The 116,470-nt window shown below is 46.1% G+C and overlaps 1 protein-coding gene across 2 annotated transcripts; it reads right to left on the bottom strand.

Moving 5' to 3' along the window:
- Positions 1-1,304: 1,304 nt before the first annotated feature.
- PTPN5 (protein tyrosine phosphatase non-receptor type 5) lies at positions 1,305-45,728 on the bottom strand. Of its 2 annotated transcripts, none has more exons than XM_010370184.1 (14): positions 45,709-45,728; positions 39,496-39,572; positions 17,644-17,837; positions 16,960-17,067; positions 16,627-16,710; positions 15,902-16,143; positions 14,250-14,439; positions 11,516-11,600; positions 7,215-7,294; positions 6,894-7,031; positions 6,263-6,373; positions 3,033-3,193; positions 2,828-2,941; positions 1,305-2,397 (listed from the first exon to the last, which is right to left on the bottom strand). In XM_010370184.1, the coding sequence occupies exons 1-14, from the start codon at positions 45,726-45,728 to the stop codon at positions 2,304-2,306; spliced, it is 1,698 nt and encodes a 565-aa protein (XP_010368486.1). In that variant the 3' UTR covers positions 1,305-2,303. The 2 variants fall into 2 exon arrangements, with proteins under 2 accessions (XP_010368486.1, XP_010368488.1); XM_010370186.1 differs by having other exon boundaries at positions 16,960-16,971.
- Positions 45,729-116,470: the final 70,742 nt, after the last annotated feature.

Here is a 116,470-nt window from a genome sequence, read left to right as displayed (position 1 = left end):
AATCCAGGGGGTGCCATTCATGTTGCACTCCTATGTGTGGTTCATACACAGCCTGAGTATCTTTACAAGGCCACCCTGGGGAAGGACAGGGAAATGTTAGCTCTCCTTCTTCCCACTTCAACAGCCCCATCTCCCTATTCTGGGTAGAAGAGTAGGAGGGCCCATCCTCTAGGGGTTGTGGGGAGGTCTCTGCTCTTGAGGGTGACCGGAGAGTATGGCCACCTCTTCTCAAGGACTTCCATCTGGGCTGCTTCAGCCACCTGTTGTTTTCTTTTTTTCTTTTGAGATAGAGTCTCTCTCTGTCACCCAGGCTGGATGCAGTAGTGCAATCTCGGCTTACTGCAACCTCCACCTCCCAGGTTCAAGCAATTCTCCTGTCTCAGCCTCCTGAGTAGCTGGGATTACAGGCATGCACCACCATAAGCCTGGCTAATTTTTGTATTTTTAGTAGAGATGGGGTTATCACCATGTTGGTCAGGTTGGTCTCGAACTCCTGACCTCATGATCTGCCCCCCTCAGCCTCCCAAAGTGCTGGGATTACAGGTGTGAGCCACCGTGTCCAGCCCACCCTGTTTTCTCATCATCTGTAGCACACCCCACATGCCTGGACCCTGGATCCCACCCAAGGTTCTGGCATCTTGTAAGGACTTGTTGGTCAGCACCTTTGCTCTGGACCCCTCCTTCTGCCCTGGGGTGACCCCCACCTGCCAGCAGTGGCATCATGGCTACTTTTGCTCCATCCCAGGGGGGCAGGGGACAAGAATAGAGCAGGAGTGTCCAGGATGGCTCAGGATCTCAGCCCACACGCAGATTCCCTGGGCCCCTTGGGAGAAGCTACTCTGAGCCCAGGCCTTACAAGGGAAATTACTGGGCTGCAGCTGCTGTTGGGACCTGTGGAGCCCACATGGGATAAGTGTTTGGCCAACAGGAAGGGGCCTGGGTGTGACCTGAATGTCTACTTGCTCTAGCATTGGCTTCTCTGGCACATCTGTTGGAATTGGTGATCTGCCAGCCACTGTGCCTTCCTTGGAAGCCTTCCACACCTGTCCTTGAGGCTCCACACCTGGCCCAGAGCATCTGTCAGGGCCAGGGCTGAGGCTGTGTGAGAATCCTGCAGAATGTTCCCAGTTTGGCTTTACAAATTTGGACTCGCTCCATACTCCCAGTCTCCACAAGGGGCTCCAGTGAGCAGAAGGGCCAAGCTCTCTGTGTGCTCATGCTGGGGAGAGGCACAAAGACCCAGGTACAGGAAGGCAAGCAGTGGAGGTGAGAGGCAAATCACACAGACCCAGGTGGTTAGTTTTGCTCAAAATGCTCCGTTTATTGCTCTATTCAATGACCACGAGCGAATTATAAAAAGACACCAAATGTCTCTGTCTGCCGTGGGATAAATATTTAAAGTCAGCAATAAAAACACGTGGCTCCAAGATAACACATGTTGCCAGAGTCATGCATGCCCTCCTGGTGGGCTCTCAACACACGCATGGACATGGGAACACACGCAGAGCGACACGCAGTGAGACTTCTGGGAAGGCTTTCCCACAGTGACACGAAAAATGTCTCACACAGATCTGGGGCTGAGTCCCCACCCAAACCTTGAGCTCCCCTCCCCTCCCCAACAGGGCCCAGATCCTCTGGGTTCTCCACGCCCCATCTGCCCCCTTCCTCGCCAGTGCCTCACAGGCTGGGCACCCTCCTGAGGGCATCTGACACCCAGAGGCCACCCTGGCTGTGATGCCCACTCCAACCTAGAGACCTCTCCCTCAGCTGGAACTCTGGTAGCTCTCCGGAGCTCCCCATGCCTAACTCCCAGTCATCTGCCTTTTGGGAGAAGTGCGGGTGAGGCCGAGGCAGGCAAGTCCGCCCAGGTTGCTTAGGGGCTGGAGCTCATTACCCCTTCCTGGCCGAGGAGACACAGTGTCCGGTACAGACAGCAGAGATGGACAGACAGACAGAACACACTGCAGCAGGACACAGAGTGTGGCACGGAAACATTCTGGATCAGGTATTGATGGAACCATCGTTAAAAACTGGGGCCCAGGGTCTGTGTGGTGTGGATCAGGCCCTGGGGCCCCAGGCCCGGCCTGGCATGTCCCTCCCCGACCCTGCCCCCACTCCTCAATATGTACAGTAGGAAGAGTAATGCTGGAGGGTAGGGGCCAGGCCAGGCTGACAGAGAGGACAGAGGGAGCTGACTGAAGGGGAGGAAGCGGGGAGCAGGCCCAGGACCCAAGGCGGGGCCCTGGGTGAGGGCCGAGACTCAGGCTGGGCAGTGCCCAGAGAACCTTGCAGGAGAAGCGCAGTCATTCTGGGGACTGGTGGGACAGCTGCTTTTCGTAGAGGCTCATGACGTGGTGCACAAACTGGTACTGCTCACATGTCTGGATCATGCCGCCCCTGCCCGGCAGAGATGCACAGTGGGGGCAGGGTCGTGGAGGGATGGGCTGTGGGAGGGTGCCTCAAAAGCCACGGAGTAGCCATTACTTGCCAGGCCTTGTCCTTGTGCATCTTGGAGAGACCAACCCTTGCCAACCATTACCCTCTGCCCCTTCCTATCAGGGACACAGATGACATGTCCTACTGCTTTCAGCCTCTCAGCCTCTGTCCTTTTGTCCACCAGCTCTGCTTTTCTTCCCTCTTCATCCGGCCCCCCACTGTCTGGATCCTGCCTCTCTACCCAGCTGTCCTCGCTACTCCTTGTCTGCCCATCAGTCCATGCCAGTGTTTTCCATCTGCCCCTCACCCCCCCATGCACATGTGGGTCTCTCCCTCTACCCCGTCGAGGCTCTAGCTCCCCTGTATGCCCAGCCCCCACCCATGGGCTGACCTGTCCTGACGGAGCTGGCACGTGGTCTTCAGGATGTCCACCACACCCTCCTGCCGCAGCTGCTGGCAGCAGATGCTGGTGGCAATGAAGCAGCCGGTCCTCCCAATCCCTGCACTGAGGGCCGAGGGGACCGGTGGGGTGAGGGGCAGGGCAGCCCAGCGGGTGGGGGGCTGCCCCGCTCCAGTGGCTGGCTGGGAGGACCCACCTGCAGTGGACGATGATGGGGGCACAGTGGGGCCCCTCCTGCTGGGTTGCCTCCTCCACCTCCCGCACCAGGTGCAGGAGTGGGGGGGCCCGGTCTGGGGTCTTCTGGTCGGGCCAGGATGTGAACCAGTAATGCTTCAGGCCTCGCTCCTCAGTCCCACTCTGTCGAGGAGACAGAGGCCCACCCCAGGTATGTGTGAACTCCTTCAGCTCACAAACCAGCCCAGAGATAGAGATGGGATGGGAGGAATAAGAACACAGGAAGCAAACAGAGAGTGGAACCCCTTAACCCTTCCATCTAGGCCATGCTGCCCAGTGGCACCAGACAGAGACCCAAAGCCAGCTTGGTTTTGGAGGTTGGTCAGTGGTGTTGGCGTGGATCTTGTCTTTGGTCCTGCCCCAACAACTTCAGGATCGTCCAAGAGGGGCCAAGAGCCCCTTCTCCAATTTATTACTGTCTCCGGGGCTCCTTATCTTAACAAATGGTCCCCCAGACATCCCTTTGTCACATAACCCAGCCCCAGGACTCTTCTTCTCCTCTTGCTGTGCCTCACCTGTGTGACTCGCCTCTATCTTAGTGCTCCAATTAGTGCTGTAAGTTTTTTTTTTTTTTTGAGACGGAGTCTGGCTCTGTCGCCCAGGCTGGAGTGCGGTGGCCGGATCTCAGCTCACTGCAAGCTCCGCCTCCCGGGTTTACGCCATTCTCCTGCCTCCGCCTCCCAAGTAGCTGGGACTACAGGCGCCCGCCTCGTCGCCCGGCTAGTTTTTTGTATTCTTTAGTAGAGACGGGGTTTCACCGTATTAGCCAGGGTGGTCTCGATCTCCTGACCTTGTGATCCGCCCGTCTCGGCCTCCCAAAGTGCTGGGATTACAGGCTTGAGCCACCGCGCCCGGCCCAGTGCTGTAAGTTTTACCACCTCTTCACACTCCCCGCTTTACTGCCACGTTGACCTTTATCATTGCTCGAGTGTGGGAGATTTCTGCCTCATCCCCAACTGTCTCAGATCCACAGAATCAAAATAGTCTGTGTACAACACACTTCTGGACATGCTGCTCTCCTGCTGAAAACACATGGGTTTGGACTGAATGTGTGTGTCCCCCTAAGTTTACATGTTGTAACCAAACCCCAATATGGTGGTATTTGAAGGGAGGGCCTCTGAGGTGATTAAGTCATGAGAACGGAGCCCTCACAAATGGGATCAGTGCTCTTACAAAAGGGGCCCCAATGATCTTGCACTCCTTCTGCCATGTGAGGACATGACCCTGGAAGTGGGTCCTCACCAGGGTCATGGTGCCTTGATCTTGGACTTCCCAGCCTCCAGAACTGTGAAAAATAAACCTGTTGCTTACAAGCTCCCTGGTCTATGGTATTTTGTTATAGCAGCCTGAGCAGACCACGACATCCTTCAATGTCTCTCACTGCTCTCAGAATAAGACCTACTCTTCTCAGTCCTTCGCCTGGCTAGGAAGACAACTGCTACAGGGCCTGCCCTTCCAGACATACCTCCTGCCCCTGTGTACTTGTACTCAATGCTCCCACACTCCAAAAGGTTTGTAGGTAAAATCTCAGCAGCACACACAAACACATGTGCACACACACATGCACACAAGTGTTCCATCTTCCATGTCCTTCGTTTTATTTTTTTCTCACTGGGAATGCTCTCCTGACTTGTTTGCCCCTGGTCAACTCTTACTTATCCTTCAAGATCCCATTTGGCACCACCACTTACAGGAGGCCCTCCCTGAGCACATTAGCTGGCAGAGTGTCCTTCTTTTATACATATATATATACTCATACACACCTATATATATATTTATATTTTATATATAATGTATTATATATATTTTATATGTTATGTATTTTATATATTTATATTTTATATATTATATATAGTTATATATAGGATGTGTATATCATATATACATATATGATATATATCCTATATTCATCCAATTTAACATATGATATACATATCCTATATTCTACCTATCTCTAGCTCAGTACTGACCATCTTATACATGCTTCTCGAGGAAAGAGTCCAAGCTTTGGGAAGCTCTGTGTTCACAGTACCCAACCCAGAACCAAGCTCAGGCCAGGTATTTGTAATGTCTTATGGACAAAAGTAAATTCCCTCAAACGCCAAGAAGACCTGGTTCTTCCCTCATCATCTCCATGGCATTGAGAAGGTGAGCAGCCCTGCCTCATCTCAGCCTGTCTTTCTGTGGAATTTCTACTCAGGAAGCCATTTGCTCAGGTCCTGGGTTACCTGGCTGTGACAGCGACCACTGCCTCTGCTCTTGACTTCAGGGCCCTTCATGCCCTCCAACAAGACCTGGATCTTAGAGCTGCTTGGCGGGGGGCACTGCTCTTGGGGGCTGAGATGCTTCGACATCCTACCTAGCCCCTATCCAGTGGGAGAGGGAGCAGCCAGAGGGCCAAGTCTCTGGTCTTGTGCTCAGTAACCCCTGTGGCTGTCAGCATCAATGAACCTCCTTGGCTGCTCCTGGATAGGGCATCAGCTTCCTGGTGCCTGGCTCGCCTCTTCCAGCCTTCCCTAAACATGGGTCTTATTTCTCACAAGCGGAATCCACTAATCCCGATTTCAAAGGAACAGTCTCCTCTATTATGCTGATCCTGGAAGAAGCACAACTTCAGGGTGGGAGGATACCTTCCCCCACTCTTCTGGGCTGTTTTGTATTGCTCATATTTTGTGTGTCTTCCTTTTTCTTCCTGTTTTCTGTAACCACAGCCTCCCTGTACAACCCCAAAGCAGCAAAGAGTGCCTGCCCTCTTGTGGACAGATTGGGCACTACAGACCAGAAGCCCAGCATCCCAGGTGAAGAGATGTTTCTAGGGAGGATCTCAAAGTCATGATGAACCCTCAATTATAAGGACAGTGCTGGAGGCTGCTGAAGTCCCCTCATCCAGACAGTCCTGGCCTTGGGTACATTTGAAGCATAGCTAGAAGGCATTATGAATGACAGAGTAGAAAGAGAGAGGAGCCCAACAGCATGAAATACAACTGAGGACTGGGAAATACCAGGGGTTTGATTCTACCTCTGGCCCCCAAGTCCTTCACCTCTCACTTATCCCTAATTATCAGAAAATCTGGGAGTGACACTGGCTTTTAGGTCAGTTACAGTGGACTTTGGGGACCTGTTCTCTGTGGAGTCCCCAGTTAAGCCCCTACACTCATCCTCAGCTTCGCCCAGCCCTGCCCCAGGCCTCACCTTGAGGGAGATGAGTCGCAGCCGGTAATCCTCCGTGTGAATGACTTTCTGCACAGTGATCTCAACATCGTCGTACACCACCTGCTCCTCTGGCCAATACTCGGTGCATTTCTGCAGGGGCCCAGATCAGGCTGCCATACAATCCTGTTCCCTTCCCACACTCTCCCCAACACTTCAGCGGAGAGATACACAAGGGCAACAGGGTTGCTGCTACAGAGTGTTGGGTTCAAATCTCAGCTGCAAACTCTATAAGCTACGTCCCCTTCCTGAGCCTCCGTTTCTTCCTCTGGAAAACAGAAGTGCTACCATCTGAAAGACTTTCATGGAGATTCAGTTAAATGGGCCAGGAGTACAGGAGTAGCCAACATCTGTCCCGGCAGGCTGGGAGGCAGCAGAGTGCTGTGTTTAAGGTCACAGGCGTCGGAAGTGGAAAGACCACCTCCAGGCATGCCTCTATCTGTGAGGCCGGGGGCAAATGACTTAACCTCACCAAGCGTCACATCTCCTCATCTTGGCAGCAGAGTGAACACCGCCAACCTTGTGAGATTGTCATAAAGATTAATCTGAGAATAAGACACTTAGTGTAGGGTGCAATGTAGCAGGCACTCGGAATGAGGACGGGGGTCCCTACCTCGTTCATCTCCTCGATGTTGGTGATCATGACAATGATGGGCGTGTGCTCCTGCCACACCATGCGCCAGAAGTCGGCGACCGTGCTGACGATGGGTCCCTGAGTGGCGATGTACACCTTCTCCTCCCCACCATAGCCCTGCGGCCAGCCAAGACCAGGCTGTCAGAGTCAGAGGCAGTGCTCCCAGGACCCCATCCCCACACTCAGGCTCTTCCCAGAAGCTGGCATGAGTCAGACTGGTGTAGGGACAAGGCTGAAGGATGGATCCCATCGACTCAAGCCTCCCCTTCAGCAGGAGGCTGTCAGGGTGGGAATACGTACCCGGATGTAGTTGGCATTGATGTAGGAACTCAGAGGGTCGTCAGGGTCTGGTGAGGTCAGACACACTCTGCTGTGAGGGTCTGGGGTGGTAGGAGACAAGTAAGGCTGGAAGCTGGGCCCTCTGGGGCAGGGCCCACCTTCTCTGGCCTATTCCAGGATACCCATATTTCTTCTGTGACCTTAGCAGTTCTTCCTTTCTTTGTCCAGCAGCAAAACATTCCCCCATTCATGGTTCATTTTGCAGGCGAGGACTCAGGATGAGGAGGAGGGTGGAGAGAGAGAGAGAGGTGTCCCCGGGTCTCCACCTGTCTCTATCCTTAGCCTGTGCCCCTTAAGTTGCCCTATATTCACTGTGCCTTAGTTTCTGGAGAGGAGACAGCTAAGTCAACAATAGAATTACCTAGGGAAATTCCTGTACAGATCTTGGACAGCAAGAGACAGCTAGCTTGAGTATACACTGTCATTGACTTGCTGTGTAGGCTTGTAAAACACATAGCCTTTCTAAGTCCCAGTTTTCCTATCTGTCAAATGGAGGCAAAGATGTCTACTTCCTTGGGCTGCTGGGAAGACGAATGAGAAAAGAGAAGTGAAAGTTCTATATAAATGGTAAAGTGCTTTATAAATATAAAGGGCTATTAAGATGTGGGAATAGAAAGTTGAGGGAGCTACTAAGATGAAAACGATAGTCTCCCCTATCTGAAATAAGACTGGAGGGTCTTAGCCTCATGTGTACATGTGCAAAAAGGGTTTTTTTTTTTTTTTCCTTTCAATTTATTCACATGTCAAATCCCATAGTAAAAGGGGCTCTCTCTGTCACTCAGGCTGGAGTGCAGTGGCACGATCATGGCTCGCTGCCGCCTCTAACTCCTGGGCCCAAGTGATCCTTCTGCTTCAACCTCCTGAGTAAGCAGGACTACAGCCATGTGCCACTGCACCTGGCTAAATTATTATTATTATTTTTTTGGGTAGAGATGAGTCTTGCTATGTTGACTAGGCTGGTCTCCCATTCCTGGCTCAAGTGATCCTCCTACCTCGGCCTCTCAATGTGCTGGGGTTATAGGCATGAGCCACTGTGCCCAGCCCCCACCCTGCTCTTCTTCCTGAAGTAGATTTTGTTTTGTTCCAGCTAGATCCTCCCTGCATTGACTATTCGGTCAGCCTGCAGAGGCCGAGACTGAGGTTGTATGGGATAAGGGGGAAGCTGGCTGGAGGCCTAGAGTCCTGGGTTCTGGTTTAGTTTTGTCATCAGCCCACTTGTCCAGGACTCAGTTTACTTCCTGTAATAGGGAGGACTGGACTAAAGACTTCCAGTGTGCACATCAGGAGGCTCTCACAGGCAGTAGAGGGGGGTCTACACCGTCTTAATGAGTCTACACCGCTGAGCCAGAGAGGCTAGGTTCAAATCCTGATCCTGACTTACTAGCAGTGTCAACATGGACACAATTTACTTCATCTCCCTGTGCCTTATCTGTAACCTGGGGATGGTCATTCCACAGTGACCTTGCTTATCTTGTAAAGAAGTTAACTTTAACAACTAGAGTCCTTATACCAGTAATTAGGACCAACACAAAGTATCAGCTGCTGTTATTACTGCATTATTGCAAGTTCCACAGGTTAAAGGATAAAAATAAGTATCCTAAACCCAGTAGGAGAAATTGGGGAGGTAAAGGGCACAAGCTTTGCCTCTTTAGCCCAACCCCACTGTCTAAATTTTTGGCAGGTGATTTGGAGGCAGTTCTTGTGAAGAGGGGGCGTAGAGGGTGGCAGGGATGGAGAGAAGCGAGGGTAAGCAGGAGGGGGCTTTTGGGGGACCTGCAGCAGAGGAGGGCAGGAAGCTCTGTGTGGGCCATCTCCCATCTCCCTGTCTGCAGGCAATGCTGTTCTGTCAGATTCACATGCACAGTGCAGGGTAGGGAGTGGTGAGAGGTGAGGCTGGAGAGGATCCAGGTGAAAAAGGGTCTTATAAACCAGGCTTAGAAAGCTGGATTTAGGCTGGGCATGGTGGCTCATGCCTGTAAGCCCAGCACTTTGGGAGGCTGAGGTGGGCGGATCACTTGAGGTCAGGAGTTCGAGTCCAGCCTGGCCAAACATGGTCAAACCCTGTTTCTACTAAAAATATAAAAATTAGCCGGAAATTGCTTGAACCCAGGAGGCAGAGGTTGCAGTGAGCTGAGACTGTGCCACTGCACTCAAACCTGAGGATTAAAAGGTGACAACAATGATGGCATTTAAGGAAGAGAATGACACAATTAGATTTCTGTTTTGCATCATTTTGGTGGCAATGGTAGGCGATGGAGAGGAGAGTGTGGGAGCCGGGAGCCAGAAGACCAGTTAGATGTTTACTGCAATGATCCAAGTAAGAAGTGTCAAGGATCACAGGGCTGTCCAGCCTGGCATGGCTCCAGAGGGCACTTATGTCAATCAATGTAATCTATGTAAATGGTGTCCCCTGGAATTGGGCAACATGAAAGCCTTAATCTCAAAAGCATCATTTGGCAGTGAGGCTGAAGAAGAGGATGTAGATCTGAGAGATAATTATTCATTCATTCATTCATTCATTCATTCAAATAGGTGCAGAGCCCGGCACGGTGGCTCATGCCTATAATCCCAGCACTTTGGGAGGCCAAAGCAGGTGAAGGTAGCTTGAGGCCAGAAGTTCGAGACCAGCCTGGTCAAAAGAGCAAGACCTCCATCTCTACAAAAATTAAAACAACCCAAATAGGTGCAGAATGTCTACCACATGCCAGGCAGCACTGTTTGGATGCTTTGGACATAGCGGAGAAGGGGAGAGAAATTGCTCGCAGCATCTTGTTCTCAATGTGCCTGTGGGTTACTGGTCACTCTGCCTGTAATTGTGCATAGACCTCTCTCCCCCACTAGGCTGGAAGCTCCTTGTGCACAGAGTCTGTGTCGTATTTACAACTAAATCCTCAGTCCCTGGGGCAGGAGCTGAGGAAATGTGTGCCCAGTGAATGAGAGAACAAACCTCAGCGTGTCCTGGATCTGAGAGGCAGGCGCTGCTCAGCCTCACCTGCTCTCTGCCTCCCAACCCAGTCTCTACAGGCACAGGGTCCATTCTTGCTGGACACAGACAAAATTCTTTATTGGGCTCAGGGCATGGTTGGAGGCAGCTAGAGCCTCTCGGAATGCAGTGAGGACTGCATGGAATCCTGGTCTGCTCCCACCTTCCCTCAGTGGCTATTCTGAGTGGCCAGCAAAGTATAAGGTTCTAGGATACTCAAGTCCCTCCCTCCAGGTAGGGCTGGGATGGGGGAAGGCAAGATGAGGGAAGAGGTGAGCATCCCTGAATAATGCATCCTGGCCTTAAATGGTGCTTTGTTTAACTGGAACTACCTAGAGACTGTGTAACCATAGCAACTACAAGTCGATATTTTAAAAGTTAAAAATAAGTCATGACATCTTACATGTTGCTAGAGATGCTGATGGCAAAGCTGCTTTTTAAAAGCCTTACTACTCTACAAACTGAATTGGAGTAGGTTTATGGGGATTCACTTTCAACAAGGGCCTGGGGTCAGAACTTGGCAAAGGTGGCAGGCTCATCGAAGCTTGATAAAAGTTATCTGAAAATGATACCCCAGGGCTGAAAGAGGAGCATCAGGTCACCTGGTCTAACTGCCCCCAAAGGAGGAAAACTCCTTTCAGACCTTCTAGGGGACTGCTCATGCCGCCTCACTTGAATATACTGAGTGACAGGGAGCTCACTCCCTGACAGAGACAACTCATTCGCCTGTGGGAGTGGATGTCCCTGTTAGAGAGCTTACAATCCGACCACACTCCACGCAGTGTAGACAGAGAGCCTGACAGCCTGACTGTGGGATCACAGAGGCCCAGGTCTGAAATTCAGCTCTGCACTTCCTAGCTGTGGGACTGTGGCTGAGCCACTTAACTTCTCTAAGCCTTAACTTTCTTTCCTTAAAATCTGCCCACTCTGAAAAGATAGAGGATATGAAAAGTGACCTTTCGGCTACCACACTGTGGCTAGGAGCTGCTGTCATTACCACCCTTTCTCTCTGGGTTTCTAGAGGGCTCAGCACAACACATGGCCAGGCAGGGCAAAGGACCAGAGAGTGCAGTGTGAGGAAATGAACTCGCCTCTGGCCTCAGCGGGGTGGCGCTTCCCTTCAGCCAGCACACCCGAATCCTCTGTTCCACCTCCTCTAGTGATGAGTGTCCCCTCACCCCTGGAGGCCCAGCTGGGGGCTTCTGGTCCTCCTCAGGGTGAGGGGCCCCCAGGTGAAGCTGAGCCTGCCCCCATTCCCTCTGGGGCAGCGAGTACTCACTGGGAAGTATGGTTTTGTACCGGTTCTTCCGCACCAGCCCAGGGATGTCGTACTCTTTGGGATCCACGAAGTTCATGGGGATTTCCTGTGGAAGGAGAACACGGGGTGTGAGCAGCTGTGGGCCCTCACAGATGTTTGAATCCAGGGGCTGCTGTGCCCCCAACTCCTAGCCCAGGGGCTGGCTTGAGTGCACACATTCATTCAACAAACATTTACTATTAAGAGAGTTAGTGCTCACGAAGCATTCAGAACAGTGCCTGGCACATGCCGAGTACGTAATAAATATTATAATGACTGTTGTTTTTGGAGAGCCAGCCTGGTATATATAGTCAATAAATAGCTGATGAATGAAGAAAAAGACAGAAAGTGACCTGGCCAATCACTGCCTTCCTCCATGCTCCCTGGGTAGCATTCCTCCCCTGGGCATCCCTATCTTGGGGACCTGGGTTCGCGCTGCTAGCTCTGTGGTAACACCCACTCCATCCTCATCTCGTGTCCCGCCTCCTCTGAGAAGCCTTCCCTGATTCTCCAGCAGGAGAGAAGCCTCTTTCTGAGATCCCAGGAGTATTTGCAGGTCCCAACCACTGTCTGTGTCCAGAACTCTGAGTCTGAACTTCTCTCCTGGCATGTGAGGGCTTCTCAAATCTGGCCTCTCTTTACTTCCAGTTAGGCCTGCTTCTCCCCTGTTGTTAATCTGCTGTTCTCAGTCATGCCTCTGGGTCTGAGCTTGTGACATTCTGCCTCCTGAGGGCACTGGTCTCCCCTCACCCTCATCTCTCCAAGTTGTTCCCACCCTTTAAAGTTCACCTCTGCCTGGGCGTGGCGGCTCACGCCTGTAATCTCAGCACTTTGGGAGGCCGAGGCAGGCGGATCATGAAGTCAGGAATTTGAGATCAGCCTAGCCAACATGTTGAAACCCCATCTCTAATAAAAATAGAAAAATTAGCCAGGCATGGTGGCAGGCCCCTATAATCCCAGCTACTAGGGAGGCCGAGGCAGGAGAATCACTTGGAACTAGAAGGCAGAGGTGGCAGTGAGACAAGATCATGCCACTGCACTCCAGCCTGGGCAAAAGGAGTGAAACTCTGTCTCAAAAAAAAAAAAAAAAAAAAAAAAAAAAAAACGAAAAAAACCCTTCACCTCTGAGTCTGTCTCTTCCTGACATCCTCTGGGATGACTCTCCATGCCTCCTGCCTCTGCATTTCCTTCCAGTCTGTCCACCAGCGTAGTCCCTGACTGCACCCAGCTTCACACTGTTTCATTGTTTTTGGACACACTAAGTATGGGCTTTGCAAAATGAGGATCATAACGCTTTCCAGGGTTGTGAAAATCAAAAGAAACAACATGAGAAAAACTGCCCTCAGAGTGGGTGCTCAGGCCGCGCTCCTTCCTCGACAATGACCCACCGAACTAGAAATGAGGTAGAGGATGTGATTCTTTCTCCAAGGGGAGATGATGGCCGTGGGAGCTCAGAGCAGGAGCTGAGGCTGGGGTGGTCGAGGAAGGCTTTCTAGAGGCATCTGGAGTGGGTGATGTGAGCAAAGGCAGGCAGGAGAAAGGCACAGGTGGGGCTGGCCCAGTTTGAAGCGGACCATCCCTGCAGGGGTGGGGCATGGGACATAAGGCTGGAAAAGGAGGCTGGGGCCACACCAGGTGAGGTGTGCTGATGGTGTATGCAGGTGGTACCAAGTTCTGGAGAACTTGGAGCAGCAGATCAGATGGTGATGGAGGTCTTCTCACAGGGGAGAGCTACCTGGTCCAGACAGGCCCAGGGCGGAGGCCAAAGGAAGGGAGCTGTAAGGGAGGAGGCGCCTGCTTCCGTGCCCCTCTGGCTTCTACCAGGAGGAACTCGCCCCCGATATTCTCGGCCTCTCACCTCTTCCTGCTCACAGAAGTGAGGAGTTACCTGTCTGGTGAATTTGGTTGAGGAATGGAGCTTTTGAGTCTCAGCCCCTTCCTTCCTCCTCCTCTCAGGGCCCTCCTGCCAGGAAAGAATTATAGGGGTGACCCCATGGGGCAAGGTCTGAGATATGCCGGCACCCCTGTGGAGGGTGGAAAGTGCGTCTAATTCTGGGTCTCGGTATCAGGAGGCTCACTCTTGCTATACCCTGCTAAGCCTCATTTCCAACCTGTATTTTATTGACAACAAAGGTGATATTGTGATCTCCTATGCCTTAGCTCTTAATGGCTGAGCACTCAGGCAGGTAGACAGGGGTGCCATTTATCGAGTCCCTCAAAGTCCAATAGGAGGCAGCTGGAGGCTGCTGCAGAAGCCAGGTTGGAGGTGATTAGGACCTAAGCTAGGGCCCCAGGGGTGATAAGGAGGGGAGGCGACTAGAAAGATTTCAAAGGCAGAAGAACAATGCTTGGCAGGAGGAAAGTGGAAAAACAGAAGAGTTAGAAGCGAAGGTTCTCTGTGGCTTTCAAAGCACAGCACTGGGCAATAAAGACTTCGCCTTGTCACTGTACCTCCATCACCTGGCTGGGTGCTCTGCACATGTTACTAGTCTCTTTAATCTTTGAACAATCCTATTATTTTCATCCCCATTCTCCAGATGAGGAAACTGAAGCTCAGAGGGAAAGCAGCTTGCCCAAGACGGTGGGAGAGCTGATGATAAAGTGATACTAATCTACTGCAGATGCTGAGTTCCAGGCACCAGGCTCCACTACCTGGGTAGGTGGATGGTTGACATGGGTCTGCACACAGTGGGGCAGCCGGCTCAAGGGAACTCACAAAGAATTCCGCCTGCAGCAGGAAAGGGTCCAGGGCCTTTTCATGAAGCTCTTCTGCTTGGAGGACACGGGAGGCGCTGAGCAGGTACTCGCGGGCGGACTCCTCACGTGGGGACATGAGGTAGCCAAAGCCCTCCTCGTTGCAGCCCGGAGTGCACATGTCCAGGGTCAGTGAGACATTGGAGCCCCTCCTGGAAAGACCAGGAAAGGCAGTATGAGGCACAGGGGCGGGCATGAGCTGGGGTCTTCAGGGGGGAAAACGAGGGAGGGAGTGATCAGCTGGGAACCGGGGGGGGATCAAGGAAGAGGAGTGGGAGTGTGACAAAACCCCGTCAAAGCAGCATGAATCTCAGTCCTGAGGCATCGGCCTGACTCCCTATCTCCTACCTCCTGCAGTGGAGATGTTAACTTAGTGGGGGTTTGGAGCTCCAGTTCTAAAAGTTCCATCCAAAGCTAACCCAACATGGCCTTACCCTGGACTCTCCTCCATCACCGCTGGAGGCAGTTCCGCCCTGTGGTCCCCAGGAAGCTCAGAGAGGGGACACCTGCCTGAAGCACAGAAGCAGGGCTTGGGCCCGAGAGGATGGCTCCAGACCCTCCCCACTGCAGTCCTGGGCCCAGCAGTCCTGCGATGAGGCTGCTGGTGAGTCAAGGACATATTGTCCAGGAGAGGCCAGGACCCTCAGCTGTCAGGAAGGAGGGAGTCCCAGGAGCAAGGTGGCCACAAGGATGTCTACAATGGGCAAACTCTATTACACTCAGTGTCTCAGACCACAGGACAGGATGGGCCCTCATTACACAGAAGGGGAAACTGAGTCCCCATGAAGGGCCAAGAGTTGTCCAGGCTTTCCCAGTAAGGGGGTGGCAGAGCTGAAACAAAAAGCTAGATTTCCCGACTCCACACCCAGTGTTTGTTCCATGACATTACATGGGTAACTCAAATGTGGTGTGATCTGGCTTATCCACCTAGACTCTGAAAAGAGGGTGTCTACACTTCTCAGAGTGTGCTCTGTGGAACACTATGAGCTACCCTATAAAAACAGGGTTCTAACTGGGTACTCAGGGACATAAAGATGGCAATAATAGAAACTGAGGACTACTAGAGGAGGGAGGGAGGGAGAGAGGCGGGCAAGGGTTGGAAAACTAACTGCTGGGTACTATGCTCAGTACCTGGGTGATGGGAGCATTTGTACCCCAAACCTCGGCATCATGCAATATGCTCAGGTAACAACACTGCACATGTACCCCCTCAATCCAAAATAAAAGTAAAAAAAAAAAAATAGAGTTCTGTGATCAAGTGACTTTGGGAAATGCCACATACTGTCCCCTTGCTGATTTCCAATGAACACAACATGTTAAAGGCTCTGACAAGTCCCGCAGCAAAGAAAACCACCCAAACTTACTTGAGCATGGGAGAGTGTGTGTGAACATGTGTACACCTATGTGTGCGTGTGCAGTAACAGTATTTCTCAGCATTCATTTTGGGGCGCTTTGATCTCTATGAATGACCTGGAGAGCACGTGTCTACACTGGCTAAGCTATGAGGCCAGCTCTGCCCTGGGCACCGGGAGTCAGAGTCAGGCATCCACTCTTCTGATCAGCAGCTAAGAGCTCGAGGGCCCGTGGAGCCCACCCCTCCTCCACCCCTCCCACCTCTCCTGCAGACCCATGGACTTGACGGTGAGCGAGGCGGGGTCAGCCTCAGGCTTGATGTCCATCACACAATCAAACACAGGAGTCTCGGGCACCGGGTCCAGGTCCAGGAAGTCATCCTCAACTTTCTCCTCCATCCACTCAGAGTAGGTGAAGGACGGCTGGCGGCTCACTGACTGGCGCCTGTCCTCAGGGGGCAGTGGGGTGGGTGGCTCTGGGGGTGTCCTCAGGAGGTGCCACACCTGGTTGGGGTATACAGCGTCATGGATCTGGGACCATGCTGGCTGCCCGCCGTGTTCCTGGAGTGCAAATGGGATTGACACCCCCGCACTCCCTCAATGTGTCCCGAGTAGCCCTGCTCTCCTGGGAGTTGTCCACAAGGCACTGCCCCTGGCCTCAATGGGAGGCTCCGTGCCCACTCTCCCTCCCTACCCCTCCCTCTCCCAGCTCTGTTTCTTGGTTCAGGCCTTCTCAGTGGGGCTTCAGAGTTCCTACACTAGCCTTCTCCCTGTCTCACCCCTTTTCCTTAGCCCAGATCACTGCAAACCAATTTTCAGAAAGGAGGAGGTTCTTGCACCAGGCTGGCACACTTGTGCAAAGAGATAGGTGTCCCTCCTTGCCCCACCCAGAACGTCCAGCCTGTAGGTCAGATGTGAGCTGGTAGAAATCCGGGCCTCAAGGTCAGAGGAGGACGGCCTTGAGGCTGGGTTCAGGAGGTGCCTTACCAGGGTGGTAACGAGGACCAGGCCCATGGACAGAGAGACCAGCAGCAGACTGGGGACTCCCCAGGTCCCAGAGTCAAGCCAGGCCTGGGGAACATCAGACAAACAGGTCAGGGTGGTGGTGGTGGGGGCAGAGTTCTCAGCTCTTGCAATGATGACAAAACCAAGACTCTGAAAATCACGTCCCAGGTCTGGGGTGGGGAGCAGGCAGAAGAACTTCAGGGGCTTGGAAGTATCTCCTGAACTCAGAGAAGCCCCATCCAGAGGTTGGGGATGGTGGGACTAGAGGCCCCCAACAGGTCCCTGCTACCCCAGGACTCCCCAAAGCTTACTCACCGTGGGTCCCAGCTGTTTCAGGAGCGTCAGCAAAGAGGAGACGAGGTTTGTGGCGTTCTGTGCCCAGACGTGGCCATAGCCGCTGAACCAGAGCACCCCGCAGGCAAGCTGGGGCACAGGGGAGCAGGCTAAGTATGGAGCCAGCCCCCTTCCCCCATGTTCCCCAGCAGAGCTCACCTGCAACCTCAACCTGGCCCTGTATGGAGGCTCCTGAACCTCTAAAGTCCAGACTGGGCAGCTGAGAGCAGGGCCCCAGTGCTGTGTGCCCAGGGGAGGCCTCAGGACTCTCCTTGGAGAAAAGCTGACTGAAGGGAACCAAGAGAAAGCCCTTTCCAGAGAGGACCTCACAAATATGTACATCAAAAGGGAAGTCTCCCAGAAAGGCCTCCACAGACAGGAGTTCTCAGGAGAACCCTGCAGGGCTGGGAGGTCAGGGGTCGGGGAGGCCCTGTGTTCCGGATTCTTAGGTTAGGGAGGCAGGATGTGAGGTCTCAGCTGCTGATGCGGTAGCTCAGAATTCCAGCCTTCCCCTCATCCCATCCTTGAGGGCTTGGAGCTCCTGAGGAACACCAGGGAGGCCGCTCATCCTCCTGCCTTCCAGGTGGCCATCCTGGGGAGGAAGTGGGAGGCTGGCCCTCCGCCCACCCTCTCTCCAGGCCCTGGTGAGGCCTGTGCCATCCTTACCAGGAACTGTGAGGCAGCAAACAGGCACAAGCTGCTCCTGACAGTGAGGGAGTGGCTCCCGGCACCTCGAGGCGGTGGCTTCTGAGCTGGATCTGAGGGCGGCGAGGGAGGAGGGGGTGGCGGCATCTCTCTCCGTGAGTCCTGGAGCCCTTCGGCCTCGTCCAGGGCCTCCATCACTATCGGCTGGGGGAGATCTGTGGAAGATGGGCCATGCGCGCCGATGACTCTGGCCCTGTCCACAGGCAGGGCTCTGCCACCCCAGGGCGGGCCGTTCCTTTTGGGGCGGCTGTGGCTGCCTCTCAATCTGGGATCAGTCAGCGTGGCTCCACTTCCAGCAGTCACCCTCGATTAGCAAAGCAATATTCACCTACCTTCGTCAGAAAGAGCTAAGTGTGGGTGGACAAATTATTTCTCTTTTATTTCTCCAGTAACAGAGTTAAAATGGCAGGAGGTTTTTCAGAGTTAATATAGTTGTATTTACGCAGCTTCATTCTTTTCCATTTCTTAAGGAAACAAAAAACAACCACCTCAAACTCAATTAAAAAAAGCAGCAGCAGCAGGGAAAAAAAGAAAAAAAAAAAAAAGGCATGGCATAACCAGGCCATGACCCTGAACAACCCACCCACGCCTGCCCTGTGGATTTTTGTCTCATGTGGGCCATGCCCCAACTGGGGGTGGAGGCCAGACTCTTGACAAGACTACAGCCACATGCCCCCACCCCATCTGAAGACTCCCTGCACACTGAGAGGGGCTGGGGGCGGTTAGGGCGAAGTTTGCAGGAAAACCTTGGTGTAGCAGAATTGATACCAGATGTCTCGGGCCAGTTCTGGGTCTGTCCCTAATGACTCTGGAGAGTCACTCCCTCTCTGGGTCTTAAGTTTCCCCACCTGGAAGATGGGGTTTGGGTTCAACCCTAGTTTTTCTAACTGTGCTTTACAGAGCCCTAGTGTTTTCTCAGGTGCACAGGGGCTGAGGCCCTACGTCTGCTCCTCAAGGCCAGAAGCTCTGCCTGTCTCTGTACCATATACTGGATTTCCGCTAAGATTATGTCAAGGCAGACTTCTACTCCTAAATAGTCTGAAAACCATTGGCTTAGATCTGAGTCCCTGGCTACAGCATGGGGATTCTAGCTGCGGTCACCTCAGTGAGTCCCAGATATTGGAGGTCTGCACCCACACTCACAGGATTTAGTTTACTGTCAAGAAGAGAGGGACCAAAACATGGATGTATACAGTTTGACAGCTGGGAAGGGGCTGTCTACATATCATGCTGTATATGGGACAATGGACGTGGGTGACAACAGAACCATGTGGGCCCAACACAGCTGTTTGTCCATGAGCTGCTCGCTCACTTGACAAACATTTACTGAGCATCTCCCATGGCCTGGATCAAGACTGTGGTGCAGGGAACCCAGTCCTGGGGCTGTGTTTGTAGCACAGGCTCCCGCTTCCCAGCGGGATCCCTTTCAGCTGCACTCCTTGCAGTTCCTCAGGTAAACCCGCCCCCTATGCTTTGACATGCTATTCCCTCTGCCTGGAACATCCCACCAACACCCTGCTCCCCTCCCCTGCCGCCCACACACTTTGCCAAGATAACATCTATTCATCTTGCAGACCTCAATCAGACGTCCCCTGAAGTAGGTCCTGCTGTATCACATACGAGCACCCCATGCCTCTCCTTCATATCATCATCATCAGCAGCAGCAGCAGCAGCAATATGCCTGGAATGTGCAGGGGCCCTTCTTTGTGTGCCTCACATGGGTTAATTTCTTTATTCTTCACAGCACCCCTATGGAGTTGCTACTACTATTATCCCCATTTTACAGAAGAGGAAGATGAGGTGCAGAGAGGTTAACAGAGCTGCCCAAGGTCGCCTAGCTGGTAGGTAAGGGAGGAGGGTGGCTTCAATCCAGGGCAGTCAGATAGGCTTCAGGCTACATTACATTTGCTATGGGTTGTAAAATAATTTTTATTATCATCTTCCTCTACCCACCAAGAAGTTCCATAAGGGCAGAGTGGTATCAGCTTTGTTCATCCTGATGTCTAAGCATATAGCATAAGTCCTGGTGTGTAAGGCTACAATCAATGTTTACTAAATGAGTGAATGATGATGGGCAAATGACACTCTTTTACTCAGTTTTTTTGCCTGATAAATAGAGATAATACATACTTCGAAAAGCTGTGTGTGTGTGTATATATATATTTTATTTATTTATTTATTTGTTTGTTTGTTTTTTGAGAGATGGAGTCTTACTCTGTCACCCAGGCTGGAGGGCAGTAGCGTGATCTCAGCTTACTGCAAACTCCATCTCCTGGGTTCCAACAATTCTCCTGCCTCAGCCTCCTGAGTAGCTGGGATTGCAGGCATGTGCCACCATGCCTGGCTAATTTTTGTATTTTTAGTAGAGACAGGGTTTCACCATGTTGGCCAGGCTGGTCTTGAACACCTGACCTCAGGTGATCCACCCACCTTGGCTAGGATTATAGGCATGAGCCACTGCGCCCGGCAGCTGTTATAAATATTTTAGATACTACAGATGAAACACCTAGCACAGTGTTCAGCATTTAGTAAGAACCCAATAAATGGCAGATTATAATGCTAACACATAATTCTTGCCTTCAAAAGGCTCCAGTCTCGTGGCTAAAACAGACTAGTAAAGACATGTTTACAATACAGTGCATTAAGCAATAAATCTAAGTGCCAATGGAGTCTAAGAGGGTCATGGGAGGGCATCTACCTTTGTCCATGGAGGTTATAGTTCCTGACAACCTGAGTAGTCAGCTCAGATTCTGCGAGCAAGGTGAAAAAGGAAAAGCTGCTGCTGAAAGAAGGATCACATGGGAAGGCAAGAGCTGCTACTATTGATAAGCAAGGGGTTGATTTCTCAAGGGGCAAGGTCTCTGCCCACACACAGTTGACAGGTGATACCAAATATGGAATGGTGGAAAGGGACAGACCCAGGGGTTACCTGGCTTCTGTGCCTTGGTTCTGCAGAGCACATACTTGGACCTTGGGCAATCCCTTCTTCTCCCTGGGTCTCAGTTTCCTTATCTGTAAAAAGAAGGGCTTGAACTAGAATTCAGCACTTCTTAGATGTTTCTGCAAACCTCAGAGGAGAGGGAACATGGAACTATGGGGAATAACATGATCTTGGACTTGGCTGCATTTTTTTTTTTTTTTTTTTTTTGAGACAGAGTCTTGCTCTGTCACCCAGGCTGGAGTGCAGTGGCATGATCTCGGCTCACTGCAACTTCCACCTCCTGGGTTCAAGCGATTCTCCTGCCTCAGCCTCCCAAGTAGCTGGAACTACAGGCACGAGCCACTGCACCTGGCTAATTTTTGTAATTTTAGTAGAGACGAGGTTTCACCATGTTGGCCAGGCTGGTCTTAAACGCCTGACCTCAGGTGATCTGCCTGCCTCAGCCTCACAAAGTGCTGGGATCAGAGGTGTGAGCCACTGCGTCTGGCCTGTATTAAGACATATGGGTGTTCTGCATTCTACACTATGATATATTTGTACTCGTTTTGATATGAAAATAATGTGTTTTATTTCCCTCTCCTAAAGCTCTGAATCACAAATTTTGCTTCAGGAAGATCTGTGACATTTATCCTATGGCTTTGCCCTCAGGGGTACATGCACCCCAGTCTGAGAAGCATGGAATTTGTTTGCAATAAAACATCATGCGGCCATTATAAATGACTCTGCTGATGAATATTTGATAACATGGTAAAAAATCTGATGGTATGGACTAAGAAGGGCAAGGTTACAAAACAGTATAATCTCACTGGCCTTAAAAATTAAGAAAGTATAAACATGTCTGTAAAAGATAGCAAATACCTGATGTGAGATTAGAGGTTAACATGAGACAGAGATCATACAGCATGGAACAGTGAACTCTTGGCACACAGTAAATGCTTAATAAATGTTGTACACAGTAAATGGGAAGACTAAAGCCAGGTATTAACACCGGTTCTTTGGGGGTGGGGTGAGATTAGAGGTGATTTTATTTACATATCCTACATTTCCTCTAATAAATATGTATGTGTGTGCATACATACACAGACACATGCACACATGTATTTGTAGTGAGAAAAATATTTTTTTCAAAAAGATCAAAGTTCTGAGTTGATATCGTGAAACCTAGTTAGGATTCTCAGGTTTCAGGCCTCGACTCCCACCTGTCACATCTAAATGCATACGCTGGGATGTAAGAGATTGACAGAGTATGCGTGGCTCTGTGAGACCCACCCAGCAGCAGAACAGCCACTCCGGAGGCAGGTCCCCCAATAACGTGTGATCAGCACTTTTGCATATGAAAGATAGGTTAACTGCCTTGCACATTATGGAGGTGGTAGGAAAAACTGCAGGCTCGTAGGGCCCTAGATGTGTATCTCAGAGAGTGGGAGGCTTACAATTTTTTTAAGACTACTGGTCACCTGGCAGCCCTGGGGACCAGATACATCCCACTGATGGCTATTTACGGGGCACCTGGTAGATGTACATGTTTCAGAGCAGAGTTTATTTAGTATTTTTCTGGGTAGAAATCTGACTTTTTTTTAATTCAGCAAGATATGTTTCAAACACACACTATATTCTACACGTTAATTTTTGGGGAGATGCATGGACCTCAGGTTAAGAACCCCTGATCTCAGGGGTGGGCAGTGGGTGTCTGTGATGGCAACTGGTGTTAGTTTCAAAGATGGAGAACTGGGCTAGGAGCCTGCCACTCTGGTTTTAGTCTCTGCTGATTTGTGCATGAGTCCAACACACATTTACTGAGCACCGATATACGTCAAGCACTGGGAACACGAAGATTCAATGCCATGCAATTCAGAAAAGTATTTACTGGGTGCCTACTTTGTCAAGCACTGGGCTAGGCTCTGGGGATACAGCAGTGAAGGAAACAGCCCCCACTTGCACGGACCGCTGTGGTCCTAGGCCTGTTTGTTCTTTTGGACTCTGTTCTGCTCCTAGAGATGATGTCAGCTCTTATCCTTTCCCTGCCCTCTCCTTCACTCACTATCTTGTTCCGGGAATAATACCACCTCACTGGGCTGGCTCTCTGCAGTTCCCAAAGTGCCTCTGCACACGCAATTGCATTTGCTTCTTTCGACAGCCCTATGAGGTAGACATGATCATCATCAGCTCTGTTTTGTCAGTGAGAGGCGGCTGCTTGTGTCAAGGGCTGGCTTTTCAATAGTTCACAGCGAGGTAGCTGCTTTGCCACGCATGAAACCCTGACTCAGAGGCAGCTCGCTGACGAGTGATTTAACATCGGGCTCCTCATGGGCTCACCTCTTGCACAGGATGATGGGATTTTCCAGGCAAGAAAAATCAAGGCTTACAAAGGTTAAGTGTCTTGCCCAAGTAAGTGCAGACCTGAGATTCAAACCCAGGGCTCTCCAGTATCAAGTGATGTTTCCATTTTGCCATGCTGTTTCTCAGTAAAGGGTCACTGCACCAAGGCAGGGAGGTCCTGTGTCTGGGGTGGGGGTAGGGGTGCGGGGCAGAACCTTGAACCTTGATCAGCTGCATGGGGGCCATGGTGTGGATTTTGTGCCTGGTCCCCCAGCTGATGGATCCTCAAAGTATACATGTGGTAAGGAGGGAAGGAAACAAGCCCTGGAAGGCAAAGCTCAGTATCCCAGGCCAAAGCTGTAGGATCCTGGGTAAGGCATGCAGGCAAATGGCCTTCAGATTTCACATAGGGCACAGGGAAACATTAGGATTCCTCTCCTGTCACCCGGCTCCCAAATCCCACCACTGAACTCTGCAGCTACTCCGTGCCCTGGAGCTGGTGCCGCCTGAGCTCCAGAACTGTGGCTGCTCCTGTCAGTGACTCATTCTTTGAGCTCTCAGGCTGCCAGCCCACCGGAACTGGAGTGGAAGGCTGGCTCAGCCTGTTCCTGTTTACGTGAGAAAGGAAGCTCTGTCCCAGTTAGCTTTTCTTCCCTTCCCAATGTGGCCAGCAGCCACAGGGAGCCCTACCCAAAAGAACATGACACTCAGACCTGACCGGACTTCATGAACTACTGGCTGTCAGAGCCTGGTGGGCCCTGAGGGATATCTGGTTCAGCCCACTAATTTCTCAGATGGAGAAACAGGCCCAGAGAGGGGAAGTGGCTTGCCCAAGGTCCACAGCCAGCCAAGGGCAGAGCCTGAATGTTGAAGACTTACTGTGTGCTGAGTACTGCTCCAAGTGCTTTACATATATTAACACATTCAATCCTCACAACAATCCCAAAAGGTAGGCACTGCTCTTACCTCCATTTTACACATGAGGAAACTGAGGCACAGAGACGTTAAGTCACTTGGCCGAGGTCTGCTAATAAATGGGTAGAAACTAAGACTAGAATCCAGGCAGTCTGCTTCCAGAGCCCATGCTATTAGCCACACACGAGATGAGACTAACTCCCCAGCCTAGGACCAGGCATTCTGCCTTCGACACTACATCATTGTTAACAAGTCTCCAGCACTCCCACCCCTCAACCATCTGGGTGATGATGCTGGGCTCCATGGCCCGTCACTGTGTCCAAAATGCCACCAGTAGACACTGACTTCCTGTTCATAGGATTGTTGCTCCTATCTCATTGTGGGGATGGAGGTGGATAAAGGAGTGGTAGGGGTGACCTTGGGCAATTTCCCAACAGCTCTCCCCTATGAAGAGATGAATCCACAGGGAGGATTTGCCCTCCTTTATCCTCCTATCCTGCCAGCTTGGAGCCAGGCACATTGTCAGTCTTATGCTGTTCAATACTCACGACTGCGCTGCAGGTTGACATGACTGCCCATGTCTTGCATGGGAAGCCACTGAGGCACAGAGAGGTTAAGTGACTTGCCTGGGATCACAGAGCCAAGTGGCAACAAAACTGGGACTTGAACCCAGGTTGGTGGGTCTCCACAGTCTATGACTTTTCTCTTACTCCACAGAAAGGTCTGGAAACCCACAAGGGGAATGGGTGGAGCAGGTTTGTCTACCAGGCCTATTTTGAAGTTTTGCTTGGATATGTCCAGAATCAAAGGAGGTATTGCTAGAGGAACTGATAAGGGTATAGTGGTGGAAGAGTCTAGAAGGAACAGGTCCGATCAGTCACTTCTGCCATGCAGTATCACACCCTCAGCACTCCCGTGGGCTCTGAGAGGAAGAGCCTGGTCTGGCTGGGCACTGCTGTGGTCTCTGTACTCACTGGGAGAGGCTGGCCTCACTAGGCACTGCTGTGGTCTCTGTACTCACTGGGAGAGGCTGGCCTCGCTAGGCACTGCTGTGGTCTCTGTACTCACTGGGAGAGGCTGGAGGTGGCTCCCTATTTTCTGCTACCTTTTGGAGGTGTGTAGCAGGCAAAGTAGGTGTTAGAGTATACGGTGCTGAAGAGCAGAGTCCCTGAAACATGGCAAACACTAACCAAGCACCTGTTCTATGCCTAGCCTTTCACTAAGATTATTTCCTGCCTGCAAGATGTTCTATGTTTCAACCTCGACACTGACCAACAGAACTCCTAGTGAGAAAAGTCCTGGTGGAAAAAATTTCTAGCTTCTCCCAGCAGAGGCAAACACAAACAGATGGTGGATTTGGAGTTCTGGGAATTTGTACTGGCTCTCTGCAACCCCTCCACCCTGTTAGTCCTGCTGATCAGTGAGCAACACGACCAAGAGATCCACAGGAGGAAGTAGGAAGATAAGGGCTTGGGCCAGCAGCAAGTCCATCTCGGATGGTAAGCTGGCTGAAGGAAGGGCCCAAGTCTTGTTCATCTCCACACTCTCCAGGCAGGCAGGATGGGGGTGGGAAAAGGAATCAAATTGTGACATAGGAAGATTCTGGACTAAAACATGGGTGCTCACCACTTATCAGCTACATATGACTTAGGCCAGTTGTTTAACCTCTCTGTAACTTAACTCCTGTGGTGGTCTTAAAATATGTCTGTAATTCTTCACCATTTCTCCCATCAATAGGTGGCATCTATGTCCCCTCTCTGACTGATTGCCCTGATGGAGTGAAGGTGGCAGAAGAGATGTTATAGGACTGTAAGGCTAGGTTAGAAGAGTCCATGTAGTCACCGGGCATGCTGGCTCACCCTGTAATCCCAGGACTTTGGGAGGTCGAGGCAGGCAGATCACATGAGGTCAGGAGTTCGATGGTAAAACCCCGTCTCTACTAAAAATACAAAAATTAGTCAGGCGTGGTGGTGTGCATCTGTAGTCCCAGCTACAGGCTGAGGCAGAAGAATCACTTGAACCTGGGAGGCAGAGTTTGCAGTGAGCCAGAGAGTGTGCCACTGCACTCCAGCCTGGGTGACAAGAGCGAAACTCCATCTTAGAAAACAAACTTGCCTCATAGGACTCAGAGGATGCCATGAATTAAAGCATGCAAAATGCTTAGCCTGCTGCCTGGCACATGGTGAATACTCAATAAATGGTAGCCAGAATCTAGAGATTATGGGGAAAGGGGAGCGTGAGGGAGAGGTAGCAATAAGGATTTCCCTTTCATCTGCCAGTTGAGCCCCTCAGGAGTACAATGGGTGCCCCACCTGGACATGGGCAGGGGCTTTGATGCTGCTAGTTGGCAACTGGGGTCGGTGGACGGAGTGGGCATGGACTGGGGGTGGAGGAGTTTTGTCTCTGCCAGCTAATTAAGTCCAGAATGCTAACAAGCTTTCAAAACAAAACAACTCAAGTCCTCTTTGGATGGGATATAATAAAATGGTTCTATCTGAAATTGCAAACAGCTTTGTTGCTGCAAACAAAGGCTCAGTTCTTTGTGCCTCTTTGGCGTGGAGGCCCACAAGTACGAGGGTGAAAAGGGTCAATGAAACTCTGAGGGTGTTGCTTCCCCCAGCGGCTGCCCACACTGAGAACTAAAAGAGTGGACAGCAGAGGCCCTGGGGCGGTGAGATACCAGAGGTCCCCAGTGCCTGAGACTTAAGCACAAATGCTTGGGGAGGAAGGAACAGACTTAAGAGAGCATCTTGCTCCATCCTTTCATTTCAAAGATGAGAAAACTGATGAGATCCAGAGAATAAGAGGCAAAACCAGGACTGCCATGTTCATCTTTAAGTTTCTAGAGTTCAGTTGTCTCATTAAGCTAGCACATGAAGTTCAACAGGGATTGCCTGTGGATATCTGGAAGGTCTACGACTTGAGGCCCCATGGCAGTGGAAGGCTGGGTCCTGGCTTGGGGCTCTCTGACGGGTCCTGTTAAATGCCCTCAGAGGTCTAGGAAAGTCCAGGTGACAGGACGTGAACTCTTCAGCCCAAGGTGCCCCCAGGACAGCAGGGCAAATCCCAAGCCTCCCGAGGCTGCCACCATCAGATGGTCTTTGCAACCTGGGAGGCTCACACCACGTTCTCAAGGTGTCAGGGGGCCTGGACTCTCTGGCTGTGTGATCTTCGGCATCTATCTCACTACCTCAGGGGGCCTTCCAAGTGTCCTGTAAATTCAAAGAGTGGGACTAGGGGTCTTTCAGGGTCCTTCTATCTCTAAAGATCCACTGTTACTTAAAAATAAATCTGAACCTCTGCTTTAGTTTAATTCAATGGCTTCCCTTTGTTCTTAGGATAAAGACCAAAATATTTGCCCTTGCCATGGCTAACAACAAAGGACCACCATGCTCTGGCCCCTGCTTACCTCCCCAGACTCTACTCCCACCTTCTCCTGGTTTTCTCTGGTCTGGCTTCTTCCAGATCCTCTATTGGAACCAGTATGGGAAACAGAAAAGTCTGGAAACTGGTGGTTCTGCTCTAGGATGTAAATGTCAAGGAAATCCTCACACAGTCCCCAAGGGAGCATGTAAGCCAATGTTCTCTCTTGCGCTACCTGTGGTGGGGGCTGGGGAGTACAGACATCTGAAAGCCCATGGCTGGGGAGCTGGTGGGCCAAGTGTTCAGGGACATGTTGGGGAGTGCTGTGCAGCCCTTAGGAGCAAAGGATCGGAGTACCATGGCACCGTGGGGTAACTTAGAAACACAGTGTTGAGTAAAAAGAATGAGATTTAACAGTACAATATGCACAATTAAAAATATAGACACAAAAAACATCACCAAGGGCACATAGCAACAAAAAACACCTATTAAACACATTAACTATAGAGAGAGGGGGCACAGCAGTGGGACATAAAAGTAAATAAGTGAATAAAACTAAAGAGAGCCTCTATGGCCCACTGGAGATAACAGGACCGTGCACTGAGGAGTATGATGGACGATGCTCTAGAAACTCTTGAGAAGCACCTTTTCCTCTCCGAGTAAATCCAAAACAAAACCACTGAGTTGGAAGTTGAGCCAAGGTCCAAAGGGGGAAACAACGAACAGAAATTGAGGGCCCTTCATCCTGTCTGCATCCTGGAACTGGGAGAGCTGGAGAGAGAGAAATCCTGGCTGTTTGGGAATCAACACCTCTGAAGGGAGAAAGACTCATGGACTGAGCTGCAGCAGAGCCGACTGTCAAGGAGACCCCTGGATCTCCTCTCCTCTGAGCTGGTTCACCAACATGACCACTGAGTCATTTTCTTGACTTTCTACAGGGAGAGGGGAATTCTATGTCTTGGTGGCTGTCTCCAAGAATAACCAGCCCCATTAAGATCCCTGGGGTTGGGTCATCCCCAGGTTTTCACCTGCCAAGCTGAACCAATCAACCCAGAGGGTGGTGAGTCAAGTCAGAGGGCCCCCTCTCTCATCAGCTATCACTCTTGCTTGGCAAGGATTAATTACTATTTTGGAGTGGCCAATCATTTTTTCTTAATGATTTTAGAAAATATGAAGACCTCCCCCTACAATAAAAGTATAAAGAAAAACCAAGTCATCCATACTCTTGCCTCACTGAGAAAGGCGTTGGTTTCCTTTTGATGTATTTTTCTCTTGTTGTGGGTGCACTTTTACCTTGTGCATTGTTTTGTACGTAGGCATATCCTGAGACTATGTCCCTTTGGATTACAAGGATTCAACCTTTAAAAAACAAACAAAAAAAAGAGTCTCACTCTGTCGCCCAGGCTGGAGTGTAGTGGCACGATCTTGGCTCACTGCGAGCTCTGCCTCCCAGGTTCACGTCATTCTCCTGCCTCAGCCTCCCAAGTAGCTGGGACTACAGGCGCCCGCCACCACGCCTGGCTAATTTTTTTGTATTTTTTAGTAGAGATGTGGTTTCACCATGTTAGCCAGGATGGTCTCGATCTCCTGACCTCGTGATCCGCCAGCCTTGGCCTTCCAAAGTGCTGGGATTACAGGCGTGAGCCACTGTGCCCAGCCTACAGGGATTCAACTTTTAAGTAATATGGCAGACAGCCTCCAAGGTGGCCCTCAGTGAACCCTGCCTCCTGGTCTTCACATCCACGTGCAGTCCCTCCTACATGGTACCAGGGTTAGTCTTCATGACCAATAGCACACAGCAGAAGTGAAGGCATGTCACTTCTAGGATTAGGTCCTAAGAGACTGTGACTTTCATCTTGGACACAACTCTTGCTCCCTCGTGTGCTCTCTTGGATAACTCACTCTGTGGGAAACCAGCTGCCCTGCAGTGTGGCCGCTGAGGCAGCCTGTGGAGTGGCCTGTATGGTGTGGTACTGACACCTCTGGCCCAGAGGCTGCAAGGAACTGGAGTCTGCCAATCACCTGTGAGTGAGCTTAGAAGTGGATTCTTCAGCCACAGTCGAGTTTTGGGATTATTGCAGCCCTGGTCAACATCTTGAGATGTTGTGAGAGATCAGGCCAGATTGACTTAGGCCATGTGGCTAAGTCATTCCTGGTTTCCTGACTTAGAAACTGTGGGGGATAAGAAATGTTTTGAATTGCAAAGTTTTGGGGGTAATTTGTTATGTAGCAAAATATAACTAATGCAAGCGGTCTTATCCCTCCCTCAGGTAATACGGACTTTCATAGCAGGCTGTATTCCCATTGAGGAGAGACAGGCCTAAGAGGCTGGGGGTTGCCCTGCTGCTGGATACCAGGACCCACTGGGAAGCTACTCAAGACTGGCAGAGGGTGGCACTGGGCTGGGTAGAGGACTAACGCACAATTCCAAATGGTCTTGCTTGTGATTGATAAAGGTTTGTCTCAAGCTAGGTGATGTTCAACAGGGATGTGGGAAAAAAGATGGTCTTTTTCGGGCCAGACGTGGTGGCTCATGCCTGTAATCCCAGCACTTTGGGAGGCTGAAGTGGGCAGATCACAAGGTCAGGAGTTCGAGACCAGCCTGGCCAACATGGTGAAACCCTGTCTCTCCTAAAAATATAAAAACTAGGCATGCATGGTGGTGTGTGCCTGTAATCCCAGCTACTTGGGAGGCTGAGGCAGGAGAATTGCTTGAACCCAGGAGGTGGAGTTTGCAGTGAGCCAAGATCACGCCACTGCACTCCAGCCTGGGCAACAGAGTGAGACTCTGTATCAAAAAAAGTGGAAAAAAAAAAGATGATCTTTTTCAATATCTAATAGTCACATCAGGCACAACCCAAACAGGGCTGAGAGGGGGCAGGCTAGTGACTGGTCCTCAGAAGAGGGATGCTCTATGCAAAGCCTTGTCTTATTTAGGAAAATGGTGTGCAATGGGAAATTCTGGGCAGGCTTCTCATCTGTATTTTAAAAGGCAACATTACCCCAGCTGACATCTGGCTTATGTCTGGTTCAGAGAGCCTTGTTCCGTCTTTGCTGATAACTCTTCCTGGTACCTTACATCCTTCACGTTTTATTTTTTTTTATTATTATTATTTTTTTTTGTGAGCCAGATTCTCACTCTGTCACCCAGGCTGGAGTGCGGTGACATGATCTCTGCTCACTGCAACCTCTGCTTCCTGGGTTCAAGCAATTCTTGTGCCTCAGCCTCCTGAGTAGCTGGGATTACAGGCACAAGTCACCATGCCTGGCTAGTTTTTGTATTTTTAGTAGAGACAGGGTTTCACCATGTTGGCCAGGCTGGTCTTGAACTCCTGACCTCATGTGACCCACCCATCTCAGCCTCCCAAAATGCTGGGATTACTGAGCCACTGCACCCAGCCCATCCTTCAGGTTTTAACCACTTGGAATTAAAAAGAAACAGCACCATGGTCCTAATAAACATCCCCACCTGTCCCACGCATCATTTTCATATGTGTGTGTGTGAAATTCCAAAGTTTAGAGATGTAAAGTGATTCAAGCAAGATCCAGGCTCAAAAGGGGCAGAGTCCAAATTCATTCACATCCAGGGCTTCTGAACCCAACAATAAGAAACCATAAAAAAATGAGCTGTGAATAAGACTTTATGGTTTACAAACCCCCATTCACATCCATTGTCTCACTGAATTCTTATAACTACCATGAAAAAAATTGCTTCTCATTTCACAGTGGAAATGCCTCATGAGACAGATGGAGCAGTACAGGGTCCAAGTCCAAGTCCAAGTCCATCAGTGAAAGGCAGTGCCCAATACAAGGGCAGACATACTCAGCACTGTCCTTACACCCAGGAAAATGTCCCTCGTCCTGATCTCACACTTTGAAGGGCTCTGCTCCAATCCTCCACCAGGTATGCTCCTCCTCACAGGTTAGGAGTCCAGGGAACCAAAGGGACATTCCCCCTGTAAGGCCACATATTCAAACTCCGCACCTGCTCCCCCGCCCCCCCAAGATTCCCTGGTCAAACGGTCCTCAGCCTGATTCCTGGACCTGGTGGCCCTCTTTTCTGACTGCTTTATGGGAGTACACCGTGCTGTGTGTATTCCTAGAACTGGCTAAGGTGACTGTTTGCAGGAGGTGTGTTTGGAGCTCAGATGTGTGGGCTGGGGTACCCATCTACCTAAGTGCTCATGAGTGTCCTTATGGTGTGGGATAGAGCTGGGGTGGACTGGAGACTGGCTTTCCCTAGACCCCATATTTTGGTGCAGAACTCAGAATTCTCCATTTGAACCAGGCTTTTAAACTCCTTACAAATGAGTATTTGTCAGGGTGGAAGGATAACATATTTCCTTTCAAAGCTTATCAGCTTGCTTTCGAACAGTTAGCTATCTAGACATAACATATCCAGCCTTACAGATGTTAGGGGTGGGACTGCACACAATTGTGCTCTTTGAAGTGGCAGGGAGGAGAGCCAAAGAAAAGAGAAGAGCAAAAGAGAGAAAGATTTAAGCAACAAGGGGTCAGTAGCTCACACAGTGGAAGGTTGGGGAAAAGAATGAGACATGAGATGAAGGCCGAGGGTAGGAAGCTTTAGGAGCGGAAGAAGCTAGTGTTAGGAGGGATGTGAAAGCTTATAAAGAGGAAGTTCAGGTGGATGAAGGATGGCCACAGATTCTCTGTACCCCTCCTATCCAGAGGTGGCATTTTCTTCCCATCCCTTGGATCTAGGCTGACCCTGTGACTGGCTTTGATCAACAAAATGTAGTGAAGTGACCCTGTGTAACTTCTAGAGCTGGGCATTTCTTTTTTTTTGCCCTCTTAGAGTGCTCCTTCTCGATAATCACATAAGAAGTCCAACTACCACGAGATCATCATCCTGTGAGGAAGCACAAGGTAGGAGCACTGAGGTGCCAGATGTATAAGAAAAACTTCTCGGACATTCTATCCCAGCACAGAATGAGGTGTGTACAGCTGACCGAGTGACCCCAGCTGATGCCACATGGAATGGAAGAACCACTCAGCTAAACCCTGCATGACCCTCCAAGTCATGAGCAAATAAAATGGTTGCTGTTTCAAGCCACTACGTTTTGAGATAGTCAGGCAGCAACAGACAACCAAAACAGATGCTGAGATCTGAAATGAAGAAATGAGCTTAAATGGAAGGATGAGGTTTTTTGTTTGTTCCCCCCCACCCCCCCAGATATAAAGAACTTTCTGAGAGCTGGGGTGATTTGTCCCTGAGCCAGACCAAAGAGAAAGGTAATGGCATCTGTCACTGTATATCTTAGGAGTGTGATGGATGCTCATTTGTCTAAAAGGGCTTTGGCATCAACCTTTGAAGATGCAGGGGACTGGACCAGATGCATTCCTTCTTTCAGTTGCAAAGACTGTCTTTAAGTGTCATCATACATCCAGGCAACTCCCTAGAATATGAGCACTGTTTCTATCCTGGTGAAGGAAAATGGAGGATCATTCTCCCCACCAACCCTGGCCCCTTGACTATGCAAGCAGAAAACACTCCTGCCTGTGGCTGTGCTGGTTCAGTGAGGTCTCAGATCTGCGATGCGGAGTCAAGAAAGGACCACCGGCTACACTACCCCACTCCACTGCTGTAGAACTGGCCTGGATCTGAGGCCCAAGCCCTGGGCACAGGAACACAAAGATGCAAAGGTATTTTTTCTGTTCACATTCCATATCCTGGAACAATCATCACCGTCACTATTAGCTACCATTTATAGAGCACTGTGTAATAAGCACTTTACGTCCATGAACTCATTTAATCCTCACAAAATCTCTGTGAAGATCTCATCATATTATTACCCTTATTTTAGAGTGAGGAATTTGGAACTCACAGCAGTTAGATAATTCACCTCAGGTCATGCTGCTGGTCAACAGTAGAGCTGGGATTTGAACCCAGGTCTGTCCGCCTGGCCATAGCACCCCAAGGCCTAGCTAGATGGGCTCCATCCTGGTGTCTGAGAATAGTTAGCCTCACTTTTGCTGACCAGTGGGCATCTGGGATGGTACTTCCTTTCTCAATACAATGGCATCGTTACAGAATACTGCCCAATTAGCACATCCAAATGGTGTTTCATTTTACTTTATCCATTCTGAAGACTCAAGTAAAAAACTCATTGTACCATCAATGACAATAAATATCTCTAAATGCATTTAAAGTCTTGAATGAAAACAGAACCATCAATTCAACAAAGAAATAAAAATCAGCAGAACCTCTACCACTGAGTGTTGACAGCTACTGGTGATATCTTAGTACTACTACAACCAGGTCCATCTTCTTGAAGTTTGTCCATTTGGGCTCCTGCACCTGCTCACAGACCAGCTTGAACCAGTACTAAGCACCACTCTGCAGGGCTTTGTGAAAACGGGTTAGCTGATCAGGGATGAGGCGCATTATGAGGTAAACCTGCTCCTTAAAATGCTTGACACAGCAGGTTCCTAAAGACATGAACCAAGACCCTATTCATGTTCTAGGTCACTTCTTAGAGGAAGCCTTCCCTGACCCACCAAGATAGGGTTGCATAACGGCTGTACCCTTCCATGGCACCCTAAACTCTTTAGGAGCAGGGACCCTGTCTGTCTTGCTTGTCACTGTATCACTAGTGCCTGGCAAGCATGGAGCATGGAGTAGGTGCTCAATAAATTTGAGTGGATAAAAGAATCAGGCTGCCTTTTCAACTGGCCTTGTTGGCTACTGGTGTAAGACCTCATCTGTGGCATGGTAGGAAGGCTATGAACGCTATGACTTGTTCCTTCCTGCTGGTCCTTCCTGTAGGTGCTGCAGGATTAGGGTGACAAAGCTTTCCTTGATTCAGGCCTCCTGCTCCTTTACTTTAAAAAGTGGCACTCGGCATGGGCAGTGGCTTCTTGCTGAGACCTAGACCTTGTCCTTGGCCTGAAGGGAGGGTCCACTGAATACCCACAATGATACAGAGCAGAGTGCCTAGGGCTGGGTTGGGGACAGGTTGCAAGCCATCAGGATCTAAGGTGGAGAGCAGGTCTCAGAATCACCAGCCCAAGAGGCCAGCTGTTCCTACCAAAAGTGCAATGGCCTACTCAGGCCTTCAGCATACTCATGACCATGCATAAAGCCAGCTAATCATAACACACTGAAATCTCAGGTTGGTAGGGATTGTCACGGCTCCAGCCAGGTGCCCGCAGAAAGGCTCCAGGAATACTTTGTTCCCAAGAGCAGTGTTGTCCTTAGACCTGGGCCCTGTGCCCCGTCTCTTCTGTCCATGTCACTCCCCATAAGCAGAGAAGTCCACAGGGCTCAGGATATATACTCAACTAGAGTCTCTTACCAGCTGGTGTCCATGTTCCCCTTTCCAGGCTATACTCTAACTACTAGGACTTCAGGATTTCCTGCCCAAATGGCTTGAAGCCTGCATGGGTCTCTTGCTCAGGTACATCCCTGTGAGGGTAGACACTGTTTCCTGCTTATGCATCTTCAGGTTGGAGGGGTGGCCAAGGGGTAGCTATTAGGGTGGAGTGTGGACCAAGCTTGGACATACAGACTGGCCTGCCCACATGCATGCATGCAAGCGACGGCCTTTGCAGTGCAGGACTGAGCAGGGGTGGTATACTGTGAGGGTCTTTATTGGTAGTCTGACCTTGGTCCCTGCAGGCCTGCCCACGAGTCTGCATGATGAAGATGCTGAGAGCAATGCCTGGCGATGTTGCTAGGTGCTGGCCCCCACTGGCACCCACTGTTGCTTTATCTATCTCCTTCTACCTTGTACCTCCGCGGCAGCTGCTGGGAGCTAGGACTATACTGGCCTAGGCCTGTACTGGTGCTGGTTGGGGGAAGGAGTGGAGGCCCCAGCATTAGCAGTACCACCTGGTATCTTGCAAATGTGAACACCTACACATAAAAGAAGGGAGAGTGTGAGTTTGAATGCACCAAAGTGTTTGGGTGACTATGAGCAAATGAAGTGAGCAAGAAAGGAAGAGTGAAAGAGAAAAGGAGGGTGACCACATGAAAAAGGGTGTGTGCATGAGGGAGGAGAAAAACACATGCATGTGCATGTGCATGGGGGTGGGGAAGGCAGTGGGGTAGACACTCAGTGCCCCCACAGTACCTGGGAGCTGGGCATGACTGAGAGCCTGGGAAGAGGACAGAGAATGGAGAGGGAGAAAAGGATCTGCCTAGTCATTTTTGAGTGTGTGTGAAGAAGGGGTACAGTTGTGGGAGAGAGAGAAAGACACCTAAGGAGGGAACAAGAGAGCAAGCACATCTCCAGGAAGCATGCAGAGTGGAAGCCACGGGATGGAGGGATGGAGCTAAGAGAGGTGAGTGTGCAAGAGGAAAGCATGCAGGTGTGTGAGCCTGGAGGTGTGCGTCCGCCCCTGCAGGGCTGTGTGAGACAGAGGGAGGCCACGTGTCTGGGTGACTGCGTGGGTACATGCATGTGCATCGGGGAGCATGCGGCTGTGACAAGTGAGCACAAACACGAGTGTGCGAGCACGCTGGGAGGGTGTCCCAGGGGCTGTGAGGCAGCACGCCTGGCCCTGGGGCATTGTGGCGGGGGTGCCGGGGGTGTCGGTGATGCTGAGGATGTTTCCACACCAGAAAGCTCTGAGGGAACTGTATACCTGCCCCATGTTGGCTCAGATCTGGATGACCATGGTGGCTGGGAATGTTGGCCATGTTGCCCCTATCCGGAGGTGGGTGTGGGAATGAATGAGCTACTAGGCATGGCTGGCCCTCACTCTGCCTCGCTCTGGGCAAGACAGCCAGGAGGGGAGAGAGTTCTTGAGGGCTGGATTTTTATACCATCATTATGCAATTGCCTGTAGTGCTCATGGGCTCCTTCTAAAGGCCTAACACTCCAACTCCCTTGGCCTACAAACCCCCATTTCCTTTTATGTCCAAGTTGCAGTACAGGTCAGTGTCCTTTGCAAACATTTGTGGAAGTTTACTCTACACCAGGCTGTGGTGTAGAGTAGAATTCCACAAATTCACAATGTGAATTTACCCTATTCACAATGCCAAACCATCCCCCAGTTTTTCCCCATCCCTCTCTTCATGGCTTTAATTGTCTTCATAGCACTTACCACTATTAGCCAAACTATGTGGCATGACTTAACTTATTTGTCGTCTATTTTTGTCTTAATAGCAAATGTCTGTACAGCATTTGCTACATGCCAGGCACTGTGCTAAACTTTCTGTTAATTCACTGAATCCTCTAACAACTCGACACAGCAGTGAATATTGTTCTTGCTATATTGTGAATGGGAGGCCCAGAAGGATTCAGTAGCTTGTCCATGATCATCCCACTGGTAAGTGGTGGGGCCAAGCTGAGGTTCCGGAGTCCCTGCTCTTGACCAGCACATAATCCTGTCCTGGGAGGGTGGGCCATTTTTTCAGTTTGGATTTCTATTTAATCTCTAATGCTTACAACAGTGTCTAGCACACGTAGGTGCTCAATCAGTAGTGACAGAATGAAGAAATGAGTGAATACATGCTGGACATGGAGGATGCAGAGATGAAACTGAGAGGCGCTTGCCTTCAGAGAGCTCATGGCCCCATGGAGGAGGCAAATAATTACTGCAATCCCCTATGAGGACAGCATCATGGGAGTCTAGAGGGTCACACAACTTGCTCGGCCTCTGCACGCAGGACTTCCCAGAGGAAGGACACAGGTGGGGACAGGCACAGTGACACTGTCTACCTCCTCCAAACTCCTATCTGGCACAAACACACCTTAACTCTTTCTGCCTCAGTCCACAGGTTGCCAGAAGACGACAGTAGCTCCATGGGGACAACAGAGGCAGAACAAGGTAGTGGTGAGGACATGGGCTACTAAGAGAGACTGCCTGGAGTGAATCCTCCCTCTACCAGCTAAGTGACCTTGAACGGACTGCCTAAGCTCCCTGGGCCTTAGTCCTCTCATCTGTAAGATGGGGGTAGCAAATGACACTGATTTCCTAGGATATGACATGACCAATACTCTTCTATTCTACGCTGGTTGCTGGTTTTTGGGGAAAAATGGGAGAGAACATTGGGATTAACATATTATGCTTATTACTGCAAGCCTCTCTGCTGTGGCTTCATCCCATTTTGCAGAAGCAGCTCAGAGCCGAACTTGTCCATGAACTTTCCTTAGTGAAGGGACTATGTCTGCTTTATTTACCACTACATCTCTAGCACCTAGTACAGAACCTGAGACCCAGTAGGTGCTCATAAATACTTGAGTGAATGACTGAGTGGTAACATTTTTTTATTCCCCCAGGACCCTTGTGAGGATAAATATTCATATTGCTATTGTTTCTATTCACAGTTGAGGGACAGGAGCTCCAGCAAGGTTAAGTGACTTGTGCATAAACACACAGCCTGAAGCAGAACAGGCAGACTCAAACGTCAAACCCCATGCTCTTTCTTCCTCCACACCGTGCTACTCTCTGAACTCCTGTTCATCCTGTCCTATTTTCTGCAGATTTCTTCTAGCCAGTGGGGCCATTCCTGATTGCAGCGTCATCTCCGAATTCTATGACTCATATCTGAATCACAGAACTGTTAATAGTTGAAGGGGACTTCTGATGTCATCTGGACCTCCCACCCATTGTGGAAATTTCCTCCACACTGTCTATCTATCCAGTACTTGAATGCCTCCTGTGACGGAACACTCATTTCTCCTTCTGGAATTATCGAGTTCTATGACTAGACAGAGAGTTCTGTGTCTATGGGCCAACACGCCTGTCTTTAATTTCAATGCCTTGGGCTTACGTCATCTAAGATACACAGAATAGATCTGCTGCCCCTTCCACAAGACAGCCATTCAGATATTCGGGCAGTTCTCACATCTTTTCAGAGAATTTTCCTCTTCAAGACAGATGGTGTCCGTCCTAGACCATCTCAACAGGCTGTCCAAAGTGTTTTGAGCAGTGGCATCCCCTACTGGTTAAGGTATGAACTGCACCAAAGGGCTTCCTCGGGAGCCGGGGCACTGAGTGTGTGGTGTGAATAAAATACCACTTATTTTGAAGAGTCATCACTTTAGACTCATACCTGATTGTTTCCAGTGTCTGTCTTAAAGAGTGTCACGTGAAGACTCCATTCTAAGGTCCCTTGCCAATCATGAGGTCTCTGACAAGCTATAGGTTTGGGATTTCAAAGTTAAGAGTTCAAAAGACTTTTCCTCTTCCTTTTTTTCTTTTTTCTTTTTTCTTTTTTTCTTTTTTGAGATGGAGTAATGCTCTGTTGCCCAGGCTGGAGTGCAGTGGCGTGATCTTGGCTCACTGCAAGCTCTGCCTCCCGGGTTCATGCCATTCTCCTGCCTCAGCCTCCCAAGTAGCTGTGACTACAGGTGCCCGCCACCACGCTCGGCTAATTTTTTTTTGTATTTTTAGTAGAGACGGGGTTTCACCGTGTTAGCCACGATGGTCTTGATCTCCTAACCTCGTGATCTGCCCGCCTCAGCCTCCCAAAGTACTGGGATTACAGGCGTGAGCCACCGCGCCCGGCCCAAAAGACGTGTCTTCTAACAAAATGTTTGGAAGGACAGATATAAAAATACATGCTGTGTTACAGGATTATGGTGATTTTTCTTTTTTCTAGTTGTATTTATTTTCTAATATTTTGACAGTTAACCTTTTGTTATACGAAGGAAAAGAACAATAAAAACTTATTAAAAAACGTGAAACTCTCCCCCCCACCTTCTTTTTCTTCCTTCTGAGGCTGTTTATCATGGCGTGGGTCATGGGACTACAACTAGGACAAGCTGCCACCCTGTGGACAAGAGTGCCTTGGTAATGTCTCCATGGTGGCTGCATTGGCCTGGCTCCCTGCAAGTATGGTCAACTGGACTCAAGCAGCACAGTTTCACCCTCAAGCTGGGCTTCTCAACAGGGAGGTCAGGTAGTTCTCCACATCCCCCACTCCATCCTTGGCTCATGCTGCCTTCAGGTTTTGTTTTCTATCCTTACCTCTTGAAGTCAGCCCAGCACTGAATGGTCAGTGGTCATTCCCTAGGAGTCCCGGACTCCCCAGCTCTTCATCCTTCTCCTTACTTCCTAGCACACCCTCAGTTGCCTGCTCTTCCCTCCATGTGAGCCTAGAGCAGCTCCAAATGATAACAGGTCAGAAGGCATCAGGGATTAGAAAAACAAGTCCCCATTTAAATGAAGAGCTATGGAGCAGCCGCATGGTTTTTCTCATGCAAGTTCACAGCTAGCTAGGCTTTACTCCAGCCCCAGCATCAGCCGGGGCATTCTCTCTCCGCTCTGAGGTCTGGGAGGACCTGGGTGCTGGGAAGACTTACCCGGTAGCCTCTCACTGCAGCACATGTCCAGGGCTCCTCCCTCGGAGTCATCAGCAGCGTGGTTCTCTCTCTCACTCCTGCAGCAGGATGGAAAAGGTGAGATGACGCTGTTGAGCCAGGATCAAGACAAAAACCCTGAGCAAAGATAAGAAGCCTCCCTCTCCTGTATTCTGTATCCTTTTGGATAACTCCACCCCATCAAAGGGACCTGAGGAAACTACCAGCCTATTGACGGGTCAAGCTGCAGAGGCAGGAGCAGAATTTTGCATGTGTCTTCCTCGTGGAATCAGTGGCAGCAGTATCATCACAACCATCATCATCATCATCACCATCATCATCTCTACCACAGAAGGAGGATTTACTATATGCAAGCACCTTGCAAACTTTACCACATTAAATCCTCACTATGACCTCATGAATGAGGGATCATTAAACAGGCTCAGAGAGGTGAAGTAACTTGTCCAAGGTCACACAGCTCAACAGAATAGAGAGGAGTTTGAAATTATGGCTTAGGACTCTGGGCTCACGCTCTCACTGCTGTGCTATTCTGTCTCCTAGTTCCAGTGGTTTTGAACAATGGGTGGACAAGAAGAGGGCTCTGAGTAACCCACAATCCTGTGTCCAGCTCTCCAAGATATGCAAGTCCCATCTGCCCCAGGCAGTGAAAAGTGGCATGCAGAACTCTTCTCCAGAAATAGCTACAAAAAGTAGTTCTATACATGTTTTATATAGTCTAAATATTTCCTTCCTGAAATCAGAGAACCCTCTTTCTAGCCTATCAGGGCACCTTGTAGGACAGTATGGGGGTCTAGTTTTTCTCCTTTACCTGGTAAGCTGGAAAAAGGTTGCTGGAGATCAGCCAGACTCCACGAAGCATCTTTAGATATATCTTGAGAGCAACCACTTGGCTCACAGGGGTTCTACCCTGGGAACGGTCTGAAATGCAGCGTGGGCTCCAGTGGCCTTGTCTGCCTTTCATGTCTCTGACCCTTGGTAGTAGCTGATGACTGATTCAAGGCTGGACACACAAACCAGCCTGGGTCAATCAGATCTTCTCCCTTGCACATTGAAAATGCATTCTGGCCACTTTGCTTGGCTGAATCATGATAGCCAGAGTGCCCCGGAGAGAAGACCTGCAAACATCTGCTGATGAGGGCCTGAGAGCCGCGTTGTTCCCATCTGTACTGAGTCTTGGACAATATGTCCGTCAAGACCACAAGATGGCCATGGATTCTTCCAATAAATCTCCACATTTTAGCTTATGCCAGTGGGATGTGATTTCTGAAACTGGCAACCAAAAGAACCTTTGACATAGCCTTGCTAGCATACTTCCAGGAATTTCAGAGGCTCAGCTGCCTCTCTGCCCCTGAGTCCTGCTATTCTGCTTCTTGGACTGGCCCTGGGGCCTGTTTCATGCCTAACTCCAGATTTTAAATAATTAAGGGCAGAAAGGCCGGGTTCAGGGTGTCCCTTCTCTCTCTGATATCTTCTTTTTCAACTGGCATTATATTATTTTATTTTTTCCTCAACCCAATTGCCAGGGTCTCTGAGAATCACAAGTCCTAGAGCCCCCCAGCACTCCTGCAGAGAGGAGGTCACTCCCTTCAAGGTAACTTTAAGTGCTTTCTTTAAATGTCTCTGGAGTCCCTTCATCTTTCTCCCTCCCCATCTTGGTCCCAGTCACCATTATCTCTTGCCTAGATTGCTGTGGCAATATTTTAACTGGTTGCTGGCATCCACTCAGGCTGGCCTCCAAAACATTCTCCACATGGCTCCAATGCTTATGGCATAGAAAATCTGTGCAGTTTACAACCTGCACAACTGGATGTGGAAGTCCCCTCTGCCCCAGGCAATGGAAAGTGGCATGGTGAACTCTTCCCCAGAAGAGAAGAGCTAGAATCAATTCCTCAAAACTCAATGTTTATCATATAACCTTTCTGGAAAAAATATTTTCATGGCATCCTTATTGTACTTAGAATGAAGAGAAAAATCCTTTGGCATAGTTCACTAGATGTTGGGTGGTCTGGTCCCTGTTGATCCCTCCCTCAGCCCATGTCCCTCTCCTCCTTGACCTCTGCACTCCAGCCACACTGGGAAGGCTCTTTCCTCACAGTGCCTTTCACATGTTTTTCTCTCTACCTACTACCTAGAGAGGTTCTCTAGCTCTACTTCTTGGTACTTTTTACTCATGGTATGCACTTGATGCAGTTAGAAATGTCACTGTAATTTATGCCGTTATTCAACATCTGTCTTCATCATTAGACTGTAGCTTTCATGAAGGCAGGGTCCACTATTTCTGTTTTATTTACCATCATATCTTCAAAGCCTTGCACAGTGCATGGTTCGTAGCAGGATGTTCAATAAACAAACACTTATGGAATAAGTAAATGTTGACCTGACGTTCTTGAGAAAACATTAGGAGCCTCAAACACAGCCATCATCTGAGCTGCTTTGTGGATGGGTCTTTGCTAAGTAGCTGGGAGCTCACCTCCATAGCTATTGTCCACAGAAGTCAGAGAATCACAGACCTGGAAGGCCTCTCATTTTACAGAGGAGAAACTGAGGCAGAGGATGGAGTCTGACTTGCCCCACATTTTATATTGAGTTGGTGGTGGCCACAGGGATTGTGTTTGAGAGCACCCACCTCCAAACTTCCAATCCTCAACTTGTTCTTTCCTCACCCTAAAGAGCACCCAGCTGGACGGCAGCACCATGAGGGCTGACCCCTGGCTGGATACAGAAAGGCACAGTATCCAGATACCTCTGGAAGGGGACCCGTGTGTGACTCACACCTGCTTTCACACCTTAAGCCTCTCAGGCCCCAAGCTGTGTTCAGAATAGCTCAGTGCTGCATGTGTGCAGTGGACTCTATAAATAAGCTTCCTAGAAAATGACTAATTTCATAACCAGAAAAGCAGAACGAGTAGCACCTCTTGACTGCAGAGGAAAATGGAGCAAGAGCCTGCTGCTCTTCCCTGTAGTCGAAGGACTCCAGGCAACCCCAGCCAAAGCCTGCACGTCCAGGCTGTCCAGAGGAGGGTTTAATTAGCTTTCCAAAGAAAATAGATGGCTCATTCAGGCTGGATGGGGAACCCAGTCTCTGGGCGCTGCCTTCCTCCCTCCCTACCAAGAGCAGAAATAGCTGATTTTATTGGATTGCTACGGCTCCTGCTCTCTCCTTCCCCACTTCTATCAGCCAGGCAAGAGGAACAGAGAACCAGCCTGTGACAACAGCAGCCACTTGCTGGGCTGCCCCCTCCACTGCTTCCTTTATAACCAGAGAACACGAGGGATGAAGGGACTTGGAAATCACCCAGCCTGCCCCCACTTCACTGATGGAGGATGTCCCAGAGTGAAAGCAGCTTCCCAAAGCCATCATCACATTCAACAGGCATGTGCTCAGCACCTCCTGTGAGCAAGGCCTGGAGCTGCCCTAGGAATATAGTGATGAATAATCCAGGTCCCTCCTTGCAGGCTCCCAGTCTTCTCAGGGAGACAGACATGCAGACACGACCGTACCCTGATGCCTGCTTTAATCGATGTATGCATGTGACCACCTTGGGGAAGGCTCTGCTCATTTGTAGGGAGGGGCAAGGGGAAGAGGAAGTCTTCTCCAAAGGGGACACAGGAGCTGGTTTTAATTGTTTTTAAATTTAATTAATTAATTTTTGAGATGGAGTGTCACTCTGTTGCCCAGGCTGGTGGAGTACAGTGGCACTATCTCAGCTCACTGCAACTTCCGCCTCCCCGGTTCAAGTGACTCTCCGGCCTCAGCCTTCCAGTAGCTGGGATTACAGGTGCCCGCCACCACGCCCAGCTAATTTTTGTATTTTTAGTAGAGACGAGGTTTCACCATATTACTCAGGCTGGTCTCAAACTGCTGACCTCAGGTGATCCTGCTTGCCTTGGCCTCCCAAAGTGCTGGGATTACAGGTGTGAGCCACCGTGCCCGGCCAGGAGCTGTTTTTTTAAAATATGTTTTTAGGTGAATGAGGGGTTGGGAAAAGGATTTCTTGGGTAGAGCAAATAGAAAAAGTGAGGCATGGAGACCCAAGATGTATGGAACATCTGGTGCAATCAGAAGTAGGCTGGTCAGTGGGATGGAGCAGCAGATGGGGGCTAGGCCTCAGCAGAGGCACGTGGGCAAGAAGCAGCCTAGAAGCTAGAAATCCTGCCTCCTGAGGGTGGGGGAAGCCCTCTTCCACTTGATCATACGGCTTCCCTGTGGCTTCCCTGCACCAAGAGTGACGCTGGCTCTCTCACACCTGGTCTGGCTGGGTAGGTCTGTAACAGGAAGTGGGGGAGCAGCAGCTTATGTTTAAGGAATGGACTTTAGACTCAGCTGGTAGCATCTGATCTGGTCTGAAACTACTCTTTTTACTGTGCTAAAATTCCCATAGCATAAAATTCAACATTTTGACCATTTTAAAGAGTACAATCCAGTGGCATTTAATACATTCATAACATTGTACAACCATCATAAAGATCTGCTTCCAGAATATTTTTGTCACCCCAAAAGGAAATCCTGTACCCATTAAGAAGTCACTCCCTGTCCTCCTCCCTCCAGCCCCTGGCAACTGCTTATCTGCTTTCTGTATCTATGGGTTTGCCTATTCTGGTTATTTCATATAAATGGAATCATAAAATATGCAGCCTTTTGTGTTTGGCTTCTTGCACTTAGCATAATGTTTTCTAGGTTCATCCAAGTCCGTAGCATGCATCAGTACTTCATTGCTTTTCATGGATTCCTTTTCATGGCTGAATAATATTCTACTGTAGGATGGACAATGTTTTATTTATCTGTTCATCAGTTGAACATTTGGGTTGTTTACATCTTTTAGCTATTTGTGAATAGTGCTCCTATGAACCAAACTGCTCTGTTTCCACTCTCCTCCCATCACGCTTGTGGTTTTGGGCAATGCTTTCTGCACTCTGGGTCTGAGGCCTCACTTATGAAAATAAGGTGGTTGGACTCTAAGCCCATTGCAACTCGAAAGCCATCACCTTCCTTGGCTCATTCGTATGTGTGAAGGTAATGTGTTGTGCAGCTAGCTACGCCACCAGTGCTGGGTGCTGGAGATCCAGCCTAGATGACCCACCCCATTTTCCAGAAGCTCACGGCCAGTGCAGCAGACATAGAACAGATGCTGCCATGGGCTGGGTGAAGTTCTAATAGAGGCACCGCCCCTCTGCCTGGGGGGTGGAGTGGGGGATGGGGGATGGGGGATGAGGGATGGGGGATGTTATTAGGAGATATCCTAGAGTCTCCTTACATGAGGTCCCAGCTTTGCCCAGGACTTATGTAGAGAAAGAGCTGGCTGGTTTGCTGAGCCAGTCACGGAGCCTGAGCCTGCTTCCAAGGTAGGTGAGGAGCAAGGGAGAACTGGGATGCTGAAGCCAGGATTCCTGGGTGTGAGGCTGAGCCAAGCCCAGGCAGACATGCCTTCTATTCTGGGCTTTGTGCTCCTGGTACCCCGTAAACATCCCTCACTACCAAGGTGGGGCTCTTATCACCCTCTTAAAGCTCCAACCCCACCTGACATCTCTATTCGCTGAATTGAACCTGTCCACTCCTCCTTTCGAGCCCTGTTTGTGCTGTTCCCTCAGCCTGGAAGATCCTTTTCCCCTTTTGTCAAATCTTACTCATTCTCCAAGGTGCGACTCAGGCGGTATGTCTTCCACGGAGCACTCCCTGATCTCTCAGGAAGAACTGCGTCCTCCCACTTCTGGGCTCCCCCACACACCTGGTTCATATGTCCCTTTGTCTCTTACTTTGTTCTGCTGCTATAGTTAGCTGTTTATGCACCTGCCTCCCCCACCAACTTCCGACTTTGGAGCATCCTTACCCCCTCAACCACCTCTGCATCCCATGTGTTTAGCAGAGGGCCTGAGCCTGTTGATGTACATGTTAAAGGCCAAATGCAGGGTCTCAGGGTTGGTAGCTTTAGGGGCTCTAGGAAGGCAGATTCCAGCTAGGAGCCTCCCAATTAAAGAAGATGGCCAAACCATAGCCAGGAAGAGGCCCATAACGCCATCCAGATTTTCATCAGCATGTTCAGCAGGCAGGGGGCAGAGGACATGCTGGTTTCATGGAAAAGGAATGATCAGGATGACCACCTCATGAGTATGAGTCATGTGCCCCAGAGCATCCAGATGGAGACTTGGCCTTCTCAGTGGGTGGGCTGCAGGGGGACGGCATAAATGCTCACTCACCTGGCTCCCTCATAATTCATTCCCAAGGTGTCTGGATGGGGAAGGGTGCCATCTTTCAGCGCAGGAAGCTTTCTCAGCAAAAAGCAAGCTGGAGATATAAATGAAGGAGAGAGGGCAGCTTCAGATCATCCAGATGGGAAAACGGGGGCAAAGAGAGATTAAGTGACTAGTCTCCAGTCACACAGTGTGCCAACAATTTGTTTTCAGGTAGTCAAAATCCTGATTTCCTGTTGGGAGTCACCTTTCTCCTCCCCTGGTGCCCTGCTTGTCCCTTGCTACAACAGACAGCCCAGAATCAGAACTCAGTTACCTGTTATTTGTATCATACCCCAAAGCCTTCTAATAAATATCTTTTCTGCCTAAGTTACTCAGAGTCCTCTTCTGTTGCTGGCAACCAAATAACCCAGACTGATGCGTGCAGCAAACTCGTGGAAAGAATAGGCTCTAAGCCCAGGACTCCCAATGCTTAGTTCACTGCTATTTCCATCCTGCCAAGCTGCCTACCCTCCTTGCCCAGCTGTCCACTGTCCAGCCATCTGTCCTCACGTCTGAGCAGACTGCAAACTTGAGTGTTCTGGATCCCAAACACAGGGTCTGAGTGTTCTCTGCTTGGGATGTGCCCAGACAAATGACTTCCCTTTCATCCCTGCTCTTCTCTGAGTGGGAGAAGCAGGGTGTGGGCATGGCAGAGACCCCAGGGAAGAGAAGATGAAAAGTGCAGGGTAGGCCCAGCCTGCTGAGGGGCTTAGGCAACAGTTGTCCATTTTTCATTTGAGTCTGATTCAGGGATTGGACCATTCATTTGTTCAACCCGTTTACTAAACACTTCCCATGTTCAGGCTACGTGTGGGACCCTGGGAATACAACGAACGACAAGCATCTCGTGGGGGATGTAGGTAAGAAGAAAAGGCAATGGCGACACAGGTGACCCGTGTGCAGGGAGACGAGCAGGGTGCCCTGGCAGTGCCAGCCAGACCCCTAAGGAGGCAGAGGACTCAGGAGAGTTTCGGTTCCCAGGAAGGGTCATCTCTGATGAGATGTGAAAGAGGAGTCGGGGGGAGAGGCTGTGGGATGAGACAGGAGGGGGTGGAGCGCTCCAGGTAGAATGAGGACATGCAGATGGGCCTGGAATTGACACAAAGCAGGGCACATTCAAGGACTAGAAAGAAATGTAGTCTAAAAAGGGAGTGTGGAAAGGGGGTGTGGTGTAGGACGGGACAATCTACTGAACCGCTCACTTGTAATTTTTTCCTCATCCCTCCCCTTCTTTCCAGAGAGGTAAGGCAGACCTACACTCCCTTGGGAGAGACAGCTTGGCTGCAGGATCAAAGGCCAAGTTCTTGGAGGAGCTATCCTTCCAGTCTTTGTTCTGTGAAAGCTGGAGCACCTGGGGATGGGGTGTCTCTTGGTCAGGGAGGTGGGGGTGTGAGGAAGGGGAGGGGGTCTCCGGGCCTGGGAAGGTGACAGAGCCCATCAGTTCCATGACTGGTGCCTGGTGTGTGGGTGGGTGGTACTGAGTGCAGAGAGAGGGCTGGATCTCCACTCCAGGGCTTCTGCTGCACCCCACACGGCACCATCTCAACAGAAGACACACAGTCTGCAGACCCAGAGGGGCTCTTCAGGTGGGGCTGGGATATCTCAGCTATAATCAGCGGGGTTTCCTTGAAACATCCCTGGCATGGTGGTCACGGCAGTGGGTTGGGGTCACTCCAGTGACGACTGGGATTGAATTTCCTACAGGGTAGGGTTGCTGGGGAGCTCTGAGTCTGGACTAATTTCATTTAAGGAGCACAATGAGACATTTCTTCCATACCTGATATTAAGGATTAAAAAAATCAACCAGTTCTAGGAATAGATTCTTGCCTTGGGAGGCAGGAGACCAGCTAAAAGGTGAGTGTGACAATCAGATAAGTGATGGCGCATCCTAGCCTGGGACTGCAGCTGGGGACTGCCCCCTTGCTGGGCCCACTTGCTCCAGTCACTCTGATTTCAGACCATAACCGTCTCCTCATCACCCCCATGAACATGAAGCACATCCTTCCTGTCACCCCTTTGCTTAGGCTGTCTCTCCTGCCTGGAAGGCCATCACCTCTTTGCACCCCTCCTTAAAATCCAACTCAGACTTTAAGCTCCAGCTTAATCTTGAATTACTCTAGGAAGCCTTCCCAGGGGACAGGTCTTCACTCTGCTCTAGTCAAACTGTGTGGCTCTGGGAAAGTGTCTTTATAACTCTGAGCCTTACATTTTTCTCATATGTCTAACACGGATGACAATACCTTCCACACAGGATTGCGGTGAAGACCACCAGTGAATGAGAAAGGTGAATGTTGACTATCATGGTGACTGTTGAACACCAGGTGCTCAGGACCTGTGCAAACAACCAACAAAGGCACAGCAGAGAAGAGAAATGAGGGTGTTGGTAGTGGGGAAGCAAGTGTAGACAATGTATAAACTCCTAGGAAAGGGCTGGAACCTAGCTTCTAGAAAGGGCAAAGGGCTTTGAACCATGCCAAGTTGTCTGGGGCAGCCTTTGGACAAGAGAGGCATCCCAGGACCACGTGGCCTCCCTTGCTGACAACAGAAAGGCACTGTTGGACCTGCAGGTGTCTGTGGTCTGGTCCAAAGGTTCAGTATGAACTGAATTTACCAGCTTCCCCCTGTACTCTGAGGAGGAGGGGGCTGGAGGGAGATTTGAGGAGCCCCCGTCCGGCCAAATTCCTATTGGGTGGGACGGGAGCAGGAGAAACATACACAGATTCTTTGCTGGCTTTGGCCACCCTGCTGGGACCAAAGTAGCAGGGGCTAGCTGCATAGGCAGCATTGAGAGAGAGCAGGGGCTCATGGCTGAAGCCAACACATTCTGTCCTAAATACATCTTTGGGGTGGAGGGTCAGAAATTCACAGTGATTCAGCTCAGACTCTGTGGACTCTCCCAGCCTCTTCTCAGGGCCACTCTGGCTTTCTTTTAAAATATACACTTTTTAAATTTCATGGTCAGATTGGTGAGGATGGAAGGGAATACGAGGAGGTGATCAGGGAGAGGATGGAAGCAGCAAAAAGGGCAGAAGCAATCTTAGGGCCACCTGTTCAGTAACATCTTAGCCCCTGACCGAAGAGGATAACAATGACAGTCTCTTCACAACAGAAAGGGCAGCTATCACTACTGCACCTGGACCACACAGGCCAGGCACTGCTCTGGTGCCTTGCATGTGTTAGCAAATTCAATCCTCATAGCGGCCCCTGGAGAAACCTGCTAACATTCCCCGCATTTTCTAGAGGAGGAAATGGAAATTCAGAGAAGTGAAGTTACCCACCCAAGGCCACACAGCTAGTCATCACAGAGCTTCCCCCACTGCCCACATTCCTAACCTCTTTCACTTTTTAGCTTTTGGTAAGAAAAAATATTCTGCAAATACACCTCTGTGAGGAGACTGCACATCATGGCAGTCGCCTTCTACATGCTCTTCTTAAAAAATCCTCACCATAAAATCTATGTGAGTAGCATGTGATGATCCCCATTTTTACAGCTGAGAAAACTAAGGCTCAGGGGGTGAAGTGACCCAAGTGAATGAGTGAAGGAGCAAGAGGGAGATCCCTGTCCCTGTGTCCCTGCTTGGGCTCATTGCTGTTCTCTCCAGAAGAACGACTGGAAGTCCTGCGCTGGACCACGACCTCGGGTTTCTCCACTTGAAGCAGCAGCCCAGGGAGCAGGCTTTGGAAGGCTAGCTTGCATGGGGAGTTTGGGAGGCTGGCTTGGGTGGGGAGCCTGCGATGGTGGCAGCTGTGTTCCATCAGTGCCGTGGCAAATACACTCACTGGCCCTGGGCTCTAGTCCCAGGCTACTATGTGACCTTGGGCTAGTCATTTCCCTTATCTGAAACTCAGTAGCCCCAAATGAAAACCAAACCGGCTGAATGAGACGACCTCTAAGGGCCTTTCCTTAGAGGTCAGGCTTCAATTCCGGGCCTGTCAGGTTTAATGAGGCAGAGGGTGGAACGGCAGTGAACCAGCAAAGGATGCTCACAGCATCAGGGAAGCATGCCTTGGTCCATGCAGCCCAACCTTCAAGCGTGGAGGGCAGATCTGGCCTGAGCCAATTATTGACAGAGTCCAGGTTCAGCTGTGACTTGATGCTGTGGGTGGTCCGACCTGATTCTAAATGGTGCAGCGGTCAGGGACCCAAAAGATAGAAAGGCAGGATTTTGGAGTTCAAAGGTTATCTGGTCTGAACCTCTGTTCTCCAAGACTCTGAAAACATTCCATTCTGCTCCCTCTCCCCACACCTGCCCCCAGGTATGCAGTTTAATTTACAGGGAGAAAATAGCAATCACAAATGCAAAGGTGTGATCACACCTCTTGTGGGCATCTCACGGTATTTCCGTTCAGTTACATGCTTGCTTCTACCTATAATGCCTTAGGATGCACTTTTCCCTCCACTGGAAAGCCCCCTTTTCCCTTCTTTGCTTGGAAAATTCTTATTTGCCTCTTAAGACTCTGTTCAAATGTCACCTCCTCAATAGAACCCTCCCCAACTCCCTTAGGAAGAACTGGGTACTGTCTTCTGTTCTTACCTCTTATGTGTTGATGCCAGTCTCCCTGCCTCATGCAGAGCTACCTAGACATAAACCTGTGGTCTATGATTACTGCAGCCTCCTTTTATTGCAGGTTTATTGTGTGCTGGATGTCGTGCCAAGCACTGTACATTTATGACATCATTCACTTCTCACTATAACCCTATGAGGTAAACAGTCATCCTCCACCTACACGTGGAGATTGGGACTTGGAGAGACTAAGCCATCTGCTCAAGGCCATAAAGTTGGTACGTGGCAGAACCAGGCTTCAAACTCAGTTTATCTCAACTCCAGGCTTTATTTAAATCACAAGGTTTCTAGCATCTGATATGGACTTTTCTGTTTCCCATGTCCAATACTGTATCTGGCACCATGCAAATGTTAAAAAAAATGAAAAGTGGGGTAATGTTTGAACATTTACAAATGGCTCATTAAAAACATCATAAAAGGCCAGGCATGGTGGCTCACACCTGTAATCCCAGCACTTCGGGAGGCCGAGGTGGGCCTCCTGAGGTCAGAAGTTTGAGACCAGCCTGACTAACAGAACATGGTGAAACCCCGTCTCTGTCAAAAATACAAAATGAGCCAGGAGTGGTGGTGGGCACCTGTAATCCCAGCTACTTGGGAGGCTGAGGCAGGAGAATCACTTGAACCAGGGAGGCGGAAGTTGCAGTGAGCAGAGATCGCGCCACTGCACTCCAGCCTGGGTGACACAGTGAGACTCCATCTCAAAAACAAACAACACCATAAAAGTAGTAAACACATAGGCTTTGGCTCTGGACTGTCTGAGTATGAATCAAGGCTCCCTGACTGGCTGCCCGATCTTGGGCAAGACTTTGACTTCTTTGTGCCTCAGTTTCTTAATCTGTGAAGCAGGGATAAGTGTGTCTATGCCTCAAAGGGTTAAAATGAAGATTAAATGAATGTTGATCTTCACACAAAGTTTTTACACGAGATGCATGGAAAATGTGTAGAACAGGGCTAGGAAGCTCCTAAAAATGTTAACTGTCATCATCTTGTGTTTCAGGCTTTGCCTGTTTCCCAGTTAATATAACTTTTCTCCTCCCATGGATAAAGTCCATGAAGGTTCTGGGATGAATCTTGGGGTGTGCTGGTAAACTGGTTCTTAACTTTCTCTTTACTGGACCTGAACTGCTGTATCACTGGGAGCAAGATGAAGTAAACTAGAATATTATGCAGGAATTAAAAAAAAGAATAATGTAGGCCAGGCATGGTGGCTCACACCTGTAATTCCAGCATTTTAGGAGGCCGAGGCAAGAGGACTGCTTGAGGCCATGAGTTCGAGACCAGCCTGGGCAACACAGTGAGATCCCATCTCACCAAAAAAATAGTATGTGAGCGGGGCATGGTGGTACACACCTGTAGTCCCAGCTACTCAGCAGGCTGAGGCAGGAGGATTGCTTGAGCCCAAGACTTCAAGGTTGCAGTGAGCTACGATCGCACCACTGCATTCCAGCCCAGGTGACAGTGCGAGACCCCGTCTCAGAAAAAAAAAAGAAAAAAAAAAAAAAAGCCCTGATTTGTGCCCTCTGCCAATTTTCATGGTGTAATGCTCCCACCATGGCTGATTTCAAGCTATGAATGTGAAGAGTCATGCTGCCAGTCTTAGCAGAGGTCCAGAGTTTTGCTCAATCTGTGCCTCAGTTTCTTCATCTTTAAAACAGATCAGCAGTAGGACCTAACTCAAAATACTGTTGTGAGGAGTAAACCTGAAGCTCTTAGACGAGCACATGGCACGCTGCATGCTCTGTGTTAGCCAATATCACTGTTAAGAGTTTTAACTCAGTCTCACTGCTGCTTATCTTGCTTGGACACTGACCCAACCCCAGCAACTGGCCTTCTGCTCTAACGGGCAGAGTCTCTGCCTTCTAGGATTAGGCCTTGTCCCCTCTTGCAGCTCTCCCTTCTCCCTTTGTCATATAGTTTGTCTATCTGTCCCCGCCCAAATCTCATGTTGAATTGTAATCCCCAGTGTTGGAGGTGGGGCCTGGTAGGTCACGGAGGCGGATCCTGCATGGCTTGTGCTGTCCTGATGAGAGTTCTCACAAGATCTGATCTTTTAAAAGCATGTGGCACCTTCCCCAACTCACTCTCTTGTTCCTGCTTTTGCTGTGTGATGTGCCTGCACCCTCTTTGCCTTCTGATTGTCAGCTTCCTGAGGCCTCCCTAGAAGCCAAGCAGACACCAGTGCCATGCTTCCTGGACAGCCCGGCCATAAGCCAATTAAACCTCTTTTCTTTATAAATTACTCGGTCTCTTGCATTGCTCTAAACAAATTGCTGTACTTCTTTGCACGCATCCATGTCACTTCCCATGATGCCAGGTCCTCCGGGAAGGCATGGAGGTCTCTGCCTCACTGGCAGGAAGTCAGTTTACATTTATCATCTGTAGCCAGAGATCAGACTGTCTTTTTTTGACCACTTTTTTTTTTTTTCAGATGGAGTCTTCGTCTGTCACCCAGGCTGGAGTGCAGTGGTGCGATCTAGGCTCACTGCAGCCTCTGCCTCTTGGGTTCAATCAATTCTCCTGCCTCAGCCTCCCAAGTAGCTGGGACTACAGCAATGCAAGAATGGTCTAATACACCCTGGAACTAGAATTCTGGCCTAGCCTGTGTTGGTTACACACCCACCCTGATCACACACTATTTCATGCCTCTGGTTTCATCCCTAGACTTCCCTCATGCCGCCCTGGGCCTGGGCTGCCAGTGCAGCTGTGCCTTGCTCTGGATGGTCCATGATGACCCCTTCTGGCATCTGCTCTGCTCCTCATTGCTTACAAGGCTCCTTTCTCACAGGGCTGGGATGTCCTTACAGAGGGGAAAGCTGAAGTTCAGAGCTCAGTTTGCTCCCACCTGCAACTAGAGGGGCCCCTAGCTCCTGCCACACCCTGCTGTGAGCTCCAGCTTCTCATCAGTGCCTCCTGCCCCCAGCCCGATTTAACCCTTTTGTGCTCAGGCCTGGCTCAGATCGTGGCAAACTGGGAAGATCTCGGCATCTTTGGGTTTGGTGGAAGAGTCAAACGAGTCAGAAGCAGGGCCTGGAGGGGAAGACACAGAGAGGCAGGGTTTGGAAACATCAGCTGGATTTAAGGCTCTTTGGCCAGGAAACAAAAAAACAGAGTGTGAACTAGGAAAAAATATCCAGGTGGGACCAGGAATCAAGGTTGAAAGGGGCCTGACCTCCTGAATTCAAATTTAACAAATAGCAGCTGCATACCTACTGTGTGCCACATGCTTCTCAGTACTTTACTTCATTAGCTCTTTGAGACAACCCCATGAAGACATCATTATCTCACTCTGCAGGAGCTACAGGCACTTAGAGAGGGTAGGAACTGACATGAGAGGAGGTACGTGGTCTCCCGGATCCTGCTCAGGTGGCCAATGGAGAACACAGGACGGGGCCTGGTCCTGGGCCAAGGATGGCTGAGGCTCTCCTTGCCTCGTGCCAGTGGACAGCTGGAAACCTGGACCCAGGGCAGGCTGTCAACAGAGGTCCTCAGTCATGGGCTGAATTCCTCAAAGCACGACAGACTGACCATTCTGAGGTCGCATATTGTAAGGCAACTGTAGTCCTCCAGGAAAAGGATGAATTCAGAGGCAGAGAGACCCAGCTGAAATGCTGGACTCTGCCACTTTCTCCCCATGGGGCCCTAGGCTGGTGTCCTAACCTCTCTGAGCCTCAATTTCCTCCCATTTAACATGGCAGCGATGAGAGCTATAGGGTTGTGATGAAGCCTGGGAAGCAAGGGCTGTACATAGGGAGAGCTCGGCAGTCCTGGGGCAGGCCTCCTTTTCCATATTTCTGCTGACCTGGCTCGAAGCTTCACTTCCTGTCTCCCTCCAAGTCAACCTCACACAGGAGACACTCCTGTTCTTTGTACCAGGTAGTGCTATCAGCTACAAAGGTCTGCTTCCTAGTTCCTCAGGCTCTGTCAGGTGTTCCTGGAGTTAATGAGAACAATGCAGGCAACAGCAGCTGGAGGATGAGAGGGGTCTTCCCAGCAGAACCTCCTCTGCCCTCTGGAGAGCTCCAGGCTGTTTCCAGGTCCCCAAGTCAGACCCAGAGTCCTAGGAAAGGGCGGGTAAAAGAACTGGAAACTCCACTTCGCAGGATTTCCCAAATCCTCCTCTGCCATGACATCCGCCTGCCCCAGCCATGCTCCCTCCTGCTTTTCTGCCTTAGTCTCTCAGCTCCTAGAGCGGCCCCTAGCTCCTGTCACACCCTGCTGTGGGCTCCAGCTTCTCATCCGGGCCCCTGCCCCCAGCCTAATTTAACCCTTCTGTGCTCAGGCCTGGTTGGGAAAGGCCTTCCTGCCCCTTTCCTCTCTGTGCTGTGGTTTCCTGCCCTTCCAAGGCCCACCTCAGCCCAGGTCTCCAGGAAACCTCCCTAGTGAGTCTAGGGTGTGTTGACTTCTCCTCTGGCTGAATCCTTCCCCTAGCATTTTTTGTGACTTGGAAACTGGTAATGAGCCACACCCTGTCCCTGGCTGCTCCATGGCTCTCTTGTCCATAATTTTGGCTTCTGTAAACTTCCCAGGCTGAGAAGGGGCAAGGGATAGAACTCCTTTATCCACCGCCCCCAACAGAAAGCCAGTGCAGAGGAGAAAAAAAATAGAAGGCACAGGAATGTACATCCAGCTCTTTCCTTTACACTCAGATTTGCAAGGAAGATGGGAAGGAAAGACCAAGTGGGAGAAAAAAAAGAAAGACATGAGTGGAAAGGAGTGGAGGAGGAGGGAAGGGCAGCTGTATGACACTCAGTACCAGGGTCATGAGAGGACAGATCAGGCCCATGATCCAGGTGGCCATGAGTCATGCTTCAGGGCTCTCACATTCTGATTATACAACTCCTAGGCTCGACACAGAGACCTCTTTGAAAACCTTTGAAACTCACCTCCAGTCAGCCTTCCGTGATTGACTCTGATCTCTGCCCCTGCTCCCCTTGACTCCCTGAGCTGCACTACTTTGCACTCATCCATGTCACTTCCCATGATGCCAGGTCCTCCGGGGAAGGCATGGAGGTCTCTGCCTCACTGGCAGGAAGTCAGTTTACATTTATCATCTGTAGCCAGAGATCAGACTGTCTTTTTCTGACCACTTTTTTTTTCAGACGGAGTCTTCCTCTGTCACCCAGGCTGGAGTGCAGTGGCGTGATCTAGGCTCACTGCAGCCTCTGCCTCTTGGGTTCAATCAGTTCTCCTGCCTCAGCCTCCCAAGTAGCTGGGACTACAGGCGCCTGCCACCACGGCCGGCTAATTTTTGTATTTTCAGTAGAGACGGGGTTTCACCATATTGGCCAGGGTGGTCTCAAACTCCTGACCTCAAGTGATCCACCCGCCTCGGCCTGGTGCTGGAATTACAGGCATGAGCCACTGTGCCCGGCTCCATCTTTATTAGCTCCAGAGTGTGGTTCAGAATACGTTTTGCATTTTAAACCCAGTTTGTCTCTGAGATAATCTTGCTATAATCTTGTATCAATTTCTTTAATATCAGGCTCTGTACTGAGCCTTGGGGGACACACAGATAACTAAGAGCCAGTCCCTGCCCTCCACCCAGCATTCAGCATAGTGAGTTGAGTGAGAAATGCATTAAGGGCCCACTGAGGCTGTCTTATGGGAGTACTCAGGAGGGCACAAAAATAGAGTCTGGGAAGCTGCACAGAAGAGACCCGAAGGACAACCAGGAGTTCACCAGATACAGGGAGGACATTCCAGTCAGGGAACACTGCAGGGCAAAGGCCCGGAGAGATGAAAGCACAAGGTACACTAGGCAGAGGAGGCACCTCAGTGTAGCCACAGAGTAGACATAAGAGGGACTCTTGTCACACAGCAGAGGGCTTCATGCATCAGCCTAAGACACACTGACTTTGACTCACAGACCATTTTTTTCTCAGGGGGACAGAGCAGGTATTGCCATGCTAGCTGGCATTTAGAAATCTGTGTGTATATCAGGAGTTAGTGGGGAAAAAGTGACAACATGGATGGATCTCAAAAACTATGTCTTTTTACCTTTTTTTTTTTTTCTTGGAGATGGAGTCTCGTTCTGTCATCCAGCCTCGAGTGTAGTGGCACAATCTCGGCTCACTGCAACCTCCACCTTACAGGTTCCAGCGATTCTCCTGCCTTAGCCTCCCGAGTAGCTGGGACTACAGGTGTGCACCACCATGCCCAGCTAATTTTTGTACTTTAATAGAGATGGGGCTTCACCATGCTGGCCAGGCTGGTCTTGAACTCCTGACCCTTGGGTGATCCACCTGCCTCGGCCTCCCAAAATGCTGGGGTTACAGGTATGAGCCACTGCATCTGGCTTTTTAAAAACTATTTCATGACACAAAAGAGCACATACTATATGATTCCACTTATATGACGATTAGGAACAGACAAAATCCATCTACAATGATAGAAATGGGAACAATCATTATCTCTGAACTTTCGGGGGTGATGGAAATCTTCTGAGTCTTGCTCTTGGTGATGGTTATATGAGCTCATGCAGTTGTCAAAATGCACTGAACAGAACACTTAAGATCTGTACATTTGACTGCTTGTAAAATAAACCTGAAGAACATGTGTGAGCATTTTTGGTTGTTATAATAACTGAAGGGTGCTACAGGCAAATCTATAGGAGATGGGGCCAGGGATGCTTTCATAGCAAAGAACTTTCCCAACCAAAGGCCAGTAGGTCCCTGTTGAGAAATACAGCTGCAAGCCATGGGGAGCTGCAGAAGGACGGAAACACCAGAGAGACCTGGCCACATCTGTAGTTTGGTAAGACAAGGCTCTGGTGGTGGTGGCAGAATCTTGGGACAGTGATGTGGCACAGAAGGTAGACATATGATCTTCACTGCCACTCCTAGGCCTCATATTTGCCTCTTAGCCCATTGGCCTGATGCTGTCCTGGAGGGGCCCCAGGAGGTCACTCTGAGGCACCTCAGATGCTGACCAGCTAGGGAAGGAGCAGAGGCAGCAGATGGTAGTGGGAAATGGCAATGCCTCACCCCCAGCCTCCCGGCCTCATGATAAGCACCAAGGATAAAAGTGATCATCTTCCTCTGAAGTGGAGTCTCAGTGAGGGGGGTCTCCCTGAGTGTCTGGAGTCACTGCAAGCAGGGCTGAACGCTACTGCTGCTACTATAGAAAGCACTGTTTTACATCACAGGCTAAAGAAGAACACAGCTGACTTGCATGAAAATACTCACCTGACCCCACCCTTCAGAAAGCCTTCTCTGACCTCTGTCCTGGGCAGGTGTCTCTCCTGTGTTCCCACAGCCCTACAGAACACAGTTACTGCCTAGGTTTGAATTCTGGCTCTGACACTTACTTGCTGTGCATACCTGAAACGGAGTTACTCAAGCTCTCTGTTTCCTCACCTGCAAATTGAGGATAACAGAAACCGTCTTCACTGAACTGTTACCAAGATTGAGATAATGCAGTAAGCACTCAGTAAGAGCGAGTGCTTATGGTGAGCCTAGAATGCATCAATACAGACCACTGTTGCCAGGTGACTCCTCTGGTGCCTCCACTAGACGTTAAGCTCCTTGTGGGCAGGGTCCTTGTGGTCATGTTGATTGCTGAGGGCCTTGTGTCCACCACAGTGCCTGGTACAGTAAATACTTGCATGCTTGAATGAATTCCACCCACTAAGATCTCTCCTGAGAGCTTTCTTTTTCCACCCACAATGCCTCTAAATCACAACAATTCTTCAGAAATGGAGCCAGACTCATTTGTATTCTGTTCCTTCTTCTCTCTTCTGTTACCTCCATGGCCATGCAGAACCCAAACAACATTTAGTTTTTAAATTAACAGCTTCTTCCTGGACTCTCTACTCCTAAGACTTCACTCAGTGGTCTTCATACTGGGCATGCAAAAATCCTTTTTAAAAAATGCACCCCGCACCTCTCAAAAAGTTAAACACAGAATGACCATACGATCCAGCAATTCCACTGCTAGGTATATACCCCAAAGTGTTGAAAGCGGGGGCTCAAACAGATCCTTGCACACCGATGTTCATAGCTGTATTATTCACAATAGCCAAAAGGTGGAAACAGATGAATGGCTAAACAATGTGGTATATCCATACAATGGAATATATTCAGCTTTAAAAATGAGATTCTGATATATGATACAACAGAGATGATCCCTGAAAACATTAGGCTAAGTGAAAGAAACCAGACAAGAAAAGACAAACATGATGCCACTTACATGAGGTACCTAGGATAGGTGAATTTATGAAGACAGAAAGTAGAACAGAGGTCACCAGGGGCTGGGGGAGATGGGAATGAGGAATTAGTATTTACTGAGTACAGTGATTCAGTCTGGTAAGATAAAAAGGTTCTGGAGATGGACAGTGGTGATGGTTGTATAACACTGTGAATATACTTAACGCCACAAAATTATACACTTAAAATTGGTTAAAATAGTAAATTTCATGTTATGTGCATTTTACCACAATTTAATAAAAGCCTCCCACACCAAACAAAACACTGGAAGGACAGACTTCCCTCTGAAATCTGACAGAGCTGCATGCCCCTTTGCCAACCCTAGTGCTCTGTGACCTTGACCTCCTGGCCCATGATCTATCTTCCTCTCCATCCTCTCCTTGGTTTCAGCTCTTGTCTTCCCTGTTCTTTTTTTCTTTTTGAGACAGGGTCTCGCTCTGTCACCCAGGCTGGAGTGCAGCGGCGTGATCTTGGCTCACTGCAACCTCTGCCTTCTGGATGCAAGCAATTCTCCTGCCTCAGCCTCCTGAGTAGGAGGGGCTACAGGTGTACACCACCACGCTTGGCTAATTTTTATATTTTTATCAGAGACAGAGTTTCCCCGTGTTGGCCAGGCTGGTCTCAAACTTCTGATCTCAAATGATCCCCTGCCTCAGCCTCCCAAAGTGCTGGGATTACAGGTGTGAGCCACCATACTCAGCTCTGTGTTCTTTTTCTACTGCAAACCCCAGGGCCAGGACATGTTCTTTTCCTTGATCCCATCGTATCTCTTGAGGGTGCTTCAGATAGATGCTTTGAGACTCTGAGATGGAAAAGCTATGTGCCTGGAGATGCTCATCATTGACTACGTGCAACAGTAAAGACATAGTTAAATAAAGTAGGGACCAGCCAACCAGGTATAAACAGAGAAGTCATGACAAAATGTTAAGTGAAAAATGCAGGCTATAAACCTATATGTGGACTAATTTCCACTATTACAAAATACAGATCTACAGAAAACATAGAATGGGGCATATAAAATGATGGTTCATCTTATGTTTGTTCTCTAGTATGGAGTATGGTTATTTTCACAACTGTAATTTATAATTTACACCAGACAACACCTTTAGGCAGATGATGAAATATACACATTGTTAGTTTTGCAAGAATCTTCAGAATTGATTCCAGATGCCCATATGCTGCCACCACTGAGGCCCACAAATCTCTCCCGAATGGCTTCCAGAGGAATGGGGGGCGAGGGGGTGTTTCATCTTGACTCTATAGAAAGACACGTGGGGACTTGGTGTGTCTCTCTAATGACTGCAACCAACTACCTCACCACAAAAAGGAGGGCAATTTAGGGTCTTTATTTTGCTATAGGACTAACTAGAAAATTTGGCTGTGAACAGTTTATCCCTTACATTAGCCCAAAGTTAGGAATTCCCAAGATGCTTGTTCCCTTACAAATCTGCAAACAGTGGATCTCCTGCATCTGGTGTGAGGGGATCCCCTCCCCATCCAACATGCTACACCCCAGGTATAGAAACTTGAGTCACGCTTGCTTCAACGGGGACACAGGAAGGAGGGTAGCTTCTGTTCCATGTGCTGCAGCACAGCGGGAAAAGCTTTTCTCAGTCTAAGAGTTTAGAAATTTCTGAGTTTTGCCAGACACCAGTGACCACGATGCTCGTTCCACATCTCACCAGAGGTAGAAAAGACTGAGATGATGTTAAAGAATGGGGGGAATCTTATTTTCCATAATCCCCTAACATAAAGGAGAGCCTTTTGGTGATAACACTGCTTAAAAGCGAAAAGAGTTTCTAGTTCGTTTTTTTTCCCTTGAGATGACCTGGGTTTCTACCTTCTAGAGGTGACAGGTGACAGACCTGTGGCTTCAGATGGAATCTGGACCAGGGGGTCCAGAGATCCTGTGTTTCTAACACTGAGCCTGCATGTCACCTAGCCCCTCACATGGTCCAGTCAGTTTTCCCATCTCCACTTGTAGATCCACTTCAACAATTAATTAGGTGCCTGAAGCATTTGTATGTCTATAATTTCTCCCTCCCCACTGCCTTCTCTTTTTGGGAATCTGTCAATTTACTGGAGATGACAGCATCTTGTCCTGCAAATATGGGTCTTTGTGTTAGAGATGAGTTTCTTTAAAACCTCTATGAAGGCAATGGTTGAGAGTTCAAGAGAAAATTTGAAATGAAGCCAGAAGGATGTATATTTGTGCTGGGAGGATGAAGAAAGACCAAAAATGTTATTTTCATTGTTTTACAGTCATTTCAGATATGTTTTACTATTTCATATTAGTCAACAGCAGTGTTATAGTATCAAGCCATATTGAAAAAAATATGCAGACTTCACTTAAATTTTCATACTTGAGCAACAACACAGAATTCAAGTTATCTGAGCTTTACTATTTTGATCATAGTACAGCTTACTATACCCTTACTATGGTATAATATCTTTATTTATTGTTCATATAAGTACAAGATATGCAGTCTCATACATAAATGGTCATTTCCAACATTCATTCATTCAACAATTATTTACTGTGAAGGGCCAGGTTTGGTTTGCTAGGCACACAGAATATAAGGTGAATAGGATGTGTGTTCTCTTAGATTCATTAACATCATGCAACTTCTCATTCTTTAGGTCTACAGGCCCTTACATAACTGAATCTGCCCACTCTCTCACCTTTTTCCTTATCACTTTCCCCCTTTATCTCTTACAGTTACACTTTAGGTTCATTGAAGACACCAAGATATTGTTACCCCAGGGCCTTTGCACCTGCGGTCTCCTGTTTTTAGAATGCTATTCCCCAGGTCTCCTCTTCATTCAGGTCTTTGTTCAAATATCACCTCCTCAAAGACAATTCTATTTAAAGGCAGATCTCTTCCTCCACTCTTCCTCCCAGTCATCCCTCATCCTACTTTATTTTTCTCCAAAGCACTGCTCACAACCTGAAGAATTTTATCTTTGTTTATTTTTATTTTCTGCCTCCCCTGGTAGAGCTTGGGGAGGAAGTACATCTTTTTAGCAGTGTATCCCTAGGGGCTAGAACAACCTGGCATGTAACAGATGTTTATATGTATTCAGAGAATAAATGAATGAACTGGTTCTTGATAGTTTAGGGTGCTTGATGAACCAGCTTTGCAGGAGGGATCATTATGGTCCCCGGTAGATTCATAGCCCCTACTCCTAAGCCTCCCACTCCTCCTCCTGTTGGGCTCTGTCTGTGAATGGCATCCTTGGCTGTTCAGTCTCAAAGCCTTGCCATCACTTATTCCTCCCTCCTGCTAGTGCCTACCTCCAATCAGTTACCAATTTTAGTGACACTGTGGCCTCTTGCATCAACTCCTTTTTCTAACCATTCTTACAACCACCCCCAGTCCATACTCTTTATCTCTCACCTAAACCATTGTCATCATTTCCTACCTGGGCTTCCGGCCAGCAGGCTCTCCTCATTCAATCTGTTCTCCAGGGGGTAGCCAGAGTGAGTTTCATCATGTTAAGGTTTGATCATGTTTCTTCCCCACTCAAAAACTAAAGACTCCCAACTCCATAGCTTGGCAGTCAATGTCCCCCCAGTAACCTCCATCCCCTTAACCCAACCTTCATTCTCAAGACCCTTCTTTTATTCTTTTTCATCCAGTTGGAATGAACCGCTTTCCAGTTTCTGTATATATCCTAGAAGTCTCCATTGCCTGTCCATCCTCTGCTCATGCTGTTTCCACTTCTTGAAATAGTTTTCTTCCTTTCTTCTAATGTACAAATCATTCACCCAGTTTAAATGCTACTTGGCTTCTCCAAGAAGCCATTACTGACCCGTGAGGAGATTAAAATTCCTCTTTCTTCTCAACTGTTTTTTAAGGGGTTATCCGCCTCTCTTTTAGGGCAAGTCTCGGGAAAGGACAGGCAATATGACACAGAAGAGTTCAGAATCTGGAGTCAGATCATCTGAGCTGGAGGGCCTAGCTCTCTGGATCTGAGACTTTTGAGGTGTGCACCCTTAGATAAGTGAAAATCCAAGCCTTAATTTTCCTATATGTAAAATGGGGATAACACTATTGATGTCATAGATGTGTTATAGAGGAGTAAGTGACGGAGTATAGGAAAAGCTTTTGACACTACATACAAATTAATTATGAAATTCTATCATGCTAACATACAAAACGTTGAATAAACAAAAGTGTTGCTCCTCCCAGGGAGTTTTCATGGATGTTTTATGCTGGCTGAGCCTGAAGTCCAGGAATAGGTCAGTGGGGAAAGGATTTTTTTGAGGGAGGACTTTTGAGGCCTTAAGGATCCCATGTCCTTGGATGATCTGAAGAAAGGAAGACGTATAGGGTATATCCACAAAGCTGGGGTCCTAGTGGAATTACTAGCAACCAATTCTTGAGCATTTCCTATGTGCTAGGGACTGTACTAAGTACTCTACATACATCATTCTTGAGTCAGAAATTATTCCTTCATAGAGCAAAAGAAGCCCACAGCAGTTATATAAATACGTGCTCCCCCCTACCCCACCGCCAAATAGTTCATAACATCATCAATCCAATGATGTTATTTTTTGGATGGAGAAATTGAGACCCAGAAGGGCTATATACTGACATTGTACAGCCAGTGAGGAAGAAACCGGGCCTGGAATCCAGATCTCTCCACTCTCAAGGGAGAAATCCCTACATGGCAAAAACCCAGGGGCCACAGTTCATTATGAAGTCTGTGTAAACTTCATAGCCAATGCCATCTATATGGACTACCTTGTCAGTGGCAGCCCCTGAAGTTCTGCCACTTGGCCACCCTGGCTCAGCTCCATGATGAGCTGCTCACCCCTCAAAAAAGTTCTGGATGGAACTAGAGACTCTGATTCTAAGTGAAGTGACTCAGGAATGGAAAACCAAACACTGTACGTTCTCACTCATAAGTGGGAGCTAAGCTATGAGGATGCAAAGGCATAAGAATGATACAATGGACTTTGGGGACTTGGGGGAAAGGAGGGAGGCGAGTGAGGGATAAAAGACTACAAAAATTTTGGGTTCAGTGTATACTGTGGGTGACAGGTGCACCGAAGTCTCACAAATCACCGTTAAAGAATTTACTCATGAAACCAAATACTACCTGTCTCCCAAAAACCTATGGAAATAAAATTAAAAAAGGAAGTTCTTGAGACCAGAACCTCAGGTCCCTGGAGACTGAACACTGCCCTCCTTGCCAACTATTCCATCCAGAGTCTCCTCCAAGGTGACAGACTCCATCCCTTCACCATCCGTCTGGGCTTGTACTCCTTCAACACACCTCTCGGGGCACCCTCTCTGCACCAGGCTTCAGGCTCAGCTCTGGGGACACCCGGCTGCCCTTGATGGAGCCTTGTTCTGAGAAAGCACCCGAGCCTGGTGTGATTGTAACTCAAGCTTCCCCAGCAGCTTTGTCAGCAGCACCAAGAGGCTGCCCTTAACAAGCCCCAAGGAGAAAGAGGTGGGGACCTCCGCAAAGGGATGACTAAAGGGGCCTGGTTGGAGTAGAAGACTTGGCCCTCAAAGGGGAGGGAAGGGTGACTGAGAGGGCACGCAGTCAGGACACAGTGGAGAAGAGGATGAATCCTGGGATGCCACATCACCTGGTCCAACTGAGGACACTCAGGCTCAATGTGCCCTGGGTGGATCAGGATTAACGCCTGGGAATCTGATCTCAGGTCCAGGGCTTCTTCATTCTCCCAAACGGAATCCCAAACTCGGAGTGTTTGAGTGTTTGCATAAGAGACATGAGAGCTCTCCTTTGAGGTTGAAGGAAGCAAATTAAAGCCCCCTCCCCCGTTTTTTGGTACAGCAGGTAGGGATGATAGCAAATGAATGGCACCTGCCCCTCCAAGTGGGGCAGGGCTGGAATTACACACTTTCGTGGTACACTCAGGTGAATTTTGGGGTTCTGGGGCTTCAATGGGGTTGGGATCTAGTTGTGTAGGAGGAGGGCATGAGTATGAAAACCTGGGACCCTAGATTCTAATGAAAGCTTTACCACTAACTCTCCGGTGACCTTGGCCAAGCCACCTTACTGGGCCCTCAGTTTCCCCACCTGTAAAATGAGGAGGTTGAATAAGTTCCGAAGATTCGTCTGACCCTGATCTTCTAAAGCCCTGTGATCCTGGATAAGGTAAGCCTCCCAAGGCTCTTACCAGGGCAATCTCCGGTTTTGCAGGAGCCTGGGCCTCATCCAGAAACAAGCTGCATGCTGGGGGAGGGGAGCGCGCTAAGCTTTTATTCTGGGGGAGGGTGGGACGCTGGAGGCTAAAGCTAAAGGGTCGGTGGAGGCGATGCGTTGGGAAGGCTGGGAGCCGCGCTTTAGAGGCCGGAAGGCTAGCGGCGATTTCCAACCTCCCTCAGGGGCTTCACGCTCTGAAGAGGCGATGCAGCCCAGAGCCGCGCACCAGCCTCCGCCGGCCGTAGAGGCTCACACTCCAAACCACTATCCCGATTCCTCCCCGGAACCGCGCACGGGCTTCGTGGGGAGTGGCTGCCGCTCCCTCCCGGCTACCAAGCGCCGAGCCCCTCCTCTGCGTTAGGGGACCCCTCCCCCAGCATGGGGGCGCCCGGAGCCCCACGGGGGCGTGGCGGGGGCGGGCGCCGGCTCCTCTGCCCGGAGCACTGGAGAAGGTGTCAGTTGCGGGGCCACCCCAAGGAGGGACCCGCGCCCTCCACCTTCCGGCTCCGCACACAAAGGCGCCGACGGAGGCGCCGCACTTACCGGCCAGAGCGGGCTGCGGGCTGCGGGCTGCGGGCTGCGGGCTCCAGGCACCGGCGAGCAGGCGGGCAGGCTGGCGGGAGGATGTGCGCGCGCGAGTGTGCGTGTGTCTGCGTGTGTCCCTGCCTGTGTCTGTGCCAGTGTGTGCGCGACGGGGGCCGCGCAGAGCTCTGTGCGTCTGCGTGTGCGGGGGCGTCCGTCCTTCGGTCCGTCAGCCCGGCGCTCCGTCCCGCGCTCCGTGCGCGCTCCCTCGCCCTACAGCCTCACCAAATGCGCTTCAGCTGCGGAGTCGCAGGCGCAGCCGCGGGGTGGGTTTGTCACCCCCCAGCCCCGGCTCCGCCCCGCCCCCGGGCGGGCTGGCGCCGCTCCCCGGGAATTGCGCAGGGCTGGCGGGGCTGGGGACCGGGAGATCGGGCTGCTCCGGGGGCACGAAGGGGGCCGGATCACAGACCCTTAACCCCTGACCTCATCTCAGGTGCCTCCCTCTCCCGAGCAACTCTGCGCGGAGTCCCAGCAGTCGTCGTCCCCACGTCAAGGTTGCCTGGACAGGGAGGGCGGAGGAGTGGGAGCATCGCATCCATTTCATTCATGATTTTTCTCCTCTTGGGAGCCCCGGGTCGGGCCGCGCTGCTACGGCAACCGCCAGAGGGACCCCGCCAGGGCCGTGCGCGCTGAACCTGGGACGGGACAGACAGGCAGACAGAGGGAGTAGGGGCCAGCGAGACAAAGGGGGCAGAGCTGTGGGGTGGGAGCGTGGGGGGCGTGGGGGGCGTGGGGGTCGGCTCACTGGGGCATGCTGTGGCTCTCCCCTCATGTTACCAACACCTGCGCAAGTGGAGCGGCCGCATACTAGGGCGCACGCAATACCGGGTGACGAGGAACCAATTCTAGGACGCTGAGGAGGCGCCCCTTTTCCCAGTTCTCCCTGTTCAGCCTCTGGGGAGCTAGAGCGAGTGGACAGCTCCTCCCTCCGCTGTGTCTTGCCCTCCTGACGTGCGGCGCGGGGCACGCATCTGTCGGTTTTCTCGTGGGCACCAGGGGCCCGGACGCGCAGGGAGCTGCCCATGCGCCCCACAATTCTCCCACAATCTCCCGTATTCTGCAGGCTGTTACCATGCTGGCCAGGGGTTTCCGGCATTCCATCCCCATGGGGGCTTGAGGCTGTGGGCTGCACACAGGGCAGGGATCCTAAACTCCATTTTTTACACGGGGAATCAGAGGCGAGCCACCACATAGCTACCACCCTGGTTCCAGCTATCATTCCCCACCCCCCAGGATTTCCATAATAGCGTCGTTACTGGTCTCCCAGCTTCCACCCTTGCCCCCCTGCAGCTATTCTCTACACAACAGTCCTGGCGGCGATCCTTTACTGGAAAGGCCCCTCATGACCTGCAAAGGCCCTTCAGGAGCTGGCTCCCTTTTGACTCTTTAAACTCTCTTTCTACTGCCCTCCCCTTCTCCCACGCTCCAGTCACATTGGCCTTTTTAATGCATCATCTGCATGGCAGTCCTGTGGCCTCAGGACCTTTGCACTGCTGGTCTGTCTGGAAACTCTTCCCCCTGATGGTCACATGGCTAGTCCTTTACCTCTTCAACTTGTCACTCCCCCCACCACCTGCCCCCAAGACGGAGTCTTGCTCTGTGGTCCAGGCTGGAGTGTAGTGGCTCTATCTCAGCTCACTGCATCCTCCATCTCTCGGGCTCAGGCGATTCTCCTGTCTCAGCCTTCAGAGTAGCTGGGACTACAGGCGCCCGCCATCATGCCCAGCTAATTTTTGTATTTTTTTTAGAGACGGGTTTCACCATGTTGGCAGGGTTGGTCTCGAACCCCTGACCTCGTGATCAGCCTGCCTTGGCTTCCGAAAGTGCTGGGATTACAGGCATGAGCCACCCTGCCTGGGCTCAATGTGTCACTTCTAAGATAATTGCGGTAACTATCCTGTTTAAAGTTGCTGGGCCTCCCTCCTCATTTTCTCCATGCAGACATTTCTGTTCCCTGCCCCTGAGGCTCACTGGCCTCATTGCCAGTTCCCACCTCAGTCCCGTCCCATCCCAATCCTTCAGCCTCACCTCACAATTTTGTTCTTTAAACGAACCCTGTGTTTTCCTGTATCTAGGCCTTTGTTCACGTTGTCCCTCTTCAGTCTGGAATGCCATCCTCCCGTGTCTTGACTAATTTTTAAGGTCCAGCTTAAATGCCACCTCCTTCTCCCCATATTCCCAGGGACACTCAGCGCTCATCACTTTCTGTCTGCTGTGATAGTGGTTCCTTGTCTTTTTCCCCAGGTGCACTATGAACTCCTGGAAAGTCAGGCGGGGTGTCTTCCCTCTCCCCAGTTCCCAGCACAGAAGGGCCCATCAGTACATGTTCGTGGATCAAGGGCACTGATTGGGAGGCCCTAGACTGGGCCTCGATTGGTCTTTTTTTTCCCCCCCTGGAAAAAGACCTAGAGACCTAGACCCAATTAGGTCCCTGTGTTGCCCTCGAGGAGTTTCCTGTGGGGTGGGGGAAGATTATACATTGGGTAAAAAGGCCATACTGCTTGGGTTGTGTGGAAGTGTGAGTAGACATGTCAGCCTGTGCACCAGTACCTGCTCCTCACCCCCCGAGTATCATCACCATGGTTCAGCATAAGGCTGATTTCTCCAGGCTGCATCAGTTGAACAATAGCAACTACTACTATACATGGGCACTTTAGTATGTGCCACGTAGTGTTTTGTGTTTTCTCAAGGCGCTGCTCTATTTAATCTTCATGACATCTGTGGGAGATAGACCTTTTGACATCCCCAATTTCAGTAGAGGAAGCAGAAGGAATAAGTGGGTTACTTAAGGTCACTTAAGAGGTGTGTGTTTCAAATTCAGATCTAGCCAGTTCCATAGCCCGTGGTCACACAAGCAGGGATGCCTTAACATGAAAGCCCTTTGGGCTGATGGAAGGAAGGGGAGAAAGTAGGGCTTAGAGAGCTTCAGTGGCATCAGCCTGGCCCAGATTCTTGATGTCCCCAGCTCAGGGGTCACTGAGTCATGGTAGTCCAGGTGGGCTGGGACCTCACAGGTTCCTGTCAGTGTTGCCTCTGATGTCCTATGGTGGAAGCTAATGGCTGCCTTTCATAAAGGCAACTTCGGAAAGCTAGAGGTGCCTCGCAAACATTCCTAGCTGTGTGCTCTGGGTTCAAAGCCCAGCCTCAGCTGTCATTTGTGGATAATAATGCCGATCTAAAAGCGCTATGGCAAGGAAGAAGTATGACAATACCTCTAGAAAGTAGTAAGGCAACAACAAAGATCTTTCTTTTGTTTCTTGTATTGAGTTTCTATCAGATAGGGATATACCTAAACTAGTCTCCTCACCATGTTTCCACCCTATACACCCTCTTATTGAAGAGCATTACCCCAGGGTGCAGTTCAGGAAGGAAATCTAGCATTTATTGAGGGCTTTAAAAATAAGCTATCCATGTTGCTTCCCTGCATTTTCTCCTTTGATCTGCCAGAGCACCTCAGGAGGGACTGCTATTACCACAGAGGAACGGGAGGCACAGAAAGGTCCAGGGGGCTTTCCCAAGGCCACAAGAGCTCACAAAATGAGATTCTAGCTTATTTCTGACTCTGTTCACTTAACCAGCACCCTGTCAACCCATGAAAAGTGGCCGCTTTGATTTCTTTTCTCTTCTCTGATGAGGAAGAGTCCTGTGAGGCCCATGGCAATGAAATAGTTGTGAGATTGTGACGACTTAGAAGAATTCTTGAGCCATTTTGTGTAACTCATTTACCCTTTCTTGATGGAGGGAAGAAGAGGGATTTAAGAAAGAGGAGATAGGGAGAAAAAGATGGTCTGAGAAACCAGAGAATGTTTTCCTGGTGGTTCTTGGTGGACTGCTAGAGATTAGAGTCCATCTTTCTTGCTTTTGGCCTTACTTGCAATTCGCTGTCTTGGTAATGAAATGCTTTGCTTCAGTGAAAATGTCCCCCTATCCAGATTTTTATTTATTTACTTACTTATTTATAACTTACCCCAATCCACAAAAGATTTGAAGTAGCTTACCACAGGAGCAGGATCCATAAAACAATGTTAAAATATCAATGAGGATAAAGAATCAGGACTGAGGAAAATGTAAATAAATGTTGAGTGACATGACCAAAGCTCAATAATCACAGCTGGTTTTTGTTGAGTTTATTCCTGTGTGCAAAGGAATTTGCGTACGTTATTTTCATTTAATCCTTAAAAGAGCCATGTGAGGTAAGTACTATTATTATCTTCATTTTGAAGCTTCGGGAAACATTTCTCTCAGGCTCGGAGAAATGAAATATGATGCCCTAAGTCATGTAGCTGGTAAGTGGTAGAGGCAGTATTTGAATCCAGGTTGACAGTAGAACTGATACCCTTGACCACTGTCCTATCCTGCCTCTCCAAAGGACAAAAGACTACAAATGTACAGAACACAGGGGCCTCTAGAGTACTGTGCTTGAACCTCAAATTTGGTTCTGATCATCTTGGGATGCCAAAAAGAAACAATCTGTTACATTAAACTAATGCCTTTATATCCTTCAAGTTTTTGCTCCAGTGTCATTTTCTCAGTGAGGCTTCCCCGACTTCTCTGCCTAATACGCCAGAGCCTGCCTTTTCCGGCTTCCTTCAGGAGTCCCAGTCTCTTCTTTTATAATGAAACATATTACCTTCTAATGTACTGGATAATTTCTGTATAAACTATGTTATAATATCTATCTCACATTTTATATATTTCTTATGGCATATTTATTTATATACATTTATTTATGAGCTATAGATTAGGTAGTTTATCTATTTTGTATGTTCACCCTTTAAATATCTGTTTTTTGTTTTCCCCACTGGAATACAAGGTCCACAAGGCAGGCATCTTCATCTGTTTGGCTCATTGATATATCTTAAGTGTCCAGGACGATGCCTGGTACATAGCAGGTACTCAATACATTTTTGTTGAATGCTGAAATAATTATCTCAGAGGGGAAGAAACAGACTAGTATATCTGAAGTAGCAAAGTACGTAACTTTTTTTTTTTTTTTTGCAAGCTCATATTACTCTTTCCCTTCCCTTCTTCTTTCTTTTCTTTTTTTTCTTTTTTTTTCTTGAGACAGAGTCTCGCCTTGTCGCCCAGGCTGGAGTGCAATGGTGCGATCTCAGCTCACTGCAACCTCTGCTTCCCGGGTTCAAATGATTCTCCTGCCCCAGCCTCCCGAGTAAGTGGGATTACAGGTGCACACCACCACACCCAGCTAATTTTTTTGTATTTTTAGTAGAGATGGGGTTTCACCATGTTGGCCAGGCTGGTCTCGAACTCCTGACCATGTGATCTGCCTGTCTTGGCCTCCCAAAGTGCTGAGATTACAGCCTTGAACCACTGCGCCTGGCCCTTTTCTCCTTTTCCCCCATTCACCTCCATAAAAAATGTGAGGTAGTTCTAGCACTTAGCTCTAAAAGCAAGTCTTATAGGAGGTTTTTCTGATGTTAGACCTTTAGGGGTTTATGCAGCCAGAGACCTTAGTCTCATCGTTAGAACAAATGAGCAAATGGGAATTCATGAACCTAATTGTGGTGGATTCTCTCAGCAAAAGCTGGATATTATCCCTTTACCTAAATCAGCAAAGGTAATCCCTTTAGGGGTCTAGGAATAGTGCCCAAGTGTCATATCTCAAGGATTTGGGATTTAGAGCATATGCTATTGGGATGGAGATGGGAAAATAAAGAACAGAGCTTCTTTTGTGAAACAACTGATTTAAAGAGAGACGACGTCCTGGTGCTCCTAAGAGCTCATCTCCGGGGTTGTATTTCCTGGCTGCAAGCCTGAAGAGTAAAAAGCCAAGGACATCAGCGAGGTGTCTCAGAGAACCTTAGCTGAGACCATTTGCTGGGGTATGTGTGTTTGTGTGTGTTGTGGTGTCATGTGATCTTCCAGTAGGGGCTGGCCACAGATCTGGGACAAGCCCCTGGGGGCTACAGATACCAGTCAGCTCAAGGTGAAAAGCAAGGTCACCTGGCTGCTGATCCCAGGAAGAAATATCAGAAACACTTGGTTAGGAGGAGTGAGCATCACAGCTTTGTCTCCTCCGTGATCATAGTTCTGAGCTCTTGCAAAGCAAATTATTTAACAAATATTTTACTGAGGGTCTACTCTGAGCCAGCTCCTGTTTCAAAAACTGGATAATGTAGTAGAGAACAAGGCAATCAACTTCCCTGCTATCACGGAACTCGCATTCTGGTGGGGACACGCTGACAATAAGCCAGGTTAAAATAACAGATAAAAGGATAATTTCAGACAATGAAAAATGCAATGAAGAAAAAGAAAAGAAGGTGGGTAATGGAGAGTGAAGGTGGAGAGTCGCCATTTTCAACTGGGTGTTTGGAGAAGGTTTTTTGGAGGAGATACCATTTGAACAGAGACTTGAGTTGCAAGAAGGAATGAGCCACTCAGAGTAGGAGAAGGATTTCCTGGGCAGAACATTCTCTTCTAGGCACAGCAGGAGAACAGAGCGAGAGATGGGGTAGGAAAGGAGCCTGGTGCATCCCAGCTGTATCTCAGAATCATCTGGGTGAACTATTAAAAAGTATGGATTCTGGGCCGGGTGTGGTGGCTCATGCCTGTAATCCCAGCACTTTGGGAGGCCAAGGTGGGTGGATCACTTGAGGTCAGGAGTTCAAGACTAGCCTGGCTAACATGGTGAAACCCCAGCTCTACTAAAAATATAAAAAAATTAGCCAGGTGTGGTGGCAGGTGCCTATAATCCCAGCTACTTGAGAGACTGAGGCACAAGAATCGCTTGAGCCCAAGAGGTGGAGGTTGCAGTGAGCTGAGATTGCGCCACTGCACTCCAGCCTAGGCGATAGAGTGAGACTCAGTCTCAAAAAAGAAAAACAAAGTATGGATTCTGAAGCTCCTATCCCTGGAAAATTTAATTCAGTGGGATTGAGGTGAAGCTCAATGTTAAATAAAATAAGTTCTCCAGATGATTCTGTTGACTGGTGATTGGCCAGGGTTAGAAAAAACTAGCCTGGCCAAGGACCCCAACTTTTGGAGGAGGAGGATACTGAGGCACAGGGAGAGGAAATCTCTTGTCTGGGGTCACACAGTGAGTTAATGGCTGAAAACTCTCCTGACCCTGGAGCAGGCATGGTCAGGGGTCTTTGGCAACAGGCCACAGAAATGACTATTGGCCGATTTAGGTGAAGGGGAATTTACTGGAAGGCCATAAGGAGCCTTATGAATAGAAGAGGAGGCTGAAGAACCAGGCTTGGAAAGGTGGATGTGGAGAAGCTCCAGAAGTTTGCAGGGTTAGGAACATCTCCACAGTCACATCCAGATGTCACTACAGGGATGTATGGAGCAACTCAATTTTCTTCTTCCTTTCCACCACTCAATTTTGGCTGAGTTCCAATTGTGGCCTCACCCCACTGGCTAGAAGAGGGCATATCTTAGTTGATGTCATATCAAAACTTCATCCAAGGCTTCATCCAAAAGGAAATCAGGAGGCTGTTAACCAAAAAAGCAGCCCCAAAGGAGCAAATGTACACTACACCTGGCACCTCAGAGGGTTGAAAGGATCAGTCATCACTGTCATCATTATCATTATACATAAACACACATTTATTTGTTTAATAACTACTTACTATATGCCAGGTACTGTTCAAAGTATGTACATATATTGACTCATTTAATTCTTCCTTTATGACTATGAGGCAGGTACTGAGTCAGGAAACTGAAGCACAGATAGGGTATGTAGCAACTAATGTTTAATTCTGCTTCTACAGGTTCTAAAGCTCATAACACCTCTTGTCTAAGTTGCTCCTTACAACGGCCAGTAACGATAGGCATTATACCTTAAGAGGTATAATGGGCTTTCTCTACCTGTAATATTTACAGGTAGAGAAAGAGAGCATGCACATTCCAGGGTCACATACCTAGTAAATGGTAGAGTCCTTAGATTCATAGATTCACTCACTCATTCTTTCATTCATTCATCAAATGGCACGGGGCTTTCAGGGGTCAGATACTGTGCTAGGTTCTGGGAACTTGCTGGTGAATAACCTATATTTCTGCTCTCCAAAAGTTCACCGACTCCAGGGGAGTGGCAAGAGAAAAGGCTAGAGTATGAGCAAAGGCCAAAAAACCCAAGGGTTCATGCCAAGGAGTCTGGATTTCATCTTGAGGGCAACCACAGAAAGATGGTAAGCTGGAAACTTGTGTTTTGTAAAGGCAGCTCCTTGCCGAGACCAATGTCTAGAAGAGAGAGTTTTCCTAGGTTTTCTTCAAGTATGTTAACAGTTTCAGGTCTTACATTTAACTCTTTAATTCTTTTTTTAAGAGACAGGGTTCTCACTCTGTCACTCAGGCTGGAGTGCAGTGGCAATCATAGCTCACTGTAGCCTCAGACTCCTGAGCTCAAGCAATCTTCCTGTCACAGCCTCCCAAGTAGCTAGGATGCAGGTGTGTACCACCATATCCAGCTAATTTTTATTTGATTTGATTTTTTGTAGAGATGGGGTCTTGCTATGTTGTTCTGGCTGGTCTTGAACTCCTGGCCTCAAGTGATCCTGTTGCTTTGGCCTCCCAAAGCACTGGGATTATAGGTTTTAATCCATTTTGAGTTAACGTTTAAATATGGTGAGAGATAGGGGTCCACTTTAATTATTTTGCAGCAAAATGGATAGAACCAGATGGGGGCCATTATCTTAAGTGAAACAGTTCGGAAACAAAGACAAATACCACATGTTCTCATTTATAAGTGGGAGCTAAATAATGTGTACACATGGACGTAGAGTGTGGAGTGATAGACTTGAAAGGGTGACTTGAAAGGGTGAAGGGGGTGGGAGAAGGTGGAGGATGTGAAATTACTTAATGAGTAGAATGTACATTATTTGGACGATGGATACTCTAGAAACCCAGACTTCACTGCCACTACACCATAGAGCCATGAAACAAAATTGCACTTTCCCCCCTTACATTTATACAAATAAAAAAGGAGACCTCTACATGAAGATAAATTTTTATCATAATTTTAAAAAGGCAACTTTGACTGCAACATGAAGAATAAACAGGAGGGGGCTAAGAATGAAGAGAGGCAGACAGTCAGGGGCCGATGCGGTGGTTCCAGTGAAGACATGGTTGCCTGGATTAGAAGGATGGTGCTGCAGATGAAAGGAAGTGAACAGTGTAGAGTGGTAAGAAATGGAATTGGCAGGATTTAGTGATTGGATGAGGGTAGAGGGGGAGGGAGAACTTCAGGATGAAAGTGAGATTTTTGAGTTTGGCAACTGGGTGAGGGGTGGTGCCATCCACTGTGAAGAAGACTAGCAGAGGAGCCATTTGGAAAGAGGATAAGATAAGCTCCGTTTTGGAAATGTGGAGTTTGAAGTTCCAGTGGGATAGGGACATGGAGAGATATAGGAGTTTGCTGGACCTTTTGTCTCCAGATCCCATTTTTTTCCCACAATGCCTGGCTAATTTAGAGTCTCATCTGCAGAGGCTGTTAGAAACCCAGAGACTGTCAGATCAAACCATACAGATTCTCTGCTTCATCTCTCTCACAGTTCAGGTGAGAAAACAGAAGGCTGAGAGAAGTGGCTTCTGGAGGTCACAAGCCAAGTGGATGCCTGAGCTGAAACCTAAGCCCAGGGCTTCCCAGAGGGCTTCTTCCCTGTCACTCCACAGTACCCTGAGCCAGAGGGTGCAGACTACAAACCTGAGGCTGAATCCAGACTCTAGTAGGGCCCTATTTGGCCTGCAATGAATTCAGATTGGTGGCCACTATAGAAAAAATTGGAGCGTTTCAAATATAAATCCATATTTAAAAAAAATAAAGTCTGGCAACTTCAGGCTCACATCTCTATGTGACAGTGACCAAATGGAGCTGGATAACAGTTGCTCCTCTGAGGCAGAGCGAGTCCAGGTTGCCCCAGTGCCCATTCTTGCCTCCATCACTGAGGGCACGTGCTATTTGCCACTTATCAAATGTTTGCTCTGTTGTCTTTCTTAAAGGGGAAGTCATACATTTCCTGTAATATATCTAAAAAGTATCTCTTATCTGACCCCAGCTTGCTTAATTTCCTTGGCCCCTGCAAGCATTTGAGTTATGATCTTGTCCCTTCTGCTCTGAACCATGCATTCTTCATTTGTAAAGTGAGTAATTTTAATGTGATGATTCCAAGGCCCTCTCTAGTTCTGGCTTCTAAGGCTCTCCAAGTCTGCACTTTAGAAATGAGTTGTGCTATTGACAATGCTTAATTGTTCTGCAGATGGTTTTTGAGGGATTGCTCGCCCTTGACTCTTTTGTCCTTGACTTATAATTTATCTCAGTCCTTGGAAAAACTGTCTTTTGTTTTGGGAGTTTATCCTTCATCTTTGAACAAAATGAATACTTCAAACAATATAGCATAGCTGCAGTTGCTAGGAAGACAGAGCAGCAACAGAAGCTGCCTGGATACAAAGACTATCAGAAAACTCATTTTTTCCTCCCTTCCTCCCTTCCTTCTTCCTTCCTTCCCACCCTCTTTCCTCTCTTTTCAGTGAAGATATCACACTAAATAAATAACCTCTTCTGCAAAGACCAGTCTTAGTCATCAATAGAGTTTAGGTTGTCCTGAATCCAAAGGGTTATTTCTATAGACAACTTCCAACAAGCCGAACAATTAAATAGTCAGTGAAATAATCTCCTGGGTTTTATTCCAGGCTTTGCAACTAGATAATTACTTGCCCAAAGTCAAATGACTACGTTTTCTCTGGGCCTCAGTTTTCCCATGTGTGAAATAGAAGAGTGGAGGAATGGCTGACGCCCTTGCAGCTTCTTCTAGCCCCGACAGTTTACAAGGAGACTGCCAGAGATTTGGAGAGCGAGGTAGCGCCTACAGGTAACTTCTCTGTGACTTTAAATCCAGGTGAGCAAGGCCCTGGGACCCCTTCACCTAGAAGCCATAATACTCTGCTCCATGTCTGTGGCCTCTGGCTCTCTGCTGGCTCCCTAGTAAGTGGTAAAAGAGGACTTTCTCTCCACCTTTCTTACTAGATGTGATGTTCTCCGAGAATCGACTTTGCTCTCTAATATTTCTTTTGGTGTCATAACTTTGTTGTAGGAAGGTCCAGTGATAGGACCTAAATGTCTCTGATTATTTATTCAAGTCCTGCATCTCAGATTCTGCAGATGTGATGATTTAAGCAACAAGTGCGCCCTCTGGCGCCATATGTAAAACTTGCAAAAAGGATCTGCCATTACGTAACTGAATTTAATAAATCCCGCTTCTGTCTAACCCCACAAGTTAGGATAAAAATGGACCTAAATATACTGTAAGGTAAAATACAGCCTACAAATTGAAGGCTATTGTTTCTGAATCTTGCATTTTCCCTTTCAGAGATGACTTTTGCTCATTTGGCATGCCACCCTTGCACCTCAGTTCTTGACTTGGTAGCTGGGGTAGAGGATATATCGAGTATAACACTGCCCTCCTCTAGTCATACTTGCCTCTCAGTGAAACCGTGGAATGGGTTATTTTAGGAGCAATCAGCTCTCAATTGCTAGACTTGTAGAAGCAGATTCTGCATGAGTCATTTTTGAGAATTCTATAAAATGGAGTGATAAGGTTATTCAAACAAGCAAATATTTGTTGAGTACTTACTATGTTTCAGAAACTTTCCAGAGTGACAGGTATACAGCTGTGAACAAAAAAAGTCCTTGTTTTAGGAGCATACCTTTTATTGGGATAAACGGCCTCCAATATTGTTTTCTAACCAGAGATTCTAAGATTCATCAATTCACAGTAATGGTACTGTGGTTTGGCAAGAATATGTAACAGTGATTTTGGCCAGAGACTCAGGGACCTAAGGGGATTTGTACATCACAGTGAAAGCAGCTGAGGTTTCTGGACTTCACCTTGACAGACAGGAGCCACACCGCTAGGAGCTGTTCTGGGTCCTGAAAGTGGACTGCAAGGGAATCTGGTTCAAGGTTTTTATTCTTGAAGTACAAATGGTCCTGAGTGTGGCCTGTGGGAAAGATGAAAGGAGACAGAAGAACATGTACAAGCATCAGAAGTGGCATATATACACAATCACCAGAGCCGGAAGGCATTTTAGAGATGATCTTTTCTAACATACCTATTTTAGTGACGGAGTAACTGAGACCCAGAGAGAAGTGCCTTGCCAGAAATCATAATCAATGATCATTAGCAAATAGGAATTAAAAATGGAATTTGTGTTTATTGATAAGGGGACCAAGCACAGTACAAATAAACATAAATATTGTGATTCTAACTGATTAAAAATAATGCGTGGTTGTCTTTTGGAGGTGAGATTGCAAGGGTTTTAAATTTTCTTTGGTATATATTGATGTATTTTAAAAAACATTCTACAATGAGAATGGGTAATTGTAAAAGAAAAATAATTTTATTCAAAAGATTTTTTTGGTTTGAGACAGAGTCTCACACTCTGTTCCCCTAGCTGAAGTGCAGTGGCACAATCTCGGATCACTGCAACCTACACCTCCCGGGTTCAAGCAATTCTCATATCTCAGCCTACCAAGTAGCTGGGACTACAGGCATGCACTGTACCACCATGCCTGGCTAATTTTTGTATTTTTAGTACAGAAGGGGTTTCACCATGTTGGCTAGGCTGGTCTTGAACTCCTAGCCTCAAGTGATCTGCCTGCCTTGGCCTCCCAAAGTGCTAGGATTATAGACACGAGCCACCACCTACAGCCACGAATTTGTATTGTCAATGACTCAAAGAAAATAAACCCAAAACCAACAGCAGTGGGGGCATGTGTGTGTGTATATGTGTGTATGTATACATGTGCATGCACACACATGCACACACACAGATAAAATTGATTTTTTGACTTTCATGAATCTTCCACATTTTATTTAATAACTGTTGACATTGCTAATCTCCCCAGTATGCAGTCTTCTTATTCTGAGCATACAGCAGAATTACCCTTCTTTGACTTGCAGTTATTGTAGGATAATATGACTAATTCTGGTTAATGGGCAGTGACCCATGTGATCAATGGAGATGATCCGGGTTGCCTCAGAACTGCAGCATTTAATTTCCAGTGTGAATTTTTTTTTTCCCCACAATGAACTTTAAGCCTCCTGTCAAGATGGAGGTGCCTCCGAATGGAAGATGCTTGCACTGCTGAGTGGTGGATGTGGAGGACAGCTGCCCTGGGGAGTTGTCCAGACATGCTGTACACTTTGTATGAACAGGAGTTTAACCTCCACTGTGTTAAATCACTGAGATTTTGGTATCATTTGTTGCAACAGTGTAACGGTCTACTCCAACTGTTGCAAGAGTGTAACCTAGTCTATTCCACTAATATAGTAACATGTTTAATTTAGTAATAAAAAGAATTGTTACCATTTTATAAAATGTAATCAATTAAACAAGTACCATATTCAAAAATTTTCATGTCAGAATTTCAGAAAGTCACATTAAATTACATTTGTAATAAGTAATCATGCTATGCCTGGTTTAAAATCAAAATCACTTTTTCAATTAAGAGATTGATTTGTGATGAATTGTTAACTGAACCATAGACTTGTAATATTGGTAGGGACCTCAAAATTTCATTTTGCATATCCCTCCCACAAGTTCATATACAGGTTCATGTACAGGTATATCTAAACCATCCAATACAACTGAGTTGTCTAAACCAATGGGTTCCAAAACCTCCCATCATCAGAAATATTACAACTTAAAGAAGAGACTCCTAAGTCAGACTTCTAGAATTTTGATTAAGGAGATCTAGGACAGGAGCTGGGAAATGGCATTTTAAAAACTGTAAACAGGGTCTGGAGTGGACCTTAAGCAATCTCCAACAGACCAACAGAGAGTCCTTCTGACTGTCAGAAGGAAAACTATCAAACAGGAAGGACACCTATACCAAAACCCCATCAGTTCGTCACCACCATCAAAGACCAGAGACAGATAAAACCACAAAGATGGGGAAGAAGCAGGGCAGAAAAGCTGGAAATTCAAAAAATAAGAGCGCATCTCCCCCTGCAAAGGAGCGCAGCCCATCACCAGCAACGGATCAAAGCTGGTCAGAGAATGACTTGGACGAGAGGAGAGAAGAAGGCTTCAGTCCATCAAACTTATCAGAGCTAAAGGAGGAATTACGTACCCAGCGCAAAGAAACTAAAAATCTTGAAAAAAGAGTGGAAGAATTGACAGCTAGACTCATTAATGCAGAGAAGATCATAAACGAAATGACAGAGATGAAAACCATGACACGAGAAATACGTGACAAATGCACAAGCTTCAGTAACCGACTCGATCAACTGGAAGAAAGAGTATCAGCGATTGAAGATCAAATGAATGAAATGAAGCGAGAAGAGAAACCAAAAGAAAAAAGAAGAAAAAGAAATGAGCAAAGCCTGCAAGAAGTATGGGATTACGTAAAAAGACCAAATCTACGTCTGATTGGGGTGCCTGAAAGTGAGGGGGAAAATGGAACCAAGTTGGAAAACACTCTTCAGGATATCATCCAGGAGAATTTCCCCAACCTAGTAGGGCAGGCCAACATTCAAATTCAGGAAATACAGAGAACGCCACAAAGATACTCCTCCAGAAGAGCAACTCCAAGACACATAATTGCCAGATTCACCAAAGTTGAAATGAAGGAAAAAATCTTAAGGGCAGCCAGAGAGAAAGGTCGGGTCACCCACAAAGGGAAGCCCATCAGACTAACAGCAGATCTCTCGGCAGAAACTCTACAAGCCAGAAGAGAGTGGGGGCCAATATTCAACGTTCTTAAAGAAAAGAATTTTAAACCCAGAATTTCATATCCAGCCAAACTAAGTTTCATAAGTGAAGGAGAAATAAAATCCTTTACAGATAAGCAAATGCTTAGAGATTTTGTCACCACCAGACCTGCCTTACAAGAGACCCTGAAGGAAGCCCTAAACATGGAAAGGAACAACCGGTACCAGCCATCGCAAAAACTTGGCAAAATGTAAAGACCATCGAGGCTAGGAAGAAACTGCATCAACTAACGAGCAAAATAACCAGTTAATATCATAATGGCAGGATCAAGTTCACACATAACAATATTAACCTTAAATGTTAATGGACTAAATGCTCCAATTAAAAGACACAGACTGGCAAACTGGATAAAGAGTCAAGACCCATCAGTCTGCTGTATTCAGGAGACCCATCTCACATGCAGAGACATACATAGGCTCAAAATAAAGGGATGGAGGAAGATCTACCAAGCAAATGGAGAACAAAAAAAAGCAGGGGTTGCAATCCTAGTCTCTGATAAAACAGACTTTAAACCATCAAAGATCAAAAGAGACAAAGAAGGCCATTACATAATGGTAAAGGGATCAATTCAACAGGAAGAGCTAACTCTCCTAAATATATATGCACCCAATACAGGAGCACCCAAATTCATAAAGCAAGTCCTTAGAGACTTACAAAGAGACTTAGACTCCCATACAATAATAATGGGAGACTTCAACACTCCGCTGTCAACATTAGACAGATCAACGAGACAGAAAGTTAACAAGGATATCCAGGAATTGAACTCATCTCTGCACCAAGCGGACCTAATAGACATCTATAGAACTCTCCACCCCAAATCAACAGAATATACATTCTTCTCAGCACCACATCGCACTTATTCCAAAATTGACCACATAATTGGAAGTAAAGTACTCCTCAGCAAATGTAAAAGAACAGAAATTATAACAAACTGTCTCTCAGACCACAGTGCAATCAAACTAGAACTCAGGACTAAGAAACTCAATCAAAACCGCTCAACTACATGGAAACTGAACAACCTGCTCCTGAATGACTACTGGGTACATAACGAAATGAAAGCGGAAATAAAGATGTTCTTTGAAACCAATGAGAACAAAGATACAACATACCAGAATCTCTGGGACACATTTAAAGCAGTGTGTAGAGGGAAATTTATAGCACTAAATGCCCACAAGAGAAAGCAGGAAAGATCTAAAATTGACACTCTAACATCACAATTAAAAGAACTAGAGAGGCAAGAGCAATCACATTCAAAAGCTAGCAGAAGGCAAGAAATAACTAAGATCAGAGCAGAACTGAAGGAGATAGAGACACAAAAAACCCTCCAAAAAATCAATGAATCCAGGAGTTGGTTTTTTGAAAAGATCAACAAAATTGACAGACCGCTAGCAAGGCTAATAAAGAAAAAAAGAGAGAGGAATCAAATAGATGCAATAAAAAATGATAAAGGGGATATCACCACTGACCCCACAGAAATACAAACTACCATCAGAGAATACTATAAACGCCTCTACGCAAATCAACTAGAAAATCTAGAAGAAATGGATAATTTCCTGGACACTTACACTCTCCCAAGGCTAAACCAGGAAGAAGTTGAATCCCTGAATAGACCAATAGCAGGCTCTGAAATTGAGGCAACAATTAATAGCCTACCCACCAAAAAAAGTCCAGGACCAGATGGATTCACAGCTGAATTCTACCAGAGGTACAAGGAGGAGCTGGTACCATTCCTTCTGAAACTATTCCAATCAATAGAAAAAGAGGGAATCCTCCCTAACTCATTTTATGAGGCCAACATCATCCTCATACCAAAGCCTGGCAGAGACACAACAAAAAAAGAGAATTTTAGACCAATATCCCTGATGAACATTGATGCAAAAATCCTCAATAAAATACTGGCAAACCGGATTCAGCAGCACATCAAAAAGCTTATCCACCATGATCAAGTGGGCTTCATCCCTGGGATGCAAGGCTGGTTCAACATTCGCAAATCAATAAACGTAATCCAGCATATAAACAGAACCAAAGACAAGAACCACATGATTGTCTCAATAGATGCAGAAAAGGCTTTTGACAAAATTCAACAGCCCTTCATGCTAAAAACGCTCAATAAATTCGGTATTGATGGAACGTACCTCAAAATAATAAGAGCTATTTATGACAAACCCACAGCTAATATCATACTGAATGGGCAAAAACTGGAAAAATTCCCTTTGAAAACTGGCACAAGACAGGGATGCCCTCTCTCACCACTCCTATTCAACATAGTGTTGGAAGTTCTGGCTAGGGCAATCAGGCAAGAGAAAGAAATCAAGGGTATCCAGTTAGGAAAAGAAGAAGTCAAATTGTCCCTGTTTGCAGATGACATGATTGTATATTTAGAAAACCCCATCGTCTCAGCCCAAAATCTCCTTAAGCTGATAAGCAACTTCAGCAAAGTCTCAGGATACAAAATTAATGTGCAAAAATCACAAGCATTCTTATACACCAGCAACAGACAAGCAGAGAGCCAAATCAGGAATGAACTTCCATTCACAATTGCCTCAAAGAGAATAAAATACCTAGGAATCCAGCTTACAAGGGATGTAAAGGACCTCTTCAAGGAGAACTACAAACCACTGCTCAGTGAAATCAAAGAGGACACAAACAAATGGAAGAACATACCATGCTCATGGATAGGAAGAATCAATATCGTGAAAATGGCCATACTCCCCAAGGTTATTTATAGATTCAATGCCATCCCCATCAAGCTACCAATGACTTTCTTCACAGAATTGGAAAAAACTGCTTTAAAGTTCATATGGAACCAAAAAAGAGCCCGCATTGCCAAGACAATCCTAAGTCAAAAGGACAAAGCTGGAGGCGTCACGCTACCTGACTTCAAACTATACTACAAGGCTACAGTAACCAAAACAGCATGGTACTGGTACCAAAACAGAGATATAGACCAATGGAACAGAACAGAGTCCTCAGAAATAATACCGCACATCTACAGCCATCTGATCTTTGACAAACCTGAGAGAAACAAGAAATGGGGAAAGGATTCCCTATTTAATAAATGGTGCTGGGAAAATTGGCTAGCCATAAGTAGAAAGCTGAAACTGGATCCTTTCCTTACCCCTTATACGAAGATTAATTCAAGATGGATTAGAGACTTAAATGTTAGACCTAATACCATCAAAACCCTAGAAGAAAATCTAGGTAGTACCATTCAGGACATAGGCATGGGCAAGGACTTCATGTCTAAAACACCAAAAGCAACGGCAGCAAAAGCCAAAATTGACAAATGGGATCTAATTAAACTAAAGAGCTTTTGCACAGCAAAAGAAACTACCATCAGAGTGAACAGGCAACCTACAGAATGGGAGAAAATTTTTGCAACCTACTCATCTGACAAAGGGCTAATATCCAGAATCTACAAAGAACTCAAACAAATATACGAGAAAAAAACAAACAACCCCATCAAAAAGTGGGGAAAGGATATGAACAGACATTTCTCAAAAGAAGATATTCATACAGCCAACAGACACATGAAAAAATGCTCATCATCACTGGCCATCAGAGAAATGCAAATCAAAACCACAATGAGATACCATCTCACACCAGTTAGAATGGCAATCATTAAGAAGTCAGGAAACAACAGGTGTTGGAGAGGATGTGGAGAAATAGGAACACTTTTACACTGTTGGTGGGATTGTAAACTAGTTCAACCATTATGGAAAACAGTATGGCAATTCCTCAAGGATCTAGAACTAGATGTACCATATGACCCAGCCATCCCACTACTGGGTATATACCCAAAGGATTATAAATTAGTCTACTACAAAGACACATGCACACGTATGTTTATTGCGGCACTATTCACAATAGCAAAGACTTGGAATCAACCCAAATGTCCATCTGTGACAGACTGGATTAAGAAAATGTGGCACATATACACCATGGAATACTATGCAGCCATAAAAAAGGATGAGTTTGCGTCCTTTGTAGGGACATGGATGCAGCTGGAAACCATCATTCTTAGCAAACTATCACAAGAAGAGAAAACCAAACACCGCATGTTCTCACTCATAGGTGGGAACTGAACAATGAGATCACTTGGACTCGGGAAGGGGAACATCACACACTGGGGTCTATCATGGGGAGGGGGGAGGAGGGAGGGATTGCATTGGGGAGTTATACATGATATAAATGATGAATTGATGGGTGCTGACGAGTTGATGGGTGCAGCACACCAACATGGCATAAGTATACATATGTAACAAACCTGCACGTTATGCACATGTACCCTAGAACTTAAAGTATAATAAAAAAAAAAAAAAAGAAAAAAAAAAAAAAAAAAAAAAAAAAAAAAATAAAAACTGTACCATGTGATTTCAGTCACAGGGAGGACCGGGTAATCCCTGGTCCAGAAGATAACTTTCAAATGATCATTACTTCAATTTAAGCTTCACTTAAACTTCGTGCCCATGTTGAAATTGAGATCACTTTTGTAATTTCAGGCCATATTCTCCAGAAGCAGAATCTGAGGTGGGGATTCTTGTGCATATGATTTATTAAGGAGTGCTCTCAGGGGAAGCCTGTAAGGGAATGGGGAAAGGAGGACAGGGAAGGGGAAGAATCAGGAACACATCCTGTGATTTAATGATTTGAAAACAAACATTTTATTAAATACAGAAATGGTATGGTGGAAAAAACATAGGCTTCAGAATTAGATAGACTTGACATTAAAAAGTTTAAATTATTAATACTGTTGGATTGACATCATAATTGTAGACATTTATGATGTAAAAATGTGAAGTTTTAATATATGTATACAATGTGGCATTAATTAAGCTAATTAACATATCACCTTTCTTACCTATCTTTTTTTAAGATGAGACATTTGAAATGTACTTATTATGAAATATATTATATAATACATTATTATTGATTATAGTCAGCCTTCTGTTCAATAGATCTCAAAATCCTTTCCTCTTATCTAAATCTGGGTCTAAATCTAAATCTAAATCTTCTACTCTTTCATCAGCAACTCTTCATTTCCTCCCTCCCCTTCTCCCTCAACCTCTGGTAACCATTATTCTACTGTCTACTTCTATGAGTTCACATTTTACATTTCACTTATAAGGAAATCGTGAGGCATTTGTCTTTCTGTGCCTGGCTTTTTCACTTAGCACAATGTCTTCCAGATTAATCCATGTTGTTGCAAATGACAATATTTCCCCCATTTTAAAGCCTGCATAGTAGTCCATTGAGTATGTACACTATATTTCTCTATCTGTTTATGGAAACTTAGATTGTTCTCATATCTTAGCCATTGTGAATAATGCTGCAATGAATATGAGAGTGGAGATACCCCTTCAACATACTGATTTCAGTTTTTTTTGAGATGGAGTCCCGCTCTGTCACCCAGCCTGGAGTGCAGTGGAGTGATCTCAGCTCACTGCAACCTCCGACTCCCGGGTTCAAGTGATTCTTTTCCCTCAGCACCCTGAGTAGCTGGACTTACAGGCACCCACCACCACGCCAAGCTAATTTTTTTGTATTTTCAGTAGAGACAGGGTTTTGTCATATTGGCCAGGCTGGTCTCGAGCTCCTGACCTCAGGTGATCTGGCCGCCTCTTCATCCCAAGGTGTAATTTCAGTTTTTTATTAATATATACCCAGAAAGGAGATTACTGAGTCATGAAGTATTTTGATTTGTAATACTTGGAGAAAACTCCATACTGTTTTTCAAAACAGCTGTACTAATTTACATTCCCATCAACAGTATGTAAGAGTTCCATTTTTTCTCTGAATCCTAACACTTGATATCTTATCTCTTTGATAAAAGCCATTCTAACAGGAATGGGGGATAGTTCATTGTGGTTTTAATTTTCATTTGCCTAATGATTAGTGATACTGACCTTTTTTCATGTACCTATTGGTCGCTTATGTCTTTTTTTTGAGAAATATCTGTTCAGACCCTTTGCCCATTTAAAAATTGGGTTATTTGTTTTCTTGCTCTTGAGTTGTTTGAGTTCCTTACATATTTTACAAATTAACCCCTTATCAGTTGTATGGTTTGCAAATATTTCTCCCATTCTATGGGTTGTCTCTTCATTTTGTTAATTGTTTCCTTTGCTATGCAGAAGTTTTTTACTTTGATGCCATCCCTTTTGCCTGTTTTTCTTTTTGTTTCCTATGCTTTTGGGATCCTATCCAAGAAATTCTTGCCCAGAAAATTGTCATGAAGCTTTCCCCCATGTTTTCTTCTAGTAGTTTTTCAGTTTCAGCTTTATAGTTAAGTCTTTTGCCCATTTTGAGTTGTTTTTGTGTATGGTGTAAGATGAAGGTCTAATTTCTTTCCTCTGTGTATGGTTATGCAGTTTTTCTAATACTATTTATTGAAGAGATGTTCTTTCCCCGTTGTGTATTCTTGGCATGTTTGTCAAAAATCAGTTGCCTGTAAATGCAAGGGTTCTTTCTGGGTTTTCTAGCCTGTCCTACTGGTCAGTGTGTCTGTTTGCATGCCAGTACCATGCTGTTTTGATTGCATTGCTTTACATGTTTTGAAATCAGAGTGTGATGCCTCCAGCCTCGTTCTTTTTTTAATTAATTATTTTTTTGAGATGGAGTCTCACTCTGTCACCCAGGCCGGAGTGTAGTGGTGCGATCTTGGCTCACTTCAACCTTTGCCTCCCTGCAAACTTTGCCTCCCAAGTTCAAGTGATTATCCTGCCTCAGCCTCCTGAGTAGCTGGGACTACAGGCATGCGCCCCCACATCCAGCTAATTTTTGTATTTTTAGTAGAGAGAGAGTTTCACCATGTTGGCCAGGCTGGTTTCGAACTCCTGACCTCATATCTGCCTGCCTGCCTTGGCCTCCCAAAGTGCTGGGGATTACAGGAATGAGCCACTGCACCTGGCCCAACCTTGTTTCTTTTTGCTCAGGATTGTTTTGGCTATTTGGGGTCTTTTGTGGTTCCATACAAACTTAAGGGTTTTTTTCCATTTTGTAAAAAATGACACTGGGTCTGGGCACAGTGGCTCACTCCTATAATCCAAGCACTTTGGGAGGCTGAGGTGGGCAGATCACGAGGTCAGGAGTTTGAGACCAGCCTGGCCAGTATGGTGGAACCCCGTCTCTACCAAAACATACAAAAATTAGTCGGGCATGGTGGTGCGTGCCTATAATCCCAGCTACTTGGGAGGCTGAGGCAGGAAAATCGCTGGAACCCAGGAGGTGGAGGTTGCAGTGAGCTGAGATTGTGCCATTGCACTCCAGCCTGGGCAACAGAGTGAGATTCTATCTAAAAAAAAAAAAAAAAAAAAAAATTGGAGTTTTGATAGGGATTGCATTGAACCCTTAGATCACCTTGGATACTGTGGACATATTTGCAATCTTAATTTTTCACACCCATCAATATGAGATATCTTTTCATTTATTTGTGTAGTGTAGAATTTTTTATTTTTTAGAAACAGGAATCTTACTATGTTGCCTACACTGGACTTGAACTCCTGGCTTCAAGTGATCCTCCTGCTTTGGCTTCCCAAGTAGCTGGGACTACAGGTGCTTACCATGGCACCTGACTTTCAATTTATCTCATCAGTGTTTTATAGTTTTCAGTATACAGGTATTTTACCTCCTTGGTTAAATTTATACATAAGCATTTGAATTATTTTGTTATTGTAAATGGGATTGTTTTCTTAATTTCCTTTTCAGATAGTTTGTTATTAGTACATAGAAACGCTACCGATCATTGTATGTTACTTTTGTAGCCTCCAACTTTACTGAATTTGTCAGTTCTAACAGTTTTTTTGGTGGAGCCTTTAGATTTTCTATATATAAGATCACGTCAGCAAATAGAGACAATTCTACTCTTTTCTTCCCTGTTAGGATGTCTTATTATTTTCCTCTTACCTGATTTCTCTGGCTGGGACTTCCATTACTGTGTTGAAAAGAAGTGGTGAAAGTGCGCATCCTTGTCTTATCCCAGATCTTAGAGGAAAAGCTGTCAACTTTTTAAGCATCGAGAATGATGTTAGCAATGGGTTTGTCATATATAACCTTTATTGTGTTGAGGTACAGTCCCTCTGTAGCTAACCTGTTGACAGTTTTATCCTGACAGGCTGGTTTCTTTTCCTTCCTTCACGCCTTCCTACCTTCCTTCCTCTTTCTTTCTTCTGATGGGGTTCCCGTTTGTTGCCCAGGCTGGTATCAAACCCCTAGCCTCAAGCAATCCTCCTGTCTCAGCCTCTAAAAGGTGTAAGCCACCATGCCCAGCTTGTGATATCTTTAATGCCTGCAAATCTTTGCCTCTAGCAATACTGTGCTCTATTATCTATCTCTGTAGATTCTTCCCAGTGAGGAGCCACTGGCTGATACTCCGACTTTGCTGCCCATTGTGGTAACTATGTTCTTCTGATTAATGCTGCTGTTTGGCCCCTTAAATATATATATAAAAAAATTTATATATATAAATTATATAATTTAATTAATAATTAATCCTATTATCCCCATGAAACCAGAGATCCCAGCATCTCCTACTGTCACTCCAGCCTTCAGAGGACAGCTACCACTCAGCTCCTCAGCCATACTGGCACCACCCTCACTGTTCGTTCCTCATCACCTTGGTAATGGTTCATTTCCCTGGGCTGTTCTGAAGAGCAGAGCCTGAAATGTGTATTGTGCAAGTGATAATTAATGGACTGTTCTCAGGAGAAACCTGTAAGAGGGTGAGGGAAGCGGAATAGGGAAGAGGCAGAGCTAAGCACAGAAATGGTTTCAGGTCAAGTCAAGTCTCATCTTGATTTTGAGTATAAACTGGGATGTAGACTTCATCTCATCTTGAGGCAAGAAAGAAGGCCTTCGTAACTTTCCACTAGGTCAGGCATCTCACGAAAGGTGAGGTGGCTCCACTCACCTAAGGACAATTCTCTGGAGAAAGTTGCAGGTATGAGCTATTAGCAGTGGCACCTGCACCAGCTGATAAATAGACAGATGGTACCAAATTAATAAATCATAGTGGCTTTGGACATGTCACCAACAGTGTCTGTTATATCTGGATAAGCTTCAACCCTCATTAACTCTACTTATCTTGCATCTGTACTCTCACAGCTGAACATGGCTGGAGGAGGAATTTTGCTGAATAATATCACTATAAAAATAATCAACAGACCAAGTAAATCCTTAATGCTGCCAGGCAATTATGTACACTTCCCCAGTCCACTCATGTCTTGTTGTCCTAGGTGACTACTCCATGGCTATCGTTTTCCTTAAACCTCTGACACCTTCATTATTCTATCAGTTGATGACCGTTACTGATGACTATTTCAATAGCAACAATGAGAAGAGAAATTCCTCAAAACTCCACTTCTATTATGTACCAGCATCATTAACCATGTACTCTACCTTCCCTTCTGTTACTAAGGTCAACTCCAACTCCATGCAGTAGGAGAGTGGGCAGTTGGAGGATGGATCCCCACTCAGACAGCATTGCTGAGAGACTGGTGAGAGCAGGAGAAGAAATATTTTGACCACTCTCTCCTGCTTTCTGATCTGCTGGTGCCTCCCATTGCAGAACCAAGGAAGCCCATGTGTGTAGTCTGTGGAAGACAGCCTCCTGGGAAGCAGAGAAAAGTGCAAGATAATTGGTGGTGGTGGTGGCAAAAGGAAAATCACCAGCACAAATGGGTTCCATACTGATGGTATCCAAATTCATATCTTCATGAGAACCTCTTAATTCCAGACTCACATATCTAGTTGCCTGTTGTAGTATTAGTTTTTCTACTGCTGCATAACAAATTACCATGCACTTAGAGGCTTAAAACAACAAATATTTATTGTTCCACCATTTCCATGGGTCAGAGGTCAGAGTATGGCTTCACTGGGTGCTCTGCACAGGATCTCACAAGGCTGGGGCAGTGGATCTCATCTGAGGCTCAGGATTCTCTTTTAAGCTCACTGGCTGTTGACAGAATCCAGTGCTTTCCATAACATAGAACTTTGCTTTGTCAAGGCTAACAGGTGAACATCTCTGTGGTTTCCTCTGACAGACCGTCTTTGAAGGTCTCACCTGATTAGGCCATTCTCATTCAAGATAGTCTCCCTTTATCTCCCACTATTAGACCATTCTTGCATTGATATAAAGGAATACCTGAGACTGGGTAATTTATAAAGAAAAGATGTTTAATTGGCTCTTGGTTCTGCAGGCTGTACAAGCATGGCACCGGCATCTGCTCAGCTTCTGGTGACAGCCTCAGGGGAGCATTCCTTATGGTGGGAGGTGAAATGGGAGCATGTATGTCACTTTTTTTTTTTTTTTGGAGATGGAGCCTTGCTCATTGCCCAGGCTGGAGTACAGTGGCGTGATCTCGGCTCACTGCAAGCTCTGCCTCCCGGGTTCACGCCATTCTCCTCCTGTCTCAGCTTCCTGAGTAGCTGGGACTACAGGCGCCCACCACCATGCCCGGCTAACTTTCTGTATTTTTAGCAGAGATGGGGTTTCACTGTGCTAACCAGGATGCTGTGGATCTCCTGACCTCGTGATCCGCCTGCCTCGGCCTCCCAAAGTGCTGGCATTACAGGCATGAGCCACCGTGCCCAGCCGCCACGCACTTTTAAACAACCAGATCTCGTGAGAACTCACTCACTGTCACAAGAACAGCACCAAGACATTCACGAGAAATTACCCCCCACCCCCGATCCAACCACCTCCAACCAGGTCGTACCTCCTCCAACACTGGGGATTATATTTTAACATGAGATTTGGAGAGGTCAAATATCCAAACCATATCATCACTCCCTTTAGTTGTAACTTAATTACAGCAGAGGAATTCCTTAACCTTTGCCCTAGGACATCACATAATCAAGGGAGTGATATCCCATCACTTTTGTCATATTCTACTGGTTAAAAGTAACTTAAAGGTTCCATCCGCATATGAGGGCAGGGGATTATACAAGGGAGTGCATCATGAGGAGTCATTTTAGGATTTTGCCTACTGTACCTGTCACCCGTTACCTACATTTATTTACACGCTCAACTAACTGAAATCTTGATCTTCGCTTGTAAATCACCTCCTCCAAAAGACTTCTCCATCTCAGCCAATGGCAACATCATCCTTCTGCTAGCTTGGTCCTCATATCCCAGAGACATCTTGTCTCCTCTCTTTCCCTCATCCCATTTATCCTATCTTTAGCCCTGCTTTCAAACATCTAAGAAGAGTCTGATCACTTCTACCACTACTACCATGGTACCTGGTTTCTCTCTCTTTTCCACTTTATTGCAGCTACTCCCCATTGACCTCTTCTTCCATTGTCTCATACTTTCATAACACAGTAGACTGTGTGTGTCTCTGTTGAAGTGTCACTTCTCTGCTCCTAGCACTCTGGTGGCCTTCATCTCATTCAGAGTAAAGGTAAATTCCTTATGTGATTGGGTTCTGTTACCTCATAGTGCTCCTTTCACACTTTTTGTCCTAATTCAGTCCACTCTAGTCACAATGGCCACCTTGCTGCTCCTGGCATGCACTAGGCATTTGCTGTGCCCACAGATGCCCACAGGATTCAATTCCTTCCTTCATTGAATGGAAATCTTTGCTCAATATTTGCTGTTACTGGTTAGATGTCCTGAATATCTTAGTTATAATCACAACTCTCCAACTTTCTCACTTTTATGCTTTTCAAAAATTTATAATTGACAATAACTGTGTATATTCTTGGGGGTGTGATGTGATGTCTTGATCTACGCATATGTTATAGAAAGAGTCAAACAAGCTAATTAACATTGCCATCTCACCAGTTTATCATTTTTTGTAGTGAGAGTGCTAAAAAATATTTTAGTAATTTTGAAATATATCATACAATTATTAACTGTGGTCACTATGTAGTACAATAGATCACAAAAACTTATGCCTCCAGTCCAACTGAAGCTTTGTACCCTTTGATCAATGTCTTCCTTTTCCCATGCTATCCCCCTCCAACCAACAGCCTCTCCTAATCACCCTTCTACTGTTTCTCTGAGATTAACTTTTTTAGATGCCACATATGAGTGAGATCAGTGTTTTTTACTTAATATAATGTTCTCCAGTTCCATCCTTGATTGCTGAAAATGACGGAATCTCATTTTTTTTATGGCTATGTAGTATTTCATTGTGTATATACACCACATTTTCTTTATATATTAATCCGTTGAACTCTTAGGTTATTACGTATCTCGGTTATTGTAAATAATGCTGCAATAAATATGGGTGTGTAGATATTCTTTGACATACTGATTTCAGTTCCTTTGGATATATACCCAGAAGAGGGATTGCCAGATCATAAGGTAATTCTATTTTTAGTTATTTGAGGAACCTCCATGCTATTTTGCCAAACAGTTATACTAATTTACATTCCCACCAACAGTGCACAGGGATTCTCTTTTCTCCATAACTTCACCAACACTTGTTTTCGTTTGTCTTAGTAATAGCTATTCTAACAGGTGTGAGGTATATCTCATTGTGGTTTTTTTTGTGTTTCTCCGATGATTAGTGATGTTGAACATTTTTTCATATACCTGTTGGCCATTTGTAAATCTTCTTTTAAGAAATATCTGTTCAGGTAATTTGTCCCTTTTAAAAATCAGATTTTTTTTTTCTTGATGATTTGAGTTGTTTGAGCTCCTGATGTATTTTGGATGTTAACCTCTTATCAGATGTACGGTTTGCAAACATTTTATCCCAATCTGTGGCTTGTCTCTTCAGTTTGTTGATTATTTTGCTGTGCAGAAAATGTTTAGTTTGATGCTATCTCATTTGTCTGTTTTTGCTTTTGTTGACTGTGCTTTCTGGAGCCTATCCAAGAAATCATGATCCAGTCATGAAGCATTTCTCTTATGTTATCTTCTAGTAGCTTTACAGTTTCAGGTCCTACGCAAGATAAAGGTCCAATTTAATTCTTCTGCATGTGGGTATTCAATTTTCCCAGCACTACTTATTGAAGAGACCATTATTTTCTTATTGTGTGTTCTTGGCCCCTTTGTAAAAAATTGACTGTAGATATGTAAATTTATTTTTGAGCTTATTTGGCTCCATTGCTCTATATGTCTGTTTTTATGCCAGAACCATGCTGCTTTAATTACAGTATCTTTATAATATATTTTGAAATTGGAGTGTGAAGCTGCCAGTTTTATTCTTTTTGCTCAAGATTGCTTTGGCTATTTTGGGTCTTTTCAGGTTCTATATGAATGTTAGGATTATTTTTTCTATTTCTGTGAAAAATGACACTGGAATTTTGAAAGGAATTGCATTGAATCTATAGGTCACTTTGGGTAGTATTGTAGCAGGACGAGCCACAGACAAAACTCCTCAGACACCGAGTTCAAGAAGGAAGGGGTTTATTCAGCCAGGGGCATCAGCAAGACTCCTGTCTCAAGAGCCGAGCTCCCCGAATGAGCAATTCCTGTCCCTTTTAAGGGCTCACAACTCTAAGGGGGTGCATGTGAGGGGGTCTTGATTGAGCAAGCAGAGGGTATGTGACTAGGGGCTGCATTCACCATAATTAGATCGGAACAAAACAGTATAGGGATTTTCTCACTGCATTTCTATACAATGTCTGTAATCTACAGATAACATAACCAATTAGGTCAGGGGTCAATCTTTAACTACCAGGCCCAGGGCAAGGCACCAGGCTGTCTGCCCGAGGATTTCATTTCTGCCTTTGAGTTTTTACTTTTCTCTTTGGAGGCAGAAATTGGGCATGAGACGATATGAGAGGTGGTCTCCTCCCTTAGTATGGGGGCATTTAAACACTAATTCTTCCAAATCCATGAACATGCCATATCTTTTCATTTATTTGTATCTTCTTCAATTTATTTCATCAATACTTTATGGTTTTTACTGTACAGTTGTTTCACCTCAGTTGAATTTACTCCTAAGTATTTTTTTTGGTGCTATTGTAAATGGGACTGTTTTATTAATTTTTCAGACAGTTTATTGTTAATATAGAAACACTACTGATTTTTATAATGTGTAGCTTTACTGAATTGGTTTATCAGTTCCAATGGATTTTTGGTGGAGTTTTTCAGTTTGCTTTATATAAGGTCATGTCATCAGTAGAGATAATTTTACTTTTTTTTTTTTTTTTTTTGAGACGGAGTCTCGCTCTGTGGCCCAGGCTGGAGTGCAGTGGCCGGATCTCAGCTCACTGCAAGCTCTGCCTCCCGGGTTTACGCCATTCTCCTGCCTCAGCCTCCCGAGTAGCTGGGACTACAGGCAACCGCCACCTCGCCCAGCTAGTTTTTTGTATTTTTTAGTAGAGACGGGGTTTCACCGTGTTAGCCAGGATGGTCTCGATCTCCTGACCTCGTGATCCACCCGCCTCGGCCTCCCAAAGTGCTGGGATTACAGGCTTGAGCCACCGTGCCCAGCCAATTTTACTTTTTTCTTATACGGATGCCTTTTGTTTCTTTTTATTGCCTAATTGCTTTGTTTAGGACTTCCAGTACCACGTTGAATAGAAATGGTAAGAGTGGGCATCCTTGGCTTATTCCTGATTTTAGAGGGAAACTTTCAACTTCTCACCATTGAGGTCGATGTTAACTGTGGACTTGCCATATATAGCCTTTATTGTGTTGAGGTACATTCCTTGTATATCTTTGAGAGTTTTGAAAGACATGAATGAATATTGAATTTTGTCAAACACTTCTTCTGCCTTTATTAAGATCATGTGGTTTGTCCCTTATTTTATTAATATGGTATATCACATTTATGAATTTACATATATTGAACCATCCTTGTATCCCTGGGATAAATACAGCTTGACCATGGTGAATGATCTTTTTGATGTGCTGTTGAATTTGATCTCCTAGTATTTCTCTTCAACAAATTTTTTTACAATAACACATAATTGTACGTATTTATGTGATACATAGTGGTGTTGTTTTCATTTTTTTTTTTGTTTTGAGATGGAGTCTCTCTGTCACCAGGCTGGAGTACAGTGGTGTTATCTCAGCTCACTGCAACCTCCACCTCCTGGGTTTAAGCGATTCCCCTGCCTCAGCCTCCCAAGTAACTGGGACAACAGGCACATACCACCATGCCCAGCTAATTTTTGTATTTTTTAGTGGAGGCAGGGTTTCACCATGTTGGCCAGGATGGTCTCGATCTCCTGACCTCATGATCTGCCCATCTTGGTGTTTATATTGGTGTTTCAATATATACAATGTATAGTGAGTGGATGAGGGTATTAGCATATTATCTCAAATATATACCATTTCTTTGTATTCATATATTTCTTTGTAAGTGGGAGTTAAACATTGAGTACACATGGACACAAAGAAGGGAACAAACGCCAGGGCCTACTTGAGGGTGGAGGGTCGGAGTAGGGTGAGGATTGAAAAACATTCAATATCCTCCTTTTAGCTACTTGAAATTGTTATTGTTAACATAGGCATCCTACAGTGCTATAGAACACTATAACTTATTCCTTCTATCTAGCCATAATTTTGTATCCTTTAACAAATATTTCCCTATGACCCATTCTCCCTACCCTTCCCAGCCTCTAGTATCTTCTATTCTACTTTTTATTTCAATGAGAAATTCTTCTCAGTTTTTGCATGAGTGAGAGCATGCAGTGTTTAGCTTTCTGTGCCTGGCTTATTTTACATAACAATGTCATCCAGTTTCATCTATGTTGCTGCAAATTACAGGATTTGGCTTTTTATGGCTGAATAGTATTCCATTATGTATATATGCCACCTTTTTTTTTTTTTTACTTTTAGATTCAGGGTATTTTTTTTTCACTTTTAGATTCAGGGTACATGTGGAAGTTTGTTACGTAGGTAAGTTATGTGTCATGGGAGTTTGGTGTACAAATCATTTTGTCACCCAAGTAATAAACATAGAACTCAATAGGTAATTTTTCAGTCCTCACCCTCCACACTACACCCTCAAATAGGCCCTGCTGTCTGTTGTTCCTTGTGCCCATGAGTACTCAATGTTTAGCTTCCACTTACAAGTGAGAACATGTGTTATTTGGTTTTCTGTTCCTGCATTAGTTGGCTTAGGATAATGGCCTCCAGCTCCATCCATGTTGCTGCAAAGGACGTGATCTCATTCTTTTTGTATGGCCGTATAGTATTCCATGACGTATACGTACCACATTTTATCTAGTCTACCGTTGATGGGCATTTAGGCTGATTCCATGTTTTTACTATTGTGAATAGTGCTGCAATGAACATACGGTTGTTGGGGAGATCAGACCCAACACCAGATTGCAGGGGTGACAAAGCCCAGTGGAGTCAAAGGGTTGAGAAAAAGACAGTTTGAGAGACAAAGATGGGCCACACCAGGGGGCCATCGCTAGTGTACAGAGGCTGCGAAGGCCCTGAGCTCTGGGAGCCCACGCTATTTATTGGTAATCTAACAGAGAAACAGGTGGTGAGAATGTGGAGGTCAAAAGGGCAGGCGCATGATCTATAGCTGTGATGTTTAGCAGTTTAGCATTTATAAGGAATATGTTCTGCTATTTGAGATAATGGGAATAGGAGCCGAGGAAGGCTAGAGAAGCAAGGAGCCAGCAAGTCTAGACATTCCAGAGGACATCATGCAAGCCCTGCCTCAGTTTCCCTCCCAACACTCAGCTTTTTCCCCAACATGCCCCTCTTCTCTTTTTTGTATGAGAAAGTGTTATTACTATCATTATTACTAGCATAAGAGGTGACCTCTTTTAATTGAGCAAAGCAATTGCAGGCTGTGCAGTCCTTAATTGCCGATTGGTGATCCAGCTTCATTTTTCTTAGCTTTTATTCAAACTGGAGTCACTCTGGTTTGAATGCTTCTTACATTATCTCCCCTTTCCCTTTTACAAGAGGACCCTTAATCCTAGGGGCTGCAGAAGGGTGAAGGTCCATCTTCTGTAACTTCATGCTGAATAGGGGTGATGATACTCCTGCCTAACTATTAGCATCTCTTGTATTCCTCTTGGAGAGGAGCTGAGTCAGAAAGCATGGTCCATTAAGCATGATGACTCTGGTCGGTGTTCACAGTCAGATTCAACTGGCTCATGGCTTGCACTGGGGGATCCCAGTCCATGGTTGGGATCCATGGGTCCCCTCCAGTCTCCCGTTCCATGGTTGTACACATCTTGAGGGCATCCACACGGTTCTCTTGCGAAAACACAAGCATACCTTCACCTCCCCCTCCCCCATTAGTAAATCTACTGAAACAGAAGCAAAAACATTTGTGACTGTAGCTGGGAGGCCACTGATAATGAGAAACAGGCCCCTTCTAACAGAAGGCACAGGGAAAGCAAATTGAGGCTTTTCAAACCTTCAATTCACACTGTACAGGTGGGTCCACTAGATGCTGTGGCTCATGATAGATCTTCAGATGTTTGGTGGGCACATCCACACAGGCACCCGATTGTCACCTGGACAGACAAGCAAATCCTCTTCCCCATATAATTATCTTTAGTCAGGGATCAGAGGAAGGAGACTCAGAGGTGAGCATTTTGGGGCCCGATGGCTTCCTGATATTTGATAGGTGTTCCCTTGGAAGTTAGGAATTCCCTTTCTCTCCATATTGCTGCGTGGGCATGGAGGACTAGGTAAGCATACTTAGAATCTGTATATATATATTTACCTTTTTTTCCTTCTCCTAATTCTGGCCCCTGCTTTTGCTAGGATGTCTCTCCCTAATAAAGGAGTGGGGCTTTTGGGCATAATTAGAAAGGCATGTGAAAAGAGTAAAGTTCCCCAGTCATGACTTAGTGGATGGGAGAAGTATCCAGTGACTGCCTGTCCTAGGACACCTCGGATAGTGACAGATCTGGAGGACAGTTGTCTGGAACAGGAGAGTAAGACTGAGAGGGCTGTATCATTGTCCAGGAGACAGTTAACTGTTATGCCCAGACTGTTTATTCCCCAAAGAAGACCACCAGAGTCCAGAGTCAAAGCCAAGCGGCAAGGATCTTTACTGCAAGTTCGAACTTGGTCCCTCCGTTCCACAACATACAAGAGGGCCCCGAACAATGTGTGCGCTCGCTTTTTATAGCCCGATGTAAATAGGACTTGTAAGGTTACAGAGGAACAAGGGAATTCTTTAGGTTACAGCATTACAATTGGTTAACATATTAAGTTATACATTTAGCGGTGATCTATTGGTTCCCGTGCTTTCAGTAAAACTACAAACGGCTGTGTCGTTATCAGGGATTTTTCCAGGTGGTGTTTTTCTAAAGTTGAGATATATGGTGGGACGTGTTTGTACTGGGCTCAGGAAGTTGAGAGATATGAGAGATATATGGTGTTTGTACTGGGCCCAGGAAATTGAGAGATATATGGTGTTTGTAGTGGGCCCAGGACTGAGGAATGTGCCTGATTTCTTTCATTAACCTCCTGGCCCTCAATGGTTAAGCATACCTGGGGAGGGTGATGGCATGGGCTGGTGCTTGCCCCGGGCACCCTCAGTCCTGCTGCTGGATCATCTGGTTAGTGGCTTCATATTCAGAGGACCTTCATTCCCCTGCTGGGGCAGTGGGCCTTCTAGTGATTCCCTTGATATAAGGGGCATGGACAAGGGGGGCAACTTATTTCTATTCTGATCTCTCCGTGTCAAAGAATTGTCCTAACCCTTGTAAAACATCAATATAGCCATCAGGGTTATCTGATAATTTACCTAGGTCTATTTTAATTTGTTTCAAGTCTGAGAGGGAAAAAGGTACATTACACTCTGGGCTGAATTCTCCAGAATACATCTTAGGGGTGTTTTTGCCTTGCGGGGAATGTTTCCCATCTGGAAAAGAGAACATAGGGATGCCAGCACCGCTAGTCATTTTCCAATGAGCGTTAGTCCTAGAATATCCTCTACGGTCCTAATGCTTATTCCTTTCCAGGGTGCATAACCACCCATGGACCTCTGCTTATTGGATTAGTTACACTCACCAGTGTAGCAGTCCTGCACCTGTTTTCCCAGCAAGAAAGGGGTCCAGGCTGCTGGATTCTAGTGGTCCTTTACCAGTGTGCCCACCATTACCTTTGTGCTCAGAGGTGAGTTCTAGAGCTGGGCTGGGTTTCTGAGTATTTCATAACAACCCAACTGCCCCATCCAGATGCATTCCCATAAACAGTTCTTAGGCGAAGTTGTTTCAGAGGGTGTAGGTAACCTTTTGAGTTAGGATTGAGATAGAGTTTGATTTTGTGAGTACTTTAAGGCTTGGCCGAGTGCAAACAGCTCACATATTTGAGCAGACCAATTAAGCAACTTTTCTAACTCTGCTTCTACAAGAGTCTCCCTATCAATTACTGAATACCCATTGTGTGTGTGTGTGTGTGTGTTTTCCCCTTCAGTCACCTGGGAGGAACAGTCTAGCATCCTGTCCTGAAGGGAGTTCCTCCTAGGTCTGGTTGGACCTTTGTATGGTAATTAAGATTTAAATCCCTCCTTAGGAAACCTGCTGGGTTAAGGGAATTTTCAGTGGTTAATGTTAAATCACTTTTTTTTTTTTTTTTTTTTTTAACAGAATAGCCCCATACTTTAAGATTGAGTTAGTAAGCTACCTTTTTGCTTTAACTTAGGATAACTCTGAACTGGTGAGGTGTGCTCACAATGAGGTTTCTTCTAAAGGTTATTTTTCTACTTCTGTTAGCAAAGCAGTTGCCACTACAGATTGAATGCATTTGGGCCATCCGCGGGTTACTCGGTTAAGGATTTTTGATAGGAAGGCTGCTGGCTGTCGGTGGTCTCACTGCTTTCGGGCTATGTCCTTGTTTACACTGACAAGATAGTATTGGAGTGTTATAGGGTCATGGAGAAGACCTTCAATGATCAGTTATAGGTTTTAAATTTACCCTGGCTTTTAAAGGAATAGGGTTAACTCTTTTCTTGTGTATATCTCTTTCTCCTTTGTAGATGGATTTGGAAATACAGCGGAAGGACGTTTGCTGTCCTCCCTTGCTGGATCATAGTTACAGGAAATTGCCATGCTTCAAAGTCTTCTTCAGCTCTAGCCTTTTGAATAGAATTTTGTATAGCACCATCAGGTTTTAATGTTGCAACTACAGGAGCAGTAAGTTTTGTAGCTAATTCATTTTGTCGCCCATTAAGGGGAGAAAGAGGAGGTGGCCTTTCATGTAATTCAGTAGGTGGAGCTGGTGGGCTAGTAAAACATACTTTTTCAGTCTCCCTTTAATTTCCTGTTTCCTCTTCCTCACATTCAGAATCTGAAGTTAGTTTTTTACACTGGTCCTCCTCTTCCTCATTTGAATCTGCCTCATCTGTTTGAAATTGCTCAAGAGCTGCTTTTATTAGTGCCCACATTGACCAAACCGAGACTGGAGTTTTTGCTCCATCTTTATATGCTTTTAAAAAATGTCTGCCAGTTCTCTTCCATTTATCCAACTCCATAGTCCCTTGTTCTGGGAACCATGGGCAAAACTGCTTTACTGCACTAAGGAGTGAGTGATAACAAATTCTGAGTACTTTCACTCTTGCTCTTCGTAATCCTCCACTTTCACACGCTCTAGCGCTCCTTTACCAGGGTCTTTGTCGCCCCATGTTGGGCAGCCAGGAGTGTTGGGCTGATCAGACCCAACACCAGGTCGTGGGGATGACAAAGTCCAGCAAAGTCAAAGGATTGAGAAAAACACAGTTTGAGAGAAAGGTAAACACCAGGAGGCCACTGCTAGTGTAAGAAGGCTGCGAAGGCCCTGAGCGCTGGGAGCCCATGCTATTTATTGGTAATCTAACAGAGAACCAGGTGGTGAGAATGTGGAGGTCAAAAGGGCAGGGGCATGATCTTCAGCGGTGATGGTTTAGCATTTATAAGGAACACGTTCTGCTATTTGAGGTAATGGGAATAGGTGCCTAGGAGGGCTAAAAGCAAGGAGCCAGCAAGTCTAGACATATTCCAGAGGACATTATGCAAGCCCTGCCTCGGTTTCCCTCCCAACACTCAGCTTTTTCCCAACATACGGTTGCACGTGTCTTTATGGTAGAATGACTTATATTCCTTTGGGTATATAGCCAATAATGAGATGGTTGGGTTGAAGGGTTTTAAGTTTTTTGAGAAATCATCACACTGTTTTCCTCAGTGGCTAAACTAATTTACATTCCCACCAGCAGTGTATAAGCAGTCCCTTTTCTTCACAACCTTGCCAGCATGTGTTTTTTTTTTTTTTTTTTTTGACTTTTCAATAATAGCTATTTTGACTGGTATGAGATGATATCCCATTTTTTTTTTTCTGCCTTAAACAGAGTTTCACTCTTGTTGCCCAGGAGTACAATGGCATGATCTTGGCTCACTGCAACTACTGCCTCCTGGGTTCAAGTGATTCTCCTGCCTCAGCCTCCCAAGTAGCTGGGATTACAGGTGAGTGCCACCATGCCTGGCTAATTTTTGTATTTTTGGTAGAGATGGAGTTTCACCATGTGAAATGCCAGGCTGGTTTTGAACTCCTGACCTCAGGTGATCTGCCTGCCTTGGCCTCCCAAAATGCTGGGATTACTGGCGTGAGCCATCATGCCCGGGCCCCGGAGTGGTTTTGATTTACATTTTTCTGATGATTAGTGGTGCTGCCCCCTTTTTTTTTCACATGCTTATTGGCCACGTGTATATCGTCTTTTAAAAAGTGTTCATTTCCTTTGCTCACTTTTTAATTTTTTTGTTTGATTTTTACTTGTTATTTATAGATTCTGGATATTAGACCTTTGTCAGATGCATAGTTTGCAAATATTTTCTCCCATTCTGTAGGTTGCCTGTCTACTCTGTTGGTAGTTTCTTTTGCTGTGCAGAAGCTCTTTAATTAGGCCCAATTTATAAATTTTTGTTTTTCTTACAATTCTTTTGGCATCTCTGTCATGAAATCTTTGAAAGGGCCTATGTCCAGAATGCTATTTCCTAAGTTATCTTCCAGGGTTTTTGTAGTTTTTGGTTTTACATTTAAGTCTTTAATCCACCTTGAGTTTATTTTTGTATATGGTATAAGGAAGGGGTTCAGTTTCAATCTTCTGCATATGGCTAGCCAATTGTCCTAGAACCAGCTGTTGAATAGGGTGTCCTTTCCCTATTGCTTATCTTTGCTGACTTTGCTGAAGATCAGGTTGTTGTAGGCATGCAGCATTATTTCTGGGCTGTCTATTCCATTCCATGGGTCTATGTGTCTGTTTCTGTACCAGTACCATGCTATTTTGGCTAATGTAGCCTTGTAGTGTAGTTTGAAGTCAGGTAAAGTTATGCCTCTAGCTTTGTTCTTTTTGCTTAGGATTGCTTTGGCTATTCAGGTTCTTTTTTGGTTTCATATGAATTTTAGAGTCGTTTTTCCCAATTCTATGGTAGTTTTTCCTAAATGGAATGTCATTGGTAGTTTGATAGGAATAGCATCGAATCTGTAAATTGCTTTGGCTAATATGTCCATTTTGACAATATTGATTCTTCCTATCCATGAGCATGGACTGTTTTTCCTTTTGCTTGTATCATCTCTGACTTCTTTCAGCAATGTTTTGTAGTTCTCATTGTAGAGATCTTTTACATTCCTGGTTAGCTGTATTCCTAGGTATTTTATTTTTTTTGTGTAGCTCTTGTGAATGGCTTTGTGTCCGTGATTTGGCTCTCAGCTTGGATGTTGTTGGTGTATGGAAATGCTACTGACTTTTGTACATTGATTTTTGTATCCTGAAACTTTGCTGAAGTTGTTTATCAAATCTAGGAGCTTTGGGGCAGAAACTGTGAGGTTTTCTAGATATAGAATCATATAATCTGTAAACAGAGATAGTTTGACTTTCTCTCCTCCTATTGGACAGTTTTTATTTCTTTCTCTTGCCTGATTGCTCTGGCTAAGACTTCCAGTACGATGTTGACTGAGAGTGATAAGAATGGGCATCCTTGTCTTGTTCCAATTCACAAGGAGAATGCTCTCAGCTTTTGCCTATTCGTGATGATGTTGGCTGTGGGTTTGTCATAAATGGCTCTTATTTTGAGGTATGTTCCTTCAATGCCTAGTTTGTTGATGATTTTTATTTTTTATATTATATTTATATTTTTGTTTTTTATTTCCATAAGTTTTTGGGTAACAGGCGGTGTTGGTTACATGGATAAGTTCTTTAACGGTGATCTCTGAGATTTTGGTGCACCCATCACCTGAGCAGCATACATTGTACCCAATGTAGCCCTTTATCCCTACCCCTGTCACCCATTCCCCTGAGTTTCCAAAGTCCACTGTATCATGCTTATGCCTTCGCATCCTCATAGCTTAGTACCCACTTAGGAGTGAAAACATACACTGTTTAGTTTTCTATTCCTGAGTTACTTCACTTAGAATAATGGTCTCAAATTCCATCTAGGTTGCTGTGAATGCTATCATTTTGATCCTTTTTATGGCTGAATAGTATTCCGTGGTATATATTTACTACAATTTCTTTATCTACTCGATTGATGGGCATTTGGGCTGGTTACATATTTTTGCAATTGTGAATTGTGCTACTATAAACATGCATGTGCAAATATCTTTTTCATATAATGACTTCTTTTCCCACCTAAGAGTGGGATTGCTGGATCAAATGGTAGATCTACCTTTAGTTCTTTAAGGAATCTCCACACTGTTTTCCATAGTGGTTGGACTAATGTACATTCCCACCAGCCATGTAAAAGTGTTCTGTTTTTCACTGCATCCCCACCAACATCTAATATTTTTTGATTTTTTTGATTATTCATTCATTCAATGCCATTCTTGCGGGAGTAAGGTGGTATTGTATTGTGGTTTTGATTTGCGTTTCCCTGATCATTAGTGATGTTGAGCATTTTTTCATGTTTTTGGCTATTTGCATATCTTCTTTTGAGAATTGTCTATTCATGTCCTTAGCCCACTTTTTGACAGGATTTTTTTCTTGCTAATTTGTTTGAGTTTCTTGTAGATTTTGGATATCAGTTGTTTGTCAGATGTGTAGATTGTGAAGATATTCCTCCACTCTGTGGGTTGTCTGTTTACTCTTCTGATTGTTTGTTTTGTTATGCAGAAGCCTTTTAGTTTAATTAAGTCACATCTGTTTTTCTTTGTTTTGTTGCATTTATTTTTGGATTTTGCTCTTTGCCTAAGCCAATGTCTATAAGGGTTTTTCTGGTGTTACCTTCTCAAATTTTTAGGGTTTCAGGTATTAAAGTCTTTGATTCATTTTGAGTTGATTTTTGTATAAAATGAGAGTTGAGGTTCCAGTTTCATTTTTCTACATGTGGCTTGCCAATTATCCCAGGACCATTTGTTGAATAGGTTGTCCTTTCCCACTTTATGTTTGTGCTTGCTTTGTCAAAGATCAGTTGGCTGTAAGTACTTGGGTTTATTTCTGGGTTCTCTATTCTGTTCCATTGGTCTATGTGCCTATTTTTATAACAGTATCATGATGTTTTGGTGATTATGGCCTTATAGTATAGTTTGAAGTCAGGTAATGTGATGTCTCCAGATTCATTCGTTTTGCTTAGTCTTGCTTTGGCCATGTGAGCTCTTTTTTGGTTCCAAATGAATTTTAGAATTGTTTTTTTCTAATTCTGTGAAGAATGATGATGGCATTTTGATAGGAATTGAATTGAATTTGTAGATTGCTTTTGGCAGTATGGTCATTTTCAAAGTATTGATTCTACCCATCCATGAGCATGGGAAGTGTTTCCATTTGTTTGTGTCATATATGATTTTTTTTCAGCAGTGTTTTGTAGTTTTTCTTGTAGAGATCTTTCACCTCCTTGGTTAGGTATATTCCTGAGTATTTTATTTATTTGAAGCTATTGTAAAAGGGGTTGAGTTCCTGATTTGATTCTCCTCTTGGTTGCTGTTGGTGTATAGCAGAACTACTAATTTGTGCACATTAATTTTGTATCCTGAAACTTTACTGAATTCTTTTATCAGTTCTAGGAACTTTTTGGATGAGTCTTTAAGGTTTTCTAGGTATACAATAATATTATCAGCAAACAGCGACAGTTTGACTTCCTCTTTACTGATCTGGATGCCTTATATTTCTTTCTCTTGTCTGATTGCTCTGGCTAGGAATTCCAGTACTATGTTGAATATAAGTGGTTCGAGAGTGGGCATCCTTGTCTTGTTCCAGTTCTCAGAGGGAATACTTTCTACTTTTTCCTGTTCAATATTATGTTGGCTGAGGGTTTGTCATAGACAGCTTTTATTACCTTAAGGTAAGTCCCTTCTATACCAATTTTGCTGAGGGTTTTAATCATAAAGATACTAGATTTTGTCAAATCTTTTTTCTGCATCTACTGAGATTATTAGGTGGTTTTTGTTTTTAATTCTGTTTATGTGGTGTATCATATTTATTGACTTGCATATATTTACTCATTTCTGCATCCCTGATATGAAACCCACTCTATCACGATGGATTATCTTTTTGATATGCTATTGGCTTCAGTTAGCTAGTATTTTGTTAGACATTCCTCAGGGATATTGGTCTGCAGTTTTCTTTTCTTGTTTTCACCTTTATTGATTCTGGAATTAGAGTGATAACAGCTTCATAGAATGATTTAGGGAGGATTCCTTCTTTCTGTCTCTCATGGAATAGTGCCAATAGGGTTGTTACCAATCCTTCTTTGCATGTCTGTCTGATAGAATTCAACTGTGAATACAACTGGTCCTGGTCTCATTTCAATCTCACTGCTTCTTATTACCCTGTTCAGAGTTTCTCATTCTTCCTGGTTTAATCTAGGAGGGATGTGTATTTCTAGGAATTTAGCCATCTCCTGTAGGTTTTCTAGTTTATGTGTGTAAAGGTGTTCATAGTAGCCTTGGATAATCTTTTGTATTTCTGTGGTATTGGTTGTAATAGCTCCCATTTTGTTTTGTTTCCGATTGAGCTTATTTGGATCTTCTCTCTTCTCAGTTAATCTCACTAATTGTCTATCAATTTTATTTATCTTTTCAAATAACCAGCTTTTTGGCTTATTTATCTTTTGTGTTTTTTGTTTCAATTTCATTTAGCTCTGCTCTGATCTTTGTTATATCTTTTCTTCTGCTGGATTTGGGTTTGGTTTATTCTTGTTTCTCTGGTTCCTTGAGGCATGACCTTAGATTGTCTATTCATGCTTTTTCAGACTTTTTGATGTATGCATTTAAGGCTATGAACTTTCCTCTTGGCGCCACCTATGCTGTGTCCTAGAGGTTCGGCTAAGTTGTTTCACTATTATCGTTCAGTTCAAAAGAATTTTTAAAATTCCATCTTGATTTCATTGTTGACCCAGTGATCATTCAGGAGCAGGTTATTTAATTTCCATGTATTTGCATGATTTTGAGGGTTCCTTTGGAAATTGATTTCCACTTTTATTCTGCTGTGGTCTCAGAGAGTACTTGATATAATTTCAATTCTCTTAAATTTATTGAGACTTGTTTTGTGGCCTATCATATGGTCTGTCTTGGGAAAAGTTCCATATACTGATGAATAGAAAGTATATTCTGCAGTTGTCGGGTAGAATGTTCTGTAAATATCTAAGTCCATTTGTTCAAGGAGATAGTTTAAATCCATTGTTTCTTTTTTGACTTCCTGTCTTGCTGACCTTTCTAGTGCTGTGAGTGCTGTATTGAAATTCCCCACTATTATTGTGTTGCTGTCTATCTCATTTGTTAGGTTTAGTAGTAATTGTTTTATAAATTTGGGAGCTCCAGTACTAGGTGCATATATATTTAGGATTGTGATATTTTCCTGTTGGACAAGTCCTTTTATCATTATATAATGTCCCTCTTTGTCTTTTTTTTAACTGCGGTTGCTTTAAAGTTCCTTTAGTCTCATATAAGAATAGCTCCTTCTGTTTGCTTTTGGTGTCCATTTGCATGGATTTTTTTTTTTCCATCTCTTTACTTTAAGTTTATGTGAGTTCTTACGTGTAAGATGAGTCTCTTGAAGGCAGCAGATACTTGGTTGGTGAATTCTTATCTATCCTGCCGTTCTGTCTTTTTTTTTTTTTCCCCGACATGGAGTCTTGCTCTGTTGCCGGGCTGGAGTTCAGTGGCGTGATCTCAGTGCAACCTCTGCCTCCCGGGTTCAAGTGAGTCTCCTGCCTCAGCATCCCAAGTAGCTGGGATTACAGGCATGTGCCACCATGCCCAGCTAATTTTTGTATTTTTAGTAGAGATGGGGCTTCACCATGTTGGTCAGGATGGTCTCGATCTCTTGATCTCATGATCCACCCGCCTTGGCCTCCCAAAGTGCTGGGATTACAGGTATGAGCCACCACACCCAACCCATTCTGTATTTTTTAAGTGGAGCATTTAGGCCATTTACATTCAGCGTTAGTATTGAGATGTGAGGTACTATTCTATTCATCACGCTATTTGTTGCCTGAATTCTATTTATTTATTTATTGTGTTTTTGTTTTAAAGATCTTGTGAGATTTGTGCTTTAAGGAGGTTCTATTTTGGTGTATTTCAAGGATTCATTTCAAGATTTAGAGCTCCTTTTAGCAGTTCTCATAGTGGTGGCTTGGTAGTGGCAAATTCTCTCAGCGTTTGTTTGTCTCCAAAAGACAAACAAATTTATGAAGCTTAGTTTGGCTGGATACAAAATTCTTGGCTGATAATTGCTTTATAAAGAGGCTGAAGATACGGTCCCAATCCCTTTGAGCTTGTAGGGTGTCTGCTGATAAATCTGCTGTAAATCTGATAGGTTTTCCTTCATTGTTTACCTGGTGCTTTTGCCTCATTGCTCTTAAGATTCTTTCCTTCATCATGACTTTAGATAACCTGATGACTATGTGCCTAGGTGATTATCTTTTTGCAATAAATTTTCTGGGTATTCTTTGAGCTTCTTGTATTTGGATGTCTAGATCTGTAGCAAGGCAAGGGAAGTTTTCCTCCATTATTCCCTCAAATATCTTTTCCAAACTTCTAGATTTCTCATCTTCCTCAGTAACACCAATTATTCTTAGGTTTGGTTGTTTAACATAATCCCAAACTTCTTGGAGGCATCACTCATTTTTTTAATTCTTTTTTCTTTGTCTTTGTTGGATTGGGTTAAAATTAAAAAATCTTGTCTTTGAACTCTGAAGATCTTTCTTCTGCTTGTACGATTCTATTGCCAAGACTTTGCAGTGCATTTTGCATTTCTTTAAGTGTGTCCTTTATTTCCAGAAGTTGTGATTATTTTTTATTTATGTTATCTATTTCACTGAAGATTTTTCCCTTCATATCTTGTATTTTTTTTTATTTCATTGAATTGAACTTAACCTTCCTCTGGTGCCCCCTTGATTAGCTTAATAATCAACTTTCTGAATACTTTTTCTGGCAAGTCCGGGATTTCTTCTTGATTTGGATCCATTGCTGGTGAGCTACTGTGATCTTTTGGGGGCATTAAAGAACCTTGTTTTGTCATATTACCAGAATCATTTTCTGTTCCTTCTCATTTAGGTAGACTACATCAAAGGGAAGCTCTGGGGCTCAAGGGCTGGTGTTCAGATTCTTTTGTCCTATGGGGTGCTCCCTTGATGTAGTGCTCTCCCCCTTTTCCTAGGGATGTGGCTTTCTGAGAGTTGAACTGTAGTGATTGTTTTTCCTTTTCTGGATCTATCCACCCAGAGGAGATACTCAGCTCTGGACTGGCACCAGGAGGTGACTGCACAGAGTCCTGTGATGTGAACTGTCTTCAGGTCTCCCAGCCATGGATAGCAGCATGGTTTTTGGGCTGTCTCCTGGAGTCTGAAGGAACAATCTTCTTCCTTCAAAGGGTCTGTGTGAATTCTCTTGGCTTTCCTGGTATGTTGTTGAGGATTTTTAACATGAAGAGATGTTGAATTTCAGTGAAAATCTTTTCTGCATCTATTGAAATCATCATGTGTGTATGTTTCTTTTCTTTTTTGTTTTTTTAGCTCTGCTTATGGGCTGAATCATATTTGTTAATTTGTGTATGCTGAATCCACCTTGCATCCCAGGAATAAAGCCTACTTGATTACGGTGGATTAGCTCTTTGGTTTGCTAGTGTTTTGTTAAGGACTTTGGATCTATATTCATGAAGGATAGTGGCCTAAAATTTTTCTTTTTTTTGTTGTGTCTCTGCCAGGTTTTGGTATCAGAATGATGTTAGCCTCATAGGTTGAGTTTGGGAGGAGTCCCTCTTGCTCAATTTATTCAAATAGATTCAGAAGGATTGGGACCAGCTCATTTAAAGCCCATTATTAGTGTGTTGAAGGATTCAATTTCTTCCTGATTCAATCTTGGGAGGTTGTGTTTCCAGGAATTTATACATTTTCTCTAGATTTCCTAGTTTGTTTGCATGAAGGTGTTCATAATAGTCTCTGAGGATCTTTTATATTTCTGTGGAATTGGTCATAATGTCATCTTTCTTGTTATTGATTGTGCTTATTTGGATGTTCTCTCTTTTTTTCTTTGTTAATCTAGCTAGCAGTCTATTGATCTTGTTTATCCTTTGAAAGAACCAATTTTTGCTTTTATTTTTTTATATACATTTTTGGGTCTCAAAATGTTCTGCTCTGATTTTAGTTATTTGGTTTCTTCTAATAGCTTTGGTGTTAGTTTGTTCTTGTTTTTCCATTTCCTCTAGGTGTGATGTTAGATTCTTTCTAACCTTTTGAGGTAGGTGCTAAGTGCAATCAACTTTCTTCTTACCACTGCTATTGCTGCATCCCAGAGATTTTGATATGTGGTGTCTTGTTTTCATTTATTTCAAAGAATGTTTTGATTTCTGCCTTAGTTTTCCTGTTTACCCAAAATTCATTCAGGAGCAAGTTGTTTAATTTCATGTAATTCTGTGGTTTTGAGAGATCTTCTTGGTGTTGATTTCTGTTTTTATTCCACTGTGGTCTGAGAGTATGATTTTTAAATTTTTTTTGCATGTAAATCAAAACCTCAATGTGATACACCTTATTCCTGCAAAAATGGCCAGAATCAAAAAATTAAAAAAAAATAGATGTTGACAGGGATGTGACGAAAAAGGAATACGTTTACACTGATGGTGGGAATGCATACTAATACAACCATTATGGAAAACAGTGTAGAGATTCCTTAAAGAACTAAAGTCATTATATGAAAAAGGTGCTTGCACATGCATGTTTATAGCAGCACAATTTGCAATTGCAAAAGTATGGAACCAGCACAAATGCCAATTAATCAATGAGTGGATAAAGAAAATGTTACGTGTGTGTGTGTATATATATACACACACACACATATGTATATGTATACATGTATGGAATATACATATATACACACACTCAGGAATGGAAAGCCAAATGTTGTATGTTTTCACTCATAAGTGGGAGCTAAGCTATGAGGATCAAAAGGCATAAGAATGATACAAAGGACTTTAGGGACTTCAGGGAAAGTGGGGAGGGGGTGAGGGATAAAAGACTACACATCGGGTATTGGGTACACTGCTCAGGTAATGGGTGCACCAAAATCTCATAAATCACCATTAAAGAACTTATTCATGTAACCAAACACACCTGTTCCCCCAAATCTATTTAAACATTAAAAAATTATTACATGTGATTGATCATGAAGTATGTTCCTTGTGCAGAAGAGAAAAATGTATATTTTGTGTTTGATGGGTTGTGTATTCTGTAGGTGTCTATTAGGTTAAATTGGTCAAATGTTGGGTTCAGGTCCCAGATATCTTTGTTAGTTTTCCATCTCAATACCTGCCTAACGTTGTCAGGGAGATGTTGAAGTTTCTCAGTATTATTGTGTGGCTGTCTAAATCTGTTTGCAAGTCTAGAAGTACCTATTTTGTAAATCTGGGTGCTCCAATTTTGGGTATGTATATATTTAGGATAGTTAAGTGTTCTTGTTGAATTGAACCCTTTATCATTGTGTACTTCCTTCCCCGACTTTTTAACTGTTGGATTAAAGTCTGTTTTATTGATATAAGAATAGTGACTCCTGTTTTTTGTTTTCCATTTTTGTGATAGATCTTGCTTGTTACTTTGAATCTGTGGATGTCGTTTCATGTGAGATGGATTTCTTGAAGACAACAGACAGAAGGGTGGTTTTTTTTTTTTTTTTTTTTTTTTTTTTTTGTCCAACTTGCCACTCTGTTCCTTTTAAGTGGGGGCATTTAGATTATTTACATTCAAGGTTAATATTTACATGTGAGATATTGATCTTATTAAGTTGTTAGCTGCTTGCTTTGCAGTTTTTATTGTATGGTTGCTTTATGGGGTCTATGGGTTATATACCTAAGTGTGCTTTTGTGGTAGCGGTTATTGTTATGTTGTTTCTGTGTTTAAAACTAGCTTAAGAATCTCTCATTAGACTGGTCTAGTGATAAGGAATTCTCTAGTGCTTGTTTGTCTGGAAAAGTTTTTATTTCTCCTTTGCTTATGAAGCTTAGTTTTGAAGGATATGAAATTCTTGATTGGAATTTCTTTTCCTTAAGAGTGATAAAAATGGGCCCCCAATCTCTCCTGGGTTATAATATTTCTGATGGGAAGTACACAGTTAGCCTTATGGGCTCCCTTTGCACATGAGCTGACCTTTTCCCATAGCTGCTTTCAAGAGTTTTTCTTTAGCACTAACCTTGTATAGTCTGGTGACTATATGACTTGGTGATATTTGTTTTGCATAGTATCTCACAGTTGTTCCTTGGATTTCTTGTATCTGGATGTCCACCTCTCTAGCAAGATTAGGAAAATGTTCTTGAATTATTCCCTTAAATATGTTTTCCAGGTCATTTTTTTTTCTCCTTATCCTTCAGGAATACCAATAATTTCTATATAATTCCATTTTTTTCTCAAAGATTTTGTTAATTATTTAAAATTCTTTTTTTTTTTCTTCACTTTTATCTGACTGGGTTAGTTAGAAAGACTAGTCTTCAAGCTCTAAAATTCTTTTTCTTTTTTAAATTCTATTTTTAGATTCCAAGTATTACTTTGGTATATGTTGTGATGCTGAGGTTTGGGGACCAACGATCCTATCACCCGGGTACCAACGATCCTATCACTCGGGTACCAATGATCCTATCACCCGGGTACCAACGATCCTATCACCCGGGCACCAACGATCCTATCACCCGGGCACCAACGATCCTATCACCCGGGCACCAATGATCCTATCACCCGGGCACCAATGATCCTGTCACCCAGGCACCAAAACCTTGATGTCATCTCTTCTGTTTGGTTCAGTCTATTGATAAAGATTTTGATTGTACTTTGAAAATCCTTATGTGAGATTTTCAATTCTGGAAGCTCTGATTGATTTGTTTTTATGATGTTTATATCTTCCTTCGAATCGATTTAGAAGTTTTATTGTGATCGTCCACCTTATCTTGGATCTCACTGAGCTTCCTGGCAATCCATGCTTTGAATTATTTATCTGTCATTTCTGGGTCACTATTTTGGTAGGGCTCATTGCTGGAGAGCTAGTGTGATCTTTTCGTGGTGTCACTACATTCAGATTTTTCATAATGCCAGAATTCTTGGACTGTTTCTTATCTGGAGATGCTGGCACTTTTAATTTTTATAATTATTTTTATGCAGATAAGATTTTTGCTTTTTCCTTCTTTCCATATAATCCTGTTTTTTTCTTTCGTTTCCTCCCTTTTCTTAAAGGATGTGACTGTACAGAATGTTGGGTAGGGTCTTTTGGCTTTGCTTCTATGGCCCTAGAAACTTCTGTTGGCAGGATTTATATTGGGTTGTGCTGTTTAACCTATACACCAGTAGATGAAGCTTATAGGTAAGAGCTGGCTGTGGCCAACATGGGTGGGCATATACTTGATTCTCATTTTCTGGGAAAAGCTCTCTGTTGTCTTAGGTTATCAGCTGGTTCATGGAGCATACAGTGGCCTAACCTCCCTGCTCAGTCCCAGACTCGGGGGTTGCAGTGGGCAAAATGGGTGGGTCCAGACCAGCAGGCCTACCACAGGTCCCGGTGTGGAAGGCACAAGCAACAGTGCTGAGGGAGAATCCAGTGGGCACCTGGCAAGTGCTCAGAAGTATGCCTAAGTGTGGAGCTGGGAAACCTCCTTGGCCCCAAGTTCTCTGCATAATCCAGGAGAGTGGGTGCTCTAGATTCCTGGAGATCTGCCTGAGTGTGGAGTAGAGAGGGCCCTATTTTACCACAATCTCTTCACAGGAAGTGTCAGGCAGCTGAGGCTGCTGGTCCAGGTGAGTGGGTGCTCTTACTGCCTGACCATAAAGCAGTAAGGGTCCCCCTTGACCAGGATCTCTGCACAGGAACAAGAAGGGTTGGACGGCTCAGGCCGCTATTTAACGTGAGTAGGTACTCCAAATGCCTGGAGATGTGCCTGGGTATGGAGTGGAGAGCCCTTCCTGCCACCCCACAGCAGGACTTCTGCACAGGAGGGATGAAGTGACTCAGGCTGCTGATCCAGGTGAGCAGGTGCTCTAAATGCCTGGAGATCTGCCTGGGTATGAAGCAGAAAGGACCCCCCTGCACCAAGATCTCTGTACAGGAAGAGTGAGATGGCTCAGGCTGCGGAACCAGTGAGTGTGTGCTCCAAATGCCTGGAGTTCTGCTTAGCCGTGGAGTGGAGAGGGCCTTGCTACACCGTGATCTCAGGGGAGCAGGCTTGGGCAACCAGCAATGACACACACAGACCAGTTCCAGGTCACCGGACTGGCCCTGGCTGCAAGTCTTTTCATGCAGGAGAAACTGCAGCTCTAGCAGCTCTCCTCCTACCCTTGACCTGTGATGAGGGAAGAGCACAATTCCAGCACCTATTGCTGAGGTGCTTTCCACAATTCTGGCAGTAGAGGTTCCTACCCTGCTCCAGAGAAGGCACTCTAGCCTCTGGCCTGAGACTAAAATGCCTGCATGGCCATGCTGACTGGTTGCTGAAGAATGATTGACTGTATGTGACTGGATTAAAAATGTTGTCCTGCTTTTGGTCCCAGGTCTGGGGAAGCACCTGCAGCTTTTCCAGATGTCTTTTCCTCTCAGTACCTCCAAGGCTTTCCTTAGGTTAACTCCAGGACTGGGCAGAAACAAAGTGGTCTCCCTCGCTCTGGGTTGCTCGGATTGCTAGTGGAAAGCTGAATCACGGAGGGAGGCTTTTTGCCTCTCTTATGTATCAGAACTTCACTACTTTTATCAGCTGGACACCATTGCAGAGGCAGTTGGCTGGCACTCTCCTCCCTGGGATCATAAGGAGATCCCTCATGATTCTGGTGGACTCCATTTCCTTTTTGAATTAAAGTTCACAAAATTCTTTTTTTTTTTTTTTTTGAGACAGGGTCTCGCTCTATCACCCAGGCTGGAGTGCAGTGGTGTGATCTTGGCTCACTGCAACCTCTGCCTCCTGGGCTCAAGTGACCATCCCGCCTAAGCCTCCTGAGTAGTTGGGACTACAGGCGTGTGCCACCACACCTGGCTGATTTATGTATTTTTATTTTTATTTCTTTTTAGATTTCAGAGGTAGAATTTAACCTTTAACTCTGTCCAAATCTGTCATGTAAACAACCTAAAGTAACTACCCTTTTTTTTTTTTTATTATACTTTAAGTTCTAGGGTACATGTGCATAACGTGCAGGTTTGTTACATATGTATACTTGTGCCATGTTGGTGTGCTGCACCCATCAACTCGTCAGCACCCATCAATTCATCATTTATATCAGGTATAACTCCCAATGCAATCCCTCCCCCCCCCTCCCTCCCCATGATAGGCCCCGGTGTGTGATGTTCCCCTTCCTGCGTCCAAGTGATCTCACTGTTCAGTTCCCACCTATGAGTGAGAACATGCGGTGTTTGGTTTTCTGTTCTTGTGATAGTTTGCTGAGAATGATGGTTTCTAGCTGCATCCATGTCCCTACAAAGGATGGAAACTCATCCCTTTTTATGGCTGCGTAGTATTCCATGGTGTATATGTGCCACATTTTCTTAATCCAGTCTGTCACAGATGGACATTTGGGTTGATTCCAAGTCTTTGCTATTGTGAATAGTGCCGCAATAAACATACGTGTGCATGTGTCTTTATAGCAGCATGATTTATAATCCTTTGGGTATATATTTTTAGTAGAGACGGGGTTTCACCATGTTGGCCAAGCTGGTCTCGAACTCCTGACCTCAAGTGATCTGCCTGCCTCAGTCTCCCAAAGTGCTGGGATTACAGGTGTGAGCCACCATGTCTGGTCACATAATTGATCTTTATGCACTATCTTACTATTTCCAAATGGCTGAGTGGCCGAGACACACAAAAAGCCTCTAATTCACCATGTTGGGGAAAGAAAAACAAATAATTGTTTTTAGTAGTCCATTTTGGAAGACAAAAATTAATTATTTGCTGTGCCCCTTTGTGCTCTTTTGATAAAAATAAATCTTTCTGAGACATATATCTTAGAGGAGAAGGTAACAGGGTAAATTATGGTGGAGTTGAAGAAGGGAATCAAATTACCTATCTTGAACTTTCATTCTGCTACAAAAACTACCATTTTTTGGTTGTGGGAATTAGAGGTCACAGAGTAGGTATCAGCTTGTATTTGTGTTCTTGGGGACACCACTAGCGGATTCCAGGACATGGTAATAAGCAACTTTTGATGAATTTACATTGTATGGACTTTATGACAATTATTTATTCAGATTCATGATCCTGGATCTGTTTGCCCTCATGCTAGCCCTGAGTAGGCTGGTGGGGAGTGTGATTGTCCTTTAGCTCCTGGACATCCTCATGTGCGGGAACACCTTCTCCATCTACATCCCCAACCTGGCTGGGACTGACATGCTCCTCTTCTCCTGCAAAGTGGTGCATCTGTAGAGGATCTTGTTTTTTATCTCACACATTGTTGCTGTATGCACTCCATTCTTCAGATCACTGTGAAGTACTTCTTCTATGCAGTGGGCCTGAGTATACTCAGTGCCATCAGGACTGACTGCTGCTGTCCAGTCCTGTGCCCCAGGCAGGCACTGCTGCCATGTCTGAGACACATGTAAGCTGTCATGGGCCCTGTCCCTGGTGCTGAACATCCTAGAAGGACACCCTTGTGGCTTACAGTTTAGGGTCCTTAAAGATAGACTATGTCAGGCTTTTGATTTCATCTCTGCCATCTGAGTGGTCTGTTTGTGGTTCTCACTAGGTCCAGTCTGACTCTGCTGGTCAGCATCCAGTGTGTTTCCCAGCAAACACAGCTGCCCAGGCTCTATGTGGTCATCCTGCTCATGGTTCTGGCCTTCTTTTCTTATGACCTGCCCATTAGTATCCACTGGTTCCTATTTTGCTGGACAGTGGTCTATCCCAAGAACATTAAGCCCTACCTGATTAGTTTAACTCTGTCCTGTCTCTATCACCCAGGCTGGAGTGCAGTGGTGTACATTTGGTCTTTTTACATAGTCCCATAGTTCTCGGAGGTTTTGTTCATTCCTTTTCATTCTTTTTTCTCTAAATCTTGTCTGCCTGCCTTATTTCAGCAAGATAGTCTTCCAGCTCTAATATTCTTTCTTCTGCCTGATCAATTTGGCTATTGATACTTGTATTTGCAACACAAAGTTCTCATGCTGTGTTTTTCAGCTTCATTAGATCATTTATGTTCCTCTCTAAACTGGTT

The sequence above is a fragment of the Rhinopithecus roxellana genome, chromosome 15, assembly GCF_007565055.1.
Source record: "Rhinopithecus roxellana isolate Shanxi Qingling chromosome 15, ASM756505v1, whole genome shotgun sequence".
Taxonomy (NCBI): domain Eukaryota; kingdom Metazoa; phylum Chordata; class Mammalia; order Primates; family Cercopithecidae; genus Rhinopithecus; species Rhinopithecus roxellana.
Note: the sequence above shows the minus strand (reverse complement) of the source record. Positions and strands in the feature narration are given on the sequence as shown.

Excerpts from the sequence above, each read along its gene's own strand:
- PTPN5 (XM_010370184.1), bottom strand. The coding sequence starts at position 45,728 with ATGAATTATGAGGGAGCCAG. Across the intron at positions 17,068-17,643 it reads TTGCTGCCTCACAGTTCCTG|CTTGCCTGCGGGGTGCTCTG; the intron begins GTAAGGATGGCA and ends CCTGTGCCCCAG. Across the intron at positions 7,032-7,214 it reads TCAATGCCAACTACATCCGG|GGCTATGGTGGGGAGGAGAA; the intron begins GTACGTATTCCC and ends GGCTGGCCGCAG.